This window comes from Orcinus orca, chromosome 14, assembly GCF_937001465.1.
Source record: "Orcinus orca chromosome 14, mOrcOrc1.1, whole genome shotgun sequence".
Taxonomy (NCBI): Eukaryota; Metazoa; Chordata; class Mammalia; order Artiodactyla; family Delphinidae; genus Orcinus; species Orcinus orca.
Window position 1 is genome coordinate 27481748 of NC_064572.1, and position 120480 is coordinate 27602227.

The following is a 120480-nucleotide window of genomic DNA, read 5'->3' on the forward strand; positions in this document are numbered from 1 at the left end:
CCTGCTAAAGGCTGGCTTCCCTATTAGCAAGGAAAGGGGGACAGATCCTAAGAAGATAAAATACCTTTCCATGTCTCCTGAAAGAAGGAGGGGGCAGGGCAAATTCCTCACCAAATTCTCAGCTTTGGACTGCATTCAGCCACTTATATTTACTCTGCTCCTTCTTCACAGAGCCCAGCAACTTCATGGCTCCACCTTTTGGCTATTCAGAGCCTTCTGTTTAGTACTCTGTACCCTAATGTTGTGGTCCCTTAATATCTACTTGAACTTGAATCTATTACCCTGATCTTCAGCTTTTGAATTTGTAAATAATATGTTTTATTCCCTTCAGCATTATAAATCTGAATAATAAATTCACATTTAGGTGTGAATGTCTGAGAGCCTTCTCTCATTTTTGTTTTGTATAATTTGGGAGTAGTGCTTAATAGTCATTTTTTAAAAACTATATTCCTTTTCTTTTTAACAATTTTTAAAATTTTTATTTATTTTTGGCTGCGTTGGGTCTTTGTTGCTGAGCGCGGGCTTTCTCTAGTTATGGCGAGCGAGGGCTACTCTTCGTTGTGGTGTGCGGGCTTCTCATTGCAGTGGCTTCTCTTGTTGCGGAGCACGGGCTCTAGGCGCGCAGGCTTCAGTAGTTGTGGCTCACGGGCTCTAGAGCGCAGGCTCAGTAATTGTGGCGCATGGGCTTAGTTGCTCCGCGGCATGTCGGATCTTCCAGGACCAGGGATTGAACCCATGTCCCCTGCATTGGCAGGCAGATTCTTAACCACTGCGCCACTGGGGAAGTCCCAAAACTATACTCCTTTTAAAAAATATTATAATAGTAATATATGTCCATTGTTGAAAATTTGAAAAAATAGAGAAGCAAATGGAAGAAAATTAAAACCACCTATAATACCTCTCTCAGAGATAATTACTGCTAACATTTTGTGGTATAGACTTTTGAATTCACTGTGTGTGTATACAAACTTTTTGAAATAGAAATTCTCCCAATTTTATGAAAACATATTACATCATCTACATCAGAGGAAACTGGTCTGGCAGAATCAATATTCAAGAAGTACTTCCCGTTTCCTATCAAATGGATATAAGACCCATATATTCTACTTGTTACTGAATTTTGTACTGATGATTAGATTAAATACAGTAATTTGGCCACCTTTGAGCCAGAAAGGGCCTTTCGCATGTTTCCTCTTGGAATTTTGGCCTTGTGCCTATGTGCAGGTATGTTACAAAGGAATTTATATACTTTATAAGCCTTGACAAAAATTTTCCATTTAGTACCATTTTGGGCTTACCCTGTTGCTGAACATCTGTTGGTAATAAAAATGTCCCCGGGGCTTCCCTGGTGGCGCAGTGGTTGAGAGTCGGTCTGCCTATGCAGGGGACACGGGTTCGTGCCCCGGTACGGGAGGATACCACATGCCGCGGAGCGGCTGGGCCCGTGAGCCATGGCCACTGAGCCTGCGCGTCCGGAGCCTGTGCTCCACAACGGGAGAGGCCACAACAGTGAGAGGCCCGCGTACTGCAAAAAAAAAAAAAGAAAAAAAAATGTCCATGTACTGTGTACAGCCATATCATATACTGCAGTATCACATAATTTTGTGGTTTATTAACCAGACTGCAGGTTCCTAACTGCTTTCCTGCCTGGGCATACAACTAAAATTTATTTCAAAGGGTTTCTTCCTTATCCCACTACTAGTGGTAGGCTAGTGTGTGTCAGGCACTGTCCAAAATCTTAAGGATACAAAAAGAAATCAAAGCTCCTGGCTCAAGGATATCAGAGTGTAAGTGAAAGCACTGTTGTATATTTACATAAATTTATCTGCTAAAAAATTGACACTGTGAAACAATAATTTGTGAAATATGAAAAATTTCCTTTAAACTGTCAGATTAAAAATGTGCAGCAAAAACTAATCTTATGAAATACAGAAATAGAACTTCCAGCATTTTCCTTTGTCATAAAATGATTACATTTTGAATTGTCTTTCTAAAAGCCTTGACGTACCTATGAGGTTTTTTTTTCCCCATGGTTTTATTTTATTTTTTTATTGAAGTATAGTTGATTTACAGTGTTGTGTTAGTTTAGGTTAGTGATTCAGTTATACATCTCTATGTATTTTTTTTTCAGATTATTTTCTCTTATAGGTTATGACAAAGTATTGAGTATGGTTCCCCCTATGAGTTTTAATAGCTCTTATTTATTGTGCTCTGAGTGCCAGGCAATGCTAAACCTTTTTCATTCATTATCTTACTTAATTTTGTCAACTGATGAAATAGGTTTTCTTATCCCCATTATGCATGAGAAACTCAGGTTCAGGTTAAGAAATACACACATTTGTCATGTGTCCAAAATCACAGAGGAAATGGTGCAGGTTTTCAAAGCCAGGCAAGATTTCAACCCATTTTTAAAAACGATTTTGTAATGCACTGGCTCCCAATTCTTTGCCTCACTTGTTCTTCACAGAAAGTTTAGCAATATTGTCACACATCATTCAACGAACCACTTTCCCTCAACCGCTTGAATTAGTACATGTCCAAATTCTTCAAGACTAAGAGCCCCTGTATTTTCTAATAGAGGTCTACGTGGTTTGGGGATCCTTTCTACAGGTCCCAAGGCCGGCTTAGGTGCCTCTCCGTGCCTTCAAAACAACTGACACTCATCAGTCTCCCACAAGCCCATAAAGCTTATTGAAGACAGGCTTCTGTGCTGAATCCTAACCTTGTTTCTCACACCTGACACGGTGAATGCTCAGGAGATGTGTGTTGAGTGCACACATAAACGAATGACCAGACCCGCCCGACCTCTAGTTCTTATCCAGGTTTGTGAGCCTGGGTGTCTCCTTTGAAGTGTCGACGTCTTCACAAGATGATCAAGAATACATATCTAGCGAGTCTGCGCGTGAAAGGACCTTACAAAAGAGAGCAATCTAATATAAAGCACTGAAGGGGCGCTATTCAAAAGCAACTAGAAAGCTTCATTTATCAGGCCGGGGCTGGCGAGAATCTGGGCAGGGTGTGAACGAGAATAAAGCCAGCCTCTGGGTTTCCTACCCTTCTGTAGGTGCCTTTTAGTCCAGGCGCCTTACTCGGCTAATTCAGTGAGTCCAGCCACCTAGAGTGGCAGCTGCTCTGGAACTACCACGTGCGCCCCAGCCTCTCGGCACTTTCCGCTTCCGCAGGATACGCTTTGCTGCCGGAAGTGACGAAAGCTGGGTGGGCTAAAGAGAAAGCTGGGCATTTTCTTCCTTTCCACGCGGTAGACGAAAGCGGTCGGCCTGTTCTGCTTGTCCTGAGTGATGCCGGGGAAACTTCTTAGTGAAGCGGATTTGGAGTCGGACACGGCCATGGCGAAAGTGGAGATGCCGCGAAAGCGAAATGAGAAGGTACCGCCGGGGGCCGAGAGACTTGGGGCAAGACAGGACACGGAGTGGGGGGACGGCCGCTAAGAGGAGGGGCCCGGGCTGGGGGCGCGTGGCGCGCTGCGCGAACCCGGCTCGTCCCGAGACCCGCGTGAGTTTCGGCCAAGGGGCGTCCGGGGGTGGTCGGTGCTCTCCGCGGGCGGTGGGCGCGCTGCCCAGAGGTCCGGGCGGATCGGAACTGGAGAGCGGGCCGGGTGTCCCACGTGGTCCCTGAGTCTGGGCGTCCCGCACCCGGTGCACAGAGTAGGACGGTCATGGTTAGGCCCCACGTTTTGGCCCAGACTCAGACCTACCGGCTTTCGACTAAACTGGCGAGACCATAAAGCCATCCGCACACGTGGGCGGCGTCCGCGGTGACATTTTTTTTACCCTAGTAGTGGGAGTACAGTTTTCTGGAAAGCGACCCTTAGACGATAAAGTAGTTCAATTGCTCTTAAGGTTTATTGGCCATATTTCCCGTGGAAATGTAGACATGTTGTGGTGATAAGTGCGCACCATATTTTTTATATAGGCCGCCAGTGTGCGGAAGTCTTAAGTTACCTCGATAGCTGTCTGCCTCCTTGCTGTTACTTCCTTAGATAGCGATTTAATTTGTGACTGAGTCTGTTCTGAGATAAGGTCAGTGAGAACAAAGATTGTCCCAGAACTTGTGTTGTACGTGACTTAGAATTTTCTTTCCTTGCTGTTTCTGGCAAGGAATATTTTGCTGTTGTAGGAAGCCGAGGTAGCTCAGACTTGTCCCCGCAGGGGGGGAGGAAGTGGTCTTGGTTTTCCCTGCCTTGCATTAGTCAGCGTGTCCTGTTGTGAGATGCTGAAATTAGAAGGGACATGACCAACAAACTCCATTGTATTCCAAAGAAGACCACCGGGATTGGAAATCCACTGATTGGTGGAACCAAGGGATGAAAGAATTGAAGTCTTGGGATGGGGTGGACCAGATTGGTTTTCAGATGTCTGAAGGATGGGTCATATGGGAGAGATTATCGTTCATCCATGATTTAAGAGCAGAGGCCAGGCCTGAAGTTTCATGGAGGCAGACAGTAATAGTAGCTCAATGTAACAGTCCCCATACTTCAGGAATTGGCCTGAGGCTCTGCCACAGAGGTCTTAACAGAGGGTAAAACACGTTTTCAGTAATATTAAGTTTTCAGAAATATGAAAAATTGGAGAGGGTCAGACATTTCAAGTAGGAGCTGTAATCTGGTTTGGTTTTGAGGTTTCACCCATTCCGTTTTCTTGTAACTTGTGCTCTTTGTTTTTCCCTGTAAATTAGGTACACCTTTTTTACACATGGGGTGATAGACTGTGGGTTTTTATAACTTTTTGGTTCATAACATGTCTTTATGTAAATTTATGTGCGTTTGTGAGATTAGCAAGGCAGATACTATGAATTCCTGTCTTACTTGTAGAGGAATTCTAGCAGAGAAAGAAATCTGCTTAACACCATCCGTCTGTGGGTATACATCGTCTTATTACTCTACCAGAATTAAGTTAAATTGTTCTTGATCACTTCCTATATAGTGTGTGTAGTTTACAATATGTTGGAGCATCCCATGAGCCACTCCAAGTCCCATATGAAAAATTGACTTTACAACTTGTTCGACCACCATGAATTGAATAGTTACCAAGCAGCGCGTTTTTTCCCAAGCTAATGAAGTTATTGATATATTCTTCTTTCCATATAGCCAAGAAATGGTATTAAAAAACATACTGTTTGATTTTTGCCTTATTTCAAGATGAAAGTACACATGTTGAAAAATGCCCCCAAATTGTATTCTTCATAATTATGTGATCTTGAATTAATGCAGAATCGATATATTATACAAATGTATCAATGTTTTGTTCATTGTTTGTATTGTCTTTATTAATTTTTTAGAAAGGTAAAAAAGAGAAGCCAAAATCTAATAAGGCTGAAGAGGCAGCAGAAGAAAAGGACGAAACGATTTCTCCCAAAGCTAAAAAGGTTAAAAAGAAAGCAGGGCCTTTTGAGGCTGACATGAGTTCTCCTAAATCCAAAAAGGCAAAAAAGAAAGAGGAGCCATCTCAAGATGACATTATTTCTCCTAAGACCAAAAGTGCGAAAAAATCAAAGGAGCCCCGTGAAAAGACAGTTGTTTCTCCTAAAACCAAAAAACTAATAAAAAATGAGGAGCCTTCTGAGAATGACTTGGGTGCGCCTAAGTCCAAGAAGATGAAGAAAGAAAAAGAAATGAATGGAGAAATTGGAGAGAAAAGCCCCAACCTGAAGAATGGATTCCCTCATTCTGGACCTGACTCCGACTCCAAGGAAGCTGCCAGTGAAGAAAGTAACAGTGCGTTAGAGCAGGTAAAGTGGCATTTTAATATGTAGAATGTATCTTTCGATGTTGTTTCAGGTAAATAAGTACGTAATTATTAAATGAATTATTTAGTAATGGGAGGAAATTTGATGTGTCAGCACTTCATGGGGGGGGGTGTCCCTTGAGCTGCAGGGTGAGACTTCATCTTAAAAACTGCAGTGTTAGAATGCCTCCTTTGCAACTGAGCAGATCTGTTTAAGTTTTGAGAAAGTCTTCTCTCCACACATGGTCTGCTTATTTGCAAGTCAGAAATCAACAGGAGGGATCTGGTTATGCAAATATGCTCCAGTTTCCCTCTGAGGGGTTTCACCTAATAAATCATGATTAAGTGGAACCACTGAAAAGGTGTTTGCTTGATTGCATAAGTCTTTTTGTATAGGCCATAAACTAACTTGAGTTGAATAAGATACTTAAATGTCCCTTTGGAAGCTAATACTGCTATCTTTCAGAAACTCAGTCATCAAAGAAAAATCCTAAATGTAATAATTTTCTCTTTGCTGTAGGTCATGATCAGCATTTAAAAATTTTTCCTGATTATAAAAAATATATACAACTTTTAAAAAATCTGATTATGATTGTACTATATGCAATATTGTAATTTGCCTTTTCCTATCTTGCCTATATTTTTATATAGGCATTTTTCCCACTTTTAAATATTAAATATTTTAAATGGTTACATAATACATCATATAAATGTTTAGAAATTCACTTAATTATTCTTTTGTTGGGCATTCAGATTGTTTATAATCAAATAGTGCCAATGTGATCATTTTGTCATAAATGTTTGTTCCTTATTTTCTATGGATGTATATATGAAAGATGTTGCTATGGGAAGGGGTTAATAACCTGTTCAACAGTGTATTGTTCATTTGGAATGATTGTGGAAAAGTTCTTAGTCGAGACTGAATCTGCTTTCACTAGCTACACATGGTATATATGTGCTGTATATATTTGCTACAAACTTTTCTTTTGTTAGGGTTTTACCTATTACTATGATCTATTTCCATTTCAAATCTTGATTTACCTACCAAAGTTTTTGTGTCTTTTTGGTTGATTTAGAAGAGATGTTTTGGAATAGTTTTTCTCAGAAGGCTTTCTGTATTTAGCTTGTAGGGGTAAAGTTATTGATTTCTTTCTGTGGCCCTTTACTTGACAGGAAATAACTGTGGAGCAAAAAGAAGGAGCTTTCTCTAATTTTCCCATATCTGAAGAAACTATTAAACTTCTCAAAGGTAATGTTCTTGGAAATATTGAATAATGTTAGAACATATTATTTGGAAGCACTCCACTGTTTTTGTTGAGATGAACTGGCACATCTTCTTATTGGAGGATGATATAGGCGACCATATAATGAAGTAGATCTGTATATTTGGTATAGGACTAAACTAGTGATGGCCTTTGCTACCTCTTAAACGAGTGATTAAAATTTATTCAATACAATATATATATTCAGAAGTGTAATGACTGATCGTGCTGGTGGAAGTAAACAATGGATACCATGTTGGTATTTTCTTTTTTACCTTCTTCCACTTCTTGAGGCATCTCTAGGTTAATGATACCAGCCTGACTCAGAACTCAGCATAGTGCCTGTGAACCAGGTAGGAAGTCACAGATGCCCAACTTAGGTGTTTTCTGAATCAGGTGTGGCAGTCAGACAGCAAAACACCTGATTTTCAGGCTTATACTGGCCTTTGGATGAGATTTTGTGACAAGGGGCTTAATCTCTTAAGATAAGTATTTACTATAATTTGGTGCTTTAAAATTTATTGATATCTTTTATTCAAGCAGATTCTTGCCAGAATATATTTGAACTTGACTTTGTAGATGTGACCAGAATGTAGAATTCCATAATTCTGCAGGACCAGAAGCATGGCTATGCTTTCATTCTCCAGTATGGCTGGGACTTTTAAGAACTGCAGTGTCAAATAACATGGTTCATTTGTTCACAGCCCGTGGGGTGACCTTCCTGTTTCCTATACAAGCAAAGACGTTTCACCATGTCTATAGTGGGAAGGACTTGATTGCACAGGCACGGACAGGAACTGGGAAGACATTCTCCTTTGCTATCCCTTTGGTTGAGAAACTTCAGGGAGAACTGCAAGACCGGAAGAGAGGCCGTGCCCCTCAGGTAAGTATCTTTAATGCAGTCCTTAGGGGTTCCAAGTCTGCACAGGAAGAGACATTGCTTGAGCATCATTTACATACCCTGTTGTTTTTTATTGGGTTCTCCTTAAGGCCTTTCTCTGGTATTTATTGGAGATCTTTATCTGAAGGTAAACCAGGATAATTCTTTTAAGACTGTTGACTACAAACCTTATATATTTAAATATTGTAATCTGCCCCCATGGTTGTGATCACCTGTATTATTAAAGCTCGCATATTTCTTTCAGACTCTTAGATGTCCCTGGGGCTCACAGGTTTGGTCAGGTTTTGCCTAAAATGGAGAAAGCATTTTTAATAGAGATGCCTGAATAGGAGGGGTATCAGAGGTGAAGAGGCCAGGCCCTGTGATCAGGATGGTGCTCATTGAGCTCATTTCTGGAGAAGCTGGCATTTGATAAACCTTAACCTCACTGAAATGCCTGTGTTGTCACCTTGGCTTTGGGTTCTTTCACCTAACTTTCTGGTCTCATCTCATTTATTGGCTTTCCAATGTCCATGCTCCCTCCTAATTAATTGATTTGTTTACTGTTGTATTAATCTACAGTTACAACAGCAGTAAACAAACGAATTATTCTAGCACCTGGAATAGTGCCTGACACATAGTGGATGTTCAGTAAATATCTGTTGGATGGTTATACTAAGTTCTTTTTTTTATTATTTATTTTTATTTATTTTTTGTTTTTTGGCTGCGTTGGGTCTTCGTTGCTGCACGCGGGCTTTCTTTAGTTGCAGTGAGCAGGGGCTACTCTTCGTTGTGGTGCGTGGGCTTCTCATTTCGGTGGCTTCTCTTGTTGCGGAGCACGGGCTCCAGACACGCAGGCTTCAGTAGTTGTGGCATGCGGGCTCGGTAGTTGTGGCTCGTGGGCTCTAGAACGCAGGCTTGGTTGTTGTGGCGCACGGGCTTAGTTCCTCCGTGGCATGTGGGATCTTCCCGGACCAGGACTCGAGCCTGTGTCCCCTGCATTGGCAGGCGGATTCTTAACCTCTGTGCCACCAGGGAAGCCCCTACAAAGTTGTTCTTAAATCATATTTGTTTCATGCTGTTAGCCTATTTGAGGACCTGTAGTGGTTGTGTCGTGTGTCCTGTTAACTGCTGTAGGATTCAAAGCCCCTCACCACGTTGGCCCTGCCTTACTCTTCTGACTTCCATTCTACTTCAGATTCAGTGTAGTGCAGAGGTTCAGACTCTAGGTTTTGTAGCGTGGCTACCTGAATTTAAATCCAGGCTCGCCTTTTGGTTTTAGAGATCTGTTGTATGTTATTGTAGATATTATAATACAATTGTACAGTGTAGTTGTAGGTAACTTCATTGTGAGAAATAAAAATAATGCATATTAAGCATTTAGTAGCTCCTGACACATAATAAAAGCTCAAATATTAGCTGATATTATCATCAGCAGTATTACTCCTTGCTCAAGTTGTTCTTTTCCTGGAATGCTGTTCCTTAAGTACTAGTAGCTCCATGAAACTTATCCCAATTCCTCCAGCTTGCTGTGTGCAACCATCCTAGAGCACCATAAATTTGAGTACCTGTTTCTCTTTTGATTGGTAAGATCACAAGCTTTTCTAGTGGGTAGATTTGTCAGAAACCATATTATATTTACTATTCTCCCACACCACAGTGTATTGCAACGCACATAATAGATGTTTTGAAAATAATTATTAGGATAAGTTGAACCTCCTGGTGCATTCCAGATTTGTTAAGAAACAAATACTGCATAATACTTTGGATTCCATTATTAGTTTTTCCTTTTCAGGTACTGGTTCTTACACCCACAAGGGAGTTGGCAGGTCAAGTAAGCAGAGATTTCAGTGACATCACAAAAAAACTGGCAGTGGCTTGTTTTTACGGTGGAACTCCCTACGGAGGACAAAGTAAGTAAATCCAATGTGAGGGAAGGAAAATGCCATCTCCTGTTGGGTGCCCTGATTGGATTTCTTCTGACCTTGATGTCTGGCTTTACCTACCTGATCTAGTCATTTATGGTGGTTTTCGTTTGTCATTATTGTGTAAAGATGGTCAGGCACATGGTCCTGCATGATGATGTATCAAATCCTGTATGTGGTTCTTAGGACTTTTGTATTATTTATCTGTATTTATCTAAAGGCTGCAGTGGTACTTTACTGAGCCCAAGAGGACAGAGTCTAGGAACTAGAAAGTCAGAATTCAAGGTTATTTTTACCTGTCAGGGACCTTGGGTCTCTGCCTCTTTTTACTGTAGACAGGCTTTCTTTTTTCTGGTCCTGAGGGCCAAATCTTGTAGCCTCTGCTGTAGTATTCCATTACTTCCCAGTTCAAGACCTTGAAGCTTTATTTTGTAGATTAGATATGTAATTTGGGAAGGGATTTAAGCATTTTAGAAGTCTTAGCATTGGACAGATAAATGGGTAAAGAAGATGTGGATATATACAGTGGAATATTACTCAGCCATAAAAAAGAAAGAATGCCGTTTGCAGCAACATGGATGCAACTAGAGATTATCGTACTAAGTGAAGTAAGACAGACAAAGACAAATATCACATGATATCACTTATATATGGAATCTTAAAAAATGATACAAATGAACTTATTTACAAAACAGAAACATACTCCCAGACATAGAAAACAAACTTATGGTTTCCAAAGGGGAAGGGTAGGGGGGTGAATAAATCAGGAGATTGGGATTAACATGTCCACACTACTATATATAAAATAGATAATCAACAAGGACCTACTATATAGCACAGGGAACTCTACTCAATACTCTATAATAACCTACATGGGAAAAGAATCTGAAAAAGAATAGATATGTATATGTATAACTGAATCACTTTGCTGTATACCTGATACTAAAACAACATTGTAAATCAACTATACTCCAATATAAAATAAAAAATAATATGAAAAGATAAAAGTAGAAGTCTTAATATTGGCACAGAAGGCTTGTGATTGTCTCTTTTCAGCTTTGGTGGAACTAACATAGGCTTTGGCATCAGGACGGCCTGGGTGTGAATCTAAACTCTGCTCACAGAGTAACTGATTTTTCAGTTCAAGTTGCTTGATTTTTTTGTACTTTAGTTTGTTTATGTATAAAGTAGGGTTGCTAAACTCACCCTGCAGTGGTGTTGTGAGGATGAAACTGGGTAAGTAGAGTGCCTAGCAGTAGATCTCTTTTTTTTTTTTTATAAAAAACTTTTATTATAAAAACGTGTATATTATTTAAAAATGTAACTCATGGTGCGTCAAAGTATTACTTGCTTTATTCTTGCCTTTTCTCATTAAATCCAGTATGTGGTGAACAGGCTATTTCCTTTTTATTCTTAGGTTTTATAATAATATATAAAGTTACTATTCCATTTGTTCTTTCTGCTCCATATACTACATAGGTCTGGAAACAATAATTTCTTTTTAACTTTTAACCGATTTCATTTCTTTTTATGGTAAGGAGCAGTAATTAGGTCCCCTGATTTAAATTGTTCTAATTTATACTTAAATCGTAATCCTTATACAAACAAACTTTTTTAATTTGCTCACAACTCTCTCTCTCTCTCTCTCACACACACACACACACACACACACACACACACACACACACTGTATTTTATTTTTACAAGAGATAAATAAACTGACACCAAGCATTGTAAATGTGACCACAACAAAAGCAACAGTGATTGCAATTACCAAACACGAAACACACTCACACTATGTCATAATATTGACATTCAGTCCAGGAATCCTCCCTAGCAGTAGGCTTCTTTACTGCAGTAGTAACCCAATAGAAAGTTGCATCATTACCATCTCATCCTAGTTATATTGAACTCCATTTTTCTGAACATCTCTGTACCTTCTTGGAATATTTGCCCTTCTATCTTGTCATTCTCCCTATACCTGCTTACCTTATAGAAAGTTCTCATTTCTTTTAAGATTCTTATTTTCACTTTGTGAAATCTTGATACCTTCCTCCAGCAAAGGAAATCATTTCTTTCCTGGTGCTACCATCCCCCATTGGTGCATTTTTCTGTTTTGTCATGTAATACACTGGACTGTCACTTCTTACATGTTTCCCCAGTAGGTCAAGGAGTGCCTCGAGCGTCTTTATCTTCAGTAGTTAACATATTACCTTGTATGTAGTTAATAAATATTTTAGAATAAAAATGTATCTAATTTGGTATCCCAGATTAATAAAAGGAATTAAAAATCCATAATATTTTATCATTGGTGTTCTTATAGTTGAACGCATGCGGAATGGGATTGATATCCTGGTTGGGACACCAGGTCGTATCAAAGACCACCTGCAGAATGGCAAGCTAGAGCTCACCAAACTTAAGCATGTTGTCCTGGATGAAGTTGACCAGATGTTGGACATGGGCTTTGCTGATCAAGTGGAAGAGATTTTATGTGTGGCATACAAGAAAGGTAAACTCCACATTCAAGAACTGGTATAAGGGATTGGAGGAAGGGTGGTGATTAACTATCTCCTGAAAGTTAAATGAAGCCTTAGGAAAGTTGGTAGGTGGCTTATTTTATTCAGGAAAACTTAAATTAAAAAAAATGTCCGGGACTCCCCTGGTGGTCCAGTGGTTAAGACTGTGCTTCCAATGCAGGGGACATGGGTTTGATCCCTGGTCGGGGAACTAAGATCCCATATGCCGCTCAGCGCAGCCAAAAAAAATTTTTTTTCCCCATCAATTGCACATAATTACAATAGGGAAAATAAAAGAAACCAGCTTGGTATACTTTGCTTTTGGTTTATTTCTTCCCGATTTGTGGTATTGTGTGTATGTGTGTGTTAATTGTAATCTTACTGTACATATAAAACTCTGAACTGTTTGTGCCATGATTTAATCCATCTATATATTTTAAGTTTTACATAATATAAATCTGCTTGCAGACATTTTTATGTAGACAGCTTTCTTCAAACATCAGTATTTGGGGGCTTCCCTGGTGGTGCAGTGGTTAAGAATCCACCTGCCAATGCAGGGGACACGGGTTCGAGCCCTGGCTCAGGAAGAGCCCATATGCTGTGGAGCAGCTAAACCCGTGCGCCACAACTACTGATCCTGCGCTCTAGAGCTTGCGTGCCACAACTACTGAGCCCATGTGCCACAACTACTGAAGCCTGCGCACCTAGAGCCCGTGCTCCACAACAAGAGAAGCCACTGCAATGAGAAGCCCGCACGCCACAACGAAGAGTAGCCCCTGCTCGCTGCAACCAGAGGAAGCCCGCACACAGCAACGAAGACCCAACGCAGCCAAAAATAGAAATAAAAAATAAATTTATAAAAAAAAAAAAAAAAATAAGTATTTGGCATCAGTTCTTAAAGATAGATTTCCAGAATTGAAATGACTGAATTGAAAGGTATAAATAGTTCATGTTCTTCAATATACTTTGTCAGCTTACTCTCCAGAAGGGTTCTGTCAGTTACGCTGCCATTTGAAATATATGAAAATGCAATGGTATTCTAAGAGCAAATGAAAAAAAATTGGGGTTGGGGAGCTATTTTTAGTACCTGACCTCAAAGGATGAATAGACTAGAATTCTAACCTTAAAGTGTTGAGGAAATGCTAGGGAGTATAGATGACTATAAAATCTGTTCTGGAAATGCTAGGGAGTATAGATGAACAGAAAATCTGTTCCGGTGTTTATTATAGATTATTTATTTAGTGATTTAAGTTGGTTGGTTACTGGGCTTGATTAATTGTTTTCCACTTAGTAGGTCTCATTATAAAGGACAGATTTCCCTCGTGGTTCATATAGGCCAATGGTTAGAAAGCAAAACAACTTGAAAGTACTCTGAGTATTTCAAGGATCCTTTACATAAATTATTTAGGCAGCATTTCTTTGTCCATTGGGTACTTCCCTGTTTTGTGCTTTTTTTTTTAAATTAATTTATTTATTTTTGGCTGTGTTGGGTCTTCGTTGCTGTGTGTGGGCTTTCTCAAGTTATGGCGAGCGGGGGCTACTCTTCATTGTGGTTCGCGGCTTCTCATTGCAGTGGCTTCTCTTGTAGAGCACGGGCTCTAGGCACACGGGCTTCAGTAGTTGTGACATGTGGGCTCAGTAGTTGTGGCTCGTGGGCTCTAGAGCACAGGCTCAGTAGTTGTGGTGCATGGGCTTGGTTGCTCCGCGGCATGTGGGATCTTCCCGGACCAGGAATCTGACCCATGTCCCCTGCATTGGCAGGCGGATTCTTAACCACTGCGCCACCAGGGAAGCCTGTGTCTTCCATTTTTGTGTCCTTGATGCCTCGCTTGGCCTCAGGTGTTTTCTGTAGAATGCTGACGAACCCTGGAAGAATTGGGTGAGGTGAAATACTGTGTAGGCTTGTTTGACTTATTCATACTGACTTTTTTTTTCCCCTGCAAAGATTCAGAAGACAATCCCCAAACATTGCTTTTTTCTGCAACTTGCCCTCATTGGGTTTATAATGTTGCTAAGAAATACATGAAATCTACATATGAACAAGTGGACCTGATTGGTAAAAAGACCCAGAAAACGGCAATAACTGTAGAGGTAAATGATTCATTCAGTTGATGGCATTAGTAATAAATTGTATATAATTTTTTTTACCTGTTGGATAGTATTAAGACTGGCAAAAACAAACTTCTTTTCCAAATAAATACTAAATCCATGTCAAAAGCCATGTGAAGTTATATTTCTATTTGAATTGTATATGGTATCTGTGTTTTCTAAATTTCATCATCTGGTGGCCTGATTGCAGAATCTTTTGGAACCTAAATCTGTCTGAATTAGTAAGCAGAGTGACATTACACCTAGAGTTTATACACTAGAGGGCAGTAGAGAATCCTAGTGTTTATGTTGAAGCTGTTTTTATCTTAGGGTCTGGTACCTAGATGAATTCGTTGCACCCAAGGAATAGACCTGTACGGAAACTGACTACTGACTGCATTTTTAAGTGGATGAAAGGACAAAACACAGAGGCTTTTCTCCTGTCAGTTATTTGGTTTCCTGTAGCAATCTAGGGAATGGTATTTCTTTTCCTACATTACCTGTATTAGGTCAGAAAATGGATAAAGAAGCCAGATGCTCTTTGGAGAAAAGGGAAGGGCTCTCTTCTTTAGTGGTTTAGTTTTTTCCTCTAAACAGTGGTGGCAGAAGTTTGCTCTAGTCAGGCTTAAACAATTGCCTCTAGTATCATTAGGGTTGAGCAGGTGATTTTAGATTCCAGCTAGGCTTTACTAAATAATCTTTTTTTCCTTCTTTCCTAAGCATCTGGCTATCAAGTGCCACTGGACTCAAAGGGCAGCAGTTATTGGGGACGTGATCCGAGTGTACAGTGGTTATCAAGGGCGCACTATCATCTTCTGTGAAACCAAGAAAGAAGCCCAGGAGTTGTCACAGAATGTGTCCATAAGGCAGGTTGGTCCATCCCCTCTCTTCCCTTTTAGGGAGAAAGCATCTTTCAATTAATAGAGTATACATCTTAGCGCTCATCTGATCTGCCCATCTCATCTCACAGATGAAGAAAGGGTAGCTCAAACCCAGCGTTACCCTGACAAAGTAGGTTTGATCACTCATGTTTGGTGTTCTTTATCTTGTAAGTATAGTTGGATACAGTTGATTTCATGACCAAGGGTTGGAAATTTGAGGCTTGTCCATGTAAGGCACGTTTTCCCCTTTGTATTATTTTCAGCAGAAGTGTCACCAAAATATGAATGTCTTTATAGGCCTAATTGGTGATTTTAAAAGTACCTGTATTGTAGGATCTGGTATTCTTAAATGAGCTTATTTCTTTGGCAGGATGCCCAGTCATTACACGGAGACATTCCACAGAAGCAAAGGGAAATCACCCTGAAGGGTTTTAGAAATGGTGATTTTGGAGTTTTGGTTGCAACCAATGTCGCTGCACGTGGGTTAGACATCCCCGAGGTTGATCTGGTTGTACAGAGTTCTCCACCAAAGGTAAGTGTTTTACACTTAGATTTTACTTTGTTGTTTCTTTTGGGTGCTAAAACAAATTGGAAGTTGTATCTCTTCCTTTCCCATGATTACTAATAGCTTTCTCTTGGGTGTTATGTTGCTAAGGGTGATTTTAAAATGAACCTCTTGGGGCTTTCCTGGTGGCACGGTGGTTGAAAGTCCGCCTGCCAATGCAGGAGACGGGTTCGAGCCCCGGTCCGGGAGGATCCCATGTGCCATGGAACAACTGGCCCGTGCGCCACAACTGCTGAGCCTGTGCTCTGGAGCCCGTGAGCCACAACTGCTGAAGCCTGTGCGCCTGGAGCCCATGCTGTGCAACAAGAGAAGCCGCAGCAATAAGCCTGCACACCACAGTGAAGAGTAGCCCCCACTCGCCACAACTAGAGAAAACCCTGCGCAGCAACGGAGACCCAACGCAGCCAAAAATAAAATAAATGAATGAATAAATAAATTGAATAAATAAATAAATAGAATGAACCTCCTCAGAACTGACAGTTGAGGGGAAGTGCGGTGAGTGGCCAGAGGTTGGCAAGGTAGTTTCTAGTCAGAGGGAGTCCTGAAAGGCTGCATGGGTGGGGGTAGTACAATTTTGAACTGGACTTTGAAGATAGATAAGACTTAGATGGGGTGGTGGTAGGGTAGATAAACTTGTGAGCTAGAGGACAGAGAAGGGAGAAGAGGCCTGTAGTTAACAGCCTCTGTAGTTAAAACTGCTTGGGTTTGTATATGATAGGAACTGCCCAAAGAGAGCCCTGAAGCATAGTTTATATGGTGTGGACAATGCTTCACTTACATATAAGTTAGTCTGAAGGAACTTGTTCCCATCACTTCAAGCGTGAAGATGCTATTACCCCCAAATTTGGCAAATCCCTCAGGATTAATGTTCACAGTGATGGAAAAACACATTACTGCGAAGCCACTGTTTCTTGTAAAGAAAGTCCCGTACGTGTGTGCCATCGACTTGTTTAAATAGCCCGTGTACCTGTGCTGTCCAGTATGGTGGCCACAGCCACATGGGACTCTTCAGCACTTGAAAGGCAGCTCGTCTGAATTGACGTGTGTGCTGTAAGTATAAAATATACAGTGGAGTTCTAAAAATTTCAAACTTTCTATTATGCACAGTGGATTTTGAAGACTTGTGGAAAAAGAACGTGTAATATTTCATTGATAACTTGTTTTGTAGAGATAGCATACTGAAATGATAAACTTTCGGATATATTGGGTTAAATAATAATAAAGTTAACTTTTTAGTGTGATTACTAGAAAGTTGCCTATTAAAATTACATATATGGTTCTGTTGGACAGTACTATTTAGATAATGCTTTTTGCAGATTTACCCACAGGATAAGGACCATTCTTCTAGAGGTTTTTAAAATGTTTTTATAGTTCTTTAATAAATAAATTAATTTTATTTTTGGCTGCGTTGGGTCTTCGTTGCTGCGCACAGGCTTTTCTCTAGTTGCGGCGAGCGGGAGCTACTCTTCCTTGCGGTGTGCAGGCTGCTCATTGCGGTGGTTTCTCATGTTGTGGAGCACAGGCTCTAGGTGCATGGGCTTCAGTCGTTGTGGCATGTGGGCTCAGTAGTTGTGGCTTGTGGGCTCTAGAGCGCAGGCTTAGTAGTTGTGGCGCACGGGCTTAGTTGCTCCGTGGCATGTGGGATGTTCCCGGACCAGAGCTCGAACCCGTGTCCCCTGCATTGGCAGGCAGATTCTTAAACACTGCACCACCAGGGAAGCCCCTACAGTTCTTTAAATTAAAGTGCTTGGGAGCCTCCCCCAACCCCGGTCTATAGCCACCACACTTGCCTCTGCCTAGGCTACTCAGGTCTATGTCTCTCTTTGTTGTTCGCTGTCACTGACGTATTTTACTTCAATAGGATGTGGAGTCCTACATTCATCGTTCTGGACGAACAGGTAGAGCTGGAAGGACTGGGATTTGCGTCTGCTTTTATCAGCACAAGGAAGAATATCAGTTAGCCCAAGTGGAGCAAAAAGCGGTAAAACTATTTTCTAAGCCTTCACTCAGCAAACGTTGAGTTTTAAAGTCAGTCTTTGGTCTCTTTATTCAGTTTTTATTAACTTGAAATTTTTATTTCTAGCACATGGCCATGACTGAAAGATTGTTGTTAGATGTGTGTTTTATATGTTGTCCTATGATATACAGCCCATTTTGAATACTTTGCATTTGAAAACAGTGGTTTTGTCTTCATATTTATAATGACAAGAGGTCTTTTTTATGTTTGAGAGGTGGTTTTCAGTTTTCAGATACACTGTGAACGCACAAGAAATACTTAAGTGTAGATTTAGGGGGTTATAGGAATTGCTTGAAAACCAAAAAGATGAGAATATGTTAAAAGGATAAATTTTTAAATGGGAAAGAAGACATTGATTTTTTTTACAGAAGAATTTTGTAAGGAAATTCTTATGCTGGTACTTCCTCCTCTGGGAAGTAGAGTTTAATCTCCCCGCTTCACTGTCAGTGGACGGTACTTAGTGACTTGCTTACAAAGAGCGGAGTAGGGTCGGGGGGAGGACTTTCCAGGGCAGAAGGCAGGCGAACACTACCTGGCCAGGTGATCATGGTCAATATCAGTGATAAGCAGGTGCCCCTGGTATGCAACGAAACCAGTCATCTTCCCCCCAAATCCATAATCGCAGTCTAAAGATGTAAAAAACTGATGTTCACGAATTGAGGGACATTCTACAGAATACCTGACGAGCACACCTTAAAACTATCAAGGTCTTGAAAACCAAGGAAAGACAAATTACCACAGATTAGAGAAGACTAAGAAGACATGTTGACTAAATGTAATGTGGTGTCCTGGGTCGAATATCAATAGGAAAAGGATATTAGTAGAAAAACTAGTGAAATTCGAATGAACTCTGGGGTTCAGTTAATAGTAATGTAACAATGTTGGTTTCTTAGCTGTGACAAATGTACCAAAGTAATAACAAAGTAATAGGTGCAGGTAGACAAGAACTCTATACTATCTTTGCAACTTTTCTATAAATTTAAAACCTTTCTAAGATAAAAAGTTTATCTTTTAAGTATGTAACAAATATGTTTGGTAAATATTAAAAAATTGGGGGAATACTAATCTCAATGGAAACAGTTGATGGCCTCATTGTACATTAAGTTATCGTTCATTTTCTTATAGGGAATTAAATTTAAGAGAATAGGTGTTCCTTCTGCAACAGAGATAATAAAAGCTTCTAGCAAAGATGCCATCAGGTATGTTCCCTACCACTGCTATGGTCTGTTTTAGTGCTTGCTCTATTTATTACATGTTTTTGTGTAGTAATGAGATTTAGCCTTTTAAAATTTATTTTATTTATTCATTGTTTTAAAAATTGATAATCTGCTTGTTAAAAAAATAGGCTGTGCTTAGAAAACAAAAACTCTTGTTTCTACTCATCCCTACCCAATCCTGTTCACCAGAGGAAACCACTATTAGTAGTTTGGTTTGTCTTGGGCATTTTAAGTAACTGTACCTTATATATCATGTAGGAAAAAGTTATGGTAAATATCTAGATGGTGAGGATTAGATTAAGAGTGTCGTTGGAGGTGCTGCTGGCATGGGGGCAAGAAAATTCTTTATTTTGTGCAATTGTCTTACAAGTTGAAGAATATTTATTTTTTATTGAACTATAGTGATTTACAATATTGTATTAGTTTCAGGTATATAGCAAAGTGATTCAGTTTTGTGTGTGTGTTTGTGTGTGTGTATAATTTTGCAGATTTCTTTTCCATTACAGGTTATTACAAGACATTGAACATAGTTCCCCGTGCCATATAGCAAATCTTTGTTGTTTATTTATTTTATATATAGTAGTATGTATCTGTTAATTCCATACTCCTAATTTATTCCTTCTACCCCTCACTCCCCACCCCCAGCCTTCACCTTTGGTAACCATGTTTGTTTTCTATGTCTGTGTGTCTATTTCTGTTTTGTAAATAGGTTCATTTGCATTACTTTTTAGATTCCACATATAAGTGATATATTTGTTTTTGTGTTGCTTACTTTATTTGTATGATAATCTCTGGGTCTGTCCATGTTGCTGCAAATGGCAATATTTCATTCTTTTTTATGGCTGAGTAAAATTCCATTGTATGTATGTACCACATCTTTATCCAGTCATCTGTTGCTGGACACTTAGGTTGCTTCCATTCTTGGCTATTGTCAGTAGTGCTGCTATGAACGTTAGGGTGCGTGTATCTTTTTTTTTTTTTTTTTTTTTGCGGTACGTGGGCCTCTCACTGTTGTGCCCTCTCCCGTTGCGGAGCGCAGGCTCAGTGGCCATGGCTCACGGGCCCAGCCACTCCATGGCATGTGGGATCTTCCTGGACCAGGGCACGAACCCGTGTCCCCTGCATCGGCAGGTGGACTCTCAACCACTGCGCCACCAGGGAAGCCCACGTGTATCTTTTTGAATTAGAGTTTTCTCCAGATATATGCCCAGCAGTGGGAACTATCACATGGTACTTCTATTTTTAGTTTTTTAAGGAACCTTTGTACTGTTTTCCACAGTGGCTGTACCAATTTACATTCCCACGAACAGTGTAGGAGGGTTCCCTTTTCTCCACACCCTCCCCAGCATTTATCGTTTATATAGACTTTTCGATGATGGCCCTTCTGACCACTGTGAGGTGATACCTCATTGTAGTTTTGATTTGCATTTCTCTAGTAATTGGCATTGTTGAGCATTTGTTCATGTGCCTATTGGCCATGCATATGTCTTCTTTGGAGAAGTGTCTGTTTAGGTGTTCTGCCCATTTTTTGATTTGCAAGGATATTTAGCTGTTTAGCATCCCTGGTTGTGCAGTGTATTCCTGGGAGGTGAGTGACGTTGGTATTATGGAGACCAATAAGGTTCCGACTGTTTTCCAAATGTTTCCAGGTGGTGAGCTACATCCTCTGCTTCAGAACCAGAGTCTGAGCAACAGTTTTAGAGTGCTTTCCACAATTACTATTATAAATATGTAAGATGCTTATTTAAAAAATAGACAGGGAGGATTCATGATCAAAAGAAATGCTAATAAGTATTATACACTGCATCAAAATGATGTTAGACGTATGCAAGATTTGGTTTCAAAGATATTGATTTATCTTGAGATGATGTTGTCTTGAAAATGAAATCTGTCCACTTCTGTCCTTTCTCCTAACAAATATATTCTCAAACCACAGGCTTTTGGATTCTGTGCCTCCCACTGCGATTGTTCACTTCAAGCAGTCAGCGGAGAAGCTGATCGAGGAGAAGGGAGCCGTGGAAGCCCTGGCAGCAGCCCTGGCCCATATTTCAGGTGCCACGTCAGTCAACCAGCGCTCCTTGATCAACTCAGATGTGGTAAGGGTCCCTGTCAAATTCCTGACACTTCACAATTTAGAGTTTGAGCAGGATTCAAAAGTGTTCCATTGAAACTTCCAGTTGTTTTAACTTTTTCATGAAGGTTGAGATATATATGTAAAAACACAAATCTGTAGGGACAGAAAGTAGATTAGTGGTTGCAGTGTCTCCTCAGAGGAGGGAATGACAGTGACTGCTAACGGGAATGTGGGTTTTTGTATTTGTTGGGGGGGGGGGTGGATAATGACATGTTCTGGAATTTGAGATAGTGGTGATGATTGCAAATCTTGTGAATATACTAAAAACCCCTGAACTGTATACATTAAAATGGCAAATTTTATGGTATGTGAATTATATGTCAAGTTTTTTCATCCTAAAAAACCCAATCATGTGGACACATAAGTGCATATGATACATTTAGCCAGCATACTTAGAAACTTAAGAAGGTGATGCTTTTCTTTTTTTTTTTTTAAGTTGAAATCTTCGAGATAATTGTAGGTTCACATAAAGTTTTAAGAGTTAATACGGAGAGATTCCTTGTACACTTTGCCAGTTTCCCCCAGGGGTGACATTTTGCAAAAGTGTACTATCACAGTCTGGATACCAACGCTAGCAGTCCACCAATCTTATTCAGAGTTCCCCAGTTTTACTTGTACTAAAATGGTGGGGTGGGAGGGGTATGCTTTTAGGAAGAGCTTTCCTATAAATATTTCAGAAACATGAGGACAAGTGCTTATCACTTACGTTTGTTTCTGAGACTTTAATTTTGTTCCCCTTTCTTCCATAGGGTTTTGTGACCATGATCTTGCAGTGCTCAATAGAAATGCCAAATATTAGTTATGCTTGGAAAGAACTTAAAGAGCAGCTGGGTGAGGATATTGATTCCAAAGTGAAGGGAATGGTCTTTCTCAAAGGAAAGCAGGTAAGGCTGGGACTTCTTTTGTGACTTTGCCTTGGTTCGTTAGCTTCATGCTGGCAATAAAACACTGCACAGTAGCTTCTCCCTGTTCTATGGGGATGCTGTGTGTTTTCACTCTGTATATAGTCTTCTCTGGGCATTGTCATCCATGACCCTCAGTTACCACTTAGTCATTGACAGCTACCCTCTGTGTATCTCTAACCTGAACCATCTGCATGAAGTGCCAGACTTGAAGATCCAGCTGCTTCCCTGACATCTCCACCCAGATTGGGTTTATTAAGCACCTTAATACAAACTTACTCAAAATTGAATTCAGAATTTAAAATCTTGCCTTCCAAGCCTGGTGTTCTTTCTTCTGACTCCTGTTCTCAGTTAATGGCATAGACTAGCACAGCAATTCTCAAACATTTTGGTCTTATGACCTCTTTACATTCTTAACAAATGTTGGGGATAGCAAAAAGCTTTTGTTTAGATGGGTTATATCTATTGATATTTAGAGTATTAGAAATAAAGACTGAAATTCTAATAAAGCGTAAGAATATCATTTTCTGTTAGTCATCTGAGCAATATCACGTGTAATGTAGTGTCTGGTAAACTCCTCTCTACCCTTAATGAGAGTGAAAAGGACAGAAGAGGCCCGTGTACTGCAAAAAAAAAAAAAATTTGACTTTGTGGACCCCCCCCCAAAAAAAAAATCTCAGGGTTCCAGGGGTGCATGGACTATACTTGGAGAACTACTGGCTTGTGAACCATATCAGGTTTATCTTCAACTCATTGCTTGTCTGACCATGTTTTTCACCTCCTTAAGCAACTCCACATAATCTATGGGGTAAAGTCCCAACTTTCACATGGAGCTTCTTCACGAGCTGGCTTCTGTCCTCCTTACCAACTTCATCTGTCTCCTCACCACCAATGCCCTCCACTCCCAACAGTGCCAAGTACATCTTGCTTTCTTTCATCCTTATGCTCAATCCACTGTTTATATAGTATTTCTTATCTCCATGGTATCCTTTATGACTTGGTCTTAAGTCTTTTTGGAGCTTCCCCTGGCCTCTACATATACTTCACACACAGTTCTTAAGGCATAGCTTTATTCATGTAAATTTTGCCTTGCTGTGCTTGCTTACTGACTGAGAGCCTCAAGAACACGGTGGCTGAGTCAAGGGCCAAAACTGTTTTCTAGACGTCTCTGTACTGCAATGAGTGCGTGGTATTGAGTACTTAGTAAATATGTGAATGAAGATTCCCACAAATGGCATTAGTACCTGATGCTACCTGTGGTTATAATTGGGTAAATTGTTGGGTGGAAGGGATGTTCCTCAAAGTTGTAATTAAAGACAGCCAGGGGAGAGGAGTGCCTGTGTCAGTTGCGGGGGGAGTTTGATTATTTTGTGGACGCCAAGAAACAGGATTTTTTTATTTTTTGTCTGCACCCTGCAACTTGCAGGATCTTAGTTCCCCAACCAGATATTGCGGACTTCATTGGAGACGATGGTACTGCTTGTTATCAAAGCTAGTGTCCTGTAAAGTATTTAATTTTTAAACTCTTTTCATAGGCGGCTGAATTATAAACATAGAAAACAATACAAGATCATTTATTTTTCTGCTTTTAGTTAGGTCATCCTCACTAGTTCAGTCTTTCTGATGGAAGGCAGTGTATTTTAATGTTTTTAAACCATAGGTATTATTTAAGAGCCATACTGACCAGATTTTTAAAAGCTGCTCTTACCAGCTGCGGGGCCTTCGACAAGTGAGTTAGCCTCTCCAAGCCTCTGTTTCCTCAGCTATAAAATGTAGCTAATAGCTCTGTGAGGATTAGCACAGTGTGAAAGCCAAGAATGATCTCTAGTCGGTTCCAAGTAGTTTTGAGTCCTTCTTTTTAATATCCCTGGCTTTTTATTATTGTGCTTTGGGGAGGTATTATGTGTTGGGGCTTGGTCTAAAGTTTATCTAAAATGGATACCTGGTTTGTTTGGGTTGTTTCTTTTACATAATACCTGGTCTTTTGGAGTATCATTTAAGGTGCATTTTATAATTCTTGTCAAAGTGTGGATTAACTGGCATTTGTTTTGATTTCTAGGGTGTTTGCTTTGATATCCCTACTGCATCAGTAACAGAAGTACAGGTATTCTTTTCTCTTAGATTTTGAAGTTAACATATCTAAACGGTAAAATATTTATTATTTAAAATATAGAATAATAGAACGGGAAACAATAGCTCTAGTCCCTCTACTAAAAATAACTAAGAATTATATTTTAGTATTTTTTTCTCCTACCCTCTTTATACTAATATTTTTCTTATTCAGCCTGCCTGTTTTCCTTTTTTCCTTTCTACAGCATTGTCAGCAATATCCAGCTTTTTTCACAAACCCTGTGTATGTTACACGAGGTTTATATAGACATTGCTATATCTTTATTCCGTACTGCTGTGAGAAATGTGTTTGCAAGTGGTATATTTATATGTTTACTACCTGACAGCTGTGGATATCCTGTAGTAATTGAATTGAATAAATGATGAGGGTATATCTCATAGTGAAACTTATTTTATTTTTGACCAGTGATCTTTTAAGCACTTAGGTTATCAATCAAGTTTTTCTTCAGAAAAAGGGAAAAAATGTTATCTTTCTCATGCCTTTTTAAACCAAATTCAGTAAAAATCAGAGCAGGTAAAAACGAAACCATCTCTCAACAGGAAAAATGGCATGATTCACGGCGCTGGCAGCTTTCTGTGGCCACAGAGCAACCAGAGCTAGAAGGACCACGGGAAGGATATCGAAGCTTCAGGGGACAGCGGGAAGGAAACAGAAGCTTCAGGGGACAGCGGGAAGGCAATCGAGGTCTCAGGGGACAGCGGGAAAGAAATAGAAGCTTCAGAGGACAGCGATCAGGAGGTGGCAACAAAAGTAACAGATTCCAAAACAAAGGCCAGAAGCGGAATTTTAGTAAAGCATTCGGACAGTAATTTGAGGTAGAGGATTTATGTGGCAAAAACAGAACTATGTTCAGCAACAGGAAACTGAACATTATTTTTCATAACAAAGTTAAAAGCATATTGTATTTCCTTCCTGACCACTTGCCCAGTCCCCATCTCTTCAAGAGAGACAGGCTTCATCTAAATTATTTCATCTGATCATTGTCATTTATAACTTTGTTGCTACTTCTGTTTCGGGTATTCCTTTGGAAAAGGTGTGTGAATTCAGTACATATTCTAATGCAGTGTCTATAGATTATAAGATAGAAGCAAGCATGTATCTGCTGATACTTGTGAAGTTGACCTGTCTTTATACTTAGAGGTGTCTCTTAATAGTGTCCTTCCTAAATACCATGGGGGAACGCAACAGTTTCTGGAGAAGCACTTTGAGCACTCAAGGCTTTGTTCTGTAATTGGTATTCCTCAACCACTTGTCTAACATTTACTCCTATGGTCCTATAATGTATCTTCTGAGAATTAACACTGAGCAATGTTTTGAAGCAAGATTCAATCTCAGCTGGCATGTAACACAGTTTATGCCAGCATATGCTCTAGATTTGGAGGTGGTGATACATTTGATAGGCGATATTATATAGATTAGCCATTGTTATGTGCATTTTGATACATTATTAGCTTCTCAATATAAGGTGATTCATGCTTCAGTGAATTCTTCACAGATTTTTAAAAAATATATATGTACATATAGAAGTATTTTACTAGAAAGCAAGTATCCTTAAGGAATTCCAAGTGTATAGCATGGCCCAGTAACGTTCTTCATAAGTAAGGAGACAGGATAAATGGTGCTTGATGATAACATAGTCCACTTCCTATTGGAAGATTAACATTATTTACTAAGGAGGAACTAGAGGAGTAGGGGGCAGAAGAGTCAAAAAAACCCCACTGAAAATATATTCCACGTGCAAGAAGGAAACGTGTATTGAGAGCAAAGAAAAGAACAAGTGAAGGTGTGGGATAAAGCATTCTTTTAATGGTGAAAACTTAATGAGTCATTAATGTTTCTAGAGTTTAACTTCTAACGGGCAAGCTGAGAATTTTAGGTAGAATGATCCAGTTTAGTTTCTCAAGGCCTAGTTCCTATAGCCACGTTTAGGATCTCTTTCGTTTTATTAGACGGCTGCTACTCTGTTGATAGGTTGCAGCTACCTAGAGACTTCCTTTTAAGACAAACTCTATATGGTTATTTTTAAGTTGTTACTTTGAGGGAACTGAAGAACTTAATATAGCCCCTGGCCCGATATTGCTCTGAGGTCTCAAGTATTATTTTTCTGGGAAACCTTGTGCAGGAGCTTACGAGTAACATTGTCTTCTTGCCTTAATTCCTAGAAATTCTGTATTGGGAATCTCAGGAAATAAACTATGACAGGAGGAGTTCAAATACATGGCCTGTCTTGTTTTCATTTAATTATTTTGAACAACTGAAATCTTTCTAGGCACTGGTTTCTCTGGCAGGGTCTTTATATCCAACTGGTTCTTAGTCACCTTTGCAGTAAGGGGCTCAGATAGCCAACTCAACTCCTTGATTCTTGAGGCAGCGTCCTTTTTCTATTTGGACTTCATTTCTGTCCTTGCATCCTGACTGGATGTTTCTCTGTTCTCAAATTCGCTTGGCTTTTGTTCCTTGATCCACTTGACAATTTTATCGCTTGAGCTTCTCGTGGTTTCCCATCAAGCCAGAGGGAGTCATGGGGAGGTAGGTATTTGATGACCAACAACTCGTGCCTTGTGGATCATGTTTTATTAAATTCTGGTTTTGCTGAGATGCTGAGCATACTTAAATAACAACCAAAACATTTAAGTTTGGGTAAGAATGGGTTACTTTATCAAGTAGATTAAAAGAACAGTGTACCTGTCCTTTAGGAAGAAATAATCAGGCATAAATCAAGACTAAGGGGGAAGATTAATGGGAATTTCACTTTACACAACTTAGGACAACATGGCTGTTTTAGTAAATGAAGCTGAAGTTTCTCCTGGGTCCCAGAATTCAAACCATATTTATAAATGTATAATTCAGCTACTGTACGGTTTAAATGGGCTTGTTGTGCTAGCTTGGGAAATGTTAGCATTTTTACTATTTTCTACAGAGAAAATATTTTCCAATTTATGTATCAAACAACTCAGTGAACTTTTAAAATACCAATTTTTATGTTGGAACTATCTGTGCAGCAGTTTCTTTACAGTTATACATAAAGTGTTTTTACTGTAAAATTGAGTTAATGTATAAAAATACAGCTTTATGCCACAATAAAGTTAGTATTTACTATTTATGTTTTTGGTGACTTTTTCCCTAAAATTGAAGCTTGAAATTTTTGTTTTAAACATAATAAGTGATGGGTATAAAAATCCAAACATAGAAAAAACAAGCAAGTCACCACATATCCAACATATTTGTGAGCATCTCTTCCAGGAATTCGTTTACAAAACTGGAATCATTCCTTCAGTTTTGTGAATTGCTTTTCCCTCCGTATGTGCATCCTTTACTGTAAGTACAGATCTGTGCCTTTTTTTTTTTTTTTTTAAGTTCCCCGACCAGGCGTCAGACCAGGGATCCAACTGGCGCCCCCTGCAGTGGAAATGCAGAGGCTTAACCACTGGACCACCAGGGAGTCCCTGTGCCACTTTTGATGACTGTGCCATCTCATAGTATCTCACAGTATGAGCATGTTATTTTATCTTTCATTATTATAAACAACCCTAAAATGAATGTCTTTGTAATCTTTGTGTATTTGTCTGATTGTCACTTGTAGGAGTGCAGGGTCAAAGTGAATGTATTTTAAATTTTGATGCAAGTTGCTCTCCAAAGCAGTTCCAGTTTACGTTCCTACGCTAAAGCCTAGGAGAGAACCTGTTTCCCCACAGCACTAACATTAGGTGTTGGCTTCCTTTTGTCACTTTGCTAGGTGCAAACTAATACATCGTTTTCATTTGTGTCTTTTAATTGAACGAGGATTAACATCTTACATTTATTGGTCACTTGCATTTCTTGAAAAGATTTTATTTTGAAATAATTTTAAGACTTACATAAATGTTGCAAAAATAGAACAGAAAGTTTGTGTATACTCTACACTGTTTCCACCAGTGTTAATGTTTTCCGTAATCATAGTACAATTATCAAAACGATATTAACATGAAGGGTGCCATCCTATAGATGCTTCTTTGAGCTTTTTTTTCTTAACAGTATATGCTGGAAATCACATCAGTTCATAGCAATCTTATTCTTTGTTTTACAACTACATCATACTCCACTGTGTGGGTATACTATAGTTATTCAACCATTTTGTTATTATGTATGGGGCACATAGGTTGTTTCCAATATTTTTCAATTACAAACATTGCTGCAGTGAGGAACCTTGTTATATATGTATTTACATACTGTTGGAGGGGTATCTTCAGAGTAGATTCCTAGGAGTGGGACAGCTGAGTCAAAAGATAAGTGCAGGGACTTACCTGGTGTCTCAGTGGTTAAGAATCCGCCTCCCAATGCAGGGGACATGGGTTTGATCCCTGGTCCGGGAAGATCCCACATGTCGCAGAGCAACTAAGCCCATCCGCCACAACTACTGAGCCTGTGCTCTAGAGCCTGCGAGCCACAACTACTGAGCCCACGTGCTGCAACTACTGAAGCCTGCACACCTAGAGCCCGTGCTCCGCAACAAGAGGAGCCACCGCAATGAAGAGTAGCCCCCGCTCACCACAACCGGAGAAAGCCTGTGCGCAGCAACGAAGACCCAATGCAGCCAAAAATAAAAAATAAATTTATTTTTAAAAAATTAAAAAAAAAAAGATAAGTGCGTATATAGTTTTTTGGGTTTTTTTTTTTTTTTTGATGTGGACCATTTTTTAAAGTCTTCATTGAACTTGTTACAACATTGCCTCTGTTCCATGTTTTTGGTTTTTTGGCCCAGTGGTATGTGAGATCCCAGGTCCCCGACCAGGGATCAAACCCACAACCCCTGCATTGGAAGGCAGAGTCCCAACCACTGGACTGCCAGGGAAGTCCCCATTTGTTCTGTAGATTCTGCCACATTCTGAATTTTGCTGAGACATCTCCATCTGTCACTTTACAAGCTCCTTGTCCCCCTGCATCTAACGTAATAGATAATTAGATCGAGAAGTGTACCCAGTGTCCAGTTGTCCCTCTGTCTTTTGATGTTAACAGCAAGAGGTGATCATTGCCTAAATGTCAGGTCACTGTGTTAATGGTGACCTGTACTCTGTGCCATTCATTGGACAATTTCCACAGGGACTGTTCCCCAAATGGCAGGCAGAACTCTCCCATCTTGAGTTTCCTAGTCCCATGTCTTTGTGTTTCTCAGGTGTGTCTGTCTAAGGATTTATCCTCACATTTATAAAAAATCTTTATTTTAATTTTCATCTGGGCTATTTCAGTTTTCATCTGGGCATTTTTCCAGCTAGGTCTTTAGAGGTCAGCACTGTGTATTGCAGTGGTTTATTGAGCTCCTACTACAAGACAGTATTGCGTAATGATTAAACGTGTGGGCTCTGGAGCAAAACTGCCTATTTATTGTATGTGACCTTTGATAAATTATTAATCTCTGTAGACTTCAATTCCTAATCTGCAGAATGGGAATAATAATAGTATCTCACAGAGTTCTGAGGATTAGATGATTTAAATATAGAATGTTAACTGGTTCATAGTAATGATATACCATTATTAACCATGTGCCAATCACTTTCCTAGTCACAAACAGATATATACTGAGCGCTTACTATGACTTTTTTTTTACACTACTGATTTTTTAAATAAATTTAATTTATTTTTGGCTGCATTGGGTCTTTGTTGCTGCGTGCAGGCTTCCTCTAGTTGCAGCGAGCAGGGGCTACTCTTCGTTGCGGTGCGCGGGCTTCTCATTGAGGTGGCTTCTCTTGTGGCAGACCACGGGCTCTAGGCACACAGGCTTCAGTAGTTGTGGGAAGATCTCACATACCGCAGAGCAGCTAAGCCCGTGTGCCACAACTACTGAAGCCTGCGCACCTACGGCCTGTGCTCCGCAGCAAGAGAAGCCACTGCAATGAGAAGCCCGCGCACCGCAACGAAGAGTAGCCCCTGCTCGCTGCAACTAGAGGAAGCCTGCGCGCAGCAACAAAGACCCAATGCAGCCAAAAATAAATAAATAAATAAATAAAATAAAAATAGCAACCTTGCCTCACCTGCTAACGTTCCTTATCTCCTCCTTTGTTTCCATAACACTTACCATCTGACATTACTATATAGTTTATTTAATGTCTTTCCCTATACTAGGGCAGAAAGTTTTTTAGTTGCTGAATTTCCAGATCCTAGAACAGTGCCAGGCAAATAACAGGCATTTTAAATATTTATTGAATGAACGAATTAGTCATTTGAAGTGTTGTGGAAAATGCTCTGATAGGAAGCCAGACTGGCAGCAAGAGTACCTGTTAAAAGTAATTCAGAAGATGATGGTCTAAGTCACTGGAGATGAAAAGTAGACCAATGTAAGAGCTTTTTAGAAGGTGGACTGGAGGTGGCTAGTACTGGGTTTTATATTTAAGGATGAGAGAAGAAAGGAGAGTGAGTGTAGGAAATCATCAGCTTGGTGTATGGTGGTGTCACTCACTGAGATGCAGAACTTAAGAGCAAATTTTGGTGTGGGAGGGAAGGGGTATGTGAAGAGGAAACTGATTAGTTCCAATTTGAACATACTGATATACAGGAGTCAGTGGGACATTCAGGAGCGGTTGTTCCAGTTGAGAGATGAATATTACATTCTGGAGCTCCAGAGTGCCATCTGGCCTGGAGACCCAGGTTTTGGAAGTGAGCAGCCCATGTAATGAAAGTCTTGGAAGTGGGTAAGATCTCCCTGGGACAGAATTTAGGAAAGAATCCTGAGGAGCACTAACATTTATAAAGGACAGATGTTTAATTTCATTTATTCCTAATAATTATTCTGTAGAGGTAAGTAATATTATCATTTATGTTTTACTTGAGAAACCCGAAGCTTAGAAAATTAGAAGCTAATCAGTTTGAAGCTGAGATTCAAACTTTGTGTCTATGAGCCTCCAAAATCAGTGCTCCTTTGTGTATCTCAAAGCATTTTATATACCCAGCTCTTGAGAGTAAACCTTCTCCGGCCTGGCCCCCGCCCCTCGTATTTGACGATAATTTTGGAAAGTTATGTAATGGGAAAAGCCTTGCTTGAAGTGTCTTGTCACAGCTCTGGCACTTAACTCTTGTATTACTTTGAGATGTTGTACATATCCCTACAACCTGTATTTCAGGGTTGAAGTGAAAATACTTTTCGATCACTCAGTGCTTTTTACATTCTTTTTTTTTTTTTTTTTTTTGCCCGCGCCATGTGGCATGCGGCATGTGGGATGTGGGATCTTAGTTCCCTGACCAGGGATCAAACCCGTGTTTCCTGCATTGGGAGCGCGGAGTCTTATCCGCTCGACCACCAGGGAAGTCCCGAAGCTATGCATTAATAACAATACACGGATCCTTGTTACATTTTTATCCAGTGATGGGCTGGGTTATATACTGTCAAAAGGTTTCTGCCTTTCAGCTTATATCAATTAACGAGAGTACTTAACCAGCTATGTTTGTAAACAATATTTCCTTGTGATCTGCTGAAGTCAATCGTATTTTTAAGCATCTACAACTTCACCGGGTCAACGAGAGACTCACCACCGCAGAGGGCGGGGCTGGAGGTGGGACTATCGTCAGTACAGGTTCCTTTCCATGACAACGGTTGCTATGGTGACTGCTGCGCCTTCCCATTGGTCACTGCCAAGCATATTGCCTTTCCCCTGGCGGACGTCATTGGATAGCGTTCTGCAGTGCGCAGGCGTAGGGCTCTCGGGGGCCGTAAGTGAAGTGTCGCAAAGCAGAAGGAAGGCGGGAGTCCTGTTTGCAAACACTGAGGAAACCGAGGTTGTGGAGGACGGTATGGCGGATGCTCCGTGGGCCGAGATTCGTGAGAAATTCCAGGCTGCGCTAGCCTTGTCTCGGGTAGAATTGCATAAAAACCCGGAAAAGGAACCGTACAAATCCAAATACAGCGCCCGGGCGCTGCTGGAAGAGGTCAAGGCTCTGTTGGGCCCTGCGCCTGAAGACGAGGATGAGCGACCTCAGGCCGATGACAGCTTGGGCGCAGGGGACCACGCCTTGGGACTGCCGGCTGAATTGGTGGAGGCCGAGGGGCCCGTCGCCCAGGGGGCAGTGAGGCGGGCGGTTATTGAGTTCCATCTCGGGGTGAACCACATCGACACGGAGGAGCTGTCGGCGGGGGAGGAGCATCTGGTGAAATGCCTGAGGCTACTGCGCAAGTACCGACTGTCGCACGACTGCGTCTCACTCTACATCCAGGCTCAGGTGAGAGCGAGCCCGGCCCTGGTGTTGGCTGGAGGCTAGTGGGTGGCGAGGGGCCCCAACTCTTGCCGAGACCAAAGGCAAACGTATAAGACACGATTTGTCCCCACGTTTTCGCACTTTTGTGATAAGCGGCTTCCAAACTCCCTCTCCACCCTCTTCGCACACTCCACCAGCATTACTTAATTGCTTTGCGTAGTCGTGGTCAACGCGTTGGTTTCCCGAGACCCTCCAACTCTCCACTATTCCAAATCCTGTTCATTCTGTTAAGAAAAATCCAAGGTAATTTACTTCTTAATTTAAGGTCTCAAGGAAATTGTAAAGAATGACCAGAGTACATTCTTAATTTGAAACAAAGTATCTAAAATCTTACGTTTCTGTTCTTGCCGTAGTCATTCGTTTGCTTCCCAGGGAATTCCTGCCTGTTCTTCAAAACCGATCTCAAGACTCACCTGATACTTGTATATAACTTTCTTTGGATCATTTTGTTCTTAACTGACCTCTTCCTCCTACCTTTGAATTCTTAAAATACTTGTTTCCTATTTATATGGTGCTTGGTTTATTAAGAAATAAGTCTGACATTGTGGTCAGGAACATAACAGTTCAGAATACAAATATGTATGAACTTCTTTTTTAAGTTATTTATGTATATTTAATTTATTTACTTATTTATTTTTTGGCTGCGTTGGGTGTTTGTTGCTATGCGCGGGCTTTCTCCAGTTTCAGAGAGCGGGGGCTACGCTTCACTACGGTGCACGGGCTTCTCAATGCGGTGGCTTCTCTTGTTGTGGAGCACCGGCTCTGTAGTTGTGGCACGCAGGCTCAGTAGTTGTGGCTCACGGCCTCTAGAGCGCAGGCTCAGTAGTTATGGCTTACGGGCTTAGCTGCTCCACAGCATGTGGGATCTTCCTGGGCCAGAGCTCGAACCCGTGTCCCCTGCATTGGCAGGTGGATTCTTAACCACTGTGCCACCAGGGAAGCCCTTGTATGAACTTCTTGTGTCAGGTACTTTGCTTAAGTAAGCTCACAAACCCTTACATTCAGTAGTTCAAGTTCCTAGGATGTGTGATCCAGGGAACATTTACCACAATTGATCTTATGGTGAGTAGGTCTCAAAGAAAAACTTCAGAATTAAAAAGGAAATTGTATAGGTTATATTCTGTTATCATGGCCCAATTAAATGAAAAGTTACACATATAACAGGAACTATATCTCTTTTTGCTCACTATTTGTAATCTCAGTCCCTGGCACATAATAGGCCCATTCTAAATATTTGTTGAGTGGATGAATGATCTAATGAAATCCATAAGATATTGAATTCAAACAAAATCTCAGTTATTTGAAATTTTCTTCAACCATTTGGCTGCCTAAAAGCTTAATGAACATTAAAAAAAAGTACTTCAATATCTCAAAAATTGAATTAGAAACCTTCCTTAATGTAATATAGGATCTCCAGTATTTGCTGTATTTTATTGATTTTAATATGCATGTTCTTAAATATATTAATATCTCTGAAATCAGGATCCATCTTACAGCTGATTGATTTTGTGTCATAATTTTCTTGGCAGTGTTTTCTTGTTGATACATAAAATAATTGTGTCTTAAAACTTGTGACATCGTACGCTCAATGAATTACAGTATTTTGAACAGTAAGCCTTTTCTGAAGGGTGAATTATTAGAGATATTTTTACTAAAACCAGGAACAAAACCTTGATTAGATGTTCTGGCCGTTGCAATAGTATAGAAAGCAAATAAGAATATCAGTCTTTAAAAATAAAAATCATCTTTTTTTTTTTTTTTTTTTTTGTGATACGCAGGCCTCTCACTGTTGCGGCCTCTCCCGTTGCGGAGCACAGGCTCCAGATGTGCAGGCTCAGCGGCCATGGCTCACGGGCCCAGCCGCTCTGTGGCATGTGGGATCTTCCCGGACCGGGGCACGAACCCGTGTCCCCTGCATCGGCGGGTGGACTCTCAACCACTGTGCCACCAGGGAAGCCCCCAAAATCATCATTTTTATATGTGATCCTTATATACCTAAAAAACCTAAAGTCATCAACTGTAAAAGTCTTAGAACTATCAGTCTGATAAAACAGGAGGATATAAGGTAAATATATAATATCAGTAATATTCTATATATAAGCAAGAACTTGTTAAAATATTATTTTTAGAAATTGCATTTACAAAGAGAGTATTGGGGTAATAGAACTGATAATCTTAAAAGGAATGATATACCATGTTCCTAGGTGGCAAGATTAAACATATCATTTTCCTGATGTTCATTTATAGGTCTGATGCAATTCCTGCTGAAATCACAATAGGCTTTCTTTTTTCTTAGAACTGGACAAAATGAATATGTTTATCTGAAAGAATAAAGAAAAGTGAATATAAAAATATGAAAAGAAAAGTAATGCACTGGAACTAGCCTGGGAGGTACAACAGTAGTATTTTAATTAGATTGGGCTTATGCTAGTCTGTTTCTGAACTCTACTGTTCAGTTGATCTGTTTATTCCAATGGCATTACCACTCTATAGCATTTTATTACGTTTAATATTTGCTATATATGATGAGAGATTTGACCTCACTACTAATAAAGCAAACTGAAAGAATGAGATAGAAAAATTGTATCACATTGGCAGAAATTATTAAAGATATTGGTTACGTTTATTGTTGGAGAAACAATGAGGAGATGGATACTGCCCATTAGCATTATCGCTAGTGGAAATATAAATTCATAGAACTTTCTGGAGATCAGTAGGTATCAAAACTCTTGAGTCAAGACTTTGACTTAGGGCTTCCCTGGTGTCGCAGTGATTAAGAATCCGCCTGTCAATGCAGGGGATACGGGTTTGAGCCCTGGTCCTTGAAGACCCCACATGCCACAGAGCAGCTAAGCCTGTGCGCCACAACTACTGAGCCTGCGCTCTAGAGCCCGTGAGCCACAACTACTGAGCCCACGAGCCGCAACTACTGAAGCCCGCGCTCCTAGAGCCCGTGCTCCGCAACGAGAGAAGCCACCACAATGAGAGAGGCCCACGCACCGCAACAAAGAGTAGACCCCACTTGCCGCAACTAGAGAAAGCCCACGCGCAGCAATGAAGACCCAATGCAGCCAAAAATAAATAAGTAGTTAAAAAAAAAAAAGACTTAAAAATTCCACATCAATATTCTAAAATAATATTGAGACAAGTATGCAAAGGTAGGTTAACATGGATGTTTGTCACAGCATTGTTAGTTTCAAAAAAAGAATAAATTAAACATTAGTGAGATCTATAGTTAAATAAATACTGGTACATCCATACAGAAGAACAATATGCAGCCATTAGAAATAATGATTTATACTTGTTAACCAAAACTATCAATACTAAGAGGAGAGGGAAGACTAAAAGGCATGTTTGGAATTACATAGAGTGATTCTATTTTGGCAAAAGACTACCTGTGTGTGTGTATGTATGTGTAGGAAAAAGTTTGAAAGTATCAGTCCATGGGAATTTGTGATATTCTGACTCTTTTGTCTCAATCTGGTGTCTCCTTCCTGGGAAACTACAGATATACAGGACCTGGACCCACTTAGATTATCAAGGGAGACTGTCCCCGTCTACCTTCCCCAGAAGAAGGGGGCCTTAGGAATGGTTTTTGTCTGGTTTTCCTTCTAATTTGTGCTATCAGCAATATACACTTGCATTTCCTGAGTGAAATTTAACTTGACAAATTAGTAGATTATTCTCCCCACTGCCAGGATACATATATATAAGGAGGGCGGTTTTTGTGTGTTTATAGCTTTATTGAGGTACAGTTGATGTACAGTAGACTGCACATATCTAAAGTATACAATTTGATGAACTTTGACATCTTTATATTCTCATGAAACAGTTACTGCAATCAAGGTAATGAACATATCCATCACCACTAAAAGTTTCCTTGTGTCCCTTTGTAATTCCTCTCTCACTCCTTTATTCTCTCTCCCTTCTCCTTGCCCTCCTCCACCACATTTTCTAGAATTTCATAATGGAATCATATGGTGTATACTCTTCTTCTGGTCTGACTTCTTTCAATCCGCATCATTATTTCATTGCTGCATCTGAGATGATTTTTTTTCTTCCTTTTTTAGTCTGTTAATATGGTGAATTACATTGATTGATTTTCCAATGTTAAACCAACCTTTCTTTCCTGTGATAAACTCCACTTGGAGTTTTTGCCAAGCCAAACGAGTAAAATATTACTCTTTTATATATTGTTGGACTGGATTTGCTAAAATTTTGTTAATATTTTTTGTCTCTTTGTTCATGAAGGATATCAGTCTGTAGTTTTCTTGTTGTGTCTTTGGTTTAGTATGAGATGGGAAGTGTTCTTTCCTCTTTGCTTTTCTTGATGAATTTGTGTAGAGTTGGTATTATTTTTTCCTTACATTTTTGGTAGAATTCACCAGTAGTACTTTTTTAGCAGTTTTTGTTTTATATTTATTTTTTTCCTTACCTATTCTGTTATCCCAAGGGCAAGAACATGATGTTGCTTTGTGAATGATACAGTACTTTCTGATGTATTATGGGATTTATATTGTAAAAATAATTCATGTAGAATGTCAAAAGCAGTCACCTATGTGGAGTAAACACTGAAAAAAACATTAACACTATTAATTTTGAAAAATCAAATCAGTTCTAGATCCCTTGCATGGTCCTTAACTTCAGGACCTCAATAGGTTATGGTTAAAAAAAGCCTTTAGTCGTTTGTAGACACACTCTAGGGTCTCTACTTGATTTAAGATTTATCACACACCAGAGTTGTTGCTTTCTGTGGCACAGCCTACCCTGGATCTAGCAGCCTAAATGCATCACCATCCCGTCAAAATAGAGTAAATGTGGCTAACCAGTTCCTGGTAGTGGGTGTGTCGCTAATCTGTCTAGGCTAGGTACAGTCTGCTGGGGTTGTGCTGGTGTCATGGCCAAATGGAGTATCTCAAGGACTGTTGTCAGAGGAAAAATAAGCTGACCTAGGGAGTGAGAAAAGGTGACTTGTGGATTCATTTCTAAATTCAAGAAATGAATATTAAGGGAGATTATATTCTCTGAGGCTAGGTGGGCAGAATAATCGGTAAATTAGTAGTGAGCCAGAGCCCTTTAAGCTTCCCCAGGGTACCGCAAAGGATTGCATAAGTAATATAGAGGAGAGAACTGCCCAATCTCAGTAATTTATCACTATGACCTACCTGCAGTCCTAGACACTGAGAACTGATCAAGTCACTTAAAAAAAATTATAGAATAGGTATATTACGTGAAGCCATGAGACCAGAGGTCTGTGTTTCAGGGCAGTGATCATGTCACCTTTAAACTGTAGGGTTTCTAAACATGTTTTTTTGTGTCATGTACCCCTTTTGCAATCTACTGAAGCCTGTATTTCATGAAACAGAATAATGATTTTAAATGTATAAAATAAAATGTAGTGGTTATAAAAGAAACCAATAACATAGAAGTTACTAAAATATTTTTTAAAACAAATGTATGATATAGTGATACATGAGCTTCCTTATTAACACATTAAATAACATCTGTGTCTAATAACTTCCATAATTTTAAAGTACTAATGAATATAAATGGTATTTTGAGATATCTGCAAGCTATAATATGAAGATTTTTTTCACTTCTATAGGCCACAGAAATCCCAGGTACTGTAATACTGTTTCGTAGGACATAGTGAAAATAAGTTTGTAATAGTTCTCCATCTACATTCATAGACTCTGAATTCTCTTCATGGGTAACTTGTGGGTCCTTGGGCCCAGGTTAAGAATTTGCTTTAAAAACTTTGTTTTCCTTATTCTGTTCCCTTCCCTAGGGAGGTAAGCAAAAGATGTTGGAAGCCCAGCCTCAGAGGTATCCCTGTGCCTGAAAGCCTGTCACAAGCGTTGGGAGGCAGAGTAACCCGTCTAAAGGGGAGCTAGTCTTGAATTCTGACCATGTAAACAGGCCTGATTTTCCCTATACAGAGTCTGATAAAAGGAGTCCTGTGGCAGGGGAAAAACTGGCTTAGTTTTTAAAATGTAACATTGTACCCCTAAATGTAGCAGATTGAAACAACAAACTTTTATTATAACAGGAATCCAGGCATGGCTTAGCTAGTTGCTTCTGGCTCAAGGTCTCTCATCAGATTGTTGGCCTGCTTGGGACTGCACTTGAAGGCTCAGCTTGGGGAGAACCTGCTTACAAGCTCACTCATGTGGTTGTTGGCAGGATTCAGTTTCTTAAAGGTTGTTGGTCTGAGGGGCCTCGATTCCTTGCTGGCTGTTGACCTCCCAGACCATGTGAGTCTATCCATAGGGTGGCTCAGAATATGGCATTTGGCTTCCCTCAGAGAGTACAAGCAAGAGGGAGCACCCAAAATGGAACCACAGTGTTTTGTAACCTGATGTTGGAAGAGACCTTCTATCACTTTTGCCATATTCTGTTTGTTAGAAGCAAGTCACTAAATCCAGCCCAGACTTAAGGGGAAGAGATTATACCGGGCATGAGCACCAGGAGGCAGGAATCACCAGGGAATCCATCTTAGTGGCTGCCTCCCACGACATAAGGACAGTAGTATTATGAATAATTAATTCATGGTTAATCAGACTGTGGTATTGATACTATCTGATAGGTAAGTATTGACTTTGAAACTATGAAAACTACTTCATTGGAAGATTTATATTGTCATTATTTGTCTTTATTTTCCAGAATAACCTGGGTATCTTGTGGTCTGAAAGAGAAGAAATTGAAACTGCACAAGCTTATCTAGAATCATCAGAAGCTCTATATAATCAGTATATGAAAGAGGTATGTTGCATGTCAGATAAATTTTAATCTTTTTTTTTAAAAAAATATTTGTTTGGCTGCACTGGGTCTTAGTTGTGGCACGTGGGATCTTCATTGCAGTGTGCGGGAACTTCTGGTTGCGGCGTGTGGGATCTAGTTCCCTGACCAGGGATCCAACCTGGGCCCCCTGCATTGGGAGCCTGTAGTCTTAACCGCTGGACCACCAGGGAAGTCCCTAAATTTTAATCTTTGATTGAAACTAGTCAAGAATTGACATTAAGAATTCCTCACTCATAATATTGGAATATGACTTTTCAGTATACTTTGGGACCTCTCTATAGAGCTGTCTAGGTGGTCATCTAATAGCTGAAATTATTTTATATTAAAAACTTCAGAGTTCTTAAAAATAACCCTTGGATAAGGTCTAATGGCAGCCTTAATCCAAATATAATTGTGTAAGAAATATTATTCTAATATCCTAAAATACTGATATTTGCATGTTTTCATCTATAATCTAAAATTTCTGTTTTGATTTCCACTGAGGATAGCAGTGCTTAAAGGAAGGCAAACAACTACCTAAGCAAAATATATGAAATATTGGAGGCACTGGTTCTCAAATTTCAGCATGCATCAGAATCACCTGGAGGACTTGTTAACACACAATGCTCATCCCCAGACTCTGATTCAGTAGGTCTGGGTTGGGACTTGAGAATTTGCATTTTTAACAAGGTGCCAGGTGCTGCTGCTAGTTTGAGTACTGCACTTTGAGAACCACTGCTTCAGGGCAGTGATTTTCAATAACTTTTTTTTTTTTTAACTGTAAAACCCTTCTGAAATACAGTATGTAAAAACTGATTGAGGTACTCTGGTTAAACAGGTCAGAAGAACCCTGAGCCCAATCCACTACAGATACCTTCTTCCCTCCCCATTGTGGTAGTACAAAAGAGATGCTGTAGAACTTCTAGGGCTCTGGAGAGCCTAGATTGAAAACTTTTACTTTAGAGGGTCACGGTCCTACAAAGGTGAACTTTGTAACACCACTGTGTTACCGTTCATTTCCTTAGTAAATTTTACCTACCACTTGGCAACCTGGAGGAGGCTATACATGTTTGGGGGCAAGGAGGTAGATAGGAAATCTCTGTACCTTCCACTCAGCTCTGCTGTGAACCTAACACTGCTCTAAAAAATGAAGTCTATTAAAAAAAAACTTGGCAGTCTTCTAAAATTAAAATGGATTTAGTTAATTTTGTTTTGAGGCTATGTGTAGCACTTCTTTCTTTTTTTTTAATATTTATTTTTGGCGCTTTGGGTCTTCGTTGCTGCATGTGGGCTTTCTCTAGTTGTGATGAGCGGGGTCTACTCTTCGTTGCAGCGCGCAGGCTTCTCATTGCAGTGGCTTCTCTTGTTGCGGAGCATGGGCTCTAAGCACGCAGGCTTCAGTGGTTGTGGCACACAGGCTTCAGTAGTTGTGGCTCACAGGCTCTAGAGCGCAGGCTCAGTAGTTGTGGCACATGGGCTTAGTTGCTCCACGGCATGTGGGATCTTCCCAGACCAGGGCTAGAACCTGTGTCTCTGGCATTGGTAGGCGGATTCTTAACCACTGCGCCACCAGGGAAGTCCCAAGCACGTCTTTAAATAACCAGATATTTTGAGGTTTTTCAAGCCCACGGTTAAGAATCAATGTCTTATCAAGTTCACCAGTGATTTATACTTTGCCAAATTTAGTGGTAAATTCTTAGTCCTCACCTTATTTGACCTATCGGTAGCATTTGGCATAGTTGATCAATCTAGCCTCTGGCTCAGTTGATTAGTCTCTCTTCCTTGACATACTTTTTAAGTTTAGCTGCTGCTTGTCTGTTTTTCCTTCTTTTCAGTCCTTGTTGCATCCTCCTTATATCCCTAACCTTTGAACAGTGGGGTACCCAGAGTTCAGTGTTTCGATGTCTTCTCTTTCCATCTGCATTCATTCCCTTGTTCTAAATATCATCTCTGTGCTGATGACTCCCAAATTATATCCGCAGTCTGTACCTCTCTAATTGCAGACTTGTCTGTCCAACTGCTGATTTGGCACTTGTACTTTTTATGGGGTAGGTATCTCTAAAACTACTAACACTGAGTTTCTGATAGCCTTCCTCTCCCTACCTTGCTTGCTATAAACACCAGCTTCTTTCTTCAGTTGTTGAGGCCTAAAACCTTGGAGATGCCTCTTCTCCTCACACTATCTAATACGTCAGCAAATTCTGTTGGTTTCACTTTTAAATTCTGTCTAGAATCAGACCACTGCTGTCACCATCATCTCATCAACTACATCAACTTGTAGTCTCCTAGTTGGTCTTCCTGCTGTCATACCCCCTTCAGTTCAAAGGTATATTAGACCACATCACTCCTTTCCTCAAAATTTTCAGTGGTTTTCCCATCTTACTCAGACTCCAAAGACCCTTGAAGACCGGCAAGTTCGGCAAGTTCATTTTCTGATCTGGCTACTATTACTTCTCTGATTTCATCTACTATTCTCCCCTGTCTTGTTCTGTTCTAGCTATACTGGCCATCTTGTTCTAAAACACAGCAGACAAGCTCCCAACTCAGGGCCTTTGCCCTTCTCTGTTTCCTCTGCTAATGCCACTCTTCCCCTAGATATCTACCTGGGTCACTCCCTCATTTCTTTCAGATTTTTTTTTTAAATAAATTTATTTGTTTGTTTTTGGCTGCGTTGGGTCTTCATTGCTGCGCGTGTGGGCTTTCTCTAGTTGTGGAGAGCGGGGGCTACTCTTCGTTGAGGTGCACACGGGCTTCAGTAGATGTGATCGCAGGCTCTAGAGCGCAGGCGCACGGGCTTAGTTGCTCCGCGGCATGTGGGATCTTTCTGGACCAGGGCTCGAACCCATGTCCCCTGCATTGGCAGGCGGATTCTTAACCACTGCGCCACCAGGGAAGCCCCATTTCTTTTAGATTTTGACTCAGACATCTCCCATCTAGTGAGGACTCGTTGGCCACCCCTCCGCAGCACTTCCTATCCTATCCCCCTTTCCTGCTGTTTTTGCTTTGCACTTATCACTAACATATTCATTTTAATGATTTATTTATCACCCATCTTCAGTACTGGAAAGATAAGCTCCAGGACAACAAGGATATTTTTACTATTATATTCACTGCAGCATCTAGAACAGTATCTATTTCTTGATAACGAATGATATTCTGCCTTGTTCATCCAGATCAACCAAAAAAAGAACAGTATTACTACCGTGTGAATGCTTGAATGAATTTAATGGAGGGTTTCAGTTTTAAAATATGTAAGGTAGTGTTCAGTTGGAGAAGTTTAATTGCTTATATGGTTTTCTGCTTGTTTGGTATCAGTCAATAATTAATAATTCTGAATAAAAATATTTTTAATATTTCATAAATTATTGACCTAATGGTGGCAGAAGTTAGAATGTCATTTTTAAAAATCTATAGATACAAAATGTAGTTCTAGATAAAGGAGAGATCTAAACAGAGTGGAGAATCACTGAATTTGAAGATAGGAAACCTGGGATTTCTAGTTTGACTTTGGTTGTAACGAACTGACTTGGGAGAATTCAAATTTTCTGTGCCACCTATTCCTCATTTGTAAGATGGGGATACCCCTCCTGTCTCAACAATACAGAAGTGTTACGGGGATCAGATAATAAAGTAGTTAATGCAGAGTCACTAAAAATACACTATCTAATAATTGCAGAATGGTTAAATAAATTATGATACTCTTAGCAAGGGAATGTGATATAACCATTAAAATGATAAATATTTAGATCATCAATACATGGAAAAGGTGTATAATATGTACACCTTGATTACAACTATATTAACATTTTTCCTGGTAAGGCCCTGCAAAGATGAACTAGATGATATAAAACTAACTAACATTTTAGTTTCATAAAACTAACATTTTAGTTTTAGACGATGTAACTAATAAAAACTAGTATTTATTGAGTGCTTAAGCAGGCTACATTTTATTCTCACAACAATACTATGAAAGAGGTACTGTTATTCTCATTTATAGGTAAGGAGTTTGTGATTCAATGAGGTTAGCATATACTATGTGACACAATCAGAATTTAAATATGGTTCATCTGACCCCAAACTTTGGTTCTTTCTACTCTACCATGCTACCTTCCAAGGTAATATTATAGTTAAATATTTAGTGTATTAAAGGGATTCTTTTTCTCCATAAAATTGCTCAAATATAGAATAATAAAAAAGAAAATGTAGTTGTGAAGAGTTATTTATTAGTAGGTTTTGGGTGGGGGGGTGGTAAAGAGACACAATCTTATAAGCCAGAGAGATTTTAAACATTGATTCATTCATTTATTTTCAGATTTGAGATATACTTGATGTATATACTACTGTGTACGTTTAAGATGTACAGTGTGATGATTTGATTCACAGATACATTGCAAATGATTACCATAACAGGGTTAGTTAACACCTCCATCACCTCACATAATTACCTTTTTTTTTGTTTTTGTTTTTGTGATGAGAATATTTAAGATTTACTATCTTAGCAACTTTTTTTTTTCAGGTTTTAAAACTTTTTATTTGCATATTAAAAAAATTGTGCATTCCAATAATTAAAATCATTTGAACAACAACAAAAAAAAATGGCACTGATTAAACTGCATTTTACAGCCCGCAGGACACCCTGGACCAGCTTGCTCTTTACTCTAGATTTCACTGTCGTCCCACCCAGCCTCCTTCACCAACATGCAAGTTCTTTTCCTTCCCTGCCAGCCAGACAGGTGGATGGGAAGCAGGCGCGGCCTTCGTTGTCAGTAGTTCTCCATTCTTTGATGTGAAAAAGGGCAGCACAGTCATTTAAACTTGATCCAACCTCTTTGCATCTTACAAAGTTAAACAGCTAAAAGAAGTAAAATAAGAAGGCAATGCTCGTGGAATGTACAGTGCATATTGGCGGCGCACGCCTCATTACGACTCGCCTGCTTGCTTCTCCTGTTCAGTCGTTTCTTGTGAAGGCAGTGGATTTTTCTCTTTCGTTTCTGTTTTCTTCAGTTTCGACTTATCGAATTTCTCAATCTCAGCCATATCGGGTTTGTCAGACATGGCTGCAGAGGAAGCGGAGCGAGTTACGAGGGAACGAGGTCCGACCTGCGCAGTGGTCGCCGCCGAGTCTATCTTAGCAACTTTTGAGTATACAGTACAGTATTTTTTTTTTTTAAGATTTATTATTTATTTATTTATTTTTGGCTGCATCGGATCTTAGTTGCGGCACACGGGATCTTTGTTGAGGCATGCGGGATTTTTCATTGCAGTGCACGGGCTTCTCTCTAGTTGTGGCTTGTGGGTTTTCTCTTCTCTAGTTGTGGCGTGCGGGCTCCAGGGCGCGTGGGCTCTGTAGTTGTGGCATGCAGGCTCTCTAGTTGAGGTGCACGAGCTCAGTAGTTGTGGCGTGTGGGCTTAGTTGTTCTGCGGCATGTGGGATCTTAGTTCTCTGACCAGGGATCAGACCCGTGTCCCCTGCATTGGAAGGCAGATTCTTTACCACTGGACCACCAGTGAAGTCCCTACAATACAGAAGTATTAACTGTAGTTAACATGGTGTACAATTAGATCCCCAGAACTTATTAATCTTATAACTGGAAGTTTGTACCCTTTGCCAAACATTTCCCCATTTCCCCCATCACCTCAGCCCCTGGCAACCACCGTTCTACTCTCTGTTTCTAGTTCACCATTTTTTTTTTTTTTTTTAAGATTCCACATACAAGTGATACCATACAGTATTTGGAAGATGACCATTTTAAAAGCATTTGGCACACATTATAAAATTGCTTTCCAAAAAGACTACTAATGTATCCTTACTCCACTAGTGTATGAGAATTCTCATCTCCTTCACAACTTCTCCTTATATAGCTTTAAAAAAAAATCTTTGCTAATATAGGCAGAATGGTCTCATTTTAACTCAAATTTCTTTGATTAAAGAGATTAATTTTAAAATATTATTTTCTGTTTGTATTTTCTCTTTTGAAAGTGTTCATGGTTTTTTACATTTATTTACTCATTTGTGTTTTCTTGCTAATTTTTTGCTCTTTTATGTTAAATCTTTTAAAATTGAGTTATAATTGGCATATGACATATTAGTTTAAGGTGTACAACATAATGATTCAAAATATGTATATATTATGAAATGATCACCACAGTAAGTCTTGTTAATATTCATCACCACACATTTTACAGTTTTTTCTTGTGAGAACTTTTAAAAGCCACTCTCTTAGCAACTTTCAGATATACAATACAGAATTAAAAAAAAAATTTATTGGAGTATAGTTGATTTACAGTGCTGTATTAGTTTCAGGTGTACAGCAAAGTGAATCAGTTATACATATGCATATATCCACTCTTTTTTAGATTGTTTTCCCATAAGGGCCATTGCAGAGTATTGAGTAGAGTTCCCTGTGCTGTACAGTAGGTCCTTATTCGTTATCTATTTTATATATAGTAGTGTGTATATGTCAATCCCAATCTTCCAATTTATCCCTTCCCCCCACTTACCCCTGGTAACCATAAGTTTGTTTTCTACACCTGCAACTCTATTTCTGTTTTGTAGATAAGTACATTTGTACCTTTTTTTTATTTTTTGGCCGTGCCCCATGGCGTGCAGGATCTTAGCTCCTTGACCAGGGATTGAACCCATACCCACTGCAGTGGAAATGGTAGAGTCTTAACCACTGGACCCATTGCGTGCAGGATCTTAGTTCCTTGACCAGGAATTGAACCCATTCCCACTTCAGTGGAAACAGTAGAGTCTTAACCACTGGACCACCAGAGAAGTCCTTGTACCCTTTTCTTAGATTCCACATATAAACAATATCATATAATATTTGTCTTTCTCTGTCTGACTTACTTCACTCATTATGACAATCTCTAGGTCCATCGATGTTGATGCAAGTGGCATTATTTCGCTCCTTTTTATGGCTAATATTCCATTGTATATATGTACCACATCTTTATCCATTCATCTGTCGATGGACATTTAGGTTGGTTCCATTTCCTGGCTATTGAAAATAGTGCTGCACTGAACACTGGGGTGCATGTATCTTTTCCAGTTTTGGTTTTCTCTGGATATGTGCCCAGGAGTGGATTGCTGGATCATACAGAATTATTAACTGTAGTCACCATGCTATACATTATATCCCCAGGCCTTATTTATTTTATAACTGGAAGTTTGAATCTTTTGACTGCCTTCATTTGCCCTTTCTGACCACCCCCCAACCTTTTGCTTCTAGAAACCACAAACCTAATCTGTTCTATGTATCTGTGAGGTTGGTTGGTTGAAGATCCCACACGTGAGATCACTGGTAGTATTTGTCTTTCCTTGTCTGACTTACTTCACTTTGCATAACATCCTCAAGTTCTATCCATGTTGCAAGTGGCAAGATTTCCTTCTTCTTCTTTTTTTTTTTTTTTTTTGGTGGTACGCGGGTCTCTCACTGATGTGGCCTCTCCCGTTGTGGAGCACAGGCTCTGGACGCGCAGGCTCAGCGGCCATGGCTCACAGGCCCAGCCACTCCGCGGCATGTGGGATCTTCCCGGACCGGGGCACAAACCCGTGTCCCCTGCATCGGCAGGCGGACTCTCAACCACTGCGCCACCAGGGAAGCCCTATTTTGTTCTTTTTTATGGCTAAGTACCTTATAAATCATTTTTCAGTACAGTTTCGTGGCATGAAGTGCAACTCATATTGGGCAATTATGACCACTACTGCGCTTTCTGGGTAGCAGTCTACCAGTTTTCCTTTAAGGAACCACCGACCCCCAAGTCTCTGTCCATGTGGTTTGGTGGGGCTTCCCCTGTTTCAGCTCCAACGGTGCATATGAAATTCATGCCTGGCCAATGAAAGTTCTCTCCTAGGCCAGAGTAGTTGGCCCAGGGACAGTCTTGGAAGGAAGTTGGGTGAATCAGAGTCAATGCTCATCATCCTGGGTTGTGCTAAAGTACTGGGCGAGGGGACTACCATGCTGCTAAGCTGGCAGGATGTAAGCCTGGTGATGCGGGGTCCTGTTCATAGAAGGAGGTGCCTGAAAACCAAGAGAGGAAAGTAGATCCAGGAAGTGAAGAAAGACACAGGCCTCAGTTATTTAAGCCAATATATTTCTTTTCTTCTCCTTCTCCTCCCTCTCCCTCTCCTTCTCCATTTTTGTTTTTGCTTTTGTTATTGTTGTTGTTGTTGTTTGCTTGCAAGGAGTTGCAACTAACTAGCCCAGTATGGCAGGCAGAATAATGGCCTCCCAAAGATGTCTCTGTCCTAATCATCCTAATCCTTGGAACCTGTTACCTTACATGGCCAAGGGCAATTAAGGTTGCAGATGGAATTAATGCTGCTAATCAGGTGATCTTAAAAGAGGGAGTGGCCTGGATTATCCAGGTGGGACCCATGTAATCACAAACGTCTTTAAAAATGGAAGCCAGAGGCAGAAGGAAAGTTCAGGGTGATGTGGTGTGAGAAGGTGCGGTTTGCCTTTGCTGGCTTTGAAGATGGACTAAAGGGCCACAAGCCGAGGAATGCAGAAGCCGGAAAAGGTAAGGGAGCAGATTCTCCTCTGGAGTTTCCAGAAAGAAAGGCAGCCCTGCCAACACCTTAGTTTCAGCCCGGTGAGACCCATGTCAGACTTTTAGCCTATAGAACTATAAGGGGACACATTTGGGTCATTTTAAGCCACCAAGTTTTGGGCAGTTCGTTACAGCAGCCACCAACAGTGTGGTGATTTGTTACAGTTAAGCTGAGAAAATTAAACACCGTGCATTCTACCCGTTGCCTCCCAACGCTGCCCTGTGAAAGCACAGCCGGTGGTTCCACACGCCCGCGGGCCAAGCCCACAGTCCTCACCGGGAATTGAGGGCTTGCGTGGGCCGCCTGGCCGGCCTCAGCCTATTTTTCCAGACTCATGTCTCCATCCGTGCTTCTTTCAGTAGTTTCTTCAGCTAGGGTTACTCTTCTCACTTTCCTCTCCAGGCCCTTGGTGTTGAGGCTGAGCCGCCCCTCCTTTCCAGCCCTCCCCCCACCGATGATGCCTTGCTCTCCTTTCTGCCATTGTAGCACTCCGACACGCCCGTCCCTTCCTTCAGGGCTCAGCTCTCGTCACACCTGCCCGCACAAACCCTCATTTGGGCCTGGACACTCCTGCCTAAAGCTGTGACAGTTTCAGATGTGCGAGGACAATGGTTTGTCCCCTTGGTGCTGTGTTCCTGGTCCTGGAGGGACCTGCCCAGGCTGGGCATCTGGTGCTCTCAGCACTTCCAAGCCCTGCTTCTTGGGAGAAAATGGGCTCTGAGAGGGCAAGCAATGCCCCCCAAAGCCTCCTAGCCTTCAGTCCACAGGTCTTTCCACTTTTCCCTGCGGCCTTCAGGCCCTCAGTAGAGATGTTGCACGTGTGATTGCTTGATTGTTTCCTCAGCCCGGCTGGATGACTCACCAACCTCCACAGACCAGCCATCCCTGCCTGCGTTCAGCAGGGCTCCCTCCCTCAATGTCCTCAAGCTGAAACCGCAGAAATGCGTCTGGGGTAGGGGGAGCCTCCAAGAACCTCCACTTTTTTATGTATCAGGGCAGAAAGAATCCATCGAGAGGCAAAGTGATAGAAGTGATTTATTAGAATAGGACACTTGTGAGGCTTACAAGCAGGTGAGCAAGGGAGTGCTGTACCCTGAGAACGTAGTGGGCTACAGTTTTATAATCAAAATTGGGGAGGGGGAGAAGGCCACCTTCTTCCTCGTTCTTTTTTTTTTTTTTTTTTTGGTGGTATGCGGGCCTCTCGCTGTTGTGGCCTCTCCTGTTGCGGAGTACAGGCTGCGGACGCGCAGGCTCAGAGGCCATGGCTCACGGGCCCAGCCGCTCCAGACGCACAGGCTCAGCGGCCATGGCTCACGGGCCCAGCCACTCCGCGGCATGTGGGATCTTCCCGGACTGGGGCACGAACCCGTGTCCCCTGCATCGGCAGGCGGACTCTCAACCACTGTGCCACCAGGGAAGCCCTCTTCTTCTTTTTTTTAATGGCTGAATGATACTCCATTGTGTGTGTGTATATACACATTTTCTTTATCCATTCATCCACTGACAGACACTAAGTTGTTTCCATGTTTGGCTATTGTAAATGTTGCAGTGAACATGGGGTGCAGATAACTTTTCAAGTTAGTGTTTTTGTTTCCCTTGGATAAATAAACAGAAGTGGAATTGCTGGATCACATGGTAGTTCTATTTTTAATTTTTTTTTTGCGGTACGCGGGCCTCTCACTGCTGTGGCCTCTCCCGCTGCAGAGCACAGGCTCCGGACGCGCAGGCTCAGCGGCCATGGCTCACGGGCCTAGCCGCTCCGCGGCATGTGGGATCTTCCCGGACCGGGGCACTAACCCGTGTCCCCTGCATCGGCAGGTGGACTCCCAACCACTGCGCCACTAGGGAAGCCCTATTTTTAATTTTTTGAGGAACCTCCAGTTGTTTTCTATAGTGGTGGCACCAATTTGCATTCCAACCAACAGTGCAGCAGGGTTCTCTTTTCTCCACATCCTTGTCAACACTTGTTATTTCTTGTGTTTTTAATAATAGCCATTCTAACAGGTATGAGATAATATTTCATTGTGGTTTTGATTTGCATTTCCCTGATGATTAGTGATGTTGAGCGCGCTTTCATGTGTGTGTTGGCCATCTGTATGTCTCCTTTGGAAAAATTCAGATCTTTTGCCCATGTTCTAATCAGATTTCTTTTTTTTTTTTGGCTATTGAGTTGAATGAGTTCTTTATATATTTTGGATATTAACCCCATATTGCATATATGATTTGCACATATTTTCTTCCGTTTGATAGGTTGCCTTTTCATTTTGTTGATGGTTTCCTTTGCTGTGCAGAAGTTTTTTTTTTAATGTTTGATGTATTCCCACTTATTGATACTTTATTTAACAAACATTTATAGTAGCACTTGTGGACACTGTTACAGGTGATTTACAAATTTTAACTCATTTAATTCTCACGACAACTTAAGAGGTAGATTTTTTTTTTTTTTTCTGTATGCGGGCCTCTCACTGTTGTGGCCTCTCCTGTTGCGGAGCACAGGCTCCGGACGCACAGGCTCAGTGGCCATGGCTCACAGGCCCAGCCGCTCCGTGGCATGTGGGTTCCTCCCAGACCGGGGCACGAACCCGTGTCCCCTGCATCGGCAGGCGGACTCTCAACCACTGCGCCACCAGGGAAGCCCAAGAGGTAGATATTTTTATTATTTTATAGATGAGGGAACACATGCACAAGAGATTACATGACTTGCCCAAGTCCACACATCAGTAAGTGGCAAAGCTGGGGTTACAACCTATTGTTAACGTGGTCTGACTCCACACCACACACTTTTAACCACTATATCCTACTGCCTCCCTTAGTAGTTGGACTTAGTCTAAAACACAAGTATGAAGTGCTCCTTTAAGAACTGTGTAGTGTAGCGAGGACTCCATATCTGTACCAAAATAATGATGGCAGATAAAAGAAATGTGCTGTAAGCAGAGTGCATAGACTAAGCGTTCCTATTTGCTTTGTCGGTTTAATTCACTAGACATTTATTGTTTTTACTTTGTGCCAGGTACTATGCATAATGCAGGGGAATCAAATATGAATAAAATATGGTCCTGACGCATGACAAGCTTCCCCTGGAGGAGAAAGATTGGAGCAAATCAACATGTTAATTACACCCACAAGAAATTTTAAAATGTGCTTTTAGGTTTTTTTTTTTTTTTTGGTTGCGTTGGGTCTTTCTCTAGTTGATGCGTACGGGCTTTCTTTAGTTGCGGTGAGCAGGGGCTATTCTTCGTTGTGGTGCCCGGGCTTCTCATTGCGGTGGCTTCTCGTTGTGAAGCATGGGCTCTAGGCGTGCGGGCTTCAGTAGTTGTGGGGCGTGGGCTTAGTAGTTGTGGCTCGTAGGCTCTAGAGCGCAGGCTCAGTAGTTGTGGTGCACAGGCTTAGTTGCTCCGTGGCATGTGGGATCTTCCCAGACCAGGGCTCGAGCCTGTGTCCCCTGCCTTGGCAGGCGGATTCTTAACCACTGCGCCACCAGGGAAGTCCCTAGTTTTTTTTTTAATTTTTATTTATTAAAAAAATATATATTTTTTAACATTTATTTATTTATTTGGCTGTGCCGGGTCTTAGTTATGGCATGTGTGGGATCTTTAGTTGCAGCATGCAGGATCTAGTTCCCTGACCAGGGACTCAACCCGGGCCCCCTGCATTGGAAGCGCAGAGTCTTAACCACTGGACCACTAGGGAAGTCCCTAATTTTTATTTTATACTGGAGTATCATTGATTAACAATGTTGTGTTAGTTTCAGGTGTACAGCAAAGTGATTCAGTTACACAAGTATCTATTCTTTTTCAAATTCTTTTCCCATTTAGGTTATTACAGAATGTTGAGCAGAGTTCCCTGTGCTATACAATAGGTCCTTGTTGGTTATCTATTTTATTTTTCTTTTTTCTTTCCTTTCCTTTTTTCTTTCTTTTCTTTTCCCTCCCTCCCTCCCTCCCTCCCTCCCTCCCTCCCTCCCTTCCTTCCTTCCTTCCTTCCTTTCTTCCTCCCTCCCTCCCTTCCTCTTATTGAAGTATAGTTAATTTACAGTTGTGCCAATCTGCTGTACAGCAAAGTGACTCAGTTATACACATATATACATTCTTTTAATATTCTTTTCCATTATGGTTTATCACAGGATATTGAATGTATTTCCCTGTGCTATACATTAGGACCTTCTTGTTTATCCATTCTAAATGCAATAGTTTGCATCTACCAATCCCAAACTCCCAGTCCATCCCTCTCCCTCCCCACCCCCCTTGGCAACCACAAGTCTGTTCTCTATGTCTGAGTCTGTTTCTGTTTTGTAGGTAGGTTAATTTGTGCCATGTTTTAGATTCCACATGTAAGTGATATCATATGGTATTTGTCTTTCTCTTTCTGACTTACTTCACTTAGTATGGTAATCTCTAGTTGCATCCATCTTGCTCTAGTGACATTATTTCATTCTCTTTCTATGGCTGAGTAGTATTCCATTGTATATATGTACCACCTCTTCTTTATCCATTAATCTGTTGATGGACATTTAGGTTGCTTCCATGTCTTGGCTATTGTAAATAGTGCTGCAGTGAACACTGGGGTGCATGTATCCTTTTGAATTATGGTTTTCTCCAGATATATGCCCAGGAATGGGATTGCTGGATCATATGGTAGCTCTATTTTTAGTTTTTTAAGGAATCTCCATACTGTTCTCCATAGTGGCTGTACCAATTTGCATTCCCACCAACAGTGTAGGAGGGTTCCCTTTTCTCCATACCCTCTCCAGCATTTGTTGTTTGTAGATTTTTTTGATGATGGCCATTCTAACCAGTGTGAGGTGATACCTCATTGTAGTTTTGATTTACATTTCTCTAATAATTAGCGATGTTGAGCATCTTTTCATGTACCTGTTGGCCATTTGTATTTCTTCTTTGGAGAAATGTCTATTTAGGTCTCCTGCCCATTTTTTGATTAGATTAGAATGTACATTTAGAATATGTGTTTATAGCCCTTAATACTTTTTTTCTGAGAAATATATCCCCAAATTGCAGAATTTTAAAAGTCATGGATCTTCTACCTTGGCGTTTTAACTTTCCTCCTAAAGTGCTAAGAGGAGCAGAACACCACAAAGCCAGACTGAGATGTTAGTTGCCTTTCGTGACTTTAGGCTCACACTCTTACTCATGAAATTGTTAGTTTAAAATGTGAAGAGACCGAACACCTATAATATTTCATTAAAAACTGGTATAAAGGGACTTCCCTGGTGGTGCAGTGCTTAAGAATCTGCCTGCCAATGCAGGGGACACGGGTTTGATCCGTGGCCCGGGAAGATCCCACGTGCTGCGGAGCAACGAAGCCTGTGTGCCACAACCACTGAGCCTGTGCTCTAGAGCCCGCGAGCCACAAGTGCTGAGCCCGCGTGCCACAACTACTCTAGCCTGTGCGCCTAGAGCCCGTGCACCTCAATGAGAAGCTTGCACACTGCAACGAAGAGTAGCGCCCGCTCACCACAACTAGAAAAAGCCTGCGTGCAGCAATAAAGACCCAATGCAGCCAAATAAACCTGGTATTGTTATGGAAACATAAAACACATAGCAAAACTCTTTGTACTTAATTATACCTATATTTTAGTTGAGAGGAGACTATTTTGACTGTTAGTGTTACAGGATGAAGTGTGATGGTCATAACAGTGAAGTATGTACATAAAAAATACATTGATTAATTTCCCTCATCAAGATAGGGCTAAGCATACAAAACAGCCCTCAAACTTCTTAAGGAGATCTTTGAAGAACAGTTTATCTATTGTGTTTGCCTTGTGCCTTGCTTCCTGGCTTAGTCATTTTTACTTTTTGTGAATTCTAGGGACCCAAGTTGTGGTGTCTTTTTTTTTTTTGTCTGCGCTGGGCCTTAGTTGCGGCAGGTGGGATCTTCACTGCAGCATGCGCACTTCTTAGTTGCAGCATGTGGACTCTTAGTTGCACCATGCACGTGGGATCTAGTTCACCGACCAGAGATCAAATACGGGTCCCCTGCCTTGGGAGCTCTGAGTCTTACTCACTGGACCACCAGGGAAGTCCCCCAAGTTGTGATGCTTTTAGTGTTTGCGTCCAGAATGTAAGGTCACATTTTTTTTTTTTAATGGAAACCATGGCTGCTATTTGGAGTTTAGTGAATTCAGTTTAAAGTTGAGGATCCTATCCTCACAGAAGTAGAATGAGGCAGTGGTTAAGTAGTTCTGCTTTTTTGGAAGACCTCAGATGGGATTATATGTGATATACACAACTTGGGGCGAGCAGGGGCTACTCTTAGTTCGGGTGTGTGGGCTTCTCATTGTGGTAGCTTCTCTTGTTGTGGAGCATGGGCTCTAGGCGCGTGGGTTTCAGGTAGTTGTGGCTCGCGGGCTCTAGAGCACAGACTCTGTAGTTGTGGCTCACGGGCTTAGTTGCTCCGCGGCATGTGGGATCTTCCCAGGCCAGGGATCGAACCCGAGTCCCCTGCATTGGCAGACAGGCAGATTCTTTTTTTTTTGGCTGCGTAGGGTTTTAGTAGTGGCACGCAGGCTTCTCTCTAGTTGCCGTACACAGGCTTAGTTGCCCCGCAGCATGTGAGATCTTAGTTATGCGATCAGGGATCGAACCCGCGTCCCCTGCATTGGAAGGCGGATTCTTTACTGCTGGACCACCGGGGAAGTCCCGGCAGGCAGATTCTTAACCACTGCGCCACCAGGGAAGTCCCATCCTTATTTTATAGATGAGGAAACATAAGCACAAGAGATGGGGTGACTTGCCCAAGGCAATAAACAATGGAATCGTCCCTGTATTGAAAGGGTATAATCTGTATATCATCTTTTGTGCCCTTGAGAATATTAGAATATTAAAAACTTTGATTGGGCTTCCCTGGTGGCTGAGTGGTTGAGAGTCCGCCTGCCGATGCAGGGGACACGGGTTTGTGCCCTGGTCTGGGAAGATCCCACATGCCGCGGAGCAGCTAGGCCCGTGAGCCATGGCCGCTGAGCCTGCGCGTCCGGAGCCTGTGCTCCGCAACGGGAGAGGCCACAACAGTGAGAGGCCCGCCCGCGTACAGCAAAAACAAAAAAAACAAAAAAAACTTTGATTTTTCAGATGTCATCCTGAAAGTGTCATCTTTTATGTCATAAAATACAAGCTACCTGTTCTTAAACTGGATAGAAAAATGCAGCCCAGTTTGCCAGTGTACTAAAGTGGTCAGTTTAGAACAGTATTGCTCTCAGGATGTATACATTTTTGGTTTTTGTCATGCTTATGTAGGTTTTCAAAAGAGCTTTTCTTTACCAGACAAAATTAAGACTTAAAATACTTAAAGAATTATACATCTCTAAAAGCAAAATGGTAGACTTTTGTGTGTGTGTGTGTATTTGAAGTTCACCTGCAACAGCAGTTAAAATTTTGTCAGGTGTGAGCTTGTAGGGAAGTCTCCTTTTATTTGTTTGACTCTGATTTTATGGTTAAGAAAATTACTTCTTGGATAATATGAAAGTGAACTAGTAAAAACTGAAGTAAAAATTAAAAATTTTTTAAAATTTTATTTCTCCTTTTCCTCCAGAGGAGGGCGCTTGATGTTTACAGTAAAATTTTAGAGTTTTGTTTTGCTTTAATTACAGATTGGGAGTCCTCCTCTTGATCCTACGGAACATTTTCTTCCTGAAGAAGAGAAACTTGCTGAACAAGAAAGATCAAAAAGGTGAGTAGGTCTAGAAATCAGCCCTCACAGGTATTTCCACATAGTGTATTTGAGATGATTGCTCAAAAAAAGCACAGTGCTTTCTTTTTCAAGGCACTCAAAGGTTATAGAATGTGGATTCTGGCATGGATTAAAACCTTCATTTGCCACTTCCTAGATAAGTTACCCTGTTCAAATCTGGGGCTCAGTTTCCTTATCTGTCAAACAGATACAAGTCATACCCAACTGAAGGGGTTGGTGGGAGGATCAGTATATTTGAAAGTTCCTTATAAATTGTAAATCGTTACACAAATGTTTTTTCCTTCATAGATTTGAGAAGGTTTATACTCATAACCTATATTACCTGGCTCAAGTCTACCAGCACATGGAAATGTTTGAGAAGGCTGCCCATTATTGCCATAGTACCCTAAAACGCCAGCTTGAGCACAATGCCTACCATCCTATGGAGTGGGCTATTAATGCTGCTACCTTGTCACAATTTTACATCAATAAGGTAAGCTTCTCAAAGTAGTTATCTAACAGAGTTACCAATAGTGTGTATAAAAATAGAACCAAAAGTACCTTGAAAATGTCATCTTTTAAAAACAGGTAGCTTGTATTTTATGATGTAAACTGGATAGAAAAATGCAGCCCAGTTTGCCAGTGTACTAAAGTCTGTAGCTTTTTGTTGCAGTAATCCTTTTGAATCTTAAAATAATTTTATCATAATTTTATCATGTCCTGCGTTGCCTAAGACCAGTTCTTTTTTGATACAGACAGGCTATCTCTATTTTAGTGAGATGTTATTTTAAATTGCAGATTTTATCTTGTAGGCTTAACTATCTTTATGCAGTGACTATGAGAATTTGTCTGAGGAAGTTGACTGTTAAATGTGGGCTTTGATAAAAGCATGTGATGCATTTCAGTTATTCTTTAGAATTAACTCCTTCATAGTACTTTTTCTATGTTGGGAATATCTCTGCTTAATTTCTGAGTTCCAGGTCGTTATACTTTTTCTGGAGTATTACACAGGGACAAATTTGAGCTTCTTAGTTGCTTTCAGAATTATTCAGAATCATGTTGGTATATTCTTAATTGACCTTTTAAATTTTTTAGTCCTTAAGAGAATTTTTGATGCTAAAACACTTTAAAGCCACCTTTCCCAGCCAGATTTTCTATTAATTCTCAATTAGGTATCTCAGTGATAGAAATTACTTTTATTTGTATTTCTAATTCACAAGCCTCTCTGAACTTTTAGTAATTCTTTGCTTATCAGAGTTTCTTCTTAGATCTCTGTTTACCTGCTGCTGTATCCTTACTGGGCCTTTATCCTTTCTAAGTTTTTTTGCTAGTGCTGGTTCTATAAATGCGCCCTATGTTTAAAGTATTGTCCCATGGAATTTCATTCAGAAAAGCTATTAGCAGGAGAGAAAGGGCTGTGGTGACTGCAGCATCGCTTCTAGGACTTTGGTCTAAGATCAAGCGTGTAAGTAACGCTACTGCATCTATATCAGAGCATTCAGTTAAATCTAAATCTCATGAATCCATTTCATTGTGATCATCATCAAAAAGTGTTACCTGGTGCTTCTGCTTGTGGCACCTTTTTATGGTTTTTCCTTAAAAATAGCTTCCAGAGGCCCTTTGTTTTGTTTAGCAACTTTAAAATTACATATTCACTGTAATTTTAATTAACATTTAAAACTCCATGGATTCTAACAGTACTAAGATATCTAGATATTAAAGTGTAATTAAAAATTTTAAGTTGTTAAGCACTGCTTATGCTGAGCATGCAGTAAATTTCATGAGTACCTCCCCACTCTGTGCTTTTATTTTTTTTACCAAAATGTTTTATAAGTTGTGTTATAACTAGCTAAGTTATACTGCAAAAAGAGATTTGATCCATGTTTTAAAAAAATGCAATTGTCATTTATATCACTATCATCTTCATCTGGTTCCATGAGGTTTTGCTACTTAGTGAGTCCCTGCCTTGTAGGTGAAGTCCCACATTTACCAGCCACCTAGAGGGCACAGGGCACTCACTGTTTTCTAACAGTGGTTGCTTTCAGATAGCCAATCTGGACAAAGCTGAAGTGATAATGATGAGTAAGGGATTATAGAGCAACAATTAAAACTTCTTTATGTAAACTGTAACTTTCTTTTGGTTTGAGGTTTAACACCAACATTTAGATCTATAAATACTGCTGGGCTAATACTACACATGGTGCCCAGCTGTTCTCAAGATGGCTTCTGAATTTGCAATAATGGGGAGATACATTTAATGCTGAGATTTTAAAGTCATAGTCAACCATTAAAAATCCTCTTAGCAAAAATCAGTGTTACTAATATGAAGTAGACATACTTAATGAGGGTGGCTTCCAACTAAAAGTTGGACTTGGTAATTCTGCTGAGTAGTCCTGTGACTTACATGACAAATGTAAAGCGTTAAAGTAACAAGGAGATGTTCTCAAAGTGTTTGAGAAGTTTACCGTGCCCCAGTTTGGATTATGAAGTCTTTAACTGTGTTGGTAAAGCAGTTCCATAGAGTTCATCTGTGGAAATCTGCTGACTTCAGAACTTGGTGGGAAGCCTCGTATTGTGAATTCCAAAGATTTTAGAAGACAGGAATCTCTATCAAAATTTATCCTGTTTGCCTTTGAATGGTAGGATGTAAAAGGGATCTCTAAACCTAAGTAAGATTAAATCTTCAAGTCCTCTGACAGAATGTAAATGGTCTAAAAATTGATCATGTGTGGAACTTTGGCTACTTAGCCTGCACCTAAAAGGACTGAGGTACTTTGAGTCTAGGATGATAGCCATTCTTGTATGCTGATTAAAAGTTAGCTCTCCTTCAGTAGTCAATCAGCAGTTGTTTTTCAGCCAGTTTGGATTAAGAGTTTGGGGGTATTGTTATTTTAATCTTTAAGGTAGTTTTTTCAACCAGATAATACTAAAATATATCTTATATACCTTCTTGTTTAGTTACTATACAGGGTCTCCTTAGTAGTGGTTTCTACCTGATTTTGTTAAGACTTTATTCTTGTTTATTTCCTCAACAGCAGTGCTTTATGGAGGCCAGGCACTGTTTATCAGCTGCTAATGTCATTTTTGGTCAAACTGGAAAGATCCGAACCACAGAAGACAGTAAGTTTAGGTGTGCGTGTTTAATTACATAGCTTTTTAAAATTTTTATTTTAAAATCATGTTAAACTTTAGAAAATTCAAGAACAGAACAAAGAACTACCCTACGCCCTTCTAAATTTACCAGTTTTTAGTATTTGCCTCATTTGTAGTCACATTTTTTCTTTCTGAACCATTTGAGAGAAGATTGCATACATTAGGTTCCTTTACCCCCTAATACTTCAGTGTTTTTCCTAAAAATAAGTATTTTCTTATATTATAGAACAGGAAATATAATTGTTATACAATTCTTTTATCTATAATTCATATTTAGTAGCTGTCCCTGTAATGTCCTTTATAGCAATTTCTCTAGTACCAGAGTATCCAGTTCAAGGTTGTATTTAGTTGTCACATCTCTTTTTAAAATTTTTATTGGAATATAGTTGATATACAATGTTATGTTAGTTTCTGCTGTAGAGCAAAGTAAGTCAGTTATACATATATCCACTCTCTTAGATTTTTTTCCCATATAGGGCGTTAGAGTATTGAGAAGAGTTCCCTGTGCTATACAGTAGGTCCTTATTAGTTAATCTGTTTTATATGTAGTAGTGTGTCTATGTCAATCCTAATCTCCTAATTCATCCCACCCCCTCCTTACCCGCCAGTAACTGTAAATTTGTAAATTTTCTACATCTGTAATGCTATTTCTGTTTTGTAAGTAAGTTCATTTGTACCATTTTCTTAGATTCCACATTCCACGTCTAAGCAACATCATGATATTTCTCTTTGACTTACTTTGCTCAGTACAACGATCTCTAGGTCCACCCATGTTGCTGCAAATGGCATTATTTCGTTCTTTTATGTCTGAGTAATACTCCGTTGTATACATGTACATCTTTTTTATCCGTTTTTCTGTTGATGGACGTTTAGGTTGCTTCCATGTCCTGGCTACTGTAAGTAGTGCTGCAATGAACACTGAGGTGCATGCATCATTTCGAATTATGGTTTTCTCTGGATATATGCCCAGGAGTGGGATTGCAGGATCATATGGTAGTTTCTGTATTTAGTTTTTTAAGGAACCTCCATACTATTCTCCACAGTAGTTGTCACATCTCTTTAGTCATCTTTAATCTGGAACAGTTCCTCAGCCTTTCATCACAGATATTTTTGAAAATATATAGGCCAGTTATTTCATAGATTTTTCCAATTGGTGTTTGCTGTTTCTTTACACTAATATTCACGTTATACATTTTTGGTTGGAGTACAATATGTGATATGTCCAAGTATCTAGTTTATAGTGTTTCATTTGGTTTTATAAATCACAGTTAACATGTATATTTGAGCACATCAAAACCACAATGAGCTATCACCTCACGCCTATTAGATTGACTATTATCAAAAAGACAAGAAATAACAAGTGTTGGTCAAGATGTGCAGAAAAGGGGACCCATGTGCACTGTGGTAGGATTGTAAATTGATGTAGCCACTATGAAAAACTGTTTGGAGGTTCCTCAAGAAATTAAAAATAGACCTATGTATGATCTAGCAGTTCTACTTCTGGTACAGTCATCCCTTGGTATCCATGGGAGATTAGTTCCAGGGCCACCATGGATACCAAAAATCTATGGATGCTACAGTCCCTTATATAAAATGTCATAGTATTTGCATATAACCAATGCACATCCTCTTGTATGCATTAAATCATCTCTCGAGTATACTTATAATACCAAATACAGTGTAAATGCTATGTAAATAGTGGGCAGCACATGGCAAATTCAAGTTTTGCTTTTTGGAACTTTTTTTTTTTTAAATTTTTTTGGCCACACTGCACAGCAAGTGGGATCTTTGTTCCCCAATCAGGGATCAAACCCATGCCCCTTGCGTTGGAAGTACAGAGTCTTAACCACTGGACTGCCAGGACGTCCCTTAAAATTTTATTTTATATTGGAATATAGTTGATTAACAATGTTATGTTAGTTTCAGGCGTACAGCAAAGTGATTCAGTTATACATATACATGTATCCTTTATTCAAATTCTTTTCCCATTTAGGTCGTTACAGAATATTGAGCAGAGTTCCCTGTCCTTGTAGTTAACCTGTTTTAAATATCAGTGTGTACATGTCACTCCCAATCTGTCACCCTCCCCGCCCCCCCATAACCATAAGTTCCTTCTCTGTGAGTCTGTTTATGTTTTGTAAGTAAATTCATTTGTATCTTTTTTTTTTTTTTTTTTTTTTTGCGGTACACGGGCCTCTCACTGTTGTGGCCTCTCCTGTTGCAGAGCACAGGCTCTGGACGCGCAGGCCCAGCAGCCATGGCTCACGGGCCCAGCCGCTCCGCGGCATGTGGGATCTTCCCAGACCAGGGCACGAACCCGTGTTCCCTGCATCGGCAGGCGGACTCTTAACCACTGTGCCACTAGGGAAGCCCTGTATCATTTTTTAAGCTGTATTATATGATATTTGTCTTTCTCCATCTGACTTCCTTCACTTAGTATGATAATCTCCAGGTCCATCCATGTTGCTGCAAATAGCATTATTTCATTCTTTTTAATGGCTGGGTAATATTCCATTGTATATATGCACCTCTTTATCCATTCATCTGTCCAATACTAAGACTTTTAAAATGCTTCAAGTAGCTAATGAGAACCCACTGTATAGCACAGGGAACTCTACTCAGTGCTCTGTGGTGACCTAAATGGGAAGGAAATCTAAGAATGGATATATATGTATACATATGACTGATTCCCTTTGCTGTACAGCAAGAAACTAACAACATTGTAAAGCAACTGTATTCCAATAAAAAAAATTTAAAACTGAAAATGGATTAAAGACCTAAATAAGATTGGATACTATAAAACTCTTAGAGGAAAATACAGGCAGAACACTTTTGACATAAATCACTGCAAGATCTTTTTCAATCCAAATCCTTGGGTAATGGAAATAAAAAAAACAAGAATAAACAAATGGGACCTAATTAAACTCAAAAGCTTTGCACAGCAAATGAAACCATAAACAAAAAGACAACCCACAGAATGAGAGAAAACGTTTGCAAATGACACCACAGACAAGGGATTAATCTCCAAAATTTACAAACAGCTCATGTGGCTCAACAACAGAAAAAAACAACCCAGAAGACCTAAACAGACATTTCTCCAAAGAAGACTTACAGATAGCCAACAGGCACATGAAAAGATGCTCAGCATTGCTAAGTATTAGAAATGCAAATCAAAACTACAATGAGGTATCACCTTACACCAGTCAGAATGGCCATCATCAAAAAGTCTACAAATAAAAAATCCTGGAGAGGGTGTGGAGAAAAGGGAAACCTCCTACACTGTAGGTGGGAATGTAAATTGGTGCAGCCACTGTGGAGCACAGTATGGAAGTTTAAGGAACTAAAAAGAGAGCTACCCTGTGACCCAGCAATCCCACTCCTGGGCATATCTCCAGAGAAAATCATGGTTCAAAAGGATACATGCACCCCAGTGTTCACTGCAGTGCTGTTTACAGTAGCAAAGACATGGAAGCACCCTAAATGTTCATCAACAGATGAATGGATAAAGAAGATGTGGTACATATATACAATGGAATATTACCCAGCCATTAAAAAGAATGAAATAATGCCATTTGCAGCAACATGGATTGACCTGGAGATTATCATGCTAAGTGAAGTCAGTCAGATGGAGAAAGACAAATATCATATCACTTATATGCAGAATCTAAAAAAGATGATACAAATGAACTTTTTTACAAAACAAACAGACTAATAGAGATCAAAGTTATGGTTACTGGGGGAGGGGTGCTGGGGAGGGATAGATTGGGAGTTTGGTATTGACATGTACACACTGCTATATTTAAAAGAGATTACCTACAGGGACTTCCCTAGTGCTCCAGTGGTTAAGCTGCCTTCTAATGCAGGGGGTGCAGGTTCGATCCCTTGTTCGGGAACTAAGATCCAACATGCCCTGGGGCATGCCATGGGGCAACTAAGCCTGTTTGCTCTAGAGCCCGCCCGCCACAACTAGAAAGCAGCCCTGTGCACCGCAACAAGAGATCCTGCAGGCTACAACGAAGATCCCATGTGCCACAACTAAGACCCAATGCAGCCAAATAAATATTTTTTAAAAAATTAAAGAGGACCTACTCGGTAGCACAGGGAACTCTGCTCAATAGTCTGTAATAACCTGATAGTTATAGTAAGGGACGCAGCCTAGCCCAAACCTGTCTTTTCCAGCTCGTTTGTCACAAAAGCAGTTATTTAAAAATCTGACACCCACCCCCTATCCCCATCTTACCACTTTGGTTTGATTCTCTACTGGGATATTTCAGTTCATTTGGTAGGGGACCAAAGTTCTGTCCCCCACCAAAAACTAAGTTCTCAGTTTTGGGTTTTTTGGTTTTGTTTTGTTTTTTTACAGTGTTGAGAAGGGGCTCTTGTCATGTTGGTTTCTAGTGTGTGAGATGCTGTCTGCTGTGCTTTGTTTTTTTTTTATTTTTTGACTAACTGTATGGAAAGTTGTTAGTAAAGCCTTTGTCATAGGATGGATTTTAAAAAAAAATCTAATAACCTAAATGGGAAAAGAATTTGAAAAAGGATACAAGTATATCCTATGTATAACTGAATCACTCTGCTGTGTACCTGAAACTAACACAACCTTGTTAATTAACTATACTCCAATATAAAATAAACATTCAAAAAAATAAATAAGATCAGTAATATGTCCACCAGGACCTCTGAGCACATTTTAGTAAGGTATACAATCCAGTAACTTTTGCTTCCAAACCTTAAGTCAGTTACCCAGATCCATAAGCTATTTCTGAAAAGGAAAGATCAAGGACTTCATATGTAAGTGCAGGTTCCAAAATAGTCAATCCTCATTATTTGTAGATTCCATATTTATTTATTTATTTTTTTGCAGTACGCGGGCCTCTCACTGTTGTGGGCTCTCCCGCTGCGGAGCACAGGCTCCGGACGCGCAGGCTCAGCGGCCATGGCTCAGGGGCCTAGCCACTCCGCAGCATGTGGGATCCTCCCGGACTGGGGCACGAACCCGTGTCCCTTGCATGGGCAGGCAGACTCTCAACCACTGTGCCACCAGGGAAGCCCTGTATATTCCATATTTTTGAATTTGCCTACTTGGCACAATTTACTCATAACCCCCAAAATCAGTACTCGAGGCACTTGTGTGGTCATTTGCAGACAGCAGAGGATTTGAGGCACCTGAGGTGCACATTACCAGCTGAGGTTAAACAAGGTAATGATCCACCTTCTTGTTTCAGCTCTCATACTATAAACACGTATCCTTTTTGTGGTCTAAATTACTCAGTGCCACATTTTTCACATTTTTTTTTGCATTTTGTTGGCGATTTCATTGTTTAAAATGGCCCCCAAGTGTAGTGCTGAAGTGGTATCTAATGTTCCTAAGCACATGAAAGCTGGGATGTGCCCTCTGGAGAAAATACTGTGCTAGTTAAGCTTCATTTAGGCACAAGCCACAGTGCTATTGGCCATGAGTTCAATGTTAATGTCAATGTTAATGAGTCAATTATATATTAAATAAGGTGTCTTTAAACAGAAACACATTAAAATAAGGTTATGTATTGATCAGTTGATGAAAATATTGTGACCAGAAGCTCATCAGAACGTAACCCTGTATTTTCCCTAGGAGTGATGTTTTAGCATTCCCAAATTCACTGTTCACAGCAACTTTATAGAACATAACTACCAGGAACAATGAGAATCAGCTATACATTGTTTCCTTATAAGAGAATCCAGGTACAAAGTTTTACTGTTGGGATTAAAAACCACTTTTTCTATGGAACTGAATGTTCACCTGAAGGAGACAATCCAACTGACTGGTGACTTACATCAGTGTTGTGCTTCCATGTTGCTTGGGAGGTGAGCGACTTGATTCTTTCCCTGTAGAGCTGGGCGGTGCCTGCTGTACTTGGCATTTGTGTCACACCCATGTTGAGGGAAAAAGGAAGATTATAAAGGCAGAGCAAAGTACACAGATTAATGGCAATACTGCATTAAATCTAACATGACGACTGAAAATGTTACTTCATGTTACAAAGGATTTTTAAATACTAGTGAAAACCAAAATAATTTAAACCATGAAAAATTAAAAAATTGTTCTTTGCAAAAATAAATTCCTTCCACAGATGTAACAGTATTTTGGTAAAACTGGACGTGGGACTCATTACAAAATGAAATATTTGACCCTTCATTAAATCACCCCCATCATTCCAAACATTGTTTTGGGGGATGCTTTCCACTCAGGACCACTTTTAATTAATGAAAAATCCATTTCAATTTGGATTCTACTAAATTGGAATTTGACAGATTAATTAGGAGCTATGCTAACCTTCACCTTGTTCAACACTATTTCTTCACAGAGACCATAGCATAGGCGAGGTGGTAAAAGCAAGTGCTTAAACATTAGAGGAAACTGCTTTCAACAACCTACCTCTTAAGAACCCGTGTATAGATTCGGGGTTGCCGGGGGGATGGTGTTGGGGAGGGTTGGATTGGGAGTTTGGGACCAGCAGATGCAATCTATTATATATAGAATGGATAAACAGCAAGGTCCTATTGTAACTGTATTCAACATCCTGTAATAAACCATAATGGAAAAGAAAAAAAAGAATCCAAGTAGACATGAATTATGGAATTCTTATCCTAAAGTATTCTAAAAACCTGTATGAGCAATCCTTTTATTAATCTAATTCGATTAATAATGGTATTAATCACCCACATATACCTGTTCTAAGGTCTAAGAAATTGTTTTGGGGTGCCACTAACTGTGTCCATATAAGATGGTGAACTTAATTGGTAAATGTGTGTTCTGACTACTCCACTGACTGGCTGTTCCCCCATGTCTTCCTCCCTCTCCTCCGGCCTCCCTGTTTCCTGAGAACACAACACTATTGAAATTAGGTCAGTTAATAACCCTACAGTGATCTCTAAGTGAAAGGAAGAGTTGCAAATCTCTCACTTTAAATCAAAAGCTAGGAATGATTAAGCTTAGTGAAGAAGGCCTGTCAAAATAGACCAAAAGATACTCCCTCTTGCGCAGGTTAGCCAAGTTATGAATGCAAAGGAAAAGTTCTTGAAGGAAATTGAAAGTGCTACTCCAGTCAACACATGAATGATAAGAAAGCAAAACAGCCTTATTGCAGATATGGAGAAAGTTTTAGTGGTCTGGATAGAAGATTAAACAAGTCACAACATTCCCTTAAACCAAAACCTAATCCAGAGAAAGGCCCTACCTTTCTTCATTTCTGTGGAGGCTGAGAGAGGCGAGAAAGCTGCAGAAGAGAAGTTTGAACCTAGCAGAGGTTGGTTCATGAGATTTAAGAAGCTGTCTCCATAACGTAAAAGTGCAAGGTGAAGCAGCAAATTATCCAGAAGATCTAGCTAAGATCATTAACGAAGGTGGCTACACTAAACTGATTTTCAGTGTGGATGAAACAGCCTTCTACTGGAAGGAGATGCCATCTAGGACTTTCATAGCTAGAGAGAAGTCAGTGCCTGGCTTCAAAGCTTCAAAGGACAGGCTGACTCTTTTGTTAGGGGCTAGTGCAGCTGGTGACTTTTAACTTGAAGCTAATGCTCATTTACTACTCTGAAAATCCTAGGGCCCGAAAGAATTGTGCTAATTATGCTTTATGCTAGTTATGCTACCTGTGCTTTGTAAATGGAAAAACAAAACCTGGATGACAACACATCTGTTTACAACATGGTTTACTGAATATTTTAAGCCCACTGTTAAGACCTACTGTTCAAAAAAAAATTCCTTTCAAAAGATTACTGCTCATTGACAATGTACCTGGGTCATCCAAGAGCTCTGATGGAGATAACAGTGCAATTAATGTTGTTTTCACGTTTGCTAATACAACATCCATTCTGCAGCACATGGATCAAGGAGTAATTTCGACTTTCAAGTCTTACTGTTTGAAGAAAAAAATCATAAGGCTATCACTGCCATCGATGTGATTCCTCTGATGGATCTGGGCAAAGTCAATTGAAAATCTTCTGCAAAGGATTCACTATTCTAGATGCTATTAAGAACATTCATGATTCATGGGAAGAGGTCAAAATATCAACATTAACAGGAGTTTGGAAGAAGCTGACTCCAGCCCTCAGGGATGATTTTGAGGGGTTTAAGACTTCAGTGGAGGAAGTAACTGCAGATGCGGTAGAAATAGTGTGAGAACTAAAAGTCGAGCCTGAAGATGTGACTGAAATGCTGCAATCTCATAAAATTTTGACAGATGAGGATGAGCAAAGAGAATGGTTTCCTGAGATGGAATCTACTCCTGGTGAAGATGCTGTGAAGATTCTTGAAATGACAACGAAGGAGTTAGAATAGTACATAAACTTAGTTGATGAAATAGTGGCAGGGTTTGAGAGGATGGACTCCAATTTTGAAAGAAGTTCTGCGTTGGGTGAAATGCTGTCAAACAGCATTGCACGCTACAGAGAAATTGTTCATGAAAGGAGGAGTCCATCAGCACAGCACACGTCACTGCTGTCTTGTTTTAAGAGATTGCCACGGCCCCCCCACCCTTCAGCAACCACCACCCTGATCAGTCAGCAGCCACCAGCACTGAGGCAGGACTGTCCACCAGCAAAAAAGTTTATGACTCTCTGAAGCTTCAGATGATGGTTAGCATTTTTTAGCAATAAAGTATTTTTTATTAAGATGTGTACATTTTTAAGACATGATGCTATTGCACACTTAATAGACTACAGTATAGTGCAAACATAACTTTTATATGCTATGGAAAACAGAAAATTCGTGTGACTCACTTTATCACAGTGGTCTGGAATCAGTCCTGCAATATCTCTGAGGTATGCCTGTATTCAAAATTTAATATACATGGTGACCTTAGTTTTTACCTATAGGTAATACATAAGAAAACACTAGAAAGAAATATGCAAATAATAGTGAGTACCTCTGCGTGGTAGGAATTTTTTTTCCCCCACTGCTTCAGTGAGGACTTGTTACTTTTATAATGGGGGGGTAAGTAATACAAAAAAGAATGCAGTACACAATGAAAATTCCAATTGTGACCCTTAACTTACACAAATCATGTATCATTTTAGCTACTGAAGCTGAAGGAGATGTGCCAGAGCTTTATCACCAAAGAAAAGGGGAAATAGCAAGATGCTGGATCAAATACTGTTTGACTCTCATGCAGAATGCCCAACTTTCCATGCAGGTAATACAGTCAAAAGTGGTCTTTTCTTTCTTAAATAGCAGGATGTTAAGTAAAAGCTTAAAATGGGGAGTATGCTCATTGGGCTAACTGCATGTGTATTATTCAAGGCATGCAGAATGCTCACATGTATTTGTTTCTTGTTCTCCCCCATCTCAACCTTTTCAAATCTTACTCATCAATCGAGGCCATCTCACATAACACCTCTTCCTTCAAGACTTCCCTTTGGATAGAGCATAAGCTCCATGAGAGGGAGTCTTCATCGTATTTGTATCATATACTAATCTCCAGACACAACAGGTTCTCAAAAATTATTTTTTTAAATTTATTTTTGGCTGCGTTGTCTTTGTTGCTGCACAAGGGCTTTCTCTAGTTGTGGGGAGCATGGGCTTCTCACTGCTGTGGCTTCTCTTGTTGTGGAGCACGGGCTCTAGGTGTGCGGGCTTCAGTAGTTGTGGCACGCGGGCTTCAGTAGTTGTGGCTCATGGGCTCTAGAGCACAGGCTCAGTAGTTGTGGCGCACGGGCTTAGTTGCTCCGCGGCATGTGGGATCTTCCTGGACCAGGGATCAAACCCGTGTCCCCTGCGTTGGCAGGTGGATTCTTAACCACTGCACCACCAGGGAAGCCCCTCTCAAAAATTACTGAATGTATAATTATTCATCCCTGACAGATATCTTCTCCCTCCTTTAAATTCCATAGAACCCTACCTAAGTCACTTGACTTTGTATTATCCCTGTTATCCCTATTCATATTCTTATCTTATCCTTTACCTCTTTTTAGACTATAAGCAACTTGATGGCAGGAAGTCTTACTAATCTTTACATACTTTATAGAGTAAATATATATTTAATAAAAATATAAGTATAAACGTATCTGCAAACAGCCCTGCTAGTTTGTAGCTGTGTATTCATGGCAGTTAACTTCTCTTTGCCTCAATTTCCTCACAAGTAAGATGGGGGTAATAATAGTACTTAATAGTGTTGCTGTGAGAGTTAAATGTATATAAAGGGCTCAGAAAAGTGCCTGAGACATAACCAAGTCCTCAGTAAGTTAACTATCATCATTGGTGTTGTTATTACTGATCCATACCTCATGGATTCTAGTTCCTAACCACTACAGAGGAAAATAAATCATTTGGATGCACCATACTAAGTGTAGATACATTGGAGACTTTCCTGAAGGAGTTATGCTGCTTTTCTATTTACATGCATTAAAGTATAATCAGTTTTAGTCAATATAGAACCTTGTGAAACTACTAAACAAAATAAAACCAAACAAGCCACAAACTCCTGGAAGCATGGGTCTTTCAAAGATGAGAGCACTTCAGAGGTAGAGGGTAAAGATGAGGCATGTTTGGAAAAGAAAGGAAGTGGGGAGTAAAACTAGGGAGCTTTATGTCTAGAGAAGTTGCCAGGAAAATCTGTCAGCTTTCTTCTCAGAAAGCAGCCTAGAAAGCATGTAAACAAACAAGCAGCCAGGAAGCACATTAAGTAAACAAGATTTAGAGACTTATGGCCTGCATTTGAAGTAATTATGTCAAGCAAAACACCCTGTGTCATTTAACTCTTACCCTTCCTTTAGTTGATGTTTTCCAGACTGGACACTCGAGTTTATCACCTGGTTACTTTAAACTCAAATAGTTGCCATGCTACTAAATTACTCAGATTTTCTTAATCTGGCTTTGTTACTTTAACTTTATCCTTTGATGATCTGTTTACCTGAAAAGCCTTCTTTAATTCAAGTTTAATAACATACAAATTTAAGTATTTCTGCCAGCTCTATGGTAGTCATTGTACTATGATGAACAAAATTAGACGGTGTTTTTTTTTTTTTTTTACTTCGTATGAAAGTGCAATTTTAGTAAGTTCCACAAAGGAGAGATACATGATAAGAGAAGTCATAGTAGCAGGAAGTAACATCTGAACGAAGCTCTGGGAATGAGAAGGCATAGCATTCCAAGGAGCTGAAGCTGCACGTTTAAAAATTCTATGGCGGGGGCTTCCCTGGTGGCGCAGTGGTTGAGAATCTGCCTGCTAATGCAGGGGGACACGGGTTCGAGCCCTGGTCTGGGAGGATCCCACATGCCGCGGAGCAACTAGGCCCGTGAGCCACAACTACTGAGCCTGCGCATCTGGAGCCTGTGCTCCGCAACAAGAGAGGTTGCGATAGTGAGAGGCCCATGCACCGTGATGAAGAGTGGCCCCCGCTTGCCACAACTAGAGAAAGCCCTCGCACAGAAACGAAGACGCAACACAGCAAAAATAAATTAATTAATAAAATAAACTCCTACCCCCACCATCAAAAAAAAAATAATAATTCTATGGCATAGGGAGCATGGTGTTAGAAGGGATGGAACAAAGGCCTGTGAGGCTAGAGCAGAGTGAGAGCACGTGATAAATGATAGAGTTAGAAAGGGATAGAACAGGGACCTCCCTGCTGGCACAGTGGTTAAGAATCCGCCTGCCAATGCAGGGAACATGGGTGCAAGCCCTGGTCCGGGAAGATCCCACATGCCGCAGAGCAACTAATCCTGTGCGCCACAAGAACTGAGCCTGCGCTCTAGAGCCCATGCTCGGCAACAAGAGAAGTCACCGCAACGAAGACCCAACGCAGCCAAAAATTAATTAATTTTAAAAAAAGGATGGGATAGAACAAGCAGGGCCTTCAATGAATGGAAGCCTTGGAGAGTTTTTGGACTCATCACTTATGTAGCAGAATGGAGAATGAATTGAGGGAAAGCAAGAGTGGATGGGGGAAATTAGAAGACCATTGGAACAGTGGAGGTGAGATGTGAAAGGAGCTTGGTCTAGGGTGGTGGCAAAAGATGGTGGAAAAGAATGCATTCAGGAGGTATTTAGGGGGCAAAATGTAAAGGACCTGGTGATGGATTGGAAGTGTGGGGTAAAGGGGAGAGGAGAGGAACATCTCAAGGGTGATTCCTCGACTGCTGGCTGTCCAGATCGATGGAGTGTCCTTCACTAAACTACTACTAGAATAGGAATGTGTTTGCTGAAGAGTAAGAGTTCCATTGTGGACATGTTGAGGATCAGGTGTCTGAGTCTTCTGAGAGAAGATGTTGTGTGGGGAGCTGTAGTTATGGGTCTGGAGCTTGAGAAGAGGTCCAGGTCGTACCTGTAGATTTGTGAGTCCTCCTCCCATGGATGGCAGTTGCAACCGTGGGTATGGATGGAGTCACCTGTGTAGAGCAGTGCTGTCCAACAGAAATAAAATTACATATGTGGCTGGTATTCCACGTTTTCTAGTGGTTACACTAGAAAAGGAAAAAAGCAGGTGAAATTTATATTTCTTAGCCTAGAATATAAAAAGAAATAATCATTTCTATTTGTCATCAATACTAAAGAGTTGAGCTATTTTAAATTTTGTACTAAGTCTTGGAAATTGGGTATGTATCATTTTACACCGATGACATCTCAGTTTGGACATTTCAGATGCTCAATAGCCATCCACACGCAGCAAATGGCTACTGTTTTGAACAATGCAGATCTAGAGAGACAACTTCAAATGAAAAGAAGAGAAGGCCTTGGGGCTGTCCACTGAGGGGTCTGATGTTTAATTTTCTTGTCTAGGAAGAAGAGAATGAGCTTAGCCTTTTTTTTTTTAACCATCTTAGTTTTTTTTTTTTGGTCCCAGGAGGTGGGGGAGATAACTTTAACTATGAGTAGATTTAACTCTCTCTTTATTTTAGTATCTTTGAGACTTAGAGCATTTCTCTGTAATATATTTCAGTAAATAACTTAGCATAAACATGTTGTTAATTTTAATTGCATTGCTATACAATATTTTTAGGATGTAGATTTCAATCTTACTCTAATGTTAAAATACTACTAATAATGTATTAGATGTATATAATGTTTCACAGCTCTTACAGTTTTCATATGCATTTATCTTACCTTAAAAAGAGTAACTATAAATGAGTTAGTGCCCCAAAGAGGAAATAAGCAGTTTTACTTTTTCCTAGTTTCTTTCATTTTTAATATAAGTGGAATATAATTAGAAAGTTTAAAAACATGTGATTATATCACCTCCCTAAACCAGGCTGGGAAGAGGGTTTTCTTATCTTTACTCTTAAGTTTGCTGTAGTATTGACAGCAGGAGACCAGTGTCTGTCCTCAACCATAATTTATTTTTTTCTTTCAGGACAACATAGGGGAGCTTGATCTTGATAAACAATCTGAACTTAGAGCTTTAAGGAAGAAAGAACTAGATGAGGAAGAAAGTGTTAGGAAAAAAGCTGTGCAGTTTGGAACCGGCGAACTGTGTGATGCCATCTCTGCAGTGGAAGAGAAAGTGAGCTATTTGAGACCTTCAGATTTTGAAGAAGCCAGAGAGCTTTTCTTAATGGGTCAACACTATGTTTTTGAGGCAAAAGAGTTCTTTCAGATTGATGGTTATGTCACTGACCATATTGAAGTTGTCCAGGACCACAGTGCTCTGTTTAAGGTGCTTGCATTCTTTGAAACTGACATGGAGAGAAGGTGCAAGATGCATAAACGCAGAATAGCTATGCTAGAGCCCCTAATTGTGGACCTGAATCCACAGTATTATTTGTTGGTCAACAGACAGATTCAGTTTGAAGTTGCACATGCTTATTATGATATGATGGATTTGAAGATTGCCATAGCTGACAAGCTGAGGGATCCTGATTCACACATCGTGAAAAAAATAAATAGTCTTAATAAGTCAGCATTGAAGTACTACCAGCTCTTCTTAGACTCCCTGAGAGACCCAAATAAAGTATTTCCTGAGCATATAGGGGAAGATGTTCTTCGCCCTGCCATGTTAGCTAAGTTTCGAGTTGCCCGTCTCTATGGCAAAATCATCACTGCAGATCCCAAGAAAGAGCTAGAAAATTTGGCAACATCACTGGAACATTACAAATTTATTGTTGATTACTGTGAGAAGCACCCTGAAGCTGCCCAGGAAATAGAAGTTGAACTAGAACTTAGCAAAGAGATGGTCAGTCTTCTTCCAACAAAAATGGAGAGGTTCAGAACCAAGATGTCCCTGACTTAATAATCCTTGTTTTTAATGACAGAAAATGTGCACTAATGGATTTTTTTCCCCTTATTCAAACAGGCCCAATTCCATTATGATGTCTACCTTCATAGTCAGATGAGTGCTGTTTGAACTTGAAATAGACCAACTGAGTTTTTGCTAGGACCTTAATCAACAATAATTTATACCTATGTAAATAAATTGCCTTGTTAAAGTGACATGTGATTGGTCTTTAGATTGCTCGTTTCCTATTTAAATATAAACCTTTTCTGCCTCATTTTCTAAAAGTAGGTTCTTTGTTGGCTAATACTTGATGGATTCATTATAAAGGGAAAATGCTGGGTAATATACCTGGTGGGCAAGCTGTTACTGTATTAAAGTTGAAAAAATAACTTCTTGTAGTTATTCTTCCCAAAATATTTGCTTTCCTAAATTCCCAAAGAAATCTTTCCCTTCTGGAATATTAAAAAAACTAAGTTATGTTGTAAAATATTGTAGTTTGTTTCATTATAGAGGAAGAAGGCCATGTTGGAAATATAATAAATTGACTTGCTTCACTAATAAAAGCTTCCATTTATTCTTTTGTCTTCTTGTAAGAGTTGGTTTATTTTCGATACTTCAAAGGGTATTAGCTTATTTGAAGCCAGAGAAGAATATTTCTTTGGTAACATTGTATAGAGAGAACACATTAAAACATTCATTGAATACACTTTTTGAAATACTACTATGTTCCAGAAAAATTTTATTGACTGCAGTTTCTCAGAGGATCCTAGTATATCTATTAAGCTTTAAGCACTGTTGAAAAGATATGCAAATAACAGTTAGTATATGTCATTTTAAGTGGTTGCAGAATCGAAATGAAGTCGCTATCCAGTGCAAAAATCAAGATCAGTTGTAAAATTTGATACAGAGAATAGCTCTGTATGTTGACCTAGTCCTAAGCCTTCCAAAGCCAAGTCTAAGATTCGGTAACATGTATGTATGTGTGGTAAATACCTTGCTTTTCCTTTGAGATCAGTTTGCCAGGAAAAGAAGGTCTTTGAGTATAACAGCAGTGTGTAATTCACTCAATATTTAATATTTATTAAATGTCTCCTGTGGCACTGTTCTCGGTTTTCTAGGCTTAGAGGATACAATAATGAACAAGATCAGCAAGATCCTATTCTCATGGAGCAGATCAATAGGTAAGAGGATTTCAAGTCATGAATGCTATTAAGAAAGGAACCAGAATCCGAGGTTTCATGGGAAGTGGTGCGACAGTGATCTGAAAGGCCGCTGAAAAGGTGGAAAGTGACAGTGAGCCGAGAACTAAACGGCCAGAAAGGGGCAGCAAAGTAAAGATTCTTAGTTAGAGTGTTCCAGAGAATGCTAGGCCCTCAGGCTGGCTCCAGCTTAGGAAGGAGTTTTGCATTTTAGAAGATGGGAAAGGCCAGTGTGGCTGGAGCAGATGAGGTGGGAGTAGAATGGGGTGGGGCAGGAGTAGGGAGTCCAGATGGACAGGGCTTTGTAGATTGTAGCGAGAAGGGAGAGGCACCAAAGGGGAAGCATGGAGACAAGCTCTATTAGGATTAATCCGAATGGTTTGGACCAGGGTCATCAAGTAGGGATGGAGAGAAGTGGATAAGTTCATTATGTGCTTTGGGAGTAGAATCACAGGACATGCCAGAGGATTACGTGGAAGGCATGAAGGGGAAAGGAGAATCAAGAACCATATGAAGTTGGAGTATGCAGGTGAAGCACATTTCTATGAGGGAGATGTGGGGTTAGAATTAAGAGTTCTATTCAGGTCATACTGAGTTTAGGATATTAAGATGCTTGAGATGGGATGATTGCTAACACCCCCCTTTAATCAAACTTTAAAAGGAAAGTGAAGAGGGTCAAGAGGCAAAGAGGGGAGGGAGGTTTGGGGGTAGTGAGATGGACTGATTCTAGAACAAGTCCCCCTGTTATGAGCCTTTCTTGATATAGCCATTTTGCTCTCAACCTTAGTCAACCTCATAACTTCATTTTAAAGTCGCTCATTAGCTTGCTTAACCAATACTGATCTCTTTCTCTATGCTACTCACTGTGCTAAGCTCTAGAATATGGTCTATAAGGCACAACCTCTTAAATCCTGATAGCTTTTCCTCTTCCCAACTGTGTTATTCAACTTGAGTTCAAGAGATAAAATTCAAGTGTAACAGGCATTAGTCTTAAAACCAGTCTTTATCCTAATAACCATCAACATACTTTGCTATTTGTCATTTGCTGTCTATAGTGACTTTTCATATTTTAAAACATTGTCTTTAGTTAACAGCAGAAAATCTCACTGGCTGCTTTGCGTCCTGCACTGTATTCATGTAGCCTGTTCCACAAACTGCTTTCCCTGAGCACAGCTTCCTAGAGACATCTGCCCTCCGAGACTTTGTTGCTTCTCTGGATTAGTAGTTCTCAAACTTTTTGGTTGCAAGGCCCCTTTGCACTTAAAATTGAGGATGCCAGAGAGCTTCTGTTTATGTAGGTTATATCTCTCGATGTTTATCCTATTTGAAATTCGATTTAAGGAAATTTTAACAATTTATGTTAATGACAAATCCATTGGGTTTAAACAATTTTACGAAAAACTTATTTTCCAGAAGAAGTGGCATATTTTACACTTTTGCAAACATCTTTAATATCTGGCTTAATAGGAAACAGGTTGATTCTCATAACTGGTGTGATATGTCATGTAGCCTTTGGAAAACTCCACTGTACATTTATGAGAGCGTGAGTGAAAAAAATAATGTCTTATTATGAAGCTAGTTTCATGGGATCTCCTGTCCCAGTCTGAGGTCCCCTGAACCCCTACCTTAAGAACTGCTGCCCTACTTAATCTCCAAAATATACAAACAGCTCATACAACTCAGCAACACCACCAAAAAAAAATCCTAATCAAAGAATGGGCAGAAGACCTAAATGGACATTACTCCGAAAAGACTACAGATGGCCAATAGGCACATGAAAAGATGCTCGACATCACCAATTATTAGAGAAATGCAAATCAAAACTACAGTCAGGCACTATCTCACACCAGTCAGAATGGCCATCATTAAAAAGACTACAAAAAAAAAAAGTCTACAAATAACATGCTGGAGAGGATGTGGAGAAAAGGGAACCCTCCTACACTGTTGGTGGGAATGTAAGTTGGTGCAGCCACTGTGGAAAACAGTATGGAGGTTCCTCAGAAAACTAAAAATCGAATTACCGTGATCTAGCAATCCTACTCCTGGGCACATATCCAGAGAAAACCATAATTCAAAAAGACACATGCACCCCAGTGTTCATTGCAGCACTATTTACAATAGCCAGGTCATGGAAGCAACCTAAATGCCCATTGACAGACGAATGGATAAAGAAGTTGTGGTACATATATACAATGGAATATTACTCAGCCATAAAAAGGAACGAACTTGTGTCATTTGTTGAGATGTGGATGGACCTAGAGACTGTCATACAGAGTGAAGTCAGAAAGAGAAAAACAAGTACCCTATATTAATGCATGTATGTGGAACCTAGAAAAATGGTACAGATGAATCGGTTTCTAGGGCAGAAGTTGAGACACAGATGTAGAGAACAAACATATGGACACCAAGGGGGGAAAACCGCGGTGGGGTGGGGATGGTAGTATGCTGAATTGGGCAATTGGGGTTGACATGTGTACACTGATGTGTATAAAATTGATGGCTAATAAGAACCTGCAGTATAAAACAAACAAAAACAACTAATAAACTTTCTTTGGGTTATTTGTATGGAAATATGTTAATATAAATATTTCAGACATTACATGAAATTTCTAAAAATCTTATATGTTCTGGTATAATGTTATAAGTCAATTCTAGTTATTACTTTAAAATGTATATCTCAGAAATAACTAAAATTTCCTTGTCAATTGCATTATTATGAACTTCCATCAAATCTTTAACCATGGTCATTTTTAAGTCTTTTGTCATTTACAGACAGTTCTGGGTATACTCTGTTGCTTTTGCAAAAATGTTCCTATAAAAGGGTTTCATCTTCAAGGAATTCATGGAAAAGACTCTGACAAGTACAGGTTTCTGGTAACTGACTATACTGCTGAACTGAATGAATAAGCATTTTCAGAACTCTAACGGAAAACTGATGAATTCATAAAAGTGCTAACAAAAGATCAAGATAAAAAAATTACATGGGACTGAGTGAACTGATGACGATAATTATAATTTTTGTGACTCTGTTTGAATAAAAATAATAATTAAAAAAAATAAATCCCACAAGGACGCAGAGACAAAAAATATACAAATCAATTTTCACTGCAAAGTAAAGGAGCTGTTACATTGGAAGGTTCCTGGACTGAATGTCAATATTATGACATAGTATGAGTGTGTTTCGTGTTTGGTAATTGCAGTCATTGTTGCTTTTGTTGTAGTCATCCATTTACAATGCTTGGTGTCAGTTTATTTATCTCTTGTAAAATAAAATACAGTGTGTGTGTGTGGGGAAAAAAAAAAAGAAAAGCTACATATACCCTAATGTACATTGCAGCACTATTTACAATAGCCAGGACATGGAAGCAACCTAAATGTCTGTCGACAGAGGAATGGATAAAGAAGTTGTGTATATATATATATATATATATATATATATATATACACACACACACAATGGAATACTACTCAGCCATAAAAAGAATGATATAATGCCATTTGCAGCAACATGGATACAACTAGAGATTATACTAAGTGCAGTAAGTCAGCAAGAGAAAGACAAATACCATATGATATCACTTATATGTGGAATCGAAAATATGGCACAAATGAACCTATCTACAAAACAGACTCACAGAACAGACTGGTGGTTGCCAAGGGAGGGCAGGTGGGGGGGGAAGGACTGGGAGTTTGGGGTTAGTAGATGCAAACTATTATTTAGAATGGATTAGGGACTTCCCTGGTGGTCCAGTGGTTTAGAGTTCGCCTTCTAATGCAGGGGGTGCGGGTTCGATCCCTGGTCAGGGAGCCAAGATCCCACATGCCTCCCGGCCAAAACAACCAAAACATAAAACAGAAGCAGTATTGTAACAAATTCAATAAAGACTTTAAAAGAGAATGGTTAAACAACAAGGTCCTTATGTATAGCACAGGGAACTTTATCCCAATCTCCTGGGATAAACCATTATGGAAAAGAATATAAAAAAGAATGTATACATGTGTCTAATTGAGTCACTTTGCTGTACAGCAGATGTAACACAACATTGTAAATCAACTACATTCCAATTGAAAAAAAAACAAACCTGCAGCCCTATAGCCTGCACTGTGTTGGGCAAGGTGCAGAGTGGATGCTGAGGGTTAGTTTAGGAAAGTAATGTGGCTGCAGTGGCTGGTCTAGGTCTCCCATCCAAAGAAAAAATAGACTTCTCTATTATTTAGTGCACATTGGTTTTGGGTGAGTCAAGAGTCATGGCAATGCCATGGCTTTATTATTTTATCATGGAATGTACTGGGTTTCTTGGCAATGCTGGGTTTTTTTTTTTTTTTAACATCTTTATTGTAGTATAATTGCTTTACATTGTTGTGTTAGTTGCTACTGTATAACAAACCGAATCAGCTATATGTATACATATATCCCCATATCCCCCCCACCTTGCGTCTCCCTCCCTCCAACCCCTCCCTATCGCACACCTCTAGGTGGTCACAAAGCACAGAGCTGATCTCCCTGTGCTATGTCGCTGCTTCCCACTAGCTATCTATTTTACATTTGGTAGTGTATGTATGTCCATGCCACACTCTCACTTCGTCCCAGCTTACCCTTCCCCCTCCCCGTGTCCTCAAGTCCATTCTCTATGTCTGTGTCTTTATTCCTGTCCTGCCCCTAGGTTCTTCAGAACCTTTTTTTTTTTAGGTTCCATATATATGTGTTAGCATACGGTATTTGTTTTCCTCTTTCTGCCTTACTTCACTCTGTATGACAGACTCTAGATCCATCCACCTCTCTACAAATAACTCAATTTCATTTCTTATTATGGCTGAGTAATACTCCATTGTATATATGTGGCACATCTTCTTTATCCATTCATCTGTCAATGGACACTTAGGTTTCTTCCATGTCCTGGCTATTGTAAATAGAGCTGCAATGAACAGGCAATGCTGGGTTCTTTAATACTGTTTTATCTGCTTGAATTCTGTCAAAGCTGTTTCATTATTGTTTTCATCCCTATTACTGTAGAGTCACTGAAAGGTAACAGAAGTTCTCCCTTACCTAGACAGTTGGTTCATTATTCTGGGATAGTTTTGCAAAATCTTACATGAAATACATATGCCCAGAACCCTTAGAAGTGTTGGCAGCATGATAGAATTTGGGCAAGAGGCATAGGGTTATTTTAAATAGACTTTTGTTCTTTTGCTCACTCCTAAAACTAATTATTGAGGCAAAGAGTATATACTGAGCTAATAAAAAGTGGAATTTTTTTTTTTTTTTTTTTTTTTGCGGTACACAGGCCTCTCACTATTGTGGCCTCTCCCGTTGCGGAGCACAGGCTCTGTTCGCGCAGGCTCAGCAACCATGGCTCACGGGCCCAGCCGCTCCACGGCATGTGGGATCTTCCCGGAACGGGGCACAAACCCGTGTCCCCTGCATCAGCAGGCGGACTCTCAACCACTGCGCTACCAGGGAAGCCCAAAAGTGGGATTTTTTTGATACAAGAGTCCTTTGCCATTTTCTTTTCAGTCTTGCTAGGTTTACATATATACAATGGACAATCACACAGCCATTAAAAAGAATGAAATAATGCCATTTGTAGCAACGTGGATCGTCCTAGAGATTACCATACTAAGCGGAGACAAATATCATATGTTATCACTTATACTAAGTATATACTTATACCATACTAAGTCAGACAAATATCATATGTTATCACTTACATGTGGAATCTGAAAAAATGATACAAATGAACTTATTTACAAAACAGAAACAGACTCACAGACTTTGAGAAAAAAATTATGGTTACCAAAGGGGAAAGGTGGGAGGGAGGGATAAATTAGGAGATTGGGATCAACATATATACACTACTATATACAAAATAATCAACAAGGACCTACTGTATAGCACAGGGAACTCTACTCAATACTCTGTAACAGCCTATATGGGAAAAGAATCTAAAAAAGAGTGGATAACTTCAGACCTAGAGACACATACAGACTGAAAGTAAGGGGATGGAAAAAGATATTCCATGCAAATGGAAACCAAAAGAAAGCTGGAGTAGCAATTCTCATATCAGACAAAATAGACTTTAAAATAAAGACTATTAGAAGAGACAAAGAAGGACACTACATAATGATTAAGGGATCGATCCAAGAAGAAGATATAACAATTGTAAATATTTATGCACCCAACATAGGAGCACCTCAATACATAAGGCAAATACTAATAGCCATAAAAGGGGAAATCAATAGTAACACATTCATAGTAGGGGACTTTAACACCCCACTTTCACCAATGGACAGATCATCCAAAATGAAAATAAGGAAACACAAGCTTTAAATGATGCATTAAACAAGATGGACTTAATTGATATTTATAGGACACTCCATCCAAAAACAACAGAATACACATTTTTCTCAAGTGCTCATGGAACATTCTCCAGGATAGATCATATCTTGGGTCACAAGCCTTGGTAAATTTAAGAAAACTGAAATTGTATCAAGTATCTTTTCTGACCACAACGCTATGAGACTAGATATCAATTACAGGAAAAGAGCTGTAAAAAGTACAAACACATGGAGGCTAAACAATACACTACTTAATAACGAAGTGATCACTGAAGAAATCAAAGAGGAAATAAAAAAATACTTAGAAACAAATGACAATGGAGACACAACGACCCCAAACCTATGGGATGCAGCAAAAGCAGTTCTAAGGGGGAAGTTTATAGCAATACAAGCCCACCTTAAGAAACAGGAAACATCTGGAATAAACAACCTAACCTGGCACCTAAAGCAATTAGAGAAAGAACAAAAAAAACCCAAAGTTAGCAGAAGGAAGGAAATCATAAAAATCAGATCAGAAATAAATGAAAAAGAAATGAAGGAAACAATAGCAAAGCTCAATAAAACTAAAAGCTGGTTCTTTGAGAAGATAAAATAGACAAACCATTAGCCAGACTCATCAAGAAAAAAAGGGAGAAGACTCAAATCAATAGAATTAGAAATGAAAAAAGAGAAGTAACAACTGACACTGCAGAAATACAAAAGATCATGAGAGATTACTACAAGCAACTCTATGCCAATGAAATGGACAACCTGGAAGAAATGGACAAATTCTTAGAAATGCACAACCTGTCAAGACTGAATCAGGAAGAAATAGAAAATATAAACAGACCAATCACAAGCACTGAAATTGAAACTGTGATTAAAAATCTTCCAACAAACAAAAGCCCAGGACCAGGTGGCTTCACAGGTGAATTCTATCAAACATTTAGAGAAGAGCTAACACCTATCCTTCTCAAACTCTTCCAAAATATAGCAGAGGGAGGAACACTCCCAAATTCATTCTACGAGGCCACCATAACCTTGATACCAAAACCAGACAAGGATGTCACAAAGAAAGAAAACTACAGGCCAATATCACTGATGAACATAGATGCAAAAATCCTCAACAAAATACTAGCAAACAGAATCCAACAGCACACTAAAAGGATCATACACCATGATCAAGTGGGGTTTATTCCAGGAATGCAAGGATTCTTCAATATACGCAAATCAATCAATGTGATAAACCATATTAACAAACTGAAGGAGAAAAACCATATGATCATCTCAATAGATGCAGATAAAGCTTTTGACAAAATTCAACACCCATTTATGATAAAAACCCTGCAGAAAGTAGGCAGAGAGGGAACTTTCCTCAACATAATAAAGGCCATATATGATAAACCTACAGCCAACATCGTCCTCAATGGTGAAAAACTGAAACCACTTCCACTAAGATCAGGAACAAGACAAGGTTGCCCACTCTCACCACTCTTATTCAACATAGTTTTGGAAGTTTTAGCCACAGCAATCAAAGAAAAGGAAATAAAAGGAATCCAAATTGGAAAAGAAGAAATAAATCTGTCACTGTTTGCAGATGACATGATACTATACATAGAGGATCCTAAAGATGCTACCAGAAAACTACTAGAGCTAATCAATGAGTTTGGTAAAGTTGCAGGATACAAAATTAATGCACAGAAATGTCTTGCATTCCTATACACTAATGAAAAATCTGAAAGTGAAATCAAGAAAACACTCCCATTTACCATTGCAACAAAAAGAATAAAATATCTAGGAATAAACCTACCTAAGGAGACAAAAGGCCTGTATGCAGAAAATTATAAGACACTGATGAAAGAAATTAAAGATGATACAAATAGATGGAGAGATATACCATGTTCTTGGATTGGAAGAATCAACATTGTGAAAATGACTATACTACCCAAAGCAATCTAGAGGTTCAATGCAATCCCTATCAAACTACCACTGGCATTTTTCACAGAACTAGAACAAAAACGTTCACAATTTGTATGGAAACACAAAAGACCCCAAATAGCCAAAGCAATCTTGAGAATGAAAAACGGAGCTGGAGGAATCAGTCTCCTTGACTTCAGACTATACTACAAAGCTACAGTAATCAAGACAGTATGGTACTGGCACAAAAACAGAAAGATAGATCAATGGAACAGGATAGAAAGCCCAGAGAAAACCACGCACATATGGTCACCTTATCTTTGATAAAGGAAGCAGGAATGTACAGTGGAGAAAGGACAGCCTCTTCAATAAGTGGTGCTGGGAAAACTGGACAGGTACATGTAAAAGTATGAGATTAGATCACTCCCTAACACCATACACAAAAATAAGCTCAAAATGGATTAAAGACCTAAACCTAAGGCCAGACACTATCAAACTCTTAGAGGAAAACATAGGCAGAACACTCTATGACATAAATCACAGCAAGATCCTTTTTGACCCACCTCCTAGAGAAATGGAAATGAAAACAAAAATAAACAAATAGGACCTAATGAAACTTAAAAGCTTTTGCACAGCAAAGGAAACCATAAACACCACCAAAACACAACCCTCAGAATGGGAGAAAATATTTGCAAATGAAGCAACTGACAAAAGATTAATTTCCAAAATTTAAGCAGCTCATGCAGCTCAATAACAAACAAACAACCCAATCCAAAAATGGGTAGAAGACCTAAATAGACATTTCTCCAAAGAAGATATACAGACTACCAACAAACACATGAAAGAATGCTCAATATCATTAATCATTAGGGAAATGCAAATCAAAACTACAATGAGATATCATCTTACACCAGTCAGAATGGCCATCAAAAAATCTAGAAACAATAAATGCTGGAGAGGGTGTGGAGAAAAGGGAACACTCCTGCACTGCTGGTGGGAATGTGAATTGGTACAGCCACTATGGAGAACAGTATGGAGGTTCCTTAAAAAACTACAAATAGAACTACCATATGACCCAGCAATCCCACTACTGGGCATATACCCTGAGAAAACCATAATTCAGAAAGAGTCATGTACCAAAATGTTCATTGCAGCTCTATTTACAATAGCCCGGAGATGGAAACAACCTAAGTGCCCATCATCAGATGAATGGATAAAGAAGATGTGGCACATATATACAATGGAATATTACTCAGCCATAAAAAGAAACGAAATTGAGCTATTTGTAATGAGGTGGATAGACCTAGAGTCTGTCATACAGAGTGAAGTAAGTCAGAAAGAGAAAGACAAATACCGTATGCTAACACATATATATGGAATTTAAGGGGAAAAAAAGCCATGAGGAACCTAGGGTTAGGACAGGAATAAAGACACAGACCTACCTACTGGAGAACGGACTTGAGGATATGGGGAGGGGCAAGGGTGAGCTGTGACAAAGCGAGAGAGAGGCATGGACATATATACACTACCAAACGTAAGGTAGATAGCTAGTGGGAAGCAGCCGCATAGCACAGGGAGATCAGCTCGGTGCTTTGTGACCGCCTGGAGGGGTGGGATAGGGAGGGTGGGAGGGAGGGAGACGCAAGAGGGAAGAGATATGGGAACATATGTATATGTATAACTGATTCACTTTGTTATAAAGCAGAAACTAACACACCATTGTAAAGCAATTATACCCCAATAAAGATGTTTAAAAAAAAATTATATGCTTCAACATATGGCAGAATCTTAAAATAGGAGATATATTGTGTGATTCTTTGATTCTGTCCTATCCCAGGTCATTATATTATAGCATGACAATAAAAAAAAAGGAGTGGATATATGTATATGCGTAATTGATTCACTTTGCTGTACACCTGAAACTAACACAACATTGTAAATCAACTATACTCCAATATAAAAGAAAATTAAATTTAAAAACACAAAGAACCATTTAGGTGGAGACCAGGCAAAAGTCTGTGAAAATTAAAGTATATAATTTAAATAATTATATATTAAATAATTATATAGTTTAAGTAACTGTTCAGGGAAAAGAGTAAGAAATATCCCAGGGTATTGAATGCTTTAACGACTAGGCAAATGACGATCCATGCATAACTTTTGGCTCGTGGGACCTGAACAGGCATTAGAAAGCAATGGGATTAATAACACTGCTGTGTGTCGAATATGAAAGTTGTCGAGAGTACACCCCTAAGAGTTCTCATCACAAGGAAAAAATTGTTCCCTTTTATTTTGTGTCTGTATGAGATGATGGATGTTCACTAAACTTACTGTGCTCATTTCATGATGTGTAAATCAAATCATTATGCTGTACACCTTAAATTTTTTTTTCTTTTTTTTTTTTTTACACAAACAATTTTTTGGGTTTTTTTTGGCCATGCTGAGACCAGGCCACATTCAATCCTGACCACGGGTCAAACCCGGGTCCCCCAGCAGTAGAAGCACGGAGTCCTAACCACTTGACCACCAGGGAAGTCCCCTGTACACTTTAAATTTATATAGTGCTTATGTCGATTATAGCTCAATAAAACTAGAAGAAAAAAATCTCAAAAAAAGAAATCTTGCTACATTTAGACAACTAACAGACTAAATGCATCATGCCTTCATTCATTCAACAAGTGAATGCCTACTATCAGAAGACTGAATTTTTTACCTGTCACTTCTGAGCAGTTATGTGAGAAAAACACTGAAATTTGTCTGTGAATTTTAGGGTCTTTCAGATGGTGTAGGCTATCTTTGGGGGGAAAACCTGGTTATTAAGGCTAGGTTTATTTAAATGCCATTCTCAATTCTTGGCTGTTATTCTCAGGGGCCAACACTGGGTGCAGGAGAGACTTCTTCCCTTGAAATTGCCTTGGGGGAAAGTTTTTGCAGTTGCCTGTAATTCAGTGGAGTTTTCTGGGTTATTTACACCTTGTTCATCTCTGCTCCTCAGATCAGTTTTAGCCGGTGCTGTTAGTTTCTCCCCAGATCATGTGAGAGGGAGGGCTTGATAGATTTTGTATTTTCCTTTTTTCGTTTTTGTTTTTGACTAGAAAATAGCCACATCCCCATTTCAAATGCTACTTTTGTTTTGGCCAATTAAGTTTCTTCTCCTTGTACTTGGGGGTTGGCAAACTCTCTGTAAAGGGCCAGATGGTAAATATTTTAGACTTTTCATGCCATGCAGTCCATTGTAGCTATTCAATGCTGCTGTGAAAGCACCTGCAGGCAATACATAAATGAATGAATGTGGAATGAATGTGGAATGAATGTGGCTCTTACAAAAATTTACTCTTGACAACAGGCGTCAGGCCAGATTTGGCCTGGGGGCGTGGCTTGCCAACTCTTGCTTTTACTGGTTTACTGTTGGAGTTTCTTTCTACCTTATATATAAAATGTACTTATAAAAACTAACGTTATTGAGCACTACCTAGTCTATTCCAGGTACTCTGCTAAGCACTTTATATGCATTATTGCATATAACTGTCTTGAAAACTTTAACATGGATACCATTATCCTCTTTTTTACAGAGTGTGCAGCTGAGGCTTAGAGAGCTCCAGTGACTTGCTCAAGGTCATGCAGCTAGGAAGTGGCAGAGCTATTTGTTTCCTGGGAATTTTTTTTTCTTTTTGCTATACCGCACAGCTCACAGGATCTTAGCTCCCCTACCAGGAAATAAACCTGGGCCCAAGGCAGTGAAAGCTCTGAGTCCTAACCACCGGACAGCCAGGGAATTCCCCAGAGCTATTATTTGAACCAAGGTCAATATGAGTATCTTTCACAAAGTTAACAAGCTGCTGGTTCTATTAATTTTAGTTTAAATGGACTATAAGACAACCATCCATAGATAGATGAATAAATAAAATGTGAGATATACACACACAAATATTACTCAGCCATAAGAAAAGGATAGGAGGGTGGGAGGGAGGGAGACGCAAGAGGGAAGAGATATGGGGATATATGTATAGGTATAGCTGATTCACTTTGTTATAAAGCAGAAACTAACACACCATTGTAAAGCAATTATACTCCAATAAACATGTTAAAAAAACACCAAAAAAAGAAAAGGATAAAATCTTGCCACTTGCAACAACATGGATGGACCCAGAGGGCATTATGCTAAGTGAAGTAAGTCAGACAGAGAAAGACAATACCATATGATTTCACTTACATATGGAATCTAAAAAACAAAAACATGAACAAACAGAAACAGACTCATGGATACAGAGAACCGGTGGTCACCAAAGGGGGGGGTGGTGGGCAAAATAGGTGAAGGAGATTAAGAGGTACACACTTACAGTTATAAATCACAGGGATGTAATGTACGGCATAGGGAATATAGTCAATAATATTATAGACATAGTATTACCATACAGTAACTTTGTATGGTGGCAGATGGTTACTAGACCTATTGGGGTGACCATTTCATAATGTATATAAATGTCAAATCATGTTTTACACCTGAAACTAATACTGAATATCAGCTGTACATCAATAAAAAAGTTTTTTTTTTTTTTTTTACACGGACCTCTCACTGTTGTGGCCCCTTCCCGACACGCAGCCTCAGCGGCCAGCCGCTCCACGGCATGTGGGATCTTCCCGGACCGGGGCACGAACCCGTGTCCCCTGCATCGGCAGGCAGACTCTCAACCACTGCGCCACCAGGGAAGCCCAATAAAAAAGTTTTTTAAAGGGCCAACTACACCTGAAGTAAAATTGCTGACAAGCCATTGAACCAGGCCGTTGAACCATTCCCTTCCTATAATAAGGGAAGATTAACCTAAAATTATGTTGTCCAAATCATAATTGTAGGTATATCTATGTATATAGACATGGATGTTAAAAATTACCCATTTTGTAGCTAAGTAGCTGTTGCAGTATTTCTAAACTTTTCATAGCTACCTGCATTGCAGGTCTGTTCTTGATTATCACAATCAGTTACTAATCATGAGATATGAAGGGATAAAACTCAAATATGTTAGGACAGCACATTTTTTAAATGGTCCAGATGCATTTTTATAGGGTGTCAGTACACAACTGGGCCTTTTAATCATTTTGCACTTAAGAGAGATGTGATTTTTTTGGGGGAAAAAAATCAGTTGGGGGTCATAGTATCCATTCAAGTTGTTTTCATCATTACTTATTTTGGGACTTTGAAAAAACCTAAAATAGGAAAAAAATTCAAGAAAGCAACCAGGGGCTTCCCTGGTGGCGCAGTGGTTGACAGTCCGCCTGCCGATGCAGGGGACACGGGTTCGTGCTGCGGTCCAGGAGGATCCCGCATGCCATGGAGCGGCTGGGCCCGTGAGCCATGGCCGCTGAGCCTGCGTGTCCGGAGCCTGTGCTCCGCAGCAGGAGAGGCCACAGCAGTGGGAGGCCTGCGTACCGCAAAAAAAAGAAAAAAAGAAAGCAACCAGGAACAGTGTGTCAAGGAGAAATCCCAGAGAAAGTACAGCTCCCATAAAAAATCTCACCCATACAGCCCAGTCAGACTCTTGCGGTACGCGGGCCTCTCACTGCTGTGGCCTCTTCCGCTCCGCGGAATGTGGGATCTTCTCAGACCGGGGCACGAACCCGCGTCCCGCATCGGCAGGCGGACTCTCAACCACTGCGCCACCAGGGAAGCCCTGGACTCTTGAAGCCAGTAACTTCTCAGGGAGGTCACAACCCAGTATTAACTTTTCATCTATAGGAAGTGCCAGGAAAGCCTTATTACGTGCGTTGTATGAAATTGGGTTCAAAAATACAGTTAAGAAAAACCAACCAGAAAACCTGCTGGATGATAATGTGTTTCTGAATCTGACATGATCTGCAGCAGTCGTGCACCGGCTGTCAGTACAGAGCTCTTTACCCCCTCTTCCTTCTGAATTCTCTCACTCACTTTTCCTCCCCTGGTTATCTTAATCACTTTGCCTTTCCTGTTATCACCCTAAGTCAGGTTTTGTTATCAAGAGACTCATCACCCTCCAAAGTCATCTGTGATCTCCTTTAGATGATGTTTATGCTTTTAATTTTCACCCCAAAGCTATTGCTTGGACCTAAGAAAATGGGGGCTTCCCTGGTGGCGCAGTGGTTGGGAGTCTGCCTGCCGATGCAGGGAACACGGGTTCGTGCCCCGGTCCGGGGAGATCCCACATGGCGCTGAGCCTGTGCTCCGCAAAAAAAAAAAAAAAAAAAGAAAAAAAAAAAGAAAATGGTAAAATCATGTAAGAAATTATAAAAAATAAAACAGAGTAATTGCCAATCTGATGATTATGCAAAACTATAGAATGGCTTTATGTTAAAAACGTATTGTCCTTTTAGACTGGGGTTTTGAACTTTGCTTCTGAATAGTTAATCTTTCATTTGTCTTTCTCTGCCTGGAGCCCAGAAAATCTAATTACATTCCACTTAAAAATAAGGAGAAATGATTCCCAAGCTCCTCTGGAAGAATACCTTAAGTTTCACTTATTGAGGATATGCCAGAGTATCTCAAGTTGTAATTTAATTCAATTCCATGGGCCTGCTTTTGCCTCTCTGATTTGAATATATATCTTATCACACAAACTTAATAGAGCATGTATACTAAATACAGAGGGTATGTTTGCAATGATCGGACTTGATGTATGATTACACGTTAGAAATGAAAGTCACTTTGAGATTGCTTGGTGTGCTTACAGAACTTGGCAGGCACCCTCCATAGCAGCTGATGTTACAGGCTTTGCTGACCACTGTTCAGCAGAGGTGGCACTAAGCTGCCAGGGACGGAATACAAATAGCTTTCAAATATGAACTCAAAATTCAAGTACCGACTGCTAATTAAGCAGCTTCTCATGTGGGGCAACTCCGCTGTTCCAGGATCAGCAGCAGGAATTTGTTTATAAAATTAGTTAATGATAGTCAATGACTGTTGAATAATTTCGATACTTATACTTAAGATGTTTTTAATAAGTTGTGTTAGCATAAGCTGTAGGGCATTGTTTCCTAGAGTTGAGTCCCAGCGCCCACCTGCATCAGAATCATTTCAAGGCACTTAAAATGCATATTCCCAGGCTCCAGCCCAGAACTAATCAGAAACTCGGGGTGGGAACCAGGGATCTACATTTGAGTAGAAGCCCAGGCGATTCTTATGTACGTAAGTGAAAGAAGCTCTGCTGTAAGAATTAAGAGAAGGAAGCTAGAGCAGCTTCTGTAGGGAGAAGAGTCCTGAACCACAAAGCTACTCTGTGCCTTTGGTTCCCAGGGGGAACCAAGCCTGGGGACAGGGCATTCCCAGCAGCTTTAGGCAGCCAAGGAGGTACAACTCTCTCCTGCTAGTTCTCCAAGCACTTCCTCCTGTGCGAGAACGAGAATTCTGCTGCGTGCACCCAAGTAGGGGGGCTGAGACTGGTAACCACAACACTAGGGCTTTCAGGGCCCACGGGGAACCCTCCTAGGTGAAAGCTAAGGATTCCCTAGTGACCCCTGAAGAATGTTCTAGAATACCTCAAGGCAGGTGAGGAAAAAGAAGGAGGTTGTTCTGCAAGGAACACAGACTAGGCAAGCAGCAATTCTGGGGGGATTTGAATGGAAACACTCAAATTGTTGTCCCAGTGGCGTGGTGTTAACTACTCTGCCTAGAGAGCCAGGACCATCTCTCGGGAACTGGACAAGTTTGGGGTAGAGCAAATACTCATTACCCCACTTTCACATTCCAAGACAGGCTGTGTTCTGGTGACATCTGGTTAAAATGAAAATTGAGTGCCTGCCTGAGGGGATGCAATCGTTTCTCCTATAGTAGAGCATCTCTTCCCTAGGGAAATCCCCAAATTGCAGAACGGAGAAATGCTTCTAACTTGGACCTGCCATTGATACTCTTCCTTGGGACTTCCCCCCTGGTGGCGCAGCGGTTGAGAATCTGCCTACTAATGCAGGGGGACACGGGTTCGAGCCCTGGTCTGGGAGGATCCCACATGCCGCGGAGCAACTAGGCCCGAGAGCCACAACTACTGAGCTTACGCGTCTGGAGCCTGTGCTCTGCAACAAGAGAGGCCACCCCAATGAGAAGCCCGCGCACCACAATGAAGAGTAGCCCCCACTTGCGGCAACTAGAGAAAAGCCCACATGCAGCAATGAAGACCCAACAGAGCCAACAACAGCAACAAAAAATACTCTTCCTTTGGAGGGGATGAGAGTCACAGCCAGGTGGATGAGAGCTTGGAACCCTGCATGAGAAAAATGCAACCCTCCCCTCATAGTTCTGTAGCTACGCAGTCCAAGACACCAACACTGCATTCAGTGCATATAGTCTGATATACCAATGTATGTGCACATGGCACATGGTGGACTTAACCATTGGCCAGAAGTCCAGGGACTTCCATGCTGCTCAGCTCAACGGAAACTTTTCAGTCCTCATTCACTCATTCATTCCTGACCTCTTGACGGCATGGCATTTGACAGACCAAGGCTCCCTCCTTGAAACGCCTCTTCGCTCATCCTTCCACAGCACAGCCTTCTCCCACTCTACCTTGCCAGCAATTTCTTGTGTTTCCTTTAAGGGCTTTTAAAATCACTTAAATATGTGATCCTTAGCATTCTGACCTAGTGTCTTAGTCTCTCCAGGCTCCCTGGGGCAATGTCATCCACTCTTAAGATATAGGTTACCACTGATATGTAGTTCTTGATCTTTTTAGTTCATTACCCCCAAATTAGTAGAATTTGTTGACTGCTACTTACACTCACAATTATTGCCTTCATTTCCTTTAAAAAAGTTTTTATTTTAAATATTAAAAAAATTTAAGAAATACCTTTGATTAAAGAAAAATAGCTTCAAGGAGTTTAAAATGAAAAGTAGCAGTTTCGAGTACTGTCTTTCCCTACACCTCCCCCCCCCCACCCTCCCTCGCAACCACTCCCAGGAGGGAGCCTGTTCAGACCTGTGTTTTGCTGGTTACCTGGTTATGTGGTAACAACATGCTCAGGTCCCTACTTCTTGATTTATCAATTTAAAACATCTATTGACTTTTTCCAGTGATAGTAAAGGATATAGCTCACGACACCCTACTCCCCTCCTCATTTCTTTCAATATAGCTCCAATATTAAAATTGCTTTTGGTTAAAAAAATGTGTGTTCGGGCTTCCCTGGTGGTGCAGTGGTTGAGAATCTGCCTGCCAATGCAGGGGACACGGGTTCGAGCCCTGGTCTGGGAAGATCCCACATGCCGCGGAGCAACTGGGCCTGTGAGCCACAACTACTGAGCTTGTGCGTCTGCAGCCTGAGCTCTGCAACAAGAGAGGCCGTGATAGTGAGAGGCCCACGCACCGCGATGAAGAGTGGCCCCCGCTTGCCACAACTAGAGAAAGCCCTCACACAGAAACGAAGACCCAACACAGCCATAAATAAATAAATAAAGCAAACTGTCAATAAGTAAAAATAAACACTATAAAAAATAAAATAAAAAATATGTGTTATATACATAATAGTATATAATGAATTTATATATAAATATGTAGGTATACTTATGTAAATAAAATATTTTATACGTGTATATTGTTCTATTTTTTTCTATTGTTCCATTTCTTGATCATCCACTAAGGATATTAGTGTCCAAACCCTTGCCTTTAACTTTCCTCAACCTCACAAATCACCTATATTTTCATTTATACATTGGCAGTGTTGATAAATACATTCTATTATGTATACATTTTACTCTGTCATAATCAAATTTCTGTATCTTTGTAGAGGGATTCTAAAAGTTGATGATGAATAAGCTGTATTTACATTACAATGATTATATAAATACCACCCACTGCAGAATTAAGAATATATTATGATTATATTCCTTTCCTGTACAGATTTATATTCTTAGAGCTTCTAACTGCCCCCCGCCTCAGTATTTGCCCTTATATTCTGACTGTCAAATCCACCATCATAGTCATCTATTCGTCCTTTCCCCCCTCAAAGACCTCCCTCCAGGAGCCCTCCCTCCTGCTCTGATCTGCACTGATTGCTCTCCAGATCAGATGCTCCACTACCAGGCTGGGACTCCCCTTCTCTACTCTCCCAGTGTGTAGCTACTCTTTCCTGGAGCCTGTGTCTTCCTTTTTCTTGGTTTATTAAGATTTCTAATTTAAAAAGTATAACATGCTTGTTGTAACAAGTATATAGATATAAAAATCTCCCCTCATTCTCCTCCAACTTTGCACCTCTGAGGGAATCGAAGTTAAAGGTGTGGTGGGTCCCCTTCTACACCTTCATCTATGCTCAAATACACATCCTCGAACATATAAACACATATATGGGTTCCTTCTGTTCTTTTAAAAAATGGAATATTATACATCTTACTCTGCAACTTGCTTCCGCCACCGCTGATTTAATGATTTATCATAAACCTTTCTCCAGCTCAATACAGATTGATGTACGTTTTTAAATAATCTGCTTCAGGTTCCACAGTGTGGATGTACCTTATTTATTCATCTATTTCCTATGATGAACAGTTTATTTTCTGTTTTTATGTCACTGCAAATCAATAAAAATGCTTATGAGGGAATCCTGACATATTGATGCTTTTATTTTTGTAGGATAGATTTCGAAAAATCAAAATTACTGGGTCAAAAGACAAGCATATAGTATTTTAACTATCGGAATATAACATGTACCAAAAAGTGCATCATAAATGTAGTTGTTCATAAATGAATTCTCACAAATACAACACGCAACGTGACTAGTACCCAGATCAAGAGACAGAATATTGCCAGCACCTGAGGCGCCCACCCCATACACCTGTGTCAATACTCCACTCCCAAGGGTACCCTCTCTCCTGACCGCTGACGGCGTGCGCATTTTTCATTTGAAGATATTGCCACACTCTTCTCCCTAATGGCTGTAGGAATTCACATCCCACAAGTAACGCGCAAAGGTATCAGTTTCCCCTGTAACATTAGATATTACTTTTTACAACTTTTGCTTACCTGATGGGTGAAAATGGTATCTCACTGTTATTCTAATTTGCATGTTTCCTGACTGACCAGTGACCGGTGAGCACTATGGCTCACATTCCTTCATTTACAGATGAGAAAACCAAGGCTCAGAGCAGAGCACTGACATCGCCCAAGTCAGTTTAACACCTGCTTTGTTTCTGTGATTAGCACAGTATTGTGGGACTCAGCAAAGAATCACAGATCCCTCCCCCATTAGTAAAGTTCTCTAAGCACACCTTATTCAAACTCTAAAGGAAAGCGGGGAGAAGAAGGACACACGCACATTCCATTTTACTCTGCTGGACTGGGAGACGAACACTGTTCGGCTCATACAAAGCTTCTGTGATTTTGTAGACTTGGCCCAAAGACTGGTTTTGATAGCAATGGAGTAAAGTGACAAAGTAGGTGATTAAATAGTTAATCCCACTAGAGGATTGTAAGTAGAGAAAAAGGTATGGGAGACCCCTGTAAGTTAATGATCACTCAAGAAAGCAGGTTTGCTTAACCACAAAGCCATGCAACAGAAACATGAGACATGCCCCCAAACAATAAGCAAATGGTGGAACGCAAACCACATCCTACCCAGTGAGCTCAGTAAGCTAATGATTCCTAGGATGTGCTCCTCTGTGCACACTAAGAACAAAAACATAAGGAAAAGGTGACATTATACTGAAACCTGAGATGATTTCTGTTTTTAGTATATGTTACCGCCTTTTTGCTCATTTCCATTGCTCCAAGTCAGTCCCCATTTAATCACATAGGGACAAGAAAACTCCCCCGCCTAACCTGGAGGAGGAGCTGATGATGGAGGCATGACATCAACTCAAGAAAAAGGAAGTGGGGCTTCCCTGGTGGTTAAGTGGTTAAGAGTCCGCCTGCCGATGCAGCGGACACGGGTTCGTGCCCCGGTCCGGGAGGATCCCACATGCCGTGGAGCAGCTGGGCCCGTGAACCATGGCCGCTGAGCCTGCACTCCGCAACGGGAGAGGCCACAACAGTGAGAGGCGACAACATTGAGAGGCCTGCGTACAGCGCAAAAAAAAAAAAAAAAAAAAAAAAATGAGGAAGAAGGCGGCCTTCTCCCCCTCCCCAATTTTCCTTTGATTATAAAACTGTAGCCCACTACGTTCTCAGGGTACAGCACTCCCTTGCTCACCTGCTTGTAAGCCTCACAAGTGTCCTATTCTAATAAATCACTTCTATCACTTTGCCTCTCGATGGATTCTTTCTGCCCTGAGACATAAAAAAGTGGAGGTTCTTGGAGGCTCCCCCTACCCCAGACGCATTTCTGCGGTTTCAGCTTGGGGACATTGAGGGAGGGAGCCCTGCTGAACGCAGGCAGGGATGGCTGGTCTGTGGAGGTTGGTGAGTCATCCAGCCGGGCTGAGGAAACAATCAAGCAATCACACGTGCAACATCTCTACTGAGGGCCTGAAGGCCGCAGGGAAAAGTGGAAAGACCTGTGGACTGAAGGCTAGGAGGCTTTGGGGGGCATTGCTTGCCCTCTCAGAGCCCATTTTCTCCCAAGAAGCAGGGCTTGGAAGTGCTGAGAGCACCAGATGCCCAGCCTGGGCAGGTCCCTCCAGGACCAGGAACACAGCACCAAGGGGACAAACCATTGTCCTCGCACATCTGAAACTGTCACAGCTTTAGGCAGGAGTGTCCAGGCCCAAATGAGGGTTTGTGCGGGCAGGTGCGAGGAGAGCTGAGCCCTGAAGGAAGGGACGGGCGTGTCGGAGTGCTACAATGGCAGAAAGGAGAGCAAGGCATCATCTGTGGGGGGAGGGCTGGAAAGGAGGGGCGGCTCAGCCTCAACACCAAGGGCCTGGAGAGGAAAGTGAGAAGAGTAACCCTAGCTGAAGAAACTACTGAAAGAAGCACTGATGGAGACATGAGGCTGGAAATATAGGCTGAGGCCGGCCAGGCAGCCCACGCAAGCCCTCAATTCCCGGTGAGGACTGTGGGCTTGGCCCGCGGGCGTGTGGAACCACCGGCTGTGCTTTCACAGGGCAGTGTTAGGAGGCAACGGGTAGAACGCACGGTGTTTAATTTTCTCAGCTTAACTGTAACAAGTTACCACACTGTTGGTGGCTGCTGTAACGAACTGCCCAAACCTTGGTGGCTTAAAATGACCCAAATGTGTCCCCTTATAGTTCTATAGGCTAAAAGTCTGACATGGGTCTCACCGGGCTGCAACTAAGGTGTTGGCAGGGCTGCCTTTCTTTCTGGAAACTCCAGAGGAGAATCTGCTCCCTTACCTTTTCCGGCTTCTGCATTCCTTGGCTTGTGGCCCTTTAGTCCATCTTCAAAGCTAGCAAAGGCAAACCGCACCTTCTCACACCACATCACCCTGAACTTTCCTTCTGCCTCTGGCTTCCATTTTTAAAGACGCTTGTGATTACATGGGTCCCACCTGGATAATCCAGGCCACTCCCTCTTTTAAGATCACCTGATTAGCAGCATTAATTCCATCTGCAACCTTAATTGCCCTTGGCCATGTAAGGTAACAGGTTCCAAGGATTAGGATGATTAGGACAGAGACATCTTTGGGAGGCCATTATTCTACCTGCCATACTGGGCTAGTTAGTTGGAACTCCTTGCAAGCAAACAACAACAACAAAAAAAAGCAAAAACAAAAGCGGAGAGGGAGGAGAAGGAAAAGAAAAGAAATATATTGGCTTAAATAACTGAGGCCTGTGTCTTTCTTCACTTCATGGATCTACTTTCCTCTCTTGGTTTTCAGGCACCTCCTTCTATGAATAGGACCCCGCATCACCAGGCTTACATCCTGCCAGCTTAGCAGCATGGCAGTCCCCTCTCCCAGTACTTTAGCACAACCCAGGATGATGAGCATTGACTCTGATTCACCCAGCTTCCTTCCAAGACTGTCCCTGGGCCAGCTACTCTGGCCTAGGAGAGAACTTTCACTGGCCAAGCATGAATTTCATATGCACCCTTGGAGCTGAAACATGGAAAGCCCCACCAAAGCAGATGGACAGGGACCTGGGGGCGGGTGGTTCCTTAAAGGAAAACTGGTAGACTGCTACCCAGAAAGCGCAGTAGTGGTCATAATTGCCCAATATGAGTTGCACTTCATGCCACGAAACTGTACTGAAAAATGATTTATAAGGTACTTAGCCATAAAAAAGAACAAAATAGGGCTTCCCTGGTGGCGCAGTGGTTGAGAGTCCGCCTGCCGATGCAGGGGACACGGGTTCGTGCCCCGGTCCGGGAAGATCCCACATGCCGCGGAGTGGCAGGGCCTGTGAGCCATGGCCGCTGAGCCTGAGCGTCCGGAGCCTGTGCTCCACAACAGGAGAGGCCACAACAGTGAGAGGCCCGCATACCGCAAAAAAAAAAAAAAAAAGAACGAGGAAGAAGGTGGCCTTCTCCCCCTCCCCAATTTTGATTATAAAACTGTAGCCCACTAAGTTCTCAGGGTACAGCACTCCCTTGCTCACCTGCTTGTAAGCCTCACAAGTGTCCTAGTCTAATGAATCACTTCTATCACTTTGCCTCTCGATGGATTCTTTCTGCCCTGAGACATAAAAAAGTGGAGGTTCTTGGAGGCTCCCCCTACCCCAGACGCATTTCTGCAGTTTCAGCTTGGGGACACTGAGGGAGGGAGCCCTGCTGAACACAGGCAGGGATGGCTGGTCTGTGGAGGTTGGTGAGTCATCCAGCCGGGTTGAGGAAACAAGCAATCACACGTGCAACATCTCTACTGAGGGCCTGAAGGCCGCAGGGAAAAGTGGAAAGACCTGTGGACTGAAAGCTTAGGAGGCTTTGGGGAGCATCGCTTGCCCTCTCAGAGCCCGTTTTCTCCCAAGAAGCAGGGCTTGGAAGTGCTGAGAGCACCAGATGCCCAGCCTGGGCAGGTCCCTCCAGGACCAGGAACACAGCACTAAAGGGACAAACCATTGTCCTCGCACATCTGAAACTATCACAGCTTTAGGCAGGAGTGTCCAGGCCCAAATGAGGGTTTGTGCGGGCAGGTGTGACAAGAGCTGAGCCCTGAAGGAAGGGACGGGCCCTGAAGGAAGGGACGGGCGTCGGAGTGCTACAATGGCAGAAAGGAGAGCAAGGCATCATCTGTGGGGGGAGGGCTGGAAAGGAGGGGCGGCTCAGCCTCAACACCAAGGGCCTGGAGAGGAAAGTGAGAAGAGTAACCCTAGCTGAAGAAACTACTGAAAGAAGCACTGATGGAGACATGAGGCTGGAAATATAGGCTGAGGCCGGCCAGGCGGCCCACGCAAGCCCTCAATTCCCGGTGAGGACTGTGGGCTTGGCCCGCGGGTGTGTGGAACCACCGGCTGTGCTTTCACAGGGCAGTGTTGGGAGGCAACGGGTAGAATGCACGGTGTTTAATTTTCTCAGCCTAACTGTAACAAGTTACCACACTGTTGGTGGCTGCTGTAACGAACTGCCCAAACCTTGGTGGCTTAAAATGTCCCAAATGTGTCCCCTTATAGTTCTATAGGCTAAAAGTCTGACATGGGTCTCACCGGGCTGAAACTAAGGTGTTGGCAGGGCTGCCTTTCTTTCTGGAAACTCCAGAGGAGAATCTGCTCCCTTACCTTTTCCGGCTTCTGCATTCCTCGGCTTGTGGCCCTTTAGTCCAGCTTCAAAGCTAGCAAAGGCAAACCGCACCTTCTCACACCACATCACCCTGAACTTTCCTTCTGCCTCTGGCTTCCATTTTTAAAGACGCTTGTGATTACATGGGTCCCACCTGGATAATCCAGGCCACTCCCTCTTTTAAGATCACCTGATTAGCAGCATTAATTCCATCTGCAACCTTAATTGCCCTTGGCCATGTAAGGTAACAGGTTCCAAGGATTAGGATGATTAGGACAGAGACATCTTTGGGAGGCCATTATTCTGCCTGCCATACTGGGCTAGTTAGTTGCAACTCCTTGCAAGCAAACAACAACAAAAAAAGCAAAAACAAAAACGGAGAAGGAGAGGGAGAGGGAGGAGAAGGAGAAGAAAAGAAATATACTGGCTTAAATAACTGAGGCCTGTGTCTTTCTTCACTGCTTGGATCCACTTTCCTCTCTTGGTTTCCAGGCACCTCCTTCTATGAACAGGACCCCGCATCACCAGGCTTACATCTTGCCAGCTTAGCAGCATGGCAGTCCCCTCTCCCAGTACTTTAGCACAACCCAGGATGATGAGTATTGACTCTGATTCACCCAACTTCCTTCCAAGACTGTCCCTGGACCAACTACTCTGGCCTGGGAGACAACTTTCACTGGCCAGGCATGAATTTCATATGCACCCTTGGAGCTGAAACATGGGAAGCCCCACCAAAGCAGATAGACAGGGACTTGGGGGTGGGTGGTTCCTTAAAGGAAAACTGGTAGACTGCTACCCAGAAAGCACAATAGTGGTCATAATTGCCCAATATGAGTTGCACTTCATGCCATGAAACTGTACTGAAAAATGATTTATAAGGTACTTAGCCATAAAAAAGAACAAAATAGGGCTTCCCTGGTGGCGCAGTGGTTGAGAGTCCGCTTGCCAATGCAGGGGACACGGGTTCGTGCCCCGGTCCGGGAAGATCCCACATGCCGCGGAGTGGCTGGGCCTGTGAGCCATGGCCGCTGAGCCTGTGCGTCCAGAGCCTGTGCTCCGCAACGGGAGGGGCCACAACAGTGAGAGGCCCGCATACCGCAAAAAAAAAAAAGAACAAAATAATGCCATTTGCAGGACATGGATAGACCTATAGATTGTCATACTGAGTGAAGTAAGTCAGACGGAGAAAGACAAATATATGACATTGTATGTGGAATCTACAAAAAGGCTACAAATGAACCTATCTTCAAAACACAGTAGAGTTACAGATTTAGAAAATAAACTTATGGTAACCGGGGGGTAAAGGGGAAGGGATATATCAGAAGAATGGGATTGACAGTATACACACTACTATATATAAAATGGATAACTGTTAAGAACCTACTGTATAACACAGGGACCTCTACTCATTACTCTGTAATGGCTTATATGGGAAAAGAATCTACAAAAAGAGTGGTTATATGTATAACTGATTCACTTTACTGTACACCTAAAACTAACACAACATTGTAAGTCAACCATACCCCAATAAAAAGTATTAAAATAAAAAAAAACGATTTACAGGGTATTCCCTGGTGGTCCAGTGGTTAGGACTCCGTGCTTTCACTGCCAAGGGCCCGGGTTTGCTCCCTGGTCGGGGAACTAAGATCCTATAAGCCACCTGGCTGGCCAAGAAAAAAGAAAAAAAAGATTTACAACGGTAAATTTTATGTCATGTATATTTTACCACACGCACACAAATTTTGGAGTTTTGCTAGACCTGTTAGAAAAGAGGATCTTTGTTTTTCCAGACATCGCTAGGCGATGTGAGCCTAGTTTGAAACTGCTGGGGCCACCGTGCCACCACGTGGGGACAGAACCTTGGCTGAGAGCAGAGAACAAAGGTGCAAACAGATTCCTGATGATGATGGTGGCACCTGGACCCAGGTGTGCCTGAAGCCCTGACATGCACAATAAATTACCTCTTATGCTTAGATCAACCCAGTTTGAGTCTCTGTCACTGGTAGTTAAGAGTACTGACTTAAAAAAACACAACACAACACAACACAACAAAATTCCTCATGCCCTGCTGGTGGAAGAAGATAGCAACTGTCAAAAAATCACCCACTTTATTGGAGTTACCTGTGTGTTCTCTCCAAGCTTAACCGTTCACAGGGCCCATTTCGAATGAAAAGATGTGCTATTGTTACGTAATGAAGCTCGCGCAAAGCAAACTCCCTGTAGAGTGATTCACTTTAATAGAAAATGTAAATTGGGAGTTATTTCCTTAAAATAGTTGTTCTCAAAGTGTGGTCCCTGCAGCAGCAGCAGCATCAACTGGAAACCTGTTGGAAATGCAAACTCTCAGGCCCCACACACCGCAGAGCTGCTGAATCAGGAACTCTGGGGTGAGGCTGCCGAGGTGCTGACTAGCCCTCCAGGTGGCTCTGCTGCAAGCTCAGGTTTGAGAACCACTGTCTCCAAGGGTTCTTTGTTTTGTTGTTCTCCTGAACATTTTAAACATGATTCAATTTGAACAAATAGACTTAACCGTGGATTTTCAGGGGATAACAAATTATTGCATAAAGTGATATGCAATACACATGGGAACACATGTGTCATATTAAAGTATTTGCCGTAACTTGTTTAAAATAAAATAAAATATAACTACAATTTAAAAATTTTAAAAATTAAAAAAAGAGAAGAAGAACAGGAAATGTAGGGTAGTAAATGCAAGAGAAATCTACAAATAGGAGCTGCCCGAGAGGGTGGATCAAGGGCAGGCAGCCTGAAGGCCAGAAAACATCTGAAGGTTCTTAAAATTTTTAGATATGAGATGTTGAGGAAATGGAAAGGAAAGACAACAAGAAAAGCTTTAAATCAATGGTTCTCAATATTTTTGGTCTTAGGACCACTTTACCTTTTTTTTTTAATTATTGAATTTTGTTGCTGTGGGTTATATCCACTGATGTTTACCATAATAGAAATTAAAACTAAGAAAAATCCAAATAACAATAATAAACCCATTTTGTGTTAACTTAGTTAACATATTTTCTGATTGATAGTTATATACTCCAATAACTGAATCACTTTGCTGTATACCTGAAACTAACACAATACTGTAAATCAACTATACTTCAAAACAAAAATCATGATATATTCCAACATGAAAAAAACTAGTGAGAAGGGAGGCATTGTTTACATTTTTTCAGATCTCTTTGATGTCCAGCTTATGAGAAAGACAACTTGTTGGATTCTCATATCCATTTCTGCATTCAGTCTATTGTGATACCAAGTATCACAGCTTCTGAAACTCCACTGTACCCTTGTAAGAGAATGAGAGTGAAAAAGGCACATAACTTATTGTGAAAAAAGTTTTGACTTCACAGACCCCTGAAAAGGCCTCAGTGATCCCCAAGGATCCTTGAACACACTGAATAAACCTGCTACTCATTGGAAAGAGACCTGTGTTTGAGTTCCGGTTATGCTTCTTTCTAGCTGTGTGACCTTGAGCAAATTATTTGACCTTTCTGAGCTTCCCTTTTCTCATCTGTGATGGAGCTTACCTCATGGGCTTCTGGGAGGGTTAAATTAGAAAATATATGTGCCTGGAACATATTTAGCCCTCAGTAGATGACCCATTTCTGTTGTTACTGAAGTTTGGGGCTGGGGTGACTGGGTAAGTAGTGGTGTCATTGGCAGGAATAGGGATGCAAAGGTGGGGATTAGGGAGGGTAAGAAAACTTTGATCAAGTCCTAGTGAGTTGGGCCATCCAGATGCACCAGCTGGGCTGGAGCTCTGGGGTCAGGTCCCAGCTGGAGGTCAAGATTTGTGAATGGTAGATTCCCATGAAGAAATGGAAGATGTAAAGGCCAAGAATGCCAGCTCTGTGAGGGCAGGAACAGTGTAGGGGGGCCCCTGCTCTGAAAGCAGTGCTGCACACCAAGCAGCTCTAAGTCAGTGTTTGGTGATATGGCTGAATGCTCTCTGGGGGGAAATCCACCGCTCGGGACTGGAGGTGGAAATGAACCAGGGAAAGGGAAGGACAACCAATCCTGGGGCTACGGAGAAGAAGGAACAGCTCTGATGTTGGAGATGAACAGGGATGCCAATCTCCTCTGGAAACATTTGCTTTCAATCAACAAGGGGATCCTTCCTGAAGCTTTGGTTGAGACACCCACCTTTTAAATTGGGACCATTGGGGCTTCTCTGGTGGCACAGTGGTTAAGAATCCACCTGCCAATTCAGGGGACACGGGTTCGAGCCCTGGTCCAGGAAGATCTCACATGCCCCAGGTCAACTAAGCCCGTGCACCACAACTACTGAGCCTGCACTCTAGAGCCCGCAAGCCACAACTACTGAGGTCCGCATGCCTGGAGCCTGTGCTCCACAACAGAAGAGGCCACCACAATGAGAAGCCCGAGCACTGCAATGAAGAGTAGCCCCCGTTCACCGCAACTAGAGAAAGCCCGCGTGCAGCAACAAAGACCCAACTCAGCCACAAATAAATTATTAAAAAAAAAATTGGGACCATTGAACTTTGGTCCAGATCCGGACAAACAGGTCAGCGAGGGGTCTTGGCTGTGCTCTGGCCCTCCAGGTGTCCCTTCACACTTAGTCTCTCATTTACTTAGGTTACCTTGCCCCTGAGCTGTCTTACTTCATATTGCAGGAGGGAGGGAAGGTGTGTTTTCATGTGATTCTTGAAGTTGGGATTTAAAGTAGAAGATCGCCGACACTCTAGTCTTTCTGTCAGTCCTCCACCCAGAAGAACAAAGAAGAGGTGCAGGACATGCTACCATGTCTCTTCTCCACCTGTGTCTGCTCCTGCCCCGGATATGCCGCGGGGTACGGGGATGGGGGCCCTCCATCTCCACCCCCACTTGGCCCAGTGCTCTCCTTTTCCAGAATATGCATGCAGGCCATCGTCTTGGAGGCAGCAGTTGTGTGTCCCATAATTTTTCCATCAAACCTGGAATGGACATTTTTAAGGTCAGTATGATTTTTTAAAAGTCATTCTTAAGTTTAAATTTTATTTCAGGTGTCTTAGGGCAGTGTCAATGGCTGAAAATGACTGGATAATGGAAACCTAGGAACGTAGCTAGATTTTGGATTTTAATGCTTAGGGAAATGTTTCCCTTTTACATGTGCGTTTGCTATAAGCTGTCTGTTTTCAGGCTTAACTTTGTCATACAAGATGAACTCTTTGCTGAGGGCCTCCTGGGGATCCTTTCTTGGATGGATGTATCTGATGGCCTGATCCTTCCTCTAAGGTGAGAAGGGACACAGAGACAGGTCACTGGAGCTGGCCTGCCTCGGGATGAAACCTGGTCTTTCTTCAGCTAGTGCATTGGCATCACTGCCCTCAGGATGGAGCTCAAAAGTGACCATGAATGGACTAAATACCTTCCCAAGACATCTAGACTGGAGTTTGACCAAACACCTGGCATTGTAGCCTAGCCCAGCCCAGCCAAGTCAGGCCATCTAGAGAGAGGCAGCTGACACCTATGGCTTCTGTGTTTCCAGAAGGAATGGGTCATGAATATGCGTCCCTGCCCCAAGCTGCTCTCTAACCTGGCAGAATGCATATACCTGGTTGGAAAGGTGGCTCAGCTGCCATTGCCACTCGCATCAGAGGCCTGGATCCACCCCCCCCACCATACTCCGCTCCCAGGGGTCCCACCCAGACTTGACCGCACTCACTATGTGCCAGACACTGTGCAAAGCGCTGGTGTGTGTACCTTGTCTGACCCTCCCAACGCTTTTAGGAAGTAGATGCCATCACTGAGGCCCAAGTCACAATCCAGTAAGTGCCTGAGATGGTTCATTTTATGTGTCAGCTTGGCTAGGCTACGCTGCCCAGTTGTTTGGTCAAACCAGTCTAGACGTCATTGGAAAGGTATGTTTTAGAGGATATCTTAGTCCGTTCAGCGTGCTGTAACAAAGTACCATAGACGTGTTGGCTTACAAGCAACAGAAATTTATTTCTCATACTTCTGGAGGCTGGAATTCCGAGATCAGGGTGTCAACATGGTTGGGTTCTGGTGAGAATCCTCTTCCAAGCTGCAGATGGCCATCTTCGTCCTGTGTCCTCACAGGGTGGAAGCAGAGCAAGCTAGCTCTCTGGCCTCTCCTTTTTTCCATTTGCAGTTTTTATATTGAATGAGTCTGCATATAATTTTCTACATTCAAAGGTTACTTATATTTATCTTCCTGTAGACTCTCTATTCATACCTTCAGTCACTTTTTTCTATTTGGCTGTTCATCTTTTACTTATTTACATATTCTTTCATTATTAATTTATTTATTGTTGGTATCCTTAATTATTAAACAAAAAAGAGCCTTTTAACAAAGTAGAGAACTATCATTGTAATGCATGTTGGCCTTTTGCTATATTAAGAAAATTAGCCTACATCATATCTATTATATCTATTATTATACCTGTGTTTTTCCCACTTTTTTTTTAACTTTGTATGTGGTATTTTTTTCTACAGAATTTTTTTTTATTACGTCAAATTTGTTGGTTTTGTCTTTTGAGCATCTAGATTTTCTTCCTTGCTTAGCAAAATCCCCCAGTGAAGAAGGCCTTCCTGAGATTATCAGAAATCATCCAGTATTTCCTTCTAGCACTTTCATGCTTCCATGTTCTGTGGTTAAGTCTTGACCTCTTGGAATTTATGTTAGTGTTCACCCAGCTGTCCCAGCATTGTTTACTGAATCCAGCCAAGGTCAGCAGGGACACATGGGGGATCCTGGAAGGAGGAGGGGCCCAGCCAGGTTGGGAGAGAAGAGCAGGGCGGGCACTGGGCCAGTCAGGGCTGGCTGGCCAGGGGCCCCATGGGCTTCTCACTCATTCCCTTCATGTTCACTGGGGGCCTGCTGTGGAGCCGGCACTGTCACAGGCACTGGGGAGACAGCAACCCAAAAGCAAACAAAAAAAAGCATGTCGTAAGCAGCCGCACAGCACAGGGAGATCAGCTCGGTGCTTTGTAACCACGTAGAGGGGTGGAATAGGGAGGGTGGGAGGGAGACTCAAGAGGGAGGGGATATGGGGATATATGTATACGTATAGCTGATTCACTTTGTTATACAGCAGCAACTAATACAACATTGTAAAGCAATTATACGCCAATAAAGATGTTTAAAAAAAAAAAGCATGTCATATACCACATAAAGTTGGATCACGATAAATAAAAAGGCAGGTAAGTGATGTGGTGACAGTGATGCTGTGGCCGGGCAGTCAGGGAGGGCAGCGTCTGAGCAGAGTCTGGTAGGAAGAGTGAACTAGTGGAGACCGGGCATGGGCAGAGATGGCACATGCCACAGCCCTGTGGTGTGCCCGCACCAGGGCTGCTGGGGGAGCAGGGAGGCTGGTCCTAGAGCCCAGACACAGATGTGAATGGGCTGGGGGCTGTGTGTGTAAGGTTTCCAAGGGGTTTGTCAGTGCACGTCCATGGCTCCCACAGACATCCACCAAGGAGAGCAAAGGACCCCCCAAGGTGGGACTTTGTCTCTTCAGACTCCCAGGGCAGGGATGTTCCCCTCAGACCCCCAGGGTTTGTTGTGGTCCCCTCAGACCAACAGGGCACAGCCCCTTGGCCTGGCCTCTTCTTATAAGAGCACTAATCCCATTCATGAGCCTCCATCGTCATGATCTAATACGTCCCAAAGGCCTACCTCCTAATACCATCACACTGGGATTAGGGTTTCAACATATGAATTTGGGGGCGGGGGACACAATCAGTCCATTTAAAATGAGATTAACATTTAAGTCAATAGACTTTGAGTAAAGCAGACTGCCTCCCATGATGTGTGTGGGCCTCATCCAGTCAGTTGAAGACCTTAAAAGAAAGGACTGAGGTCCCCCAGGAGGAAGGAATTGTGCCTCCAGACACACTTGAACTCAAGACTGCAACACCAATCCCTCTGGGAATTTGCAGCCCACCTGCCTTTCCTGCCGATTTGGGATTTAACCCCACAATCAATCAATCAATCAATCTCTCTCTCTCTCTCTGTATATGTCTGGAGAACCCTGACTAACACGGTGCCTGAGATGGGATCTGAACCTGGTTTGGACTCCAAAGCCCTGGAGTTTAATCACTAGCCCATTCTGCCTTCCAACTGTTTGTTTGTTTTTTGGCAGTGCTGCGGCACGTGGGATCTTAGTTCCCCCACCAGGGATGAAACGGGGGACTTTGACAGTAGGAGCGTGGAGTCCTGACCACAGGACTGCCAGGGAATTCCTCCTCAACTGTTGATCGTGCTTATTGACTGACTGGCAGAGTAATCTAGGGCCTGACTGAGCAAAGCACTAGGAATATAAAGTCCAGAGACTCTCCTTACCTTGCCTGGTGAGGGGCACCCTGGGGGCTGAGACCCATGTCTTACCGATTCCACATTAGCACCAACTTCCCTGCTGGCAGAAGTCAATGTCCCAGCCATGCAAGCGTGAACTGCCTGCTTAGGCCCCTTGATGCTTCTACTTTACTTTGGATGCAGACCTGTTTGTTTTTGGCTGTGCTGCATGGCTTGCGGGATCTTAGTTTCCCACCAGGGATCGAACCCGTGGCCCCTGCAGTGGAAGCATGGAATCCTAACCACTGGATCACTGAATTCCCCCAGACCTGTTTTTAATTTGTTATTTCTGTATATAAAGTAGCCAGCTTACTATTTTTTTCCCTTTTCACTGAATTTTGAAAAATTGCGCACCACTTATGTGAGCAATATAAACTGGAAAAGGCAGGTGCCTCTATAGTAACCTATGGGGTCTGAATGTGTCTGTGTGTCTCTGTGATGTGCGTAATCAGAATACCTCTGTGTGGGTTTGGGAATAGCTTCCTACATCTGCATAGTGTCATCAATGCTTGTGAAGCATCTGCAAACCCATTCATTCATTTATTAATTCAACACATCCCTGAAGGCTGGGTTTGAGGGGAAGTGAGAAGCAGTAGAGCTGGGACCCTTTAGGCTCTTTGCTGTCTTAGCTATTTGTCATTACAACCAAGTTACTATGAACCAAGTTATATTCTCCATTTAAGTCAAATATATTGGCATTTTTCATACAAACATCTCACACAAATCAATATCAAAAAAAAAAAAACCCAATCAACCCAATCAAAAAATGAGCAGAAGACCTAAATAGACATTTCTACAAAGAAGACATACAGATAGCCAACAGGCACATGAAAAGATGCTCAATGTCGCTAATTATTAGAGAAATGCAAATCAAAACCACAATGAGGTACTACCACCTCACACTGGTCAGAATGGCCATCATCAGAAAGTCTACAAATAATAAATGCTGGAGAGGGTGTGGAGAAAAGGGAACCCTCCCACACTGTTGGTGGGAATGTAAATTGGTGCAGCCACTATGAAAAATTGTATGACGGTTCCTTAAAAAACTAAAAGTAAAATAACATACAAGGGAGTCCCCATAAGGTTAACAGCTGATCTTTCAGCAGAAACTCTGCAAGCCAGAAGAGAGTGGCAGGACATATTTAAAGTGATGAAAGGGAAAAACCTACAACCAAGATTACACTACCCAGCAAGGATCTCATTCAGATTCAACGGAGAAATTAAAACTTTTACAGGCAAGCAAAAGCTAAGAGAATTCAGCACCACCAAACCAGCTTTACAACAAATGCTAAGGGAACTTCTCTAGGCAGGAAACACTAGAGAAGGAAAAGACCTACACTAACAAACCCCAAACAATTAAGAAAATGGTAATAGGAACATACATATTGATAATTAGTTTAAATGTAAATGGATTAAATGCTCCAACCAAAAGACACAGACTGGATGAATGGATCCAAAAACAAGACCTGTATATACGCTGTCTCCAGGAGACCCACTTCAGACCTAGGGACACATACAGACTGAAAGTGAGGGGATGGAAAAAGATATTCCATGCAAATGGAAATCAGAAGAAAGCTGGAGTAGCAATTCTCATATCAGACAAAATAGACTTTAAAATAAAGACTATTACAAGAAACAAAGAAGGACACTACATAATGATCAAGGGATCAATCCAAGAAAAAGATATAACAACTGTAAATATTTATACACCCCACATAGGAGCACCTCAATACATAAGGCAACTGTTAACAGCTATAAAATGGGAAATCGACAGTAACACAATAATAGTGGGGGCTTTAACACCCCACTTTCACCACTGGACAGATCATCCAAAATGAAAATAAATAAGGAAACAAAAGCTTTAAATGACACATTAAACAAGATGGACTTAATTGATATTTATAGGACTTTCCATCCAAAAACAACAGAATACACACTTTTCTCAAGTGCTCGTGGAACATTCTCCAGGATAGATCATATCTTGGGTCACAAATCAAGCCTTGGTAAATTTAAGAAAATTGAAATTGTATCAAGTGTCTTTTCTGACAACAACGCTATGAGACTAGATATCAATTACAGGAAAATATCTGTAAAAAATACAAACACATGGAGGCTAAACAGTACACTACTTAATAACCAAGAGATCACTGAAGAAATCAAAGAGGAAATCAAAAAATACCTTGAAACAAATGACAATGAAAACACAATGACCCAAACCCTATGGGATGCAGCAAAAGCAGTTCTAAGAAGGAAGTTTATAGCAATACAATCCTACCTTAAGAAACAAGAAACATCTCAAATAAACAACCTAAACTTACACTTAAAGCAATTAGAGAAAGAAGAACAAAAGAACCCCAAAGTTAGCAGAAGGAAGGAAATCATAAAAATCAGATCAGAAATAAATGAAAAAGAAATGAAGGAAACAATAGCAAAGCTCAATAAAACTAAAAGCTGGTTCTTTGAGAAGATAAACAAAATTGGTAAACCATTAGCCAGACTCATCAAGAAAAAAAGGGAGAACACTCAAATCAATAGAATTAGAAATGAAAAAGGAGAAGTAACAACTGACACTGCAGAAATACAAAGGATCATGACAGATTACTACAAGCAACTATATGCCAATAAAATGGACAACCTGGAAGAAATGGACAAATTCTTAGAAAAGTACAACCTTCTGAGACTGAATCAGGAAGAAACAGAAAATATAAACAGACCAATCACAAGCACTGAAATTGAAACTGTGATTAAAAACCTTCAAACAGGGCTTCCCTGGTGGCGCAGTGGTTGAGAGTCCGCCTGCCGATGCAAGGGACACGGGTTCGTGCCCCAGTCCGGAAAGATCCCACATGCCTCGGAGCGGCTGTGCCTGTGAGCCATGGCCGCTGAGCCTGTGCGTCCGGAGCCTGTTGCTCCGCAATGGGAGAGGCCACAACAGTGAGAGGCCCGCGTACCGCAAAAACAAACAAACAAACAAACAAACAAACAAAACCTTCCAACAAACAAAAGCCCAGGACCAGCTGGCTTCACAGGTGAATTCTATCAAACATTTAGAGAAGAGCTAACACCTATCCTTCTCAAACTCTTCCAAAATATAGCAGAGGGAAGAACACTCTCATACTCATTCTACGAGGCCACCATCACCCTGATACCAAAACCAGACAAAGATGTCACAAAAAAAGAAAACTACAGGCCAATATCACTGATGAACATAGATGCAAAAATCCTCAACAAAATACTAGCAAACAGAATCCAACAGCACACTAAAAGGATCATACACCATGATCAAGTGGGGTTTATTCCAGGAATGCAAGGATTCTTCAATATATGCAAATCAATCAATGTGACACACCATATAAACAAATTGAAGAATAAAAACCATATGATCATCTCAATAGATGCAGATAAAGCTTTTGACAAAATTCAACACCCATTTATGATAAAAACCCTCCAGAAAGTAGGCAGAGAGGGAACTTTCCTCAACATAATAAAGGCCACATATGACAAACCCACAGCCAACATCGTCTTCAATGGTGAAATACTGAAACCATTTCCACTAAGATTGGGAACAAGATAAGGTTGCCCATTCGCACAACTATTATTCAACATTGTTTTGGAAGTATTAGCCACAACAATCAGAGAAGAAAAAGAAATAAAAGGAATCCAAATAGGAAAAGAAGTAAAGCTGTCACTGTTTTCAGATGACATGATATTATACATAGAGAATACTAAAGATGCTACCAGAAAACTACTAGAGGTAATCAACGAATTTGGTAAATTAACAGGATACAAAATTAATGCACAGAAATCTCTTGCATTCCTATACACTAATGATGAAAAATCTGAAAGTGAAATTAAGGAAACACTCCCATTTACCATTGCAACAAAAAGAATAAAATACCTAGGAATAAACCTACCTAAGGACACAAAAAACCTGTATGCAGAAAACTGTAAAACACTGATGAAAGAAATTAAAGATGATACAAACAGATGGAGAAGTATACCGTGTTCTTGGATTGGAACAGTCAACATTGTGAAAATGACTCTACTACCCAAAGCAATCTACAGATTCAATGCAATCCCTATCAAACTACCACTGGCATTTTTCACAGAACTAGAACAAAAAAGTTCACAAGTTGTAAGGAAACACAAAAGACCCCGAATAGTCAAAGCAATCTTGAGAAAGAAAAACGGAGCTGGAGGAATCAGGCTCCCTGACTTCAGACTATACTACAAAGCTACAGTAATCAAGACAGTATGTTACTGGCACAAAAACAGAAACATAGATCAATGGAACAGGATAGAAAGTCCAGAGATAAACCCATGCACATAGGGTCACGTTATCTTTGATAAAGGATGCAAGAATATACAATGGAAAAAAGACAGACTCTTCAATAAGTGGTGCTGGGAAAACTGGACAGCTACATGTAAAAGAATGAAATTAGAACACTCCTCAACACCATACACAAAAATAAACTCAAAATGGATTAAAGTCCTAAATGTAAGGCCAGACACTATCAAACTCTTAGAGGAAAATATAGGCAGAACACTCTATGACATAAATCACAGCAAGATCCTTTTTGACCCACCTCCTAGAGAAATGGAAATAAAAACAAAAATAAACAAATGGGACCTAATGAAACTTCAAAGCTTTTGCACAGAAAAGGAAACCATAAACAAGACGAAAAGAGAACCCTCAGAATGGGAGAAAATATTTGCAAATGAAGCAACTGACAGAGGATTAACCTCCAAAATTTACAAGCAGCTCATGAAGCTCAATATAGAAAAAACAAACAACCCAATCCAAAAATGGGCAGAAGACCTAAATAGACATTTCTCCAAAGAAGATATATAGATTGACAACAAACACAAGAAAGAATGCTCAACATCATTAATCATTAGAGAAATGCAAATCAAAACTACAATGAGATACCACCTCACTCCGGTCAGAATGGCCATCATCAAAAAATCTACAAACAATAAATGCTGGAGAGGGTGTGGAGAAAAGGGAACCCTCTTGCATTGTTGGTGGGAATGTAAATTGATACAGCCACTATGGAGAACAGTATGGAGGTTCCTTAAAAAACTAAAAATAGAACTACTATATGACCCAGCAATCCCACTACTGGGCATATACCCTGAGAAAACCATAATTCAAAAAGAGTCATGTACCACAATGTTCATTGCAGCTCTATTTACAATAGCCAGGACATGGAAGCAACCTAAGTGTCCATCGACAGATGAATGGATAAAGAAGATGTGGCACATATATACAATGGAATATTACTCAGCCATAAAAAGAAATGAAATTGAGTTATTTGTAGTGAGGTGGATGGGCCTAGAGTCTGTCATACAGAGTGAAGTGAGTCAGAAAGAGAAAGACAAATACCGTATGCTAATATATATATATATGGAATCTAAAAAACAAAAAATGGTCATGAAGAACCTAGAGGCAAGACGGGAATAGAGACACAGACCTACTAGAGAATGGACCTGAGGATACGGGGAGGGGGAAGGTTAAGCTGGGAGAAAGTGAGAGTGGCATGTACATATATACACTACCAAACGTAAAATAGATAGCTAGTGGGAAGCAGCCGTGTAGCACAGGAAGATCAGCTCGACCACCTAGAGTGGTGGGATAGGGAGGGTGGGAGGGAGGCAGACACAAGAGGGAAGAGATATGGGGATATATATATGTATAGCTGATGCACTTTGTTATAAAGCAGAAACTAACACACCATTGTAAAGCAATTATACTACAGTAAAGATATTAAAAAGTAAAATAAAATAAAAATAAAAACCTAAAAGTAGAGTTACTATATGATCCAGGATTCCACTCCTGGGCATATATCCAGAAAAGATGAAAACTCTAATTTGAAAAGATACATGCACCCCAATGTTCATAGCAGCACTATTTACAATAGCCAAGACACGGAAATAACCTAGGTGCCCATTAACAGATTATTAGTTTAAGAAGATGTGGTATATTTATACAATGGAATATTTGTCACACAAAAGAATGAAATATTGCCATTTGCAGCAACATGGATGGACCTAGAGAATATCATACTAAGTGAAGCAATTCAGACAAAGACAAATACTATATATCACTTATATGTGGAAAATAAAAAGTAATACAAATAAATACATATATAAAACAGAAACAGACTCACAGATACAGAAAACAAACTTATGGTTACCAAAGGGGAGAGGGAGGGATGGGGAGGGATAAATTAGGAGTTTGGAATTAACAGATACAAACTACTATACATAAAATAGATAAGCAACAAGGATTTACTGTATAACGCAGGGAACTATATTCAATATATTGTAATAATCTATAATGGAAACTAATCTGAAAAAAATATATATATATATAACTGAATCACTGTGCTGTACACCTGAAACTAACATGACATTGTAAATCAACTATACTTCAATTTAAAAAAAAGATATTGGCATTTTTTAGAGCAGGCTGGCTGAAAGTGACATCTTTTTTAACCATTAACTCCACAGACTCTCTATGAAGACTCACTATGGTACCTTCACTTTCTGCCCCTGACATGTGATTTTGTAGATGTGGTGCCTATGAGTCCACGGGTTGGCATCACCCAGACCTGGGCTTGGGTCCCAGCCATCCATTTGTCAGCTGTGTAATCTTGGCTTCATGACTTAATCTCTTTCAACTTCCCTTTCCTCATCTATAATACTAATCTGAGAAAAATAACAGTTCTGTACCTACCTGGTGGGCCTGTTCGGGAATTTAGTGAGATGATATGTACTCTAGTGCCTTGCATAAGTGCTAAAAAAATTTTTTTAATAAATACTTTAATATTTATTTAATAAATAAAAGCTTCCATAAAATTATTTTCATCATTGTTACTCATCTCCTTATATATATATATTCTTGATTCTTCAAGAACCATTTTTTCCCCTCCTCTTTTTACCCTCCACATTATTCTAAATAGAACTTACGGCAAATTTCAGCAGGTTGATGAGAAAAATAAAGGGAAAAATGAAGATGTGAACATAAAACAGAGGCAGTGAAGAGACTGATATAGAAATGGACATCCTCACATTGGTGGGTCACAGGCTTGACCCTGAGGTTCCTAGCAACCAATGAGAAAAGGGAAACTAGATCAATTAAATAGTTCAACATTGTGTCCATGAAATAAAATAAGCTAATGACTCAGGAAAAACACACTCTGGGCAGGATTTTTTCCTTCTCAATGTGCTTCATCCTTGACTTTGTGGTTCATTTTGCTTAAGGGAAGCCCATTTATGGAAAAGTGTCTGAATATGACATAGGTTCTAAAACTTAGTAGAGGCCCACCCCTGACTATCTTCAGCTGATCCAATAGAGAAGACCTAGTTCCTGGCCCAGGAAACTAATCTTGCAATAGGCCTGTGTTTCTGAAACCAAACGTGTCACATACAGATAACAAACAAGATATGTGCACACTGCGGTGAGGTTGTTTTGTAGCAACCCCTGTTTCCTCTCTTTTGCAACTTCAGGTTCAATGAAATTCAATGTAAACATGAGTCATGGAGACCCAGTTCTCAGACTGATATAATTTATGTCTGGGCCCTAAGTTAATCTGAATTTCCACTTCCACCTCTTGGAGAGCTTATCTAACTGTACAATTGGCAAAGCTTTATTGAGCATGTCTTTCATGCAAGGCCCCTGCACTGGTCCCTGCCTGGGAATCCAGGCTTCCAGTAAGAGGTCAAGGTGGAAGTGCAGGTAATTAAGGCTTTGGGAACTCAGAAGAGGGAGCTTGCAAACTCGGGGAGCTGGAGAGGCCTGGAAACTTCTTGGAGGAGGTGGGACTAGAAGGGTGAAAAGGGGCAGAGAAAAAAAGAAGGCACGGGTGATGATGAGGACTCAGGCGAGGCTGGGCCAGTGATGTTCAGGCACAAGGAGGAGCCTCATGTACATGGAGTGGAGGTGCATGAATGGGGAAAGGAGAAGAGAGTGTGGATATGAGTCTGTTCTGTGCAGCCAAGCCTGCTGGAGCTGCTCCCTGAGCCCCCCACCATCATCCACCCAGCACAGGGGAGAGGGAAGTACATACTTGTTCCTCATGACAACCCCCCCGAGGATCTTTGGGAATAATCTAATATGGGACTTTCTGAAACAATTTGTTACTTGGGGGTTTATGGACTTTTTAAAGTACTTGGTCTCACAGCCACATGTAAATCAAGGAAGTTAGAACACACCCTCTCACCATACACAAAAATAAACTCAAAATGGCTTAAAGACTTAAACATAAGTCATGACACCATAAAACTCCTAGAAGAGAGCATAGGGAAAACATTCTCTGATGTAAATCGTACCAATGTTTTCTTAGGTCAATCTCCCAAGGAAAAACAAATAAAACCAAAAATAAACACATGGGGAGCTTCCCTGGTGGCACAGTGGTTAAGAATCCGCCTGCCAATGCAGGGGACATGGGTTTGAGCCCTGGTCCGGGAAGATCCCACATGCTGCAGAGCAACTAAGCCCGTGCGCCACAACTACTGAGCCTGTGCTCTAGAACCCGTGAACCACAACTACTGAGGCCTGCACACCACAACTACTGAAGCCCGTGTGCCTATCACCCGTGCTCTGCAACAAGAGAAGGCACTGCAGTGAGAAGCCTACTCACAAAGAGTAGCCCCCACTCGCCGCAGCTAGAGAAAGCCCACGTGCAGAAACGAAGACACAACGCAGCCAAAAATAAATATTAAATAAATTTTTAAAAATTAAAAAAAAAACACATGGGACCTAATCAAACTTATAAGCTTTTGCACAGCATAGGAAACCATAAACAAAACGAAAAGACAACCTACAGAATGGGAGTAAATATTTGCAAATGATGTGACCAACGAGGGCTTAATTTCCAAAATATACAAATAGCTCATACAATTCAACAACAAAAAAATGAACAACCCAATCGGAAAATGGGCACAAGACCTTAATAGACATTTCTCCAAAGAAGAAATGCAGATGGCCAATAGGCATATGAAAAGATGCTCAACATGGCTAATTATTAGAGAAATGCAAATCAAAACTACAATGAGGTATCACCTCACACCGATCAGAATGGCCATAATTAAAAAGTCTACAGGGCTTCCCTGGTGGAGCAGTGGTTGAGAGTTCGCCTGCCGATGCAGGGGACACGGGTTCGTGCCCCGGTCCGGGAGGATCCCACGTGCCGCGGCGCTGCTGGGCCCGTGAGCCATGGCCGCTGAGCCTGCGCGTCCGGAGCCTGTGCTCTGCAGTGGGAGAGGCCACAGCGGTGAGAGGCCCGCGTACCGTAAAAAAAAAAAAAAAAAAAAGGTCTACAAATAACAAATGCTGGAGAGGGTGTGAAGAAAAGGGAGCCCTCCTACACTGTTGGCGGGAATGTAAATTGTTGCAGCCACTATGGAGAACAGTATGGAGGTTCCTCAGAAAACTAAAAATCGAATTATCATATGATCCAGCAATTGCACTCCTGGGCATATATCCAGACAAAACTGTAATTCAAAAAGATACATGCACCTCTATCTTTATTCACAATAGCCAAGACATGGAAACAACCTAAATGTCCACTGACAGATGAATGGATAAAGAAGATGTGGTACATATATGCAATGGTATACTACTCAGCCATAAAAAAGAATGAAATGATGCCATTTTCAGCAACACGGATGCAACTAAAGGTTATCATACTAAGTGAAGTTAAGTCAGAAAGAGAAAGACAAATACCATATGATATCACTTACATGTGGAATCTAAAATATGGCACAAATGAACCTATCTATGAAACAAACAGAACCATGGACATAGAGAACAGACTGGTGGTTGCCAAGGGGCAGGGGGCTGGGGGATGGATGGAGTGGGAGGTTGGGGTGAGCAGATGTAAGCTTTTATATATAGAATGAATAAACAAGGTCCTATGTTTAGCACAGAGAACTATATTCAATATCCTATGATAAAACCATAATGGAAAAGAATATTTAAAAAAAGATTATACATATAGGTATAACTGAATCACTTTGCTGTACAGCAGAAATTAACACAATATTGTAAATCAACTATATTTCAATTTAAAAGAAAGTACATGGCCTCAAAGGAAAAAGAAAAAAAAAAAACCTTGTCTCTGAGTGTGGCCGAGGGTCAACATTAACATTTCTCTTGATGGAAATTGCAGGATCCTAGACACTGGCTTTGTGGGAAATCTGTAGTGTCACTTTGGATCATGTCAAGACTGAAATTGGTTGCAGGAATATTCTTTTTCCATTGGGGAGGGGATGGAAATAACTATGATTATCTTTATTTGGGCATCTTGGGAGGAAATTAAGGAAGTGTCTTGACCCTCAATGTGCTGGTGTCTGAAATATTTGGTTCTTCTTCAAGCCACTAGAGCACATTTTTGAAAGAAAGTTCCCAGTTAGATGGGGTGGGGGGAGTGCTGGGCTCAGGAAACTGCATCTGCAGAGCTCTTACAGTGGCTAAAGATTTAATCTCATATTATCTCTATTCTGCATGTAAGGAAATGGAGACTCAGAGAAACTAAAACAAAAACTTGCCCGAAGTCATAGAGCTAGAAAGTGGCAGGAGTCCAGCTTCAAAATTCAGGCCACTGCAAAGCCCAGCCCTCATTCTGGCACCTTTCTTAGGAAAAAGAAACAAATCCAAAGGCAACCACAAATGGAATCACTAGGAGAACTCTATCAATAGAGGATTCCTGGGCCCTTTTCCCAGAGACTTGGGTGTAATGAGTCTGGGGCCCAGGCACCTACAATTTCAACACCCCCAGGTGTTCTGATAACCAGCCAGATTTGGGGACCCTCACTGTATAAGAGCCTTCACTGTAGGTCTGCCCTGGGTGGCGGGTGAAGGGTCACTGCTGGGAACTTCCCTCCGAGCGGCAGGGTGGAGACTCACAGATGATGAACTCTTGACGACGAAGATGGGGCAAGAACAAAAAAAGGAAGATGTTCTTTCCGTGGCAACTTGTGTGAGAAGGAAGATGAGTGCAGAAGAATGCGTCACACTTGTAAGCGCAAGAAGCTGTGGAAACTACTGCTCACTGACTTCAGCTCCAACCTCCACCCCACTGCTGGTATCACACGAAGAATCTGAGCTGCCCTCCAGGGCTGGGGGCAGAGGTGGTGGAGAAGGAAAACAGGCCCCAGGCATGGCTTCTATTCCGCGCTGTGTTCCTTGAGTGCAGTGCTCCCCCACAGCTCGTCCACAGACTCCTGTGCTGCAAAATGAAGGCGTTGGACTCCATCCTCAGCCTATAAATCTGTACCCACTATGGCGGTTCTTAACCTTTTGGGGGACTCCTTTGAAAATCTAATAAAACTAACTGCTGAGGAAAAAGTACATGTACTCAAATTTTGGCTAGCAATTTCAGGGAAATTAATGGACTTCCCAAAGCTCATTCATGCAGCCCTAGGGGTACATGGCCCCCCCCCGTTAAGCCCTGCCAGTCTGTCTGGTGCCTCTATGACTGCATTGTCCAGTGCGGCAACCTCTAGCCACACGTGGCCACTGAGAGCTTGAAATGGGGATGGTCTGAATAGAGCAGTGCTGTGAGTGCAAATTGCACACTGAATTTTGAAGACTTTGTATGAAAAAAGAATGAAAATGCCTCAATAATTTTTATATTGAGTATATATTAAAAGAGAAGTTGGATATTTGGGGTTAAATAAAGTATTTTATTAACATTAATTTTGCCTTTTTCTTTTTACCTTTTAAAAGTGTGACTAGAACATCTGAAATGACATCCGTGACTGTCATGTGTCTATCGGGCAGCGCTGCCCTGTGATGCCATCATGTTGGCAGGGACTCCCCGCCCTTTTCGCTCAGTCAGCATGTGCCCTTCACAATGTATGCTTGCTTCACTGCAACCCATCACTTCCTCTTTCTAGAAGATGCAGTTACAAGAATGGACAGGGAAATCTTTGCAAGCACAAGCTGTAAGTCATGTCTTCCCAACTAGAAAGAAAGCTCCTTGAGGGCAGGGGCGTGTGTCTAATTCCCTCCAGAGACGGGAACCCAGCAAATAGAGTGATCTATCTTTGGCCATTTAAGAGACTAGAGTTCCAGGTAGCATTGATGTGTTACTTCCTAGGGCTGCCCTAACGAAGCGTTGCAAGCAGAATGGCTTAAAACAGAAAAGTATTCTTTCACAGTCCTAGAGACCAGAAGTCAGAAATCAGGGGTCAGCAGGGTCATGTTCCCTTGGCAGGCTCTAGGGGAGGATCTTTCTTTCCCTTTTCCTGGCTTCTGGGGGTGGCCAGCAATCCTTGGCTTGTAGATGCATCACTCCAATCTCTGCCACTGTGGTCCTATGGCCTTCTCTCTGTGTCTCACATCTTCCTCCTTCTATGTCCAAACTGTCCTCTTCCCATAAGGACAACTGGATTCTCCAGTATGACCTCATTTTAACTAAATTTCATCTGCAAAAACCCTATTTTCAAGCAAGGTCACATTCTGAGGTTCCAGTGGACATGAATTTTGGGGAGACACTATTCAACCCAGTACAACTAGTGAGTATCATTTGTGGGAAAGATATTTCCAAAGAATCTGGTTAGTGATCAGGTATTTTTCCCTAGCATGTTCTAACCCCAAGAAAGGGAAGATCACAGATAAAACTATAATTCAGAAAGATACATGCACCTCTATGCTCGCAGCAGCACTATTTACAATAGACAAAACATGGAAAAAACCTAAATGTCCATTGACAGATGAATGGATAAAGATGTAGTATATATACAATGGAATATTACTCAGCCATCAAAAAGAATGAAATAATGCCATTTTCAGTAACACGGATGGACCTAGAGATTATTATACTAAGCGAAGTAAGTCAAAAAGAGAAAGAAAAATACCATATAACATTACTTATATGTAGAATCTAAAATATGACACAAATCAATATATCTATGAAAGAAAAACAAACTCACAAATATAGAGAACAGACTTGTGGTTGTCAAGGGGGAGAAGGGGTAGGAGAGGGAAAGATTGGGAGTTTGGGATTAGCAGAGGCAAACTATTATATATAGGTTGGATAAACAATGAGGTCCTACTGTATAGCCTGTGCTATACAGTAGGACCTCATTGTTTATCCATTTATATTCAATGTCCTGTGACAAACCATAATGGAAAAGAATATATGAAATTAAGAAAACACTCCCATTTACCATTGCAACAAAAAGAATAAAATATCTAGGTATAAACCTACCTAAGGAGACAAAAGACCTGTATGCAGAAAATTATAAAACACTGATGAAAGAAATTAAAGATGATACAAACAGATGGAGAGAAATACCATGTTCCTGGATTGGAACAATCAACATTGTGAAAATGACTCTACTACCCAAAGCAATCTACAGATTCAATGCAATCCCTATCAAACTACCACTGGCATTTTTCACAGAACTAGAACAAAAAGTTTCACAATGTATGGAAATACAAAAGACCCCAAATAGCCAAAGCAATCTTGAGAAAGAAAAACGGAGCTGGAGGAATCAGGCTCCCTGACTTCAGACTATACTACAAAGCTACAGTAATCAAGACAATATGGTACTGGCACAAAAACAGAAAGATAGATCAATGGAACAGGATAGAAAGCCCAGAGATAAACCGACGCACATATGGTCACGTTATCTTTGATAAAGGATGCAAGAATATACAATGGAAAAAAGACAGCCTCTTCAATAAGTGGTGCTGGGAAAACTGGACAGCTACACATAAAATAATGAAATTAGAACACTCCCTAATACCATACACAAAAATAATCTCAAAATGGATTAAAGTCCTAAATGTAAGGCCAGACACTATCAAACTCTTAGAGGAAAACATAGGCAGAACACTCTATGACATAAACCACAGCAAGATCCTTTTTGACCCACCTCCTAGAGAAATGGAAACAAAAATAAACAAATGGGACCTAATGAAACTTCAAAGCTTTTGCACAGAAAAGGAAACCATAAATAAGATGGAAAGACAACCCTCAGAATGGGAGAAAATATTTGCAAATGAAGCAACTGACAAAGGATTAATCTCCAAAATTTACAAGCAGCTCAATATCAAAAAAAAACAAACAACCCAATCCAAAAATGGGCAGAACACCTAAATAGACATTTCTCCAAAGAAGATATACAGATTGTCAACAAACACATGAAAGAATGCTCAACATCATTAATCATTAGAGAAATGCAAATCAAAACTACAATGAGATACCACCTCACTCCGGTCAGAATGGCCATCATCAAAAAATCTACAAACAATAAATGCTGGAGAGGGTGTGGAGAAAAGGGAACCCTCT

At 40.9% G+C, this 120480-nt stretch overlaps 3 protein-coding genes across 4 annotated transcripts; 2 read left to right on the forward strand and 1 right to left on the reverse strand.

Moving 5' to 3' along the window:
- Nucleotides 1-3199: 3199 nt before the first annotated feature.
- Nucleotides 3200-27361, forward strand: DDX21 (DExD-box helicase 21). Its single transcript, XM_004280802.4, has 15 exons — nt 3200-3386; nt 5299-5748; nt 6918-6993; nt 7711-7889; nt 9682-9799; nt 12135-12320; nt 14273-14418; nt 15136-15285; nt 15667-15828; nt 17723-17842; nt 19004-19077; nt 21032-21191; nt 21979-22113; nt 24191-24235; nt 24802-27361. Exons 1-15 carry the CDS (start codon nt 3300-3302, stop codon nt 25069-25071), a joined length of 2358 nt encoding a protein of 785 aa, XP_004280850.1. The 5' UTR covers nt 3200-3299; the 3' UTR covers nt 25072-27361.
- Nucleotides 27362-31943: 4582 nt separating this feature from the next.
- KIFBP (kinesin family binding protein) lies at nt 31944-73433 on the forward strand. 2 transcript variants are annotated; one of them, XM_033407603.2, is made up of 7 exons: nt 31944-32449; nt 39149-39247; nt 55429-55508; nt 55818-56001; nt 58544-58640; nt 67719-67834; nt 71991-73433. In XM_033407603.2, the coding sequence occupies exons 1-7, from the start codon at nt 32024-32026 to the stop codon at nt 72864-72866; spliced, it is 1878 nt and encodes a 625-aa protein (XP_033263494.1). In that variant the 5' UTR covers nt 31944-32023; the 3' UTR covers nt 72867-73433. The 2 variants fall into 2 exon arrangements, with proteins under 2 accessions (XP_033263494.1, XP_004280848.1); XM_004280800.4 differs by having other exon boundaries at nt 31945-32449; nt 58544-58628.
- On the reverse strand, nt 43769-44387 carry LOC101273310 (thymosin beta-4-like). The gene has a single exon (XM_033407605.2). The coding sequence runs from the start codon at nt 44318-44320 to the stop codon at nt 44186-44188; it is 135 nt and encodes a 44-aa protein (XP_033263496.1). The 5' UTR covers nt 44321-44387; the 3' UTR covers nt 43769-44185.
- Nucleotides 73434-120480: the final 47047 nt, after the last annotated feature.

Bases quoted from the DNA above. Each gene is read 5' to 3' on its own strand.
- KIFBP (XM_033407603.2), top strand. From the start codon at position 32,024: ATGGCGGATGCTCCGTGGGCCGAGATTCGTGAGAAATTCCAGGCTGCG. The intron at 55,509-55,817 runs GTGAGTAGGTCT...TTTCCTTCATAG, and splicing joins GAACAAGAAAGATCAAAAAG to ATTTGAGAAGGTTTATACTC. The intron at 58,641-67,718 runs GTGCGTGTTTAA...GTATCATTTTAG, and splicing joins AGAAGACAGTAAGTTTAGGT to CTACTGAAGCTGAAGGAGAT.
- DDX21 (XM_004280802.4), top strand. From the start codon at position 3,300: ATGCCGGGGAAACTTCTTAGTGAAGCGGATTTGGAGTCGGACACGGCC. The intron at 7,890-9,681 runs GTAAGTATCTTT...TTTCCTTTTCAG, and splicing joins AGAGAGGCCGTGCCCCTCAG to GTACTGGTTCTTACACCCAC. The intron at 12,321-14,272 runs GTAAACTCCACA...TCCCCTGCAAAG, and splicing joins ATGTGTGGCATACAAGAAAG to ATTCAGAAGACAATCCCCAA.
- LOC101273310 (XM_033407605.2), bottom strand. From the start codon at position 44,320: ATGTCTGACAAACCCGATATGGCTGAGATTGAGAAATTCGATAAGTCG.